The sequence below is a fragment of the Sabethes cyaneus genome, chromosome 3, assembly GCF_943734655.1.
Source record: "Sabethes cyaneus chromosome 3, idSabCyanKW18_F2, whole genome shotgun sequence".
NCBI classification, from domain to species: domain Eukaryota; kingdom Metazoa; phylum Arthropoda; class Insecta; order Diptera; family Culicidae; genus Sabethes; species Sabethes cyaneus.
Window position 1 is genome coordinate 26,612,082 of NC_071355.1, and position 144,179 is coordinate 26,756,260.

General features: G+C 39.3%; 1 protein-coding gene across 1 annotated transcript; it reads right to left on the reverse strand.

The window, feature by feature from the left end:
- Positions 1-110,871: 110,871 nt before the first annotated feature.
- LOC128739406 (gustatory and pheromone receptor 32a-like) lies at positions 110,872-112,877 on the reverse strand. Its single transcript, XM_053834890.1, has 7 exons — positions 112,659-112,877; positions 112,413-112,593; positions 112,096-112,202; positions 111,724-111,809; positions 111,218-111,656; positions 111,055-111,144; positions 110,872-110,991 (listed from the first exon to the last, which is right to left on the reverse strand). Exons 1-7 carry the CDS (start codon positions 112,875-112,877, stop codon positions 110,872-110,874), a joined length of 1,242 nt encoding a protein of 413 aa, XP_053690865.1.
- Positions 112,878-144,179: the final 31,302 nt, after the last annotated feature.

A 144,179-nucleotide genomic window follows, 5' to 3' on the forward strand; every position in this document is an offset into this window, starting at 1 on the left:
AGAGCTTCGCAACAACTTGGATTCATCATAAAATTTTCCCGAGACTTCACCGATCCCCATTGCTTGAAAGTATTGTACTGCACGTTGGTACGGCCAATACTTGAAAATGCCTGAGTCATCTGGAATCCTCATAACCTGTGTTGGAAAGCCAGAATAGCCAGAATCTTCCCCGCTACGTAGACCGATACCAACTTTTGGATTTGGCGACATTAGAGAGTCGTCGAAGGATTCAACAAGCAGCTTTTGTGGCCAAGCTGCTTAACAATGAAATAGATGTCCCGGCTCAGCTGTTCCGTATTAATTTTTGTGCTTCACTTAGACAGCTTCGCTCATCGAATTTACCGACAACCAGATTCCATCGGACTAAGTACGGGTTTTATGAACCGCTGACGTCATGCATGCATTTCGATCAACGGTCATATTAAGTAATAGTCATTCATATGTAAATTTACAGTCGAATCGGAAAAAGGGTTCCGGATTCATATGGGAAATTGCGCACGAAATAGCCGCCCAGAGCCAATTTAAATAGATGATAATATCGTTTCGAATGACTACATTTACTACATCTCAGTACCCAGTTTCTAAAATTGGTACCTATTCTGATTTTTCCTTCAATTTTTCTTCACGCCTTACTTTATTCAGTTTCAGCTAAACATGACTAATAGCGGAATCAATTTGACGGAAATGCTTTGCCAACGTTGCTTCAGGCGTGCCTCCTTTTATCTTAATCTCAATGATGTTCAAATATTACTTCAATTTGATCTTAATTTGGTTTAAATTTATAATTGAAAAAAGGTAGATGTCGAAATGATTCCTTTTAGACTAGATTTGAGCGTTTTTTGTTGACTTTTGCTGAAAGCTAAGAAAGCAATGTTTAACTAAGTTCTGTTTTACTGATAATAAGAAAAGAAAGCTTCACAGAGTTATATAATATTAGATAAAGCCACATCAATCATATTTGGAGAGAATATTAATACAAGTTTTTTAATAGATTCATTCATTTTACAGTTCTAAGAGTATGCGAAATATTAGAGCTTTATTTAGTTCATCTGCTTCATAGCCTTTTTATTTAAACCGACTTTTTCAAAAGCGTTACGTTTTCTGTTATTCATTTTTCATTATTTTGCACACAGTATTAAGTTATTCAATATTTAGCGAAACTATGTTTTACAGAAACGTTTCGTGTTTTTTTTTTTTGCGGCAGTCTGGTATGTTATTATATCGATTTAGTGCGCTGTTTAAGTCGTCAATTTTCCGTATCTAATTAACTTTACTAACTTCTAAATGCCTCAATTGGCAACCTTAGAATCTCAATTAGCACTAATAACCACCCAAGTTCAACCCTGCCTCGCCGACAGCTGGTAATCTTCCTACCGCGAAGTGACTCCCGGGATTTACCGAACGTGTTGATGCTGAAGCTGTCCCATTTCGGTGTCAGTCATGAAATCAGCACCCGAGTCGTCATCCTTTTCTTTCCGTCCGTTCGGTTGGAAATCCGCCATAAGCAGGATTATTCTCCCGCGCCCGCCGCCGAAAGCTAATAATTCATTGCACGCGGACCGGAACAGCATTTCGCTTCTCTGGCGGGACCGGCAGCCCGGTCCAGCCCCAGTCCAGCCAGAAGGAAACTGTCCGTAATCCGGTTTAAGGTTCTCCCGCGAATGGCACGGCCAAAAGCGTGCGTGCCTGTCGTTACACGGGCGAGCATGGCATCCGGTTGCACGGTCCTACACTAGTGGCGGCAACATAAACAATAATGAAGTAAAGTGTGTTGATTAAGATAAATAATTATGTCTCCGTCGGTCGGACATTGCAAAGCTGTTAGCGCTTAAGCTTTACAGTGTGAAGGCGAAATTTCCGACAAGGATTTGCGGGATAATAAAGCGGGAAATCAGACGACTATTATTAGCAGGTATATACTGCTAAGTTTGCTACTTGCTGCCCGTCTACAGTAGTTTCACTGTAATTTATTCTGCTTCTTCCATAGGTAAAGCCCTTCATTCAGTGAGTCAACGAATTTGGCAAATTGTCATTCATCAAAATCCTGATTGGTAGTGGGTGGCTTGATGTTCTTAGTGTTAAGCACCCAATCTAGCACTTACCCCAATCGACATAAGCACCATAAACTTCATCATCGTCATTATTCCAAACAGCAACATTAACTTTACCAAAACCGTTAAGTGCTTTTCATTCCAGTCTGGTCTCGAGTACCGATGCAACAAACCAGCCAACAAGTCCAGAGAAGGCAGATCTGCTTTAGCAGATACTTTCGTAGATGTAGATGTAGGATATTCGGCTAACTGTTGTTGCTTTCTGTCGCAATTTTTCCACCAACCCCACCGCCCGGACCCAATAAAAGATAACACAATTTCGACAACCATCTCCGAGAATTTCCCACACAAAACAGGATGATGAAACAAAAGTGCACTTTAACCCGTCGTAACTTTCGCAATGCTGCGTCCTTGTACTAATCCTTGTTGCACCACCCGAACGCAAAGTCGAACGAGTGAGCTCGACGAAAAAGAAAAGGACAGCTGGAATGCGAAAATGGTGCTGCACCCGCTTGAAGCACCCATCTTGTTCCAGGTTCGATGCTGATACGACACGACGGAGTCGTTTACGGTGACGTGAATGTTTCTTCTGAAATTCTTGTTTTTTGTTCGTTCGTTTTATTGCATGTGTCGTTTGAAGCATGTTAGAAAATATTTACACACACCGGAGTGTGAGCGTTCTAATCTAATGACAATTACCGTCTGAAATGATTGTATGCATTTTCAATTAATTTCAATCAGCGTTGCAATCAAGAGACGTTTTTCGGGACGCAGACAGCACAAACAGTACACAACTTGCCAATGCAAACTTGCTGCGAGGAAATTTAAATATGATTATTTTCATTTTCAGTGGAAAAGACGAATGTCAAAAGTTGAACTTCGTTGTTGGTATTGATAATTTTATCTGGTAAGATGCCATAGTTACGGCCCTTAATTTGCTGAGAGTGTAAATTAAAACGGATTTGCAAGAATTTGATTTTCACTTCAAATAAAACTAAATATAGAAAGTTATAAAACTGAAATCAAATTTGAATTTTGAAATTTTTGTCCAGCAAATCAGGTTACCTTCTACAAGCCGAAAAATTACTAATTTTATATAAAAGATGTTCCTTTGATGTTCGCTGCAGTAAGATTGTGTTCTATCAGTGTTGTTAAGAACCATTCATCTCATTATGGTGACTTACACTCGCACTATTCTTGGATCAGTAAATTTAGAAGTTCGTTTAGGCTGACGTTCTTTGAATTTACCTGAACACCGAAATTGCAAGAAAACATGCAGGAGTTTTTCATTCATGAATGAGCAAGGCTGTTGCAAAGGCGTTTCTATTTCAAGATTCCAATAAATTCGATTGTTTTTAGGCGATTCCTTATTGGTTTCTTAGACACGTAATGAAGTTAGGGTATGTTGCTGCTTCGTCGTAATTGCCTATTCCCGTTCTATCCAACACAAATTATTAAAAATATCAGCATTTTTATATAACACAATGCAAAACTAGTTATTCCCTAATATTTTAGTTTGTTACCTATCATACGTAATCAATTAAAGTGAGTTGAGATATTTAAGTGCTTTTTATCATTAAAGAAGTCCCACCAGCCAAATTTCCTACGTTTTTTCGTGCGACGAAGAAGAAAATGTCGACTAATCGTTTTAATTTCCGTCATTCATAAATGAAAATAACTTCCGCAAGGCATTGTCGTTATTCTACAGGGTCCAAGAGTCCAAGAGTCCAAGAGTCCAAGAGTCCAAGAGGCCAAGAGGCCAAGAGTCCAAGAGTCCAAGAGTCCAAGAGTCCAAGAGTCCAAGAGTCCAAGAGTCCAAAAGTCCAAGAGTCCAAAAGTCCAAGAGTCCCAGAGTCCAAGAGTCCAAGAGTCCAAGATTCCAAGAGTCCAAGAGCCCAAGAGTCTAAAAGTCCAAGAGTCCAACAGTCCAATAGTGCAAGAGCCCAAAAGTTTAAGAGTGCTAGATACAAAGAGTCCAGAATTCAAAGAATCCAATATACAAAGAATCCAAGAATCAAAGAGTTCAAGAGTCCAAAAATCAAAGAGTATAAGAGTCCAAGAGTCACAAAGTCAAAAAATCCAAGAATCCAAGATTCCAAGAGTCTAAGAATTCAAGATTTCAGCACCTGTCTCATTGTCCCATAATCCCAGTACCTGCTCTACAGTTCCAAAATCCCAGGGCCAACTTTATTGTCCTAAAATCCCAGTACACGCTTTACTATTCCAGAATCCCAGTACCTGGTTAACTGTTCTAGAATTCCGAGAATATCCAAGAGTGCCCAAGAGTGTCCAGAATGTCCATGAGTCCAAGAGTTTGGCAGTTTAAGAGTTCAAGGGTTTAAGTGTTCGAGAGTCCCAAAGTCGCAGAGTACAAGAGTTCAAGAGTTTAAGAGTCCAAGAGTTGAAGAATCCAAGAGTTCAAGAATCCAAGAGTCCAAAAGTCCTAGCTTGTAAGCGCTCAGGCATCGAAGAGCCTAAGAGTCCGAAATCCGAAATCCGAACCGAAAACCCAACAAGTGTCCTAGAGTTTAGAAGTTTAGGAGTATTAGAGTACCAGAGTCGCTGAGCTCCACATTCCAAGATTTTTAAAATCGGTGGTTCGGTGGTTGCAAAATTCTCTAGAATCCCAATGTCCCTGAGTTCATGAAGCGTCTTAGTGTCAGCGTCTCAATGACTTAGTGTCCCAGAGTCCCTCAACAGTTTTTGGATGATAAAGAACACACAACATGAAATGTTAGACATTTGTTTTTGAACAAAAAATAAACAATTTTGATTACAGTTAAAGATCCCTTGCCCTTGCCTTGAACAGTTTCGTAGCTAATTTATCAGTCCTGGCTACAGAGAACTTCTGCATGGAAAGCTGCCCAAAATGCGTCTTTACATATATTCCGTCGTCCATACTTTGGTACTTCGTCAAAACCTTATTATACTATTTCTAAGTGCGACTTTTGTCCATGTTTTGTTTTATGTTGTGTTTGAGTGCTCGTTGGCCTGAAATGAACGGTAACCTTTACGCAGAAGAATGCTTCAAACTGTACTCTTGTTCCCAGTCCCAGTCCCAGTCCCAATGTCTCAATGTCCCCGTCAGTGTTCCAATCCCGGTGACCTTATCCCAGTGCCCCAGTCCCAGTGTTCCAATCCCAGCGCCTAGTCACAGTTCCCTAGCCCCCCAGTCGTAGTTCCAAATGCAGTCCTAATCTCGCTCCCAATCCCAGTTCCAGTCCCAGTCCTAGTCCCAGTCCCAGTCCCAGTCCCAGTCCCAGTCCCAGTCCCAGTCCCAGTCCCAGTCCCAGTCCCAGTCCCAGTCCCAGTCCCAGTCCCAGTCCCAGTCCCAGTCCCAGTCCCAGTCCCAGTCCCAGTCCCAGTCCCAGTCCCAGTCCCAGTCCCAGTCCCAGTCCCAGTCCCAGTCCCAGTCCCAGTCCCAGTCCCAGTCCCAGTCCCAGTCCCAGTCCCAGTCCCAGTCCCAGTCCCAGTCCCAGTCCCAGTCCCAGTCCCAGTCCCAGTCCCAGTCCCAGTCCCAGTCCCAGTCCCAGTCCCAGTCCCAGTCCCAGTCCCAGTCCCAGTCCCAGTCCCAGTCCCAGTCCCAGTCCCAGTCCCAGTCCCAGTCCCAGTCCCAGTCCCAGGGCACAAAGGGCTTTGTTACTCTCTCTGGCTTACTTCCCAAGCAAGGTCATCAAAATGGTCTAGGTTGAACCGCGGTGTTAAGAAATCTTGTTGAAATGAGGAAACTGTCACTTGTTTTGGCTTAATTCCCAAGCACAGATATCAAATTGGTATAGGTTTAAATCATCATAAAGAATCTTCCAACCAATCACGAAGCGAGAATTCTGGTAAAACATAGGGTCGTTATTTTTAATTTTTCAATAGTTCAACATCAAGAATCCATACTTTTCTTCATTTGGGTCAATTCTTAGAAGATTTTCCGATCGATTGGTGTAAGAATATTGAAAATCGTTCGGAAAACCGCTGAGCTATTAGCGCTCAAAACCATTCATTTTTCGTGACGCTCGCATTTTTCGATTTTTTGGAATGACACCCTATCTCAAGACTTACCGTAAGACGTAATCCTACGTCAAAAAAAGCCTTTAGACATTACCCTTCTTTATGGACAGACTTCGCAGTCGGCTGTTTGAGTACAAGACTAGCCCCGTAGTGCAACAATTCTACTGACTCTATCTAGCAGCACCGCCTAGCCGAGATTCGAACATACGACGACTGGTTAGTTAGTTAGTTAGACCAGCATCGTACCTCGAAGCTAACTGGGCGAGTAAAATAAACTCACTGCGTAAAAATAGATTCAGTCTCAAATCAAACAATTTCAAGTCCAACTTCAACTAACATTTCATGTTTAATTTCAATTCCAATTTCAAGTTCAATTTGCAGCTAAATTTTACGTCCAATTTTAAGCTAAAATTCAAATTTAATTTCAATTTCAAGTTCAACACGCATTTGAAGTAAAGCGTCTAGTCTAAATGGGTCTAAACTTAAGTCCAATTTTACGCCAATTTCAAGTATAATTTCAAGCAAAATTTTAAGTTTACTAAGTCAAATTTACTAATTCCAATTTCAACCGTATTTCAAGACTAATTTTACGCCTTACTTCAAATTCGGTTTCATGTCTAAGTTCCATTTAAAGTCCAAGTTCAAGTCCTATGTCGAGTTCTGTTTCTAGTTTAATTTAAAGTCCAAGTTCCAGCACAATTGGAAAAAAACCTTCAAGACTCAATTGGTCCCAAATGAAGTCCAAGTCAAATTTTATGCAAACTAAAAGTCGAACTTGACGTCCAATTACAAGTATAATTTTAATGGCAATTTCAAGCTCAATTTTAAATCCTATTTTAATATTTTTTATCCTATTTTTATCCTATTTTTTTTCTATCCCGTTTCAAGTTCCATTTAATGTCTAATTTTAAGTATAATTTCAGGATAGATTCCAAGTCCAATTTCGTTTCCCAAGTCCAATTTGAGTCCAATATCAAGTTTAATTTCAATTTAGTGCTAAATTTCAAGTCCTATTTTTAGTCCAATTTTAGTTCAATTTCAATTCTTATTTTTAGGCACAATTTTCAAGCCAAGTTTCAAGTAATTTTAAATCCAATCCATTTTTATTCGATTGTCAAGTAAAATTTCTTGTCTAATTTAAAGTCCCAATCTCAATTCAAATCCAATGTGGAGTTCAATTTTCTGCTTAATTTATTGTCAGGCCTTAGGTTTAGGTTCAAAATTAAGTCCAGCTTCAAGTCCAATTTCAAGTCAAGTTCAAGTGTAAGTCAAAGTTCAAATTTACATCCAAATTTTAATCTAATGTCAATCCCAATTTTAAGTCTAATTTTAAGTCTAATTTCAAGTCCACTACTTGGGTATTCTCTATGAAATTCTATTTGAAAAATCGTCATAAAGTATCTTCGTAAGTTTGGAGTTTTTAGTCTGATCGGTCTGTAGTTTTTGCAATCAGCAAATTATTTGCGTTCAAATAGATCCACCATCCTACGATTCCTTGACTATTCTTGGACAAAAAATACTTCCGAAATGTCGGAGTCCTGCTTTCTGTTTATTGCTGGGCACTTCAAGTGTCCCAGCTTAAGTGTCTCCGCTCAAATGTCCCGATTCAAGTGACTTAGACGTAGTTTTCTAGAGCCAGTTTCCCAGTTCCAGTGTTGGTTCAAGTGTCCTAGGTTAAGCGTCCCAGCTCAAGTGTCCCTGTTTAAGTGATCCAGTTTCTCCCTCCAAGTTCCCCAATCCAGCTGTCACAGCCAAACTATCTCAGTCAAAGTGCCCCAGTTCAAATATCTCAATTCACGTGTCTCAGTGCCAGTGTTCTAATGCCAGTGTCTCAGTTCAAGTACTCGGTTCAAGTGTCTCTGTTCAAGTGCCCTAGCTCATGGGTCCCAGTTTAAGTTGTCCTGTCCAAGTGTCTCAGCCAAAGTGTCCCAGTGAGCCGAGCGAGTCATAAAAAATTGGTAAAATAAAACATTTAACCTTTTCGAGCTCATATTTTTTTGTTTACTCCAACCATTGGTTAAAGCTTATTTATGTATTTGATATTTGAAGTGCTCTTCAATACAAAAGACTATTTACATATACATCTATTGTGATAATGTTAACAAAAAAGTCTATAAAAAAGGCTTGGCTATGCGTGGCGAAATACGTATTTGCAGTGAATAAAATTAATAGTGGAATTTAATCGTGAAAAATTTTCTTTTAGTTAGTTTTCGTATTCCACTAAGACGCTCTTAAAAACCTGTAGTTTAATATTACTGTTTTAGTATTTTATTATTGCAAAAGTTACACAGAACATTTCAATAAATAATCCTTCAGCAATATTTTTCTTCGGCTTATTTGGTCACCACATGAACAATGCTCGTATCCAATCTCTATGGGGAACCGAACAAATTTCAAATCGAGCTTGTTTTGAAAGGCTTTTCACATTGTAATGACAATCGAACAAGGAATCAAAACTAAAGTTTCAACTTTTCACCCACACCCACACCCGGGTCGAGCCCGTAGGCCAATGATTGTAACCTATCAAGTTCACCCAATTGCTGTCCATGTCCAGATGTGTGCACACTGAAGGCACAGGAGTGTTTAAGCAAAAACTGACCCTTTTCATGTTTTGTTTTCCTTATCAACGGAACCAGTAGAGGGAAAACTTTCACCGCTGCCCTGTGGTATGGAGTTTTCCGACCAGCGGAAATGTTTGGTTCTCATCGTTTCACATGTACCGAAACGAACGATCAACCAACCAACATGACAACTGAGAAGTAGACAAACAAAGAAGGAAAAAAAACATCAGTCCCCAAGGGAGATAAAATTCAAATGTACAAGTTTATCGCAAAGCGGTGTCAACTGCCAGAGTACAATTGTTCCCTCTAGCACATCTGACAGCTGCCAGTTTTAAAAAGTGGTTCCCGCTGCTCGGGTTCGGAACTGCATCCTCTGCAGATATTGGGCTAAGTTTGACCGAGTTTTGCAGTGATCTTGCAGTTGCAATGAAATGATGTTAAAAACAATTCCGATGTGATTCCAAATTTAAACTCGACCTGTCTTTAAGTTAAATTGTTTTTCCATCCTTCTCCAAATTTAATAAAATATCGCTTCAACCTCCTGTCGAATTCTCTGTTTCTGTACAGGCTTGTCCCGCTTTGTTTCATCATCCTGGATATTAGCCACCGTTTTTAATCTCCTGAGGACAAATTCTCACGGGCAAACAGGGAAAAATGAGATTGTTCGTTGTTAATTGCGCGGCGACAGCCATTTATGAGCTTGTTTACTCGCCCGCTTTGCTTGCTGGTGTTGTTGTTGTCCGCAGCCCGCCGTTGTTGTGGGGTGGACTATTATACACAAGCACAGGACGCAAACTGCTGCTCGTGGGATGGGTTAAATTAATTTGCTTAGCATTATTTAGCAAATTAAATGTGCTAAATAGCCAAGTTGATTCCGGTTGAGCTTCCTCCGGTGATTTTCCGTTCCTAAGGGGGAACGCAAAACAAACCCTGCCGAGGGATTCGACCTTGTCCTGAGAGCGGTTGTGAGCCGTGCACCACTTGAAACGACGGACGGACTGACGAGGACGAAGCCAGTGGCTTCGCGGCTGTGTAGAGGCGTGAGGTTATCAAGCTGATGATGTTGTACTAGTGATGATGGTAATGTTTATGAAAGACCATTTTAGGCACTCTCCGAATGTTCCGGTGCCGGTAGACGAATGCCATTCACCACCGCTGGAGTAAGCCCATCCGGAGTCCGACAGGAGCTTCAGCAAGTGAAACACACATCGTGCAGCCGCCCTGTTCCCGTGGGCGGACTGTAAAAGCAGCTAGACACCAGTCGGATGGTTTAACCCGCAGCATACCAGCAATATTTCACAATGAAAGTGCCCGTTAAGTATCATATTATTTTAATGTTACTAAATTTGCTGAAAGCATTAAAGAAAATTTGTTTAGGCCGTCGCTTTTTGTCTTTCATGTGGGCTGTTAGACACGCTAGTTATGTTTTGACTCCCAAGGCAGAGAATTGAAGCTCCTTTGTCTTAAAGTTTTCAAAGCGGTTCAAAATTTCAGATCAACAAAAAATTTACAGGATAGTAAATATTTGTTCCTGTTAGGTTATTTTAAAACAACATAACTTGCGCAGTAAAAATTCTGATTCAATTTCAACCAACGCAAAACCGATAATGGTTTGTGTACCGCATCGAAATTACTCCTCTGTTTTGGCCTTCGCCTTGCGGAAATTTTTATGTTAATAAATATTCGCATAATTTTATTTACGATTCCTATGAATGAGTGTACTACTACTGCTCGTTGTTGCGCGGTCTTATCGAGTGGCGATCGTGTTTACGCTCGGGTGGCTTTTTGCTACCGCGCTTGCAGGTTTAAAACACTGTTCAGTGGGTTGAAAACGGCGGCGGCGGTCAAGGACGACGGTATTTACATATTATTTTTCCTCGCCGTAAACGGTACGGCCAATTTGGTCGGTGAAGTTTAATATCTTGCAAATGAGAGTAGGTGCCTACTCTAATGAGCAATGAATATTCATGCTTCCCGGCAGCTTGATCGATTGGTTTTCGATAAATCAGGGCGAAGTGTGTAAATATTGTGTTACCTCTGGGAGCGATTTGGGTTGTTTCCAGTATCGAATGTACATGTTCCAGCGTTTGCGGTAATTGACTTTTTTTTTGTTGCTGGTCGAAATCGTGAAATATGTGATTTAAAACTTGAGCGAAATATCAATTTTATTTAAATCATTGCATCAGTGTTATGGTATTAAGACGTCTCAAGCTGCGTTTTATTTTAGTTCATATTTCTCATAATTCTCTGCGTCAGACGTAGTGCTATCGCGGAAAGAAATCAACCGTATCCGTCGACCCTTGTTGGCGTAAAAATAAAATACTAAGACCTGGACTCTGGAACTAGGAATTGAAAATGAGACAATGTGTCTGGAAGGTTCCGAAATTCTGACACTGGAACTTGAGATTCTTGCGCTGTTTTACGGTTGATTCCTATGATATCAACGTCAACCGCAAAACCAAGAAGCATATTAAATTTCGTGATGATAGTCCCGTACGTAGTGCACCTTCCAAGGCAATTTTGAATTGCAGGCTAGAGAGTGCATCCCCTTGCTTTAGTTCATCCAACGTTTCGAAAGCGGCTGAGGTCTCAGATGCTATTCTGACGCATGATTTTAACCCATCCAGTGTTGCACGAAACAACGATTTTAGTTTCGTCGGAAAGCCATGTTCGAGCATTATCTGCCACAGCTCGTTTAGTTTGACTAAATCGTACGCCGCCTTAAAGTCCACAAACAGATGACGAGTCTGCAAGTTGTACTTTCGCAAACGTCTGATCCGTTGTGTAGCAACTCTCACGAAAACCAGCTTGGTACTCGTCGATGAAGGCCTCCGCTAACAGTCCCAGTTCACAGAACAGGATGCGACATAGTTGAGCAATGTTATACACTAAAATCTCGTTTAACGTCTTTTTATTTTACGTGATTTCGTTTTACGTCACCTTTTTTACGTCCTAAGTTTGAATTACCGTCCTCTTGTTTTACGGCCAAAATTTGAATTGACGTGACACATTCCAGCGTTACGGGACACCATGCCCACCCCGCAAATCAGTTCCTATTAAACGTAACCCCTGGTATGCAACTGGAAAGTAAAGTGCCCTTTAGTCGCCCATTCTACAAGCTCTTTTTCAAAAATTCGGTGAAACAAGACCCAATTCACTCAGCAAAAATGGATGCTAATTGTTTCCCGTAACAATGGAATGTGTCACGTTCACTTTTTTATGACCAAATTAGAATTACCGTCCTCTCGTTTTACGTCCAAAATTTGAATTAACGTCGTCGTCAAAAATATTAAGTAGTTTTACAAAATTCGAAATAACATCTTTTCTTTTTACGTCCAAAATCTGAATTAACGTCCTCTCATTTCACGTTTCAAGTTGCCCACGGTGACGATTGCAGGACATTCCTTTGCTACCATTATTGTAATTTACCATTATTTTGTAATTTCATTCCGGATATTTTGCATGTAAATGGTTGGAAAATTCGCAAAATGAATATATACGCCGAGCATCGGCAAACGGTTTTATCATGTGAAAAACAGAGATGCGAATGATTCAATTCGCCTCGAACTAATGAGCTACATGGAGTCACGCTTCATAGCATCGCTGAATATATGAATATCGTGTGCAACAAAGAAAGTGCGAAGTATCACCTTCTGCTGCTTCTGAAGTTACTAACACTACTTTAAACTAATCTCTTTTCATGGTGATGCTTTCCGGTGTCCCCGGGAATTCTAAACCCGCTAAATCGACCACACTCAATTTTAAATATACATTTTTTTGAACGGATTCCGATATTCACGATGTTGGTGATGAGATTCAAAGCCGAAGAATGCATTATCGGCGAGTGTATGTTCATGAGGGATATTCATAGATTCAAATAAGCATTTTTTCGCGAATTCTCCATTGCTTGTAATAGACTTTTTTAGAATGCGGGTAGCTGCTAGAAGTCGAAGATCGCTATTAGACTTGTCTTGAATGTTCGATTTAACTACTTGACCGGACTGCTCAACTCAACTGCTCAATCCAACTGTTTGACTGGACAGTTCGACTCAACTGCTCGACTTCATTACTCGACTCGACTGCTTGATGTAACGGTTTGACTCAACTGCTCGACTTCATTACTCGACTCGTCTGCTCGATTGAACTGATCGACTGGACTGCTCGACTCAACTGTTTGTCTTGACTGTTCTTCTTGCCTGCTCGACACGAATGCTCGATTTAACTGTTTGACACGACTGCTTGACTCAACTGCTCGACTCGACTGCTTGATTTGACTACTCGACTCAACTGTTTAACTCGATGCAGACATTTTCCGTTTTTTTACGTGCCATACTGATGGACCGCATAATCTACGTTCGTAATACATATTTGAACTTCATTTTTGCCATTTCCTAAACTGCCCATAAATGAAAATTAATATGCCATTTTTTTCAAAATTAAGATCATAATAGCACATGATAGTATATACCCCAACCAACATCCCCAGGAAGCCTTTTGGCTAATATCCAAAATATTTGAGAAGTAGGCTAATATCCGTAATGATACCAAACCTCATGCGCAACAACCGATGTGTTCTTATTTCGCATTTTTCCATCACACATGTGGTGTGGTGGTTTGTCAACTCTCCTTATGTTTATAAATGAAAAACGGCTACTGCGTTAAAAATGTTTCCCGGAGGGAATTTGGCCACAGGTATTGTTGTTTCAATTCAACGGCATGACTCCGGCATGTATGACAGGTATTATGCACATTAAACAGGTTGCCATTACCGCTTAAAACCTTTTATTTGACCCTTTCTTTGACAGACAAAAGTAATAAAATTGCATTTTTCTCAATTTCAAGTTCGTGGCATATTAGCCAATTCTTCATTTATGGGCAATAAATACGTCGCAAGTTTTCTTTCCGTACGTTCACGGTAAAACTAAGGGAACGCGCTCAAAGAAAACATGCAATGTACTTAGGAAATGTCAAAAATTCTGACCAAATATTACGAACGGCATCCGCCATTATGGCTTGCAAAAGGGTGGATAGACCAGTGAAGACGAGCAATGGATTCGAGCATTCCAGTTGAGCTGATCAGTGGAGCAGTCGAATCGAGCAGTCTAGCCGAGTAATCGAGTCGTGCGTTCGGGTTAAGCAGTTGAGTTCAACAGTCGAGTTAAGAAGTCCAGTCGAGCAGTCGAGTCGAGCAGTCGACTCAAATAGTTGAATTGAGCAGTCAAGTCGAGCCAAACATCGAATTTCGACTTCTAGCAGCTACTTGCAATCTGAAAAAGTTTATATTGCAAGGGTTTTTATGCAAAATGCTAAATTATAGTCTGCAATCTTGGATTTCAAAATGGTGTCAAACACCGATTTTCGACTTCTATGTTCCATCCACATTCTGAAGAAGTCTGTATTGCAAGGGTATCCATGCAAAAAGCTAAATAATAGCTCACCATCTAAGATTTCAAAATGGCATTAAATATTAACGTTGGTCTTCTATCATTCCCCACAAAGCTATCCACAAGGCCACCTGGAGATCACCTGACCAACGAACCTCGAACCAAATCGACCATATTCTCATCGACGGCCGGTTTTTCTCGAACATCACTAACGTACGCTCCCTCCCGAGTGCGTACATTGACTCGGACCACTACCTAGTAGCATTACATGTGCGCTTTAGACAACCCGCGACCTGTCGAAAACTACGCGCGCGTACTGGATGACGCCCTGCCTCTGTGCAGCTAGATGCTTCGAACCTCGAAAACGGATGAAGTAGGATACGCTCGGCCGTCAACGAAGCCGCAACCACGGTACTAGGTGTGGAAACCTCGAGTGCACGAAATGATTGGTTTGACGTGGAATCCCAAAAAGTGATAGAGAGGAAAAAACGAGCTTGGGAAAACTATCTGAGCATATCTACGAGAGACAATTAGAAGGAGGAAAAAGCGCCAGAAGGAGAACAGAGATCGTGAGGAGCTGGAACAACTATTCCGGGCTAATAATACTTGCAAGTTTTACGAGTAGATGAACCAAACAAGGATCTAATCACAAACGAGCGCGAGGTCGTCAACTGGTGAAAGCAGTTCTTCGATGAGCACCTCAACGGCGATATAGCAGCAGGAGGCGCAATGAAAGTTAACCTCGGAGTACCTACAAACGACAACAGCGTACCGGCTCCCGATCTCGAAGAAGTTCCGGCGAGAAATCGGTCTGCGGAAGAATAATAGAGCCGCTGGAAATGACCGACTCCCGGCATAACTCTACAAAAATGGCCAAGAACCGCTAGTAACGGCACTTCACTGGCTGATTTCAAGGATTTGGGAAAAAGAGAAACTACCGGAGGAGTGGATGTAAGGTGTAGTCTGTCCCATCTACAAAAAGGGCGACTGGCTAGATTGCTGTAACTACCACGGCATTACACTGGTCAAAGCGGGCTACAAGGTGCTCTCCCAGATTTTGTTGCGTCGTCTATCCCCAATAGCAAGAGAATTCGCAGGGCAGTATCAGGCGGGCTTTATTGGGGCTCGTGGTACTACGGATCAAATTTTTACTCTCCGACAAATTCTTCAGTAATATCGAGAGTACAACGTGCCCACCCATCATATTTTCGTAGATTTCAGAGCAGCATACGATACCGTTGAACGTGAACAGCTATGGCAGATAATGCACGAGTACGGTTTTCCGGACAAACTGACGCGGTTGATCCAAGTTACTCTGGAACGAGTGATATGCTACGTGCGCGTTTCGGGGTCACTCTCAAGTCCTTTCGAATCGCGCAGAGGGCTACGGCAAGGGGATGATCTGTCCTGTATGTTATTCAATATCGCTATTGAAGGTGTGATCCGGCGAGCGGGCATCGAAACGAGAGAAACGATCTTCAGCAAGAGTAGCCAACTCCTAGCTTTCTCAAACGACCTCGACATCATTACTAGAAACCGTGGGACGGCGGAGGCAATCTACGCCAGACTAAAGACGGAGGCTAGGAGGATAGGGTTACACATTAATCCGTCAAAAACCAACTATATGGTAGGAAGAGGCTCCCGAGAAAGTAACGTTTGCCTCCCACGGACAGTGACTATTGACGGCGATGAACTGGAAGTGGTTGATGAGTTCGTATATTTGGGATCCCTGGTCACCGCCGACAATAATACGAGTAAGGAGATCCATCGATGCATTCAAGCTGGAAATCGAGCGTACTTTTCCCCCCGCAAGACGTTTCGACAGGTTAGCGCAAGACGCTAATAAGACCGGGAGTCCTCTACGGACTTGAGACAGTAACCTTGCTTACGGAAAACATACGTGCACTTGCCGTATTTGAATGAAAGGTGTTGCGGACTATTTTTGGCGGAGTACAAACGGAAAGTGGAGAGTGGCGGAGACGTATGAATCACGAGCTACAGGTACTGCTTGGAGCAATTCCCATTGTACACCTGGCGAAAGTTGGGAGACTACGGTGAGCCGGCCACGTCGCAAGGATGCCGGACGACTGTGTAGTGAAATTCGTTCTCTTCAAGAACCCCCACGGCACCAGGAATAGAGGGGCTCTATATGCTAGATGGCTCGACCATGTTGAAGCTGACTTGCGTGTGTCGAGACGCGCAACGAATTGGCGACAAGTGGTCCAGGACAGAGTACAATGGAGAGTAATTCTTGATACGGCAAGAGCCACCCCGGCTCTCGGCTGAATAAGTAAGTATGGTCTTCTATTAGTCACCTCCATACTAAAAATATACACTAGCACCACGTAGTCAGACAATTTGGAAATTCTATAATCCAATGAAAAACCGTTGACCTACTGACAACTTTGTCAAAGACACCAACCTTCTATACGGTCAAGATCACGAGCTATTCCATGTTGGAACCAATTAAGTCAATTCCTATATGCTACGTAGACTCCAATAACGACGTTCGACCACCTTAATGGAATCACTCGAGGCCGTCCTTATTGAAAACGTTCTTATTCGAAACCACCTTATTCGGGGGACTGCTATATTTTTCTTGGTCATTGACTAAATTATACAGGTTTTGATTATTGACGAATAACTGACCGACTTATCAAGAGAAAGTACGGTCAAAATATTTTTCGTCGCTGCAGAATCACGGAAGTGACTATCTTTCTCCAGAAATAGTCAGTCGGTTTTCTGTCGTTACACAGAAAGCAATTCGATTTTGATACCATGTATAAAATCATGAAATCATAAAGTTTGAATTGCTGTCAAATCATAGCTGAACTGCCATATCAGGCAGCACAAAATCATGAAGAATAGTTCATGATCTTGCGTTGTGCTGCATTGCAACAAGGTCGTGATACCACGATTACTATTCATGGCGTATTTTCATAAAACATTAGCTAGAAAGCTGAAATCATGAGTCATTTTGCTTATTCTGAAGATTACCTTTCTATCCGTGTAATGGAGACGGCAGTAATTTGGTTTTCATCGTTGACTATGCTGTCTCTACGGTGACGTTAGATAGCTCAGGTTATAAAGCAATTTCCCGAATAATTCAATTGGTAGTACTGCGGGTGCGCCCACCGTAATTTCTTAGTTGAGCAATTAACAATAAAGCTGTTTTTTGGCATATTGTTGGAGCATATCATAGGCTTATCGACTGTCAAAAACCAACTAACTATAACTATTGCGAAATTGCGATGGGGAAACCGCACCACCCAAGGGCCTATTCGGTGGATTGCTGTACTTCCACTGCAGACCAAATGGGAGACAGGTGGTTCAAGTGTGGGTGTTTTTTAAGTGTTGCCTACATACCGGCAAAATAATGAATCATTAGAGATCACTAGTTTTTCAGTGACAACAGCTTGCTTCTGGCGCTAGTTTTGTTTGTTTGTTTATTTATTAGAGTCACTTCGTGGCATTAAATCGTCCATGTAAACTAGCGCCAGAAGCAAGTGGTTGGCACTGAAAAACTAACTATCTTTAATGATCCATTAATTTAGTATAGATTTTTACTCAACATGCTAGAAGCATTCTTGACGCCTCTGCCTCGCACATTTGTAGTAGTGTAAATGATGGCCGCAGTTTGTTTAGGATGATATTAACAACATGATGAGCTTTCTGCTAGTGAATGAGAAATGATTTATATTTTTATATTACAGGAGAATTTTTGTTTTCCTCCTTGGTAAAAAGAAGCGTTCTGTGATACTGTATAAAAGGCTCTTTAATTTCTAGAACAAGTAAACGTGTACAAAATTGTGTGTTTTCCAAACCATCATCGAGAACGGATATAGGTAAGCGATTGCTTCTATTTTTCGGCCTGATTGCGTGCTAGTAAAGAAACACTAGTTTTGATGTTTGTTGAATAAAAGTTAGCAAATTACTTATATTTTTATGAAAATAGTTATAACAAATTAAAGACTATGAGAGCTACATTCGTTTCAGTATTGTTGTATAGCGGCAAAGTTTTTATTTGGAAAAGCGCTGCAAAAGAAAAGGAATGTAGGTTGAATTTGATAGCATGCTTAAAATATCCTCCGGTACCCTAAATAATACTTTTCTTATTGTCTCCCAATTGGCCTCGAGGTATGCCACTAGCCTAACAAACCAGATCGTCGTTGGTTCGAGGCTCGACTGGGTGGGACTGTAGGAGTCAATAGGATCGTATGTGAAGTCTGTCTAATAGAAACACTGAAGATGAAGTTCTGAAAACGAAATCTAGCACCAAGGATTTGCTTGCTTTGCACAGCATGAGCTGTGCTAACTCGGTCGCTGAAATCAACAGAAATGAACATCATTTCTGTACACACAGTTTCGTCAGTAACTTTTAATCATTCAGTGAAATGTTAAATTTCACGAGCATTTCGAAAGCAGCAAAAAATGTCGAAAAGAACACAACTCACGCAGTAGGACCGTCGGCGTTGTACGAACGAACAGCGCACGGGCTACAAGCACGTTTTCCATCTAGACACAGTCTCGCATCAAGGATCACCGAGCAAACATTTCATTTTCAACGCAAACACATTTCCCGATACCAATCGTGTTGCTTGTTTTTGTTCGCTTTTTCCTATCGAACGTTTCCGCGCTCGAGCCAATTGAGCTGCTACCAAATATTTTCAAATACCTCACCGACCAGCACCATAATAACGGTGGGCTTAAAACGAGTTTTATTCTGGAAGTAAGATGTTGTTTCAAAAAAAAAAGGAATTTCATGCAATAACCAACGTAAACACATTGACAACAATGGCAACACACAATAATCGAAAATATTTGTATTTTCGTTCAACTTATTACGGTACACTGTGTACACGCTGGGTAGCGGTTTCCGCTTCCAGCATCACCCTCGAAACAGTGTTCCTCCTTATCCCGCTCCGTGTTGAAACAAAAAGTTAATTAATTTAAGCATCACGCTACTCTCACGTTGCCAGCACGGATCAACACTGTATCAAAAGTATCGGTTTCTAGCGGTCGTGGTACGAAGCTAAATGTGTTACGATCGCGAGGTGTGTCTAGCAAACCGGTCCTGATCAATCAACCGAGGGGATGAATGAAACAAGAAAAAAAAAATGAAAGCAAATTTCCCAGCCCGGCTTAGTGTTGCGCTCGCGTACACAACAAAGAACAAACTGAGCGAGCCGCAGTTTCGACGCGTTTTGGTGCGCGCTGACCATCATCGTCGGAATCGGAAAGCGAGAAGGATGCCTCCGAACCGAATGCTGGAATGAATGTTGTACTGTGCCGGAATGTCAGAATAAACACCCAATCGAATAGGGTACGGGTTTTTTCCTGTGCCGTTGTTGTTGTTTGCTTACGGCTCGTACCAGCTGCGTCCTATTTCGATTCTGCTACATCGTTATGGATGCCTACAACAGACTCTGGTATCGCACCGGTGGTGCACCGGTTTTCGAGGCTGCTCGCTGTTCCGTTTCCAAGGATATCTGAATTTGTGACGGCTCGGTGGAAAATTGACAGTGTGCGAAACAGATTAGTTCGATACGCAAACTTTGGAAAGTTGCTCTTTTTGCGCTAGGTTATGCTGGACTGGAGCTACAGGATGAAAAGTACAAAAATTTTCATGTTTCCAGATCATTACGAATGGAAAACCTCTCTTTCGTAACCTAGCAGTATTTTTTTGACACGAATTGAAAATTTCATAAAAGACCTTGACAATTATTACTATACTTTTGTGAATTGGCGCATAATTTTTAATTAAATCCTAGAACACTATCACTAAGATTTTAAAACAATAGCTTTGAATAGATCCAACTTACTAAAATGAATTATGAACACATGTCGCACATTTCTGTGAATCTTGTACATCTTTTTTAACTACGGTCATAAAAGTTAGCGATAAAATATTTCAGTTCACTGTATCATAACAAACTGTTGAAACACCCCAAAAACAGTTCATTTTCTAATCCAGCTAGGTATATGAATTTTCAAAATACGGCTCAAGTTTACAACTTGATTGTACCTCGAAAGTGGGAGTGGAACCCACGGATTGCCTCGGCGGTGGCGTCACGCAGTCCCGGACCCCAGCCAGCGGCACATAGCCAGCGCACTCAAACGATAGTTTGATGGACCGAAAAGATCTATGAATACGTACTTTATGGCCCATCAGGACCATTTGTCGCGTGCGTCGGCGTTCTATCAAAGGCCAAAGGCGTCCCTCCCGGTTGGTTGGTGGGTTGTTTGAATGGTTGGATTGCACAGATTCGGTGGTTTTGATTTGTGCTGCTCAGCAACTGCGACCGACGACGACGACGCTCTCGTGATTCGATGGAAAAGCTAAGATTTCTGATTTCATTATGTTGTTGGCGGGTTTTTCGTTTCGTCGTCCTTTCTCCCACTCTGCAGTCGCTTTGTTGTATTAAAGAGAAAAAAAATTCCACCCCGGGTCTAATGGCTGCGAGTTATTATTTTATAGCGCACTGGCGTGGATTCCGCCGGCGCGGCTATAAATGTTCGCTACAGAAGAAATCGTAAAATCAGAAGCCATTATTTGGCGTGTATACTGTTGCCGCGCTATCGACGCAGAAAATCGTAACGGCAAACCATTGAATCGGAATATTAATGAATAAGGAAAATTATGTCTCATCAGCTTCGTTCGAAATTATACAGGATGAAACGGTCGTAATTGAGTGTTTTTACAACAAGAATTGGTGTCGTGACGGCTGCCGTCCGGAACTCGAGCCAACATTTGTGCCAGGATGGCACATTACTACTGGGTAGCCGTTACCATCTTCTTTAATTCGCAAACTTTGTCGGTGAATTAAAACGAGTCTTGGATTAATTCGTTTTTGTTTTGCAATTTAGAAATTAGATCGTGCGATTTGAACATTAATTTTATTCGGATTGGAGGAGTTTTAAAACTTGGCGAAAGCTTTACTGTTCTATCTTTTATTGTTATAATGAGGATTATGGGTCATTCCGAAGCCATTCGATGTAGTTCACCACGTATATATATATCCTCATTGTAAAAATTTTCATAGTTCAATACTCACACAGCGTACTTTGACTATTCTAAAAGTGTTTCAATCTTCGTACGATTTTATTTCCCCACCAGACTTCTTCAGTAATAAATCTGGAACAGCAACCCTATATATTTGATGACTCGTAACCTTGCTGAGGTCAAACTTGATCCTTTTCAATAATACATGAGTATTTGCAGATAAATCGCTATTAAAAACGAAAGAGTTGAACATTTAAAGATAAAATAAAACATCCGACAACTGAAATCAAATTGGGATGCTAGTTTTTAATACTTTTAAATGGAAGAGAGTAAACGCGTAGCTGTTTTATCAGAACCAAGATTGGAAAACAAAATAATTGGCGAAGCCAATTTTCCATAAAACAATCAATAAACTTTGATAGTCTTCGTTAAAATAGGCATAACGGAATAAGAAAGCTCATATATGCAACTAATAACAATTGTTACAACAAGATTTTTCATTCTATTTGAAGATAAGCTTATTTTTCAAGCTGGTAAATTAATTAAGCAATCTGAAATCGTTGATGAAATTTGGAGTGAGATATTTCGAATCAGTGAAAAAAACTCTAATTTTAAAATTCTGTATCAACCGAATTATACGGCATTTTGATTGGAGCATGGATGAAACTTACATTTAGGTCTAATCGAAATTTTCCAGTTCATCCAATTAATCATTCTTCGCTTCAGACACTTCCACAGTTTCCAAAATGAATGAAGTGGAAAATTTCGATATACAGACCAAAAATAATAAGTTGTGACAGGTGGAACACATTCGACTGGCAATCGAGAGTTATGCATTCATGTCCCAATATATCACGTTCTCTTTCTAAAAGAGAAAAGTGTTCGACTTGACCATAATACTGTCAGATGAATAGAGAAAGAAAATCTATACCTATAAAAATGAATTTCTGTCTGTCTGTCTGTCTGTCGGGATATTCCTTATAGAATCGAAAACTACTGAACCAATCGGCGTGAAAATTTGCATGTAGAGGTTTTTGGGGCTAGGGAAGGTTCTTATGATGGTTAGAGACCCCTCTCCCCACTAAGATGGGGGGCTCCCACACAAATGAAACACAAATTTCTGCATAACTCGAGAACAAATCAAGCAAATGGACTTTTTGATTCGACTATTTTTTATTGGAATGAAGTTTTTCCAATGTGTTGGATATCGCGCAAGAATTCATTTTCCACTAAACTTGATTTTTTACGTCAAGAGTGACTTTTCAAAAGGGCGTATTTAGAAATGAGATTACTTTTCTTCAAAAAATCATATATTGAAAACTATTTATTTGATCAAAATGACGTCAAAGAAAAAGTTGCAGGAAATTAAGTGTATTTACAGAAAAAAATTACACTGAAAGAAACAAATTTCCAGAGCCATGATCAAAATCATAAAATGCCAATTTTCTCATAAGCTTCCTCTCCGATGTGCCTAATTTTTTTTAAAGATAGCTTAAATTATACCCTAAAATCTGCTGAAGAGCTGTCGATGGATGTGTGGATTTGGATGGATGGATGAACAGTGGATACTCTTTTGGATCTTTTTGACGTAGGACTACGTCTTTGTTTACTATACTGGGACTGGGTAGCACTTTCCGAAAACGAAAATAGAAGAGTAACGTTTGAATGAAAGATTTCAAATGCTAATAACTGCTAAACTACTGAACGAAACTGAACAATTTATATGTCGTTGGATAGATAAAATGATCAGCATTTTATCAGATTTTGTGGAGGAGGTAAGAGACCAATTTTATGGAGGGCGTAAGAGGGGGGGGGGGCTATTTGGCCTATACAAATGAAACAAATTTCCTCAAAACTCGAGAAATAATCAAGCAAATAGAACCAAATTTGGCACGCGGAGGTTTCTAGAAGTAAGATTTTTTCTATGGTGTACTGAGACCTCTTTCCCTTCTAATAGGGGGGGACTCCCATACAAATTAAATTCAAATTTTCTCATAAAACTCGAATTAATCAAGCAAATGGAACTAAATTTGATATGTGGGGGTTTTCGAAGGTAAGAATTTTTTCTATGGTGAATTGAGACCCCTTCCCTCCTTAGGAGGGGGAGCTCCCATACAAATAATATACAAATTTCCTCAAAACTCCAGAACTAATCAAGCAAATAGAACCAAATTTGGCACGTGAGGGCTTTATAAAGTAGGATTTTTTTCTAAGCTGTACTGAGACCCTTTCCCCTTCTAAGAGGGGGGCCTCCTATACAAATGAAATACAAATTTCTTCATAACTCTAAAACTAATCAAGCAAATGAAGCCAAATTTGACAAGTGGGGGTTTTAGAAGGCGATAATTTTTTCTATGGTCTCCTGAGACCCATCCGTCTTTTAACAGGACGGGCTCCTATACAAATGAAACACAAATTTCCTTATAACTTGAGAAATAATTAAGCAAATAGAACCAAATTTCGCATGTGGGGTTGAGGCTTGAATTTATGGTTTGAGATTCGTATTCGAGAAATATTTCGTTCGAGTTGTTTTTTCGTATGAAGGTCTTTCGTTCGAACCGCTGTTTTTTCGAACGAAATGGCAGTTTCGATCGAAACATTAACTCGTTCGAAATACAGAATAGGGGTGATAATCTGAGATTATAACCGGATTTGAACCCACAGCACCCGCCGCCGCCAGGGCGTGTGGCTCGCTGATACCCGTGTACTGTCAAACGGGGTAACTTGCAACAGCGGAATAACATGCAACAACACTATATCGATCCAGTTTACTGTACTTTTTGATCTGTTACTTCAATTTTTAATCTACATCAGTCACTGAATTTTGTTGTTAACAGTTCAAAGAAGCCATAGATACTAATATGTTGATTTTCTGCTGTTTTGTTGATTTTTTAAAAATTCCACAAGATGGTGTCAAATTCATCGTTAAATTTTCGTCAGTAAAACGTTTGTGTCGCCCACAGGCACTTCAAATAAAAAAGGCTAACATACATAATACATTTTTTATAGCAAAATGAACAATAAGGAAACAAAATAATCGATTTATGATGACTAGTTTTGTTTATCTTACTTGTTACCACATTATTCGTAAAACAAGTACTTAAACGGGGTAACTTGCAATAACTGGTAGATATAAAAAGCTGTGTTCCGTTAGCTTCAAGAGGCAAGTTATCATTTAATTTTGCATTAAACAATATTAAAGCACACCTGAAGATTGTAAGATACCTTCGGTATGTCGGAAATATGCCAGTTTTTCTCTGGATATACTGAAAATATATCTATATAAATATATGGCCATAGAAGAGGCCAAAAAGAAAATAACCTCACTGAGAGAATCGACCAGCAAAATGACTGTGTCTAATTACGATCACTCGTAACGTAATGAACATTCATGTATTACGTAACCAAGATATCAATGATTTTTAACTCTCCCGCTCCATTTCATGACGTTATTTTGCATAGTGGATATAGGACGTGTAATGCGTTACTACACAACTACCGCTTCCCTAAGTTCGTTACGTAATATGTGAATGGTCCTTAAAGAAGGCAGCTCTAAAGGATCCAGACAAGGAATATCAACTGCATGTATAATATAAAAAGTTATTTCTGTAATTTCCGTTACGGGGCTCATAAATTTTTTTCACCAACGTGACATAGGACATTTATGCGTATATTCATAGCAAAAGCATTAAAAATCGCAAGTCGCATTATCATTTGCATGTTCAAGTAAAAAAAAACTCATACAAATCTTTAAATTCGTTCAATTTCCAAAAAATATTGCTTGTTGCAAGTTACCCCGTTCAAGGGGTTACCAGCAAAAAATTAGTTAAAAAATTCTACAACAGCCAATATTGATCGCATATTTTTTCTCAACATGTGAAATTGTTCTATGCTAGACCTAATAACTTTGTGTGAATTAAATGTCTTCAAATATACTACAGATAAGTTTTCACGTGCACTCATAGTGGAGAACTGTTGCAAGTTACCCCGTTTGACGGTACCTTTGAACCATAGAGGCGCTAGACAAAAGGAGACTGCGCAACCCCCTTATTAATGTAGCGATGTATCTGGTTTGGGTTATTTTTAGACACACAAATTGTGCCAATTGTAGAACTATCGTTTCAAAAAAATATTAATATTAATGCCTGACGCATTTCAAGGTCAACGACTAAAAGCACGAGTTTGGTCAAATAAATACAAGTAAAACAGAAATTTTCGCGTATGTGCCGTACTTTCTGCTATGTAACAAGCGGTAAGCTATGAAAGTAAACTGGTAAAACCTTTTCGGAGCAAAAAACAGTGAATCTACGCCGCTAACTTACGTGCCTTTCATGTCAAAAGAGAAGGACATTCGAATGGCACGTCATATTTGCGATGAACATGCTTTGGCTTTAATGTTATTTGTAACCAATGGCCCTTTTAAAGGCCACAAGCGAGTTAAAGTAAGATTATTGAAACATGTCAAGCTACGCATAATCATATTTAATCATGTACACAAGTGATTTTTAAAAGAAATCTCTATGTCTAATGGTTGCAGGCGTTGTCTCATCCACGTATTTTCAAAGCCACCATTGCATTCAATAAAGAATTGAATCTGAATATTTCACTCTTCTCTTTTAAACATTCACTTAAACAATGGCATTCTCAGATTCTTATAAGCATACATATGCCAGAAATGCAGTTTACATTAGTCTTCAATTTGAATGATTTGATACAGTCCTACGTCATCTTTTCGTACAACCCTTAGGGTTGTATGCCTTGTAGTTTTTTTATAGCGATAGTCTTTCCAATAGATGAGTCTGTGTGTGCCTCATAGACTCGGAAACTACTGAACCGATCGGCGTGAACATTTGTATGCAGGGGCTTTTGGGGCCGGGATGGTTTGATACCCTCCCCCTCTAGAAGAGGAGTTCTTATACAAATGAAACGCAAATTGCTGCATAACTACAGAACTAATCAAACTAATGCGGCCAAATTTGGCAGGTGAGGGTTTTTGGAGGCAAGCATTTTTTATATGGTGTTTTGAGACCCCTTCCCCCTCTAAAAAAGGGGGGGCTCCCATACAAATGAAACTCAAATTTTTGCATAACTCGAGGAGCAATCAAACAAATGGGAAATTGAAACTCAAATTATCTCGTAGCCTACTGGGAATCGATTTTCTGGTGCAAAAGTATTGAAAGTAAAACAGGAAACTGAGCTGAGTTATTAGCGCTTAAGACCTATCATTTTTTCGTGACATTTGCAGTTTTAGATTGTGACACCATACCTTCCTATAAGACATAGTACTACGTCAAAAACACACAGCATGAAATCAATATTGTATTCTTCCTCAGCAACCATAACCATTATCTATTGTTAAATAGACAAAAATATAATCATAAAAGCCACGCCGTGGGTATAACAATCTTTACAACCTCACACTTCTTTATCAGCAGATTTTATAACCGGTCAGTAGAGTACAGGATAATTACGGAACTAGCAACACCGTTGACTCTAGCAGCCGAGATGCGAACATAGGACGGCTAGCTTGTTCACCATTGTACCTCGAGCATAACTAGGCGGCATAATAAACTTATGAGATTGATGAAATTGCTAGATTTTGAGTACTTATAACTCAGTGAATTTAAAAAAAAACTTCTATGCATCGATTCGCGTGTTTTCCAGATCTTATTTCAACAGGTTTATTTCAACAGGTAAATAGCACCACCCGTGAGTTCTTATTTCAACAGGTAAATAGTAAAAATTGAGAAGAGCCATGTGTTCCATATATTTTCTCCACGACTGGTCCAATTCCCGAGCACAGACGACACAAAGATACACCACGACTACACAACTATGGAATGAGTGTAGCACTCATAAAGGTTCAAACACGTGTAATGCATTTTTGGGAATTTGAAAACAGTTAAATGCTCAAAATGAAAGATATTGAGCATGCCATTGTCAATTGTTGCGTGGTTTGCCATGAAGACATCAAATTAGTGCTGTCAGAATCAAATTAAAATAATAATCCAGGGCATTAAAATATTGCAAAGAGGTAGTTATCATTTATATGATTGTGTGTTTTAATATTCCCAAAAATGTACCAGAGTTTTTTATCTCATAAAATAGCTTTCATTTTCCTAATACAGCAATAGTTTTTTATTTCAATTAAGTCAACATTTGATGATCTTAAATTTCTCCTGTACGCTGATCGTTCTTAGTACTTATCTCTCGAAAACTCTGAACACTCGCCAGTCATCCTCGAGTAGTACCCACTTTTGACGGCCGTAGAGAATAACCGATCTAATGAGGATCTTGTACAGTGGACTCTCGGAAAAGTTAATCGATTGGGGATTGGGTCAATTAACTTTTTCGAATTATTAACTTTTCTGAGTAGTCCTAAAAATTATTAAAAAATGTTAAAGACAAACGCGAAAATAGATTCGCGGATATGCGGTACACATTTTAATGTACGGGTAAGTTGCAATGGAAGGGAATAAATAGCAAACCTTTAGTTCCTTTTAGAAGCTTTAACCGTTATGTGTTCGACAGGGTACCCGGGTACCTTTTCAGCTTTCAAAGTACGAAATTCTAAAGTTTTCTTTGATCAAGGATACTGAAACTCTGTGACATCTAAGAACTAGTTGAATTGCAACTTTTCATAAAATAATTTTTCATGTAGCACTTAAGGGGGTGGAATGGGGGGGCTTCGAATTTTTTTACCCCTTAAGTGCTCGACAAGGGTACCCGGGTACCCACAAATTGAAACGCTTGTAACTTTGGCAATTTTTGACCGATTCGGACACTTTTACCACCAAAAGATTCAGGAACTTATCCACTTCCAGTGTGGTTATAAGAAATCCGGAAGTGGTTCATCTGGTTCCCGGAAATCCGGCAGTCCGAGGATGTGTTCCGGAATTAAAGCACTTTTATATTTTTGGATGTAATTATAGTAATATGGGTGTCCTAAGTTCTTCCAATTACTCCGAAAGGTCATTCCTCATTGTTTTAAGACAATACAATAATATATCCTTGGAATGGCCATTCTGCGACAAGTTCCCGTGGGACCTCCTGTGGTCATAAAACTGTTTGGTTTGCAACACTGGCAATATGGGTGTCTAAATTCATGAAATTACTTCAGAAGGTCATTTTTCATTATTTTGATTCTATCTGATGATTTTGCCACGGCATGGCCATTCCGGAACATATTCCCGTGGGGCTTCACAGTTGTCCAAAACCAAAAATATGTGCGCATTAGAGTTTTGAGTGGGAAAACTTGATTTTAGGTTTATGGAACCTTTGGGAGAATTTCTTGAAATTAAAAGTTCTATCGTATGGTGAAATTCAAATTTTGAATGATCCCCCTAAAAGTGAAATAAAAAATTTATTTTTCTGCAGCTTCAATATAACACATTGATGAGTTCTGCAAAGTTTTAGAGCATATTATTACAAGAAATTTTGCTGAAGACCGTAACCTTCTATCTCCTCAGCGAAGATAGAAAAGTCCTATTTCTTATTTGTGAATCTTCAAAATTAGTTTTTCTATTTTAGCTTTTTTTTGTAGTTGTTGTATGATTTTTTCATGTTTTATAAAGTTGTACAAATAGTAAAAATACACAACTTTGCCGAATGTAGTATACCACTATCTTTGCTTGTTTAGGAGCTGTAAAACTTATGTTATAATAAATACCCTAAATCTGACCCCGAATTACTCAACTATGCGCAAACAGATACAAATTACATTACATGAATCTGAAACTAAATAAAAAACTACAAAAAGTCAGGAAGTTTCATTTGTATCCGTCTGCGCATAGTCGCGTAATTGGGGATCAAAATTAGGGTATTTTTTAAATCAAAAGTTTTACAGCTCCTAAACAAGCAAAGATAGAGGTATACTACATTCGGCAAAGTTGTGTATTTTTACTATTTGTACAACTTTATAAAACATAAAAAAATCATACAACAACTACAAAAAAATCTAAAATAGAAAAACTGATTTTGAAGATTCACATATAAGAAATAGGACTTTTCTATCTTCGCTGAGGAGATAGAAGGTTACGGTCTTCAGCAAAATTTCTTGTAATAATATGCTCTAAAACTTTGCAGAACTCATCAATGTGTTATATTGAAGCTGCAGAAAAATAAATTTTTTATTTCACTTTTAGGGGGATTATTCAAAATTTGAATTTCACCATACGATAGAACTTTTAATTTCAAGAAACTCTCCCAAAGGTTCCATAAACCTAAAATCAAGTTTTCCCACTCAAAACTCTAATGCGCACATATTTTTGGTTTTGGACAACTGTGAATCCCTACGGGAATATGTTCCGGAATGGCCATGCCGTGGCAAAATCATCAGATAGAATCAAAATAATGAAGAATGACCTTCTGAAGTAATTTCATGAATTTAGACACCCATATTGCCAGTGTTGCAAATCAAACAGTTTTATGGCCACAGGAGGTCCCACGGGAACTTGTCGCAGAATGGCCATTCCAAGGATATATTATTGTATTGTCTTAAAACAATGAAGAATGACCTTTCGGAGTAATTGGAAGAACTTTGGACACCCATATTACTATATTTACATCCAAAAATATAAAAGTGCTTTAATTCCGGAACACATCCTCGGACTGCCGGATTTCCGGGAACCAGATGAACCACTTCTGGCTTTGTTATAACCATACTGGAAGTGGATAAGTTCCTGAATCTTTTGGTGGTAAAAGTGTCCGAATCAGTCAAAAATTGCCAAAGTTACAAGCGTTTCAATTTGTGGGTACCCGGGTACCCTTGTCGAGCACTTAAAGGTGTTTTTTTTGTCGAACACATAACGGTTAAATAATATATTATACTAGTTTGCTTTCTATTCTTTCATAGTCTACGTTTTGATAATGTTCGCATGTATTTTCGGTCCCTTCCTTTACATTTAAATTCAATCAAAGTTTGTGCTTTTTTAGCATATTCAAAAATCCTGAAGTAACTATGTACTCGTATCGAAATATAGTTGCAACTGTCCGGTACAAGACTTTAATTTAGTTCCTGCTATGATGCAACTCTGTACGAAACGAAGGAAATGTAACAATAAATCGAAAAATTAAAAATAAAGATAAAAGGAAAACACACGTGTGTGAACGAACGCTTGTACAACCAATAAATTCAAACTCTCCGAAAAGTTAAGGAAAAAATTAACTTTTTAGAGTGTTGCATGAGAGCTAATATTTATTATTTATTTATTATTTGTCCAATGCTGGAAGGTGCATGGGTCGAACCAAGCTATAATCAGAGATTATAACCGGATTTACAAAGGGGTTAAGTGAACAGTAGGCATGAGAGACCATCACCTTGACGTAGCCCTTTGTGTGAATCGAATGAACTCGACAATCCACCTGAAATCTGATACAGTATTCTGTACTGTCCATGGATAATATAATCAGTTTGATCAGCTTCCTGAGGAAGCCGTTCTCGATCATGATTTTCCGTAGCTTTTTTCGAGCGATAGTATCAGGTGCAGCTTTGAAGTCAACGATCAAATGGTGCGCGGCAATTCTGTATTCACAGGCTTTTTGGAGGATTTGCCGCAGTGCAAAATAATATGATCTGTCGTTGACCGAACTTAAATGAAACTGGCTTGATAAATTCCCACAAATCTGTTCACCACTGGTGATAGTCGACGAAGAGTAATTTGAGACAATACTTTGTATGCGGCATTGAAAACGGTGATCGCACGGCAGTTCTCCCTTTCTAGCTTGTCGGCATGGATCCTTATCTTTAAACTCATCCGGTAGTTGTTCCGTGTCTCGAATTCTAACAATTAGCCTTTGCAGACAAATGGCCAGCTTTTCTGGCCCCACTTGAAAAAGCTCCGCTTTAAAGCCATCTTTCCTAGCCGATTTCATGTTCTTCCCTTATAGTAGAGGCTGGCACCTCTTACCTGTTTGTCGCACCGTCGAAATTGCTTTCCCCGCTACCATGGTTCTTTGTCTGACCTTCATTCAAGTGTTCATCGAAGTGCTTCCAACTATTGGGGGAAAAGTCGATAGGCCTTAGGCCCATTTCGTTGGTCAGCGGATGTACACTAAAATTGCCAATCACCGGTTTGTATTCCTGTTCCTGGCCGGCCTGAGCAGTGAAATCGCAATGAAAGGTGAACCGCTGCTCTTCCTGATTTGCATATCTTCAAATCACACGTTAATCGTAAAACATCTCCAAATCTGCGGTTTTGAAGCTAAGTATAATAGTCATCGAATGAATGAAATGTATTCTGCAGTAGAATTCAACAGCAGTTACTTTTCCCAATGAAGTGGCTTATTCTGAATTAATTAAACTTATCAAATAATGAATTTTTCATGAACTCGAAATGACTCCATTCGAGTACAGCAACTACAAACAAGGAAAATGCTGCCCTATTTATTCCGTGTTGACTTGCACCATATTGTCTTAATTAGAAGCGGTTAAATTTACATCAAGATTAAATTAAAACTAACGACAACTAAAGCAATGGTATTGATATTACCATCACCATAAACCGTCAGCGCTTTACGGGAACCCTTTCACCTCACATACTGGCACATAGGTACTGAGGACTGGTCTAGTAAATATTCCTGGTTATGGGATTTTTTCACGCCGCATGCAGGAGAAAGCTTGGACGCCCCGGTTCGCTTAGTGTGTATGTGTATGTGTGTATGTGTGATAGAAACAAACAAGGAGCCGTCGTGATACGGTGCAGTCGTTAGCTATTCCATGAGAAAAAGTGATAACCGAAAGCAAGCGGGTACTAAATGAGTCCCGCAGTTATGAGTTTTCCTCCTCCTACTCCTTCGATTCCAGTTTTCCATACAAATGCCACCTCACTCGGTTTGTTTTTTTCAACTGGCCTTATTTGCTTCGATCCCGTCGTGTCGCAGTCTGTTCCATTACAGCTAACTTCTGTACATATGTTCGTAGTAGGTAGGTACGTATTTATACATGTATGATGGAGCGCTCCTTTGGGAAGGTAAAAACGAAACCAACGAAGGGCATTAGGAAATTGGTATTCTGGCAATGTTCGGCGCAGTTAATTTGGCTCGCTGTGGTACCTTGAAACTAATCCCAGGCAAGCAATTTCTGGATTATAAATGGTCCTGGTTGTGGTTCATACTATTCGTGTTTGCCTAATATTTTTCCTCTAATTCATTAGATATTTTCCAATTAAGTAATCTTTGGGAACCACCCCGTCGTCGCTCACATCGTAGCGCCGCCATTCGCTATTCGCCGACTCATCGAAGCAGACGGCAGTCAAAAGTTGTGATATTGAATTTCTATTATTTATCACCTCGATCCCAGCTGACGCAGCAAAAATTGCTGTCATGCGGCAAGAAAGGCCAAAGTCGACTAAAGTTCCTGTTCCTGTTTTTCATACCCAAACAACTGCTACCGGCAAGCTGTGCTTGTTTTGCTAAGGTTTCTAACATGAGTATGTGGGAAAAGGTTTGTAGTTTTTCTTCTATTTTCCGCTGGCATCGGCATGCGAAGTATAGCGGGTTTCTTTATTCAAAACGATGACTTCGATTCTATCGGCCATGACGGAGCGTCATATTTTTATGAGGAGCCACGGACTTCCAGTGCCAAATGATACAAAAATTGACTCAACCTGACCGGGTAGATTTCCAGTATAAGAACTGTTTTGTCATTGGCATAATCTTAACTTATAGCCGTATATGTTGGAATTTATTGAGGAGAAAAAACAAAATCTAATAATTTATTCATGTGCATAATTATTCACAGTAAAGGAAAACATAAAGGTCATAGCTCAAACCATTTCCCAGAATGCGACAGAAAAATCTCCATATAGAAAAAAAAATGTTACTCATGGCGAAAACGTTTTATGTACTAAAATATTATCATAATATATACACTCATTTATGCCCCACTAGAATATTCCAAATACGATGTAAATCATTACTCCATTATAGCGCCGTCACATTTATGCAACCGAACAACGCCGAAAGTAAACATCACACCGGGAAGCATGATACGATCGGTTTACCTTTAAGGCGCTTTATCCACCTCCGGGGCTCGGGACCTACCTAAGTCTACACACCACATAGCCGCTGCCGCGCCACCGCCACCGCCGTAATCGAATCCCGGCAGGCAGCCAGAGGCGCTCTATCAGTGCTGCGGTACGCAGAAACACACTAGGCCACAGAGCCACAAATGGTACGGTCGGTATAGTGATACGACACGACGGCATTCAATTTGCCTGCGGGAGTCCTTCAGCCAACGGCGCCGGCGGCGGCCCGGGCCGTACGGAAACCGACTGCTTTAACTTGCAAAAGCTATAAGCCTGGGGTTGGGTTTCAGTTCTCGTTTGGGAAACGAGAATTATTATTAGGTGGTAGACTGTAATCCCAATATAACGCTGTCTGCTGCCGTGTTACCGCTCACCTCCGTCGCGTTGTTGTCGTGCCAATGGCAATGTATTTTTGCACATTTTTTTCCGATTTCCCCCTAAACAGGTACCTACTATTTTCATCAACAATAGGAAGTAAGTGGGGTGGCTCTAACCAAGCTGACAAAAAATAGATTATAGATTATAGACGATAGATTAGCGGGTTGATTGGCGTTGAAAGTTTCAGCAACTCTATTTTCCCGGAAGCGTTTGACCTTCAATCCTAAATGCGACGATGTGGCTCCCACGCCGCACCGCTATGATTTCTGTTTACACCATTCGAGGAAGCTTTTCCTTCCGAGGCAATCTTGTTTATTGATATTGAAGACGCGAAGGACCCCGGCAACGGGATTTTTCGATTCTATTTTCGCAGCTCTCGAACACCGCCGGAACGAGTTGTTCGCTTACATAAGCGACGTCAGCGGCGACGATGACAAATCTAACTTGGTCCGCGTTGCTGGCGGTGTTATTAGAGTTCAGTTTGTGTACCACTTAAAGGGAATCTTCCTAACGTCGATAGCTTATTTAGGATATATTCGACGTGATGGGATTTGTGGTTTTACGCAACAGGTTTCCCATTCTATCATAAGTTGATAGAAAAACAGTTCGTTCATATCAATTGGTATATAGGTTCTATTGAGAAAAAGAAAAATGAATTTGGTATCCATAATTTTGACTATATTTTACAACGAAATCGTACTACGGTGTAACAGAATCAACAAAGCACTAAAATGGTGGTTAATAGACTCCCAAAAAATAGGCTTGATTCGTTTCGTGAACTTCATAAAACTTGCAAATAAGAGCTGTGGACCAGATAACATAACAGCAAGAACAGTTAAAAATAATCCTCAGGCCTTTGCTTCAATTTTAAGCCAAGCTTTCAATAAAATTATTGACACTGGAGAATATCCTAACTGTTTAAAAACTGCAAGGGTAGTGCCAATCTTTAAAACGGGTAATCCCTTGGATGCGTGCAACTATCGTCCAATCTCTACATTATCTGTCTTCAACAAGATCTTAGAAAAATTGCTCGTTTCTCGGTTATTAGACTTTTTCAATGCAAATAATGCTCTTTACAAATTTCAATACGGCTTCAGAAAGCAATGCAGTACTATGACCGCCATAACAGAGCTAGTAGACGGCATAATCAATGAAATTGAGTCAAAAAAACTTGTTGGAGGATTATTTCTCGATCTCAAAAAAGCATTTGATACGCTTAATCATAATATCTTACTACAGAAGCTAGAATTATATGGTATAAGAGGAGTCGCAAATAACATTATCCGCAGTTATTTAACCAATAGGACACAATTTGTGACAATTGGTGATGCACGCAGCGCACTCCAGAAAATTGATGTTGGTGTGCCGCAAGGTAGCAATATTGGTCCGTTATTATTTCTAAGCTACATCAACGACATTGGAAATTTAAATTTGAGAGGGATACCAAGGTTATTCGCGGATGACACGGCATTGTTTTACCCTTGCACTGACATTGGCAGTGTGATATCAGCAATGGAACAGGATTTAAAAATTCTGTCACAATATTTTGACGCGAATTTGCTTTCGCTTAACCTGGCAAAAACCAAATATATGGTATTCCATCCACCTAGGAAAAAACCAACCGGCCATTTAAACCTGTGTGTTAATGAAACACTGATAGAAAAAGTGGATAATTTTAAATACCTGGGTATTTACCTTGACTCTACGTTGTCTTGGGATCAGCAAATTAGGCATTTGCAGCAGAAGATCTCATCTTTGTCTGGTGCCATGAGGAAAGTGAGTTGCTTCGTTCCTAGAAAGGCACTGTTACAGTTTTACTATGGTTGCATCCATTCCCAAATCCAATACTTAGCAATAGCATGGGGTCATGCCTGTAAATCAAAACTCAAAAAGATTCAAGTCTTGCAAAACAGATGCTTGAAAACCATATTTAAACTGCCAATACTCTATCCAACTGTCCAACTGTACTTCAATAATAGCCACACTATATTACCCGTCCTCGCCTTACGTGAAATGCAGACTGTTATTCATATTCACAAAGTCTTGCACCAACCAGATTACCACCATAATATGACTTTAATTGTTGGCAATAGATTGCAAAATACTCGTCAAGCAAATTTCATACAGCGTAGCAGAGCCACCACAAATCTAGGCCAGACGCGAATTTCATTTTTCGGTCCCTCAACTTATAACACCTTACCTGATGAATTCAAACAGATCACCAGCATCAATGTCTTTAAATGTAATGTGAAAAAATACCTCAAAACTAATATAAGTAATTATATAATCTAGCCGTATCAACCTACCGTATGTAAATTAAAATAATATTAACTTTTTTTTTTTTTGTTGATTAAAACCAGTAGCCTAGTTTATTTTTGTTTTTAGTTTAATGTTAAGCTTATTTTTTATTGTTGAGCCCCTTAAAAGGAATAATTCCACTGGGTGCTCATTGTGTAATAAATTAGTAATTATACCTCTTTTGTAAATACCTCAGCTATAAATTTGTGTTTAGTTTGTTCGCTGTCCAGTTTTTTCCTACTAGCTGAGGTCTGTAAGTGTCCGATACCAGGGGGCTCTCTGTGTGAGCTTTTTGGTAACGGGGGTGTGTGGAGGGTTAATTAAAAAAAAAAAAAAATTTATATAAAAAAAAAAAAACTTCAACTGTAAGCGCTTTCAAAAAAATCCATTTGATTCATCTATTTGTAAAAACCTAAATAACTTCAGTTTTATCATTCAAAAAAATTGCTTCATTCATGAATACTTAAGGCATATAAAATGGGAGGTTAATTCTTTAAAAACGACAATGTTGTAATGGTCACATCCGATGCACTATGATGCTTTGAGCTTTCTCTATACAACTATGCCTTCTTTTACACATATCAGTAGACATTGAATTTGTTCAGCAAGCCAACACATATTTCTGGTTCGTCTTCGTTAAAAATATCCATTTCATTGCTGATTTTATGACGTACAAAAACAGAACATCATGCGTCTTTATTGTATTCTCGCAAATTAATTTTTTTAAATGTTTAATACGAGTAATTCTCATTGAAACGGGTCCACTACTACACGGGGCCACGAGGTTTTCAAATATTGGAACTTTTACACTTAATTGGTTGAAAATAGTTAAAAAATACCTAGGAATAGTGGACCCCTCGTTCGTCAAGGGGTCTAACAGTTTCAAAAAAAGTTGAATTCTCAGCAAACCTTGAAAATTGAAAAAAATTACGGTGGTCTTCAAGTTGTATTCAGTTGAGGGGATCATGTCGAAAATGGCGATTTGAATTTATTTGGTTCGGACGACTTGGTTGCCATAATTGACTGAAGTTCGTGGAGCGTCTTAGTAGAATACGAAACCTGAAATTAAATTAAAATTAATTGGAAAGTTTTCTTTTAAATTTAATTTCAGGTTTCGTATTCTACTAAGACGCTCCAGAAACTTCAGTGCCTAGAAGATGGTAGCTTCGCGGACAGATGGAAGATCCAGAAGCTAGTGCCGTTGTCGAAGCCAGAAAGGCCTGCGGGGGATCCAGCGACATACAAACCGATATGTATGCTGAGTAGAAGCGAACAACTCCTGCAGAGGATAACCATGAACACGACTCACGAGGCATCAGAAGGTGAACACGGTCTGTCAAACATGCAGTTCGGGTCCCGGAAAGCGAAGTTTACCGTGGATGGATGATATTCAGACAGTGGTCAGACGAGATGTGAAGTCGTCCAAACAGAAGCGAAGAGGAGATCGTTTTTGCGCCGTTGCAACAATCGAAGCGCTGTCCTACCTCATTAGGCATACGGACAATAACCATACGGACGCTAGGCATAATGGACGTTAGCCCTAAATTTGTTAGGCCTAATGGACAACAGACATAATAGACGATAGACATAATGGACGATCGGGACGACAGAGAATGGACATGCGGAAGGTATTATATATAGTAGGCTTAACGGATTACCTACGAATGGCCGAAACACAAATGGTCGAATCACGAATGGCTGCCCCCCGCAGTAACCAACGCTTCCGCTGGCGGGTCACCGGCGTACACTCGCGTCCTGCGGTCGTCTCACCCAGAATCATCTAGGAAGCATTTTGTACTGATACGGTAAATAGGTCTCGCATCTTACAATGAACGTAAATCATTTGCACTTATGGCGAAGAAAGAACTTTTAATATTGTAAATAATTGTGTTGTTTATTTTGTTTTTTGTTTGATTAAAGATATTTGGTAACTGCTTGCCATGTCATGTTTTATTTTGAATAGTTATTGAAGCATTCCGAAAAAATTCGGCCTTCTGTAACGGTCATTGAAATTCGGCTATTTGAATTTCGGCCATTCGTGATTCGGTCCTTTGTGTTTCGGCCATTCGGTACCAGTCCAGCATACACGGCGTTAGAAAATCTGCCATTACCCAGCCAGCACCAACTCGTATGTCAATGTACGAAAATTATCGTAAATATCTTTTAACAAATTCGGATTCGTAAATAAAGCCTAATAAATCGCGCACAAGTTGATATTCTATCGTTAATAATGCTAGTAGCTGACAAACATACGATTTTCAGCACAAAGTTGTATAGCTGCATGTAACTGGTCGTGCTTAATTGGATCTTATCGTATTGAAATACCTCTAGTGCATCGCTCAAAATTATTCCTCAGTGCGTATATCGTCTCCAAAATGGTATGGATAAGCGGCTTTTGCGCGTCGAATACGATTTTGTTGGATACTTATCAGCACGTAACTCTTGTTTGCAATCTATTTATACATATTAAAATGCTGACTGGGTAGCTTGCGAGCGGTCTAGGGCTTGTTCGCGACAAAATTTGGACACCCCTAAACACACACAGCTTTGGAAATACATTAACAATGAGTGAAATATTTTGCAGAGTGGTAGACGTATGTCTGTTATTGTTCTTGTATAACACTTGTTTATATTACAAGCGCTCAGCGTAAAATGGCGTCGAAATAAGAGCAGGTGCGAAGCAATTGTGTGCGGTTGCAATGGAAATTCGGATCTCTCGTTAAGAAAATTTGCCATAAAGCTTGGATTTCCTCCAATTACTGTTCACAGTGTTTTAAAATCGTTCGATACTCGCTTGACAGCAGCTAGGAAGAAGGGAAGTGGAACAAAAATGGATCTGAGGAACCACCACAAGGATGCGAAGGTAAAACAAATATTACGGAGGAGACCAGATCTTTCTGTACGTACCATTACTCGTAAAATAAAAATGTCGCCAACATTCGTGCACACTTCTAAGCAACGACAAGGCATGACTGTGCCAAACCGTAATAATAAGCAAAATACGTCGGCCAAAACACGCGCTCGTAAGCTTTATCGCGAATATTTAACGAAGTTTCCATGCGTTATAATGGATGATGAAACGTATGTCCTAGAAGACTTTAACAAGCTTCCCGGTATGTCTTTTTACACTGCCATGAAACGGAATGGCGTTGCAGAGCATTTTAGGACAAATAAGAAAGCCAAGTTCCCCAAAAAATCTTTAGTATGGCAGGCCATATGCAGCTGTGGTCGAGCAAGCAAAAGTTACATCACTACGGAAACGGTTAATAAGGAAATATACCGTGAAGAATGCCTGTAGAAACGATTGTTACCGTTCCTACACCGCCATGATGTACCCTCGCTGTTTTGGCCTGATTTGGCATCCTGTCACTACGCCAAAGATGTTTTGGAATGGTATGATGCTAATGGAGTTCATATTGTACCGAAGGAGGCGAATCCACCTAATAGTCCAAAGTTATGCCCCATCGAGCGATATTGGGCTTTGGTGAAGAGAGAGCTGTCCCAGCACAAACAACAAGCAACAACTATAGATAAATTTCGAAAATCTTGGACAAACGCAGCTAAATTGGTTGCCAACAAGTCTGCACTGACCCTCATGGCAAGGGTAAACTCCAAAGTTCGCCAATTTTTCATGCACACCAATTAAGTAATGTTAATTTGTTTGATAATTATTGTCAGTTCAGAGAAAAATTCTCATCGAGCGATTTTGAACGAAAAAGAAGAAGCAACCTCGCAGTTGTCAAACTTCTCAAACACTGATACAAAAACGCCGTTATGAATAACACGTGATACACTCATAATTGGAAATGCACAAAAATAAAATTTTCGCGCAAATCGTCACAAAAAAATTTTATTCCGAAGAACTAACGTCTGTTTTTTTTTTCATTTAAATATAGAAAAACGTTTATCTAGTCACATATTGCCATATTTTACTTACTCACATATTGAAAAAACGTCACGTCGAAATTTATTTGTTTATAACATTCAAACAACCGAACCGATTTTAATGATATTGATTCCAAATGAAAAGTTTTCCTTTGAAGTTTTTAGGGAAAGTATTAAGCTGAAGCAATAAAACGAAATACACTTCTAATTAAAAATACGCGTGAATAATAATCTTTTAATTATGTTGGATTTGGTGTAGGCCAAAAATAAATTACCCATAATCCATACCTATTCAGTTTTTTACGAGCCATACTGGTAGACGTGGTCGTAATATTTGAACAACATTTTTGACATTTCCCTAATACATCGCACGTTTTCTTTCCTAGGTCTATAGAACAAGACAAATTTTGATATTTAACTTTTGTCATACAAATAAGATTCTAAGTTGAATTTATATTTTATTAAAATTATGTACTTCTTTAGATTTGGATTTAAGAAAGAATTATCTGATAAACAGTGTAGAAGCCAGGCAGGATATAATTTATTAGGTAGAAATATCTACGCCTTCTGGAAAAGAATATGAAGGAATGGGAAAACCCGGTTTTAGTGTAGGAAATCAGGATTCATCGGAAGTCCAGGCGTAGAAATGGTATGTCTCAAAGCGCACGTGACGTGGCATTGAAATTGATTTGAGCGAGGATGTTTGGAGAGTCCAATTCGCCCACTAAAACTTTCCTGATTAACAGAACTCTTTCAGTTTTTCTCCTATTGTCGAGAGTTTCAATGTTGAGTAGGTTGCAGTGGTCTTGATACGGCGGAAGCACTAAAGGGTTTCACCAGGGTAGAAATCTCAAAGCATACCGTAAGAATTGTTTGTACTGCTTCCAACCTGGAGGACCAAATTCCAGTGAGGGGCTCCAAACTTCAGCAGCATACTCTAGGATAGAACACACAATAGAGAAGTACAGGGAACGTAAGCAAGATGGATATCTAAATTCTTTGGATACCCTAAATATGAAGCCCAAATTTTGATTGCCTTTAGATATTACATATGAGTAGAGTTTCCGAAAACAGAGGCTCGTATCAAGAAGACTTAGGAGTTCTTTGATTGCGTTTACCCTTTCCAGTATTTCGTTGCTGATGCGGTAGTTTCATATAATAGGTTCTTTCATGCGACTAAAAGAGATGATCGAACACTTGCGCACGCTAGTGGAAAGCTCATTCTTTTGACACCAGTCTGCAAAAATGTCGATTAGTTTTTGTAGTTCACAGCAGTCTTCAATTGATTTGACCGGCACAATCATTTTAAGATCATCAGCGTACAGCAATCTGGATCCTCGTGGAAGTACAGCACAAACGTCGTTAAAGAATAAGGAAAACAATAGCGGTATGAGGTTACTTCTTTGTGGAACGATATTGAAAAACATACAGGACAGTCCATCCGCTTGCCGCAACCATCTGCGTGATTCAAAATGACACGAGGGTGTCCCCGAAACGCGCACATAGCACATCACTTACTCCAGAGTAGCGTTGATCAGCCGCGTCAGTTAATCCAGAAAACCGTATTCAATGTATAAAACGCTTACTAAATAATAGTCTGCCATCTTGGATTTCAAAATGGTTCAAATCTATTTTCGACTACTGGCAGTTAGCACCGATCTAAAAAAGTCTGTATTGCAAGGTTTTTCATGAAAAATGCTAAATAATAGTCCGTCATCTTTGATTTCAAAATAATGTCAAACATCTATTTTCGACTACTGGCAATTAGACCCGTTTAAAAAAATCTAATCGCAAGGGTTTCCATCTAAAATGCTAAACAACAGTCCGTCATCTGGGATTTCAAAATGACGAGACTTACAAAGAACGCCTGAGACTATTTTGCAAGATGACATTTAGTATCAGTGATGAAACTGACCGTCACCAGCCCCGATAGGGGTAGCAAGTACATGTAGTTTACTACGAGTTGAGTAGGTTTTTAAACTACTGCACGATTTAGTTAGATACTCTGTCTAGCTCACAGCAGCTCTATGTTTGATTCTAATGGGATACTTTTTATAACCTTTTCCATGTCAATAATTCGTATTTACATTGCTAACTCTAAAAAAAATATGTTTCTGCGTCGTTGAAATGTATATTTTAAATGTGCTTTTTAAATTTTTGTGCGATTCAATGTATATTTTTGCAGGTTATGACTAAAAATAATTCAGCGTGTACGCATAATGTTTACGTGTTTCTTTAGATGAGTTTGTATCAGTGTTTTATCAGAACTGTCAGTTTCGGTTGTCAGTTGCGGTTGTCAGAATGAGCGCAAAACGCTAATTTTTCTCTGAACGGACAATATTAACGATACACACATAAATGATATAAAATTGTTTCATGGATTAAACTTCTAGTGAATTTGTTTTATTGCAAAATTGAGGTGTCCAGATTTTGTCACGAACAAGCCTTAATCGACTCAATTCAAAAATGCATTGCATATACAGCGAGTCAGATTACCTGTGAATGACCGTAACACAGATGCCCGAAGCTCAACTGGACGAAATGACAAATGGCCGTATCACAAATGGCCAAAACATATATGGCTACTGCTACCGCTCGTTCGGACTCAATTAAGGGATAACCCCTACTAGTCAGTATAATGAGCGTAACTCATTTGCGCTTAAGAGAAAGAAAGAAACATCAATTATCTATACTCTACTGCTTGTATTACAAATAATGGGCTAGTACCGAATGGCCGAAACACAAATGGTCGAATAACAAACAGCCGAAATCCAAATGACTGAATTTCAACAACTGCCACAGAAGGCCGTAATTATGTTCGGCCGAATCTCAATTTCGCCGGTAAGCTGCTATTAGAAGCACCGGCCACTGTAGAGAAGAGGAACACCCCCACTCCTCCCGCGGCCCCGGCACTTCGTGACCTCTACAGGAAAGATCATTACGTCTTTCAGCAGGACGGCACACCGACGAATATCGTCTAAGCGTGGTGTCGGGAGAATTTGACAGATTTTCTCGATAAGACTTTGTGGAGTAGACTTAGAAAAGAATATCATGTATTTTCGTTTTTTAAACACATTTTTAAAGTGTATTTGAACTTATTGAACACTCTGTAAGCATTTTTATTTAAATTTTAATTGTGAAAATCATTTCTAATCTTGATTTTCGTATACACGTTCCCACATTATCTTATTAAGTTACTGTAACCCATTTATCACCAATTTTAGTCATAAACAGGTTGCAGTAACAAAATATGACAAAAATGTGCTACTTGAAAAAAAAAATTCGAAAAGAAAGACATTCGAATGAAATTTTTTTTTGTCGATTTTCTGAAATTCCGTTGTTTGAAAATTACATTTCTTCTACGTGTTAGAAACGTTAAATCTCATTTTTCGAGTTTTTTAGGCTATAGAGCCCACAGATAATTGATTTTATAACAATATTTTTGAAATATATTTGACAAATTATTTATTTGTCCCTCGATTTTTCATACCAATTTCAAAGGGGGGGGGGGGGGAGAGGACAAAAACTTTAAAAATAATTTGCAATGACCTTATTACATTTTTTGAACTTTCACTTCTGTTTCGTGTTGGAAACATAAACACTAATTTTTCGAGTTCGTTGGACTATAGAGCCCACAATCAATTGATATTATACAAAAATGCATGACTCATGTCCATTTTTTTGCCACCGATTTTGAAAGTCAGTTAAACAGAGAGTAAAATAATATGCAATGACCAAGTTAACATAATATCATTTTAATATAGATTTAATTTTAGTGCACTAAAACATATTCCCAAGCTGTGCTATAAAAAATAGACGGCCCTGCATGAAGGCGAATATTCTTTTATCTGTCAGCCCATGGACGACACTACTGAGCTGCTGACAGCATTTGTCTTTCTCAGTTTTCTACCTTTCAAAACAATTCTCAGTTTTCTACCTTTCAAAAAAAAAAACAACCAAAACCTGGCTGAAGAAAATAACTTCGGAGAAATTTTTGCGTATATTCTAATTTCGTTTGCCGTTGTCGGTAGTTCAAAATGAATGAGAGAACGCAAGTGATTCGCTGTCATTGTTGTTTTCATCTGTGCATTTCAGCTGTACTGAAAACAGCAAAGAATGAGCAGTATATTGCATAAATTGAATATGAAACTTCTAAGCACTGATCTCGACCGCAACCGTTTTTCACATTAAATGAAACCCATTAACAGTATTATATCAAAACATCGCGAATAGTACAAAAATATGCTCCAACCTATCCTAAACACTCATGCCCGCCGAGTCGTCACGCGAGCGTTACCATTAATTCATACTGGTTTGTTGCCAATTATGCGTAACCAACACGAAAGACGAACAAACGTCAACGTGGATAGTGTTACAACAGAAATAGTTCTGTTATGGAAGTGAAAGTAAGCTGCAGAACGTGGATTTTGGAAATAATCATGATAAAAATAAGAATATGACTTTAATGATGTATCTTAATCGGTTGTTGATAAGATTTTCTCTTTTTCAGGGACGTCTGTTGTTTCTCTTTTTTCATTTTAGGTCGAGCGATGGATTACTTGATCGGAAAAAACTGGATGATGAAGACCAAACTTGTGTTTTTAGTCTTTGACCTTGAAATGCGGTCAGGCATCAATATTAATATTTTTTAAAACGGTGGTTCTACAATTGCTGAAGGGACGGTAGGGGAAAGTAATGGAATTTTTTTTTTTGGAGTGAAGGGGAAAGAGCGGGAAGGTGAGGGGAAGGGGGAGGGGTTATTGGTAGCTACGCTTCACAAGTTGTCGTTATGACTCCTACCTTTTGTCCAATGCTGGAAAGCGCATGGGTCGAACCAAGCTATAATATAAGATTCAAGCCGGATTTAGGTAGTGAACCCACGACACCCGCCAGGGCATGTGGCTCGCTGGTACCCGTGTACCTTTGAACCGCAGAGGCGCTGGACAAAAGGAGACTGCAAAACCCCTCTTATTATGGTAGCGACGTATCTGGTTGGGTTATTTCTAGGCATAAATTGTGCCTTTTCTTTCGTCTACTGTACAAACCACCGACCGAGAAGTTTTAATCTAACTTATTTTTACTGTCAGGACGACGAGACTAGGCAGGCCCATACTACTTGCAAGGTACTGCTCGTGACGCTGTTCGTCTGTCAGCGTGTTAGCCGCGATTCTCAGCGCGGGTTTTCGGAGAAAGGCTGCGTTCCTATGAAATAGACCAAACGCGTGTTTTTAGTCTTTGACCTTAAAATGCGGTCAGACATTAATATTAATATTTTTTAAAACGGTGGTACTACAATTGTTGGAGGAACTATATTTCAGAAAGAGTAAAAATATTCAAGGCTTTCTAAATGCTAAAATGAAAAGTAGCTAAATGAAAGAAAATCAACAACTTAATGGGAATTAATGTATGCAAAATGGGTAACTAATAAACTATCCACCAACACCAGGTGTAAGACTAGTCTAGATTGAGGCAGCTAGGCGCAATTAATACTAACTATATACATATTTACAGCGGGTTGGATTTTGAAAATCTCCTTCCTTTTCCTTTTTTTGTGTTTGATTGGCTGGGAGGCTTATTTTTTGTGTTTTAGTTTCCGCTTTCCCTGGCCTTTTCATTTACCCTTCGTGGTGTTTCATGTTGCATTTATGGAAGAGAATTACCGAAATAAAAAATAAACTGTAGATTGTGTGTGCCACGTTGTTCTGAGACTAAGGTGACAGTATTCTACGAAATGCTTATTTATTTATTAACTTTTTTTTAATGGGGCTTTCAACCAGTGGTTGGTTCGCCTTAATACGAAATACTTTTTTTTCCTTCATAATATGATATTTTCTAAGACATATCTAAGACACATAAGAAAATATCTTTTAATAATTTGGTAAGAGCTTGGTGTTATTTGGCCATTCGGTGCCAATACATATAATTTCTATGGGCATCCCTCCTGGCCTACTCCCGTCTCACCCTGATTCGTCTATAAAAAGTCATGAAACATTTTCCACGGTATTATACCGGTATAAAAGGTGGTTAAACCGAATGTTGTTCTACCAAACTGTCCCTTATGTTTAAGCCAATTTTTTACGGCAAACGACGTTACGCCAACCAGATTTGTGCCAAATAAATTAAATGGGCAGCTTCGGTTCTCATTGTAACGTGACGCAGCGACTCAAGTGCGTATTCATGGAAAGCGAAACTTTGTAAATTAGGCCTAACGTCCGTTATTCCTGTCGTTCATTATGCCTACCGTCCATTAAGTCTGTTATCCATTATGCCTAATGCCCATTATAACTAACGACCATTATGCCTAATCGTCCGTATGCCTAACGCACCCGGTGTAAAACGATAAACATTACGTAGGGAGTTCCTCACGGCTCCATCCTTTGCCCAACGCTTTAGAACCGGAAGTACAGTGGTTATCTTTCTATTTTTGAAGCTGCCTAGAAGCGCGGTATCAGGCGACCCAGTGGAGGACGTAGAAATGCGATTGGAACTATCGAGCACTGGATGCAAGGGACAAAGCTGCAGATTGTCCACCATTAAGTGAAGCACAGAGCACAGATTATGTCACAGCTGCAACGAACGTGGGGAAATAACGAGCGAACCACCAACTCCGCATAAGGGTCGTCTCGATAAACGCATCGAAGGCGGCGTGATAAGCGCGACGGAACAGACAGGAATCCTGCGAGGGTGGCCCAGAGACAATGGATTTATGATGGTCGCCATCTCTGGATTGCTTGACATCTCCAAAGGTGAAGTGGAAGTAGTGTAGCTTACTCGACAGAGCAGTGTAAGCTCGATAAAAAACTATGCGAGGATGTCCTGACGAGAAGTACACTGGAGATGTGCACGTCCCGACTGTTGCAGGGAAAGTGGACGGTCAAGTAACATGTAGTAACATAAAGTATGGGAGAATCGTGCGAAGGTGGCTGTGAAGGAATGGACGTTCTGACGGTCGCCATCTCCGGATCGGTTCAGAGACGTGAACGGAGCAGTGTACAGTCACAGCCTCCCCCGAAGTAATACTTAACGGTGGTTCCGGGTGGTTAAGGTCAGATGTTCGCGATATTTTAGTGGGTTAGAGTCTCACACTGTACCACGTGATCCAATGATTTTACTTCATTAGGGTGCCTGACATAGAGCGTTTCCACACGGAAAAAACACTCACACACTAACAGCAATATGACTCAATCCGTCAAACTCTACCGATTGGTATATGACACATGGACCTCCGTACCTTGGTTGTATTTTGCGTTTTTCAACCAATTTCTAAACCTTTGTTATGTTATTGTTATAACTGAAATTTTGAAATAAGTTCAATTGGTTCAATTTTTTAACTTAAATATACGATGTAACCTTCTTTTTTGCTTGTTTATCTGCCATCTCATCTTAAGTTTTTAGGAATTTTTCGGCTATCGTTGGGGTTATAGTGTCTTATTTTTCTGTTTAGTATTCCTATGGTTTGTTTTAGTATACGTATTTTGTGAACAGTTTCTTTTATTTCTATGTTTAGTATTGCTTTCTTCTCTGTCATGCGAGCAATTTTGTTCGTACCTGGACCGTTTTCAGGAAAAATACCTTTTCTTCTGCAACTTGTAAGGAAGGATATAAATATACGATTATAAAAGTTACGGTTGGAATATACCGTCCAATAATTATTTTATTTCAAAGGATCATACAGAATTTTCCGTTAATCGACGAAAACCCTCAGTTGTTTATTTGTTGAAATATGTACAGAGGTATCAGCGTCAATCCTTTTGTAACTCTTTTTTCTATCGACATCCGGCTCGCATACAATTAGACCGATCTCAGTTAGCAATCAATTCGTACGTCTTCGACCCCTTACCACTACCAACTAAACCTACAACTCACCTACTGTTTGGTGGTCCTGGTCCTATCAGGATCGCCGCAGTTTCCCACAATTTATCACCGCTTCCTATGGATGCGCGCTTACTCGGCCTAAATTTCCGTCCTACCAGTTAATCAATTCAAACAAATTGATACCCAAACAAACAACCGAAAATGAAAATGGGTCACGCCAGAAGAGAAAAACTTCGTCACCAAACTGCTTTCACAAAAGCTAAGCAAGTCGGAATATTTTCCGAAACCGTTAACAAAAACACACAACACACCTTTTTCTATCACCCGACCGCACTTGAAACACCTTCACCTTCCCCTTCGCCGTTGGTTGCTTCTCACCGTGGATGCTTCGTCCATGCGCCCACTTTCCACTATGTTCGTAAAACGGAGATAAACACTCGATTTTCGCTGTCGACTTCCTTCGACGACGATGCCGAAGCTGGCCGGTTCAAACAAAGAATTTCCCGCCGTAGTCGATCGGTTGGCAAATATTTATTCAAGTAAGCAGCTTTTTATCCCAGTTTTTTTTTACCACTTCACACTATCGGCTTTTAATGGCGTTGAGCTTTTTTTCTCATCTTCTTTCGCTGCGCTTTAGATTCAACCCGTTAGCATGCGATGCGCTGTACGTGTACCACCCAACAGTTCACCGATCGGAGTCGTTTTTCTTCTGCACAACTCCTGCCTGCTGCCAGGTGAGGTGCGTGTGTATGGACTTTGTACGTACATTGGAGCTTTGCTCCAGCAGCTCCAATGGAAAATGGAAAATTTATCGTCTCTCTAATTTATGTTTCCTTCGTTAGTTTTTTTTTTTCGTCGACCGATACCGGGCAAGCTGCAGCGTATTTGGCTACCTGAAACGATTTGAGAGGAGAGAGAAAAAAAAGAATAACTATGTAGTCTAGCACCACGTACTGTTGTGGGGTGGTGGATGTTTGTATTCTGGTATGAAAGGGGAAAAAGGTGAAAGCAGTGAAGCGGTTCAAAGTTCAGGGATAGTATTTCACTTTCAAGAGCGGAATTGGAACTTTTCGTTTTGCAAATTTCTTTGTCCCTCCGCTGAGATCTGATACAGGAATTATGTTCAGCTTACGCGGTTTGCTAGTAGCTGGATTTTATCAAAAATTCATACCATGCACATTGGTATGTTTTCTGGAACAAAGAAATATATTGCATTTTGTATAATCTGTTACTCACAATATTGTATTATAATATTTTTCTTGAAAATTTAAATATCCGACGTCAAATTCCATTTCGTTCTTTCCTCTCATTTTTCGTATTAATTTTTATTTAAAGTTTTCCTTGCACATTTCCTCTCATAGTAAGTTTAGTACGTTACTCATTTCATTCTTCCTTTTTTGTTTATCGTTACTTTATCGTCTCTGCTTAATGTTAATTACTCTTTGTGTTCGCCACTCCTTATTCTTTAGTTATTCCTAGCAGCTTCGGTTTTATTTGACTTCTTTAATGTATATTTTATTTCCATTCTCACATCTATCTCTTCAAGATTTGAATTTTACTTCACCATTTCAGATTCTAATTTTAATGCACTTTAAGGTGAAATTAGTCGTCATCCATTCTGCCAATTTCAAAAGCAGTTTTTTTGTTTGAAACAAAAATTCTGTTCATGAAAATATATTCGCTGCGTTTAGATTGGCAAGAAGAATGCAGTATTTACATTTTTATGTACAGAATCCCGCTTTTGAACCCAAAAACTGCTTCCGAAATTGCGCTTTTTGACGAAAAGTTAATGACAGCTAGTTTCCCGTTAATAGATTAATTTGACTGAGAGAGAGAACGACATTGATAGCTAGAAAGTGATAGATGGGGAGAGAGAGAGAGAACCAGCCGTATTCATATTATATGCATTATACATATTTTATATATCTATACCTATAAAATTGGATTTCTGTCTGTCTGCCCGTATGTTCCCTATAGAATCGAAATCCACTGATCGGTGTGAAAATTTGCATGTAGGGAGCTCTGAGGCCGGGGAAGGTTCTTATGATGGCTAGAGACGTCTCCCCCCACTAAGAGGGGGGCTGCCATACAAATGAAATACACATTTCTGTCTGTCTGTCCCTATGTTCCTTATAGAAACAAAAACTACTGAACCGATCGGCGTGAACATTTGCAAGCAGGAGTTTTTGGAGCCGGGGAAGGTTCTTATGATGGTTAGAGACCTCTCCCCCCACTAAGAGAGAGGGGGGGGGGAGATACCATACAAATGAAATTCAAATTTCTGCATAACTCTAGAACTAATCAGCAAATGGAACCAAATTTGGCAAGTGAGGGGTTTTAGAGGCAGGAATTTTTTATGATGGTTTTAGACCCCTCACACCTGTGGTAGGGGGTAGTAACACTAGATGATGCAGGGCAAGACGGCTGCAGGCCGCAACACCCGCCGTCCGAAGCGCCGGCCAGTTTTCATTGTTTTTATTCCATTATCTCTGTTCTATTTGTTACCAATATTTCACTACATTTTATTTTTCAACTTACACTCCAAAATCACTTCTTGCATTCTTGTTTTCCATTTTGATTTCCTTTTTCATTTCCATTTTTACTGCTTTCCTTTGATTCACTTTTTTCACTCCATTTTACACTTTCAATTTCGATTTTTATTATTCTATCTGATTTCACTTTTTTATTTTCAGTTTTTAAATTCTATCTCTTATTTCATATTTGATTTCTACTTCACTTTTCTGTACTATTATGTGTACTTCTTTCGATTTCAACTAATTCTTATGCTTTACTTTCCGATTTCCTTGTATGTTTTCATTTTTGTTTTATATCCTATTTGCTGTACATATTCCTATTATTTCTGTAATCCTCTTTTGCAGTTTTCGTGCTATTTTTTATTACTCTATTACATCTTTTGCCATTTCATATATCACATTCTTTTTGTCCATCTCCAACACTCGGATGTCTTCAAACTTTTTCATTCCCATTTCTATTCATTATCTCATATTTCTTATTTCTCTTTATTACAGCTATTTTTGATTCATTCTTTCTTTTCATTTTGATCATTTTCTGCAATATTGCTTTCCGTATTCCGTTTTTGAATAAATCTTTCCGTTTAGTGTTGTCCTTTCCAACCTATAAACTCCTGTTTGTCTTTGCATTACTGCATTACTAATTAGTTTCCTGTTGTCTTTGAAATTGGCTTGAAAAATCGAGGGGCAGAAAAATAATTTGTAGGATATGAGTCAAAAATTTTTCTATAAAATCAAGTGCCTGTGGGCTCTACAGTCTGAAAAGCTCGAAAAATAAGTGTACAAGTTGAGTTAACGCTTCTAGCACGAAACAAAAATGGAAATTCGAACAATGGAATTTCCGAAAATCGTCCAAAAAAAATTTCCTTCTTTTTTGTCGTTTTTCGTAGATTTTTGCATAGAAAATAATAACGTATATATTATAAGCAAAAATAGATTCGGTTTTCACGTTTAAACTTTAAATAAAAATGCTTAAGGCCAAGTTTTTTTTTCTCGATTAAAAAAATTATTTGGTTTTTTTCGCCCCTCCCCTTCAGTGGCCGAACACCGGAAGGACAAAAACTTTATAAAATATTTGTAATGGCCTAAATTGCACTTTCAATTTTTTTCTATTTCCTGCTCTTATACCTGTCCTGTTCTTATTGTATAGTTATTCACTTTTATTCCTGTTTCGTTTTTAATTGTCCTATTTTTCATATTATATTTCCGTTACTTCTTTTGATATTTTATTATATTTTTCCCCATATCCTATTCATAATCCCTTTTCCAATTTTCCAATTCCTGTTTTCCATTCCTTTTCGCTTACCTTTCGTGATACCTTTATTATTATCGTTTCCGACATTTCTCTGTTACTTATTCTTCCAATTCCTTTTCTTCGTAATTTTTTTTCCTTTTCGCATCTATCTATCTATCATGCACTTTACAATTTCTTTTTGCAATTTATTCTACGTTATTTGTTTATATTTTCTTCCATGTTGTATTTCTCCTTTCCCCTTCCGAATCCAATTTTCTGTTCATTTTTTTCAATTGTTTTTTCATGTATTGATCTTTTCAACTTTTCCGTTCTCTTTTCCCTCTTCAGTTGCTCTTCAATATGGCTCGCTTCGATTTCAAAATACAGTTTTCTTGTCCGTTTCTTCGTTATGCACTCTCTTATTTTTTCTCCTATTGTAAGAGGCGAACTATTCTCATATTTTCTAGTTTTCTCATTTCGCTTACATATTCTCGAAGTTATTTACCCTCTTTGGTTTATCCTCTCTCATTACAGAATTCTCTTCAACATTCTCTTTATTTATTATACTGAAGAGGGAAAAGGTAATAGAAAAATTGTAGAGGATCAAGATATGTGAAAAAATTGAGCAAAATGAGCAGAATGTTCGTTTCGAGAGTGAAAGCGGCGTGACCTGTCTTTTCTACTGCAACAATACTCAGGAACATCTATAATTTAGTTGAGTCCGTTTTCCTTTTCCAAACCCTTGTGGTTTACAATAGGATGACGACCGGGTCCATTATAGGAATTCTAGTGTATTTTGCATGAAAAGGGTTCACTAATGGCGACATATGTCGCATTGTAAACCGTATAATGGACCCTCACTTGTTCGATTTAAAGGCATTAATCATTAAATTCAGTTAAAATTTTATAAACTGACTGTTTTATAAACAGAACTTAATCGTCATATATCCTCGGAAATAAGTAGCACAAGCTAATATATGCCGAAACTTTACCCTAGGTCCATTAAAGATAAAGTATCCACTGAAGGTTAACTTACCCTAGGTATTTTTTTTTAGATATAAACATTACTCGCCAGTTTTTTTTGTTTGTCGTCTGTCTATTCAGTTTACTTATCTTCACTTATCTTGTATTTCAATGCAAATTGCAAAATTGTACACCCATACCTGCACACATACATAGACACATACATGCATACATACGTACATATGCACATACATCACACATACGTTGAATACAACCGACCATTGATTGATATATTTTGGTTTTACACGTTTTGAATGGTTTAACCTATGATGCTTAAATGTTTAAGTTTGAATATCTTTTGAATGAATCGTCCGATTTTCAATAACTTGGTTTTGTTAGAAAGATGTAAACGGTAATTTTCAAATAATAATGAATTCTAGGATATTTGTCATTTATTTAATGCAAATATGTTACAAAAATATGTTTTAAATGCAGTAGAAAGGCCAGGTCACACCGCTAGGTGGATTAATTCGGGTTTTTTTTTGTATTTATTTAAGTAACTTTCAAATCACCAGCCCAATCACCTTGAAAATTGAAGGTTATAGCTTGTAAAAGGTCTCCTTTCATTTACAATCAATTTTGTTCAAATCGGTTGAGGGACCGCTAAGAAAATGAAGTCTCTTATTTTTCGTTTTTCCATACATAACTTTTGAACTAAAAGTCCGATCAATATGAAATCTAATAGCGACCTATGAGGCAACTATACCTTTTATTTGATACTAAGATTCAAAATCGGCTCAGCCATCTTCGAGAAAAGTGAATGAGATTGAAAAGTGTGACACACACACACACACACACACATACACACACACACATACACACACACACACACACACACACACACACACACACATACACACACACATACACACACATACACACACACACACACACACACACACACACACACACACACACACACACACACACACACACACACACACACACACACACACACACACACACACACACACACACACACAGAAAATGAGTAGAATGGTACCTGACATTCGGCCCGAAGGACCTTCTTTCCATTTTCGGGTTTTCAAGTAATTCCAATACCTTATAGAGTAGGGAGGGGCATAAATGCGATGTTTGAAGTTGTGATCAATTTTCGTGAGATATAAAGAAGGACAACAACATAATATATTTTATAGTGATGCAGTAACTCAATGTCTTCACATTCAACTATTAATCATCTACAGTAATAGTGTTTTGCAAAATTAATTCTTCTTTCTTCTGATCAAGTACAGACTCGCACCTTTACCCCACTAGCGGAGCAAAAGTGCGAATACCGCGGGGCCAAAGTTCAAAGCTAGAATCCATAAAATTATCCCAGCAGTACCTAACAAAACCATATGATCTTCAAACTGCGTTATGTTTCGGTTAGGAATATTCTCAATTTGCACTTTTTCTATTTTGCGCTGGTGTATTGCAGCCTCCGTTAGATCGAAACTTTTCCAAACGTTTGTTTTTTTGTTTCATCAGCGGAAACACATTGTTTCTCTTCGGCCAACAGCTGTAGAGCACACAGTTGTCTGCAGATCTTTTATTTCTAGTATCTGTAACATAGTGCCTAAAGCTTTATATAATTAGCTATACATTTTTGCTTCGTCCATGAATCGCACTTTTGCCCCGTCCGTGAATCGCACTTTTACCCCGCTAGGCGCTTGATGGGGTTTAATTAAATTACGGAAAAGCGAAATATATTTTGTAAATTCTTTTCGCCGTATTTTCAAAACAGGTATGTGAGTGATGTAAAACGCTGCTACAAATTTTCAACAAGTACTATCCTCCTGTTGATATCGTATTTGCCGTATAACAAAAAATTACATCAAAACCGACCTAAAATAACATTTGCACATAACTCAGCAACTATGCTTCGTAAGCAACCGGAGTTTACGTTAGATTCAAGCTGTCAAAGTAGTCACCCATCCATGCCAATGTAGAAAATTTACTCGGAATCTGCACCGATAAATCATTGAATCGCACTTTTACCCCTCCTTAGTCTACTATATATTTATATAGTAGAAAGGCAAAAAGAAATTTAGAAGCAAGATTAGACAAGAAAATGGAACGAAAAAATATGAGAAGGAACGATGTGAAAGGCTAGTCAGTTGCTTTGTTTAGTTCGCTGGGATATAATCTTGTAATGTACTTTTCTATTGTACTGCTTTTTCTTTTTAATTTAATTTATTTTTTCGTCTTGTTTATCATATTTTTATTTGATTTTTAATACATTCTGTTGTTTCGATTTAATATCTCACTAAATTCCATATTCCATTCTCGTTATGCTAATATTTTTCGTTATTCCTTTCATTTTTTCGATTCTTTTCACAGTTTTTTCTTTCCTGGTTCACTTTTAAATGGCTGTTGCCCATCAATTGTATTTGTGTCTAATTTTGCGTGATGTTGTTTCTATTCTATTCTATTGTGGTTGTGGTGGTTGTTGTTGTTGTTGTTGTTGTTGTGGTTGTGGTTGTGGTTGTGGTTGTGGTTGTTCTTGTTGTTCTTGTAGTAGTTGTTGTTGTTGTTATTATTGTTGAAATGCTACCAAAATGCCTTGTAAACCGTCTGAAATAACATCGTTATTTAACAGCGGTTTACAAACAGTCTGACTTCACTGACTATCAGTTCTTTGATTAAACAAGAACATCTACAAAATTTTCCATGTTGCTAGCTTGTAAAAAAAACTTTAAAACACTTTGTTTTTATACTCCGTGCTGCGTTTTTTTACGCTCATCCACATTCTTTTCGCCGTGCGATGATTGCAACTGCGACGTTCCAACGGCCCGGAGCTCTATCAAATTCAATTTCATTTTCGGTACACAGCCGTTTGTCTTCGTTCGTCCCGGATGTCTACACTGTCGCCAGTCATCAGACACCATAAGTGAGTTATGTGAGTTCTTATTCTTTTTACGGGAAGCGAGTTTTGTTGTTTCCCGATGCACTGAAAACGTTATATAAATCATTGTGACTGTCAGCTATTTGAACATGTTCGTTAGATAAAAATGGGAGAAACTCAAACATCGAATGGGTTGGAATTAATTTCTAACTTCTTCGTTCTACGTTGACGACAAAAACACACCTTTGTTTTCGGCTGACGGCTGTTATTTGTTTTAAAAAACAGGAAAACTCTAATTCAAGCCACTACGATATAACAGGCAGTACATTATTTTAACAGATGAGTTTATCATAATGAACTGGATTTTTGCAGGCTCTTCAAAGTTTCCTGTTTGAAACGGTACACCTATTGTCTTTTGTTCAATGCAACCACGTGTTCACATCTAATACATTTGCTCGGTAGAGGATTACTGGTTAGAGAATAAACAGCATTCCATTCATTTCGAAGGATCAAAAGAGGGTGTAAAGTAGAGCACACATGCATCCCACACGTTTCCCACACATAAATATCTCGAAACCTGCCATTGCATTGTGAGTATACGAAACCGAAAACTCCTAGATGACAGGAAGTTTAGAGTGTTTCGTATTTATAATATTGCCAAGGTCTGGGTGACCTACATTTGAAAAGAAAAACCAACAACGTTCCATCTGCAGTGCGGCGCGGGCCAATTACTTTACCAGGCGGGCAGGCTTGGAGGCAGTGCCATTGCATTGTAGCAACCTGAGCAAAGTGCAGAATGTCAGCCGCTGAAGAAAGCAGCAAAAAAACTGCCATTTTTTAATCATCTACATTTGTAGTCCGGACATAAAAGCCGACATTTAGTATACCACTCTAAAAGTACTCAAAACAGAACTCTCTCCCTCTCTTTCGCTCGCATGCGGACACATACACACCACTTGGTTGACGGAAATGCATTCACGTATCTCTGCACCATCTCCTACCGTTTGGCACAAGAAGCCGACAAGTGGAAATATGCAAAGGCTGCGGGCTGCATTCGCGCGCGCTTGTGCTTCGTTACACGTGTACCCATTGTGCATGTTACAGAAACTAGGCCTTTTTCTCTCTAACTCTGTTTTTTCTTCGTCTTGCTCAGCCTCTGCTACCCCAAACGGGTGTGCCCAGTGCAGTCACATTTGTTAAGCCTCCCCTGGGCTGGGCGTGCATCATTTTGAACAGCATCTCACCGGTTCGTGTTGTCGTCGTCGTCGTCGTCGGCGTTGGCGCTGCGAAGTGCTTCGGAACGGCACTACACAAGTTCTACTTCCGTCCGTCCGTCCGTCCGTTCGTGCGTCGGCCGGTGGCAGGTAGAATAGAAGTTAAAATGTATGCTTTTAGGACGATCCACCGGGTACCTACCGTGGAACCATGAGGACGTCGAAAAGGTAACAGGGATTTACCCACGCTCGTCAAGCAAACGACACGTAAAATCGTCCCAGCAAAGAACTGTGGCTGTACTGCTGCTGCTGGTGCCCAGCTGACGACGTTGGCGCATTATTTCTTTTGTTTCTTTTGCCCGTATGTGTGTGGGCGGTATGAATAATGACTGCATCAATGTGCATATTTTGAGCGGTGAGTAAGAATAATACACTTCCTCCGGTTTTCTGTTGTTGCTTTTGCTGTTGTTGTTTCTGTTATTGTTATTGCTGTAGTTGATATTTTCGTCACCATGAGTGCCGACTGCATCCGGGATTCTATCTATCGGTCCGTAAATAATGAATCAGGAATAAAGCTTCTATGTTTCCTCTGAGGGTTAAGCCGTTGAAAGATTTATCGCCTCGAAAAGCTTTTTTAAAAACTTGGTTGCTGTTGAACCTACTGGAGAATGAAGTTGTCACACCGATGTCAGTTATGGTCCACCCTAAACTTATTTATTATAGGTTGCTCAAGAACGATTACAACCATAAGTAACCACGAGGGGATAATCTTACTGAATCTCAGAACCGTGGCTTGGCAATGGTAATACTGATCCCCACCAAGGGCGCTGGTGCTAGAGGGACACCAAAAGGACACAAAACGCAGCAAGGCAAATTTTAAGGTCTGTGAATAAATTTTTTCAAGATTGATAACTAAAGGCATAAAACTTTATATATTAACACTGTTTCAAATTTGTGTTCAAACGATAAATTGAAAAAAAAAACTACGAGCGGGAACTAAAAGTTTTTCACTTGGTTTTCTTTAGCAACACAAATATATCTATCACCAATGTTACAGTAATACGTAGCGTAAGTTTTCTTTGGCAGCAAAAGGTGAACGGCTCATTAGTAATTTTGCTCTTTTCTTCAGACTGAAATTGAACGTTGCATTTGTTCAACGTTGATGATGGAATGATGGACCATGAAAAATAGGCGGGACCGATTCTTGTCGCTTGCTCTGGTATATAACAAGACGTAAGCCGGCGAACAGTATTATTCAAATGCTAGCTGCGCTACTGCCAACATCTGATTGGCATGTCTGGACGCGGCAAAGGAGAAAACATCAAGGCCAGTGAAAGTTACGCTCGAGTCGTGCACGTCTGCAGTTCCCGATCGGTCGTATTTATCGGCTGCTGAAGAAAGGAAGCTTTTGAAGCTGGATCTGGCTGCCGTGATGGAATAATTAGCTGCGGAAGTGCGTGAGTTGGCAGAAAATGCTGCTCGCGACAACAAAAAGACCAAAATTATCCCACGTCACTTGCAGCTGGCCACCTGGACTGGTATTTCATCGTGACTCATGACCATACACGAACGGATTTGTCGATCGCATAGCTGCTGAGGCTTTCCGGTTGGTCCGTTGCAACAAGCCGGGACTGGTTTCCGGTTATCTCCAATTTACAGAAAAGAGAATTATGTTAAGTGCGTTAGTGCAAGTTTATTGCAAGCTGGAGTTATTATATCTTCTTGCCCAGTTAATACCATAATAACACGGGCAACGAGGGAAAAGTTAAATTTTTCGCTGTTGCGGACGACCAACAAATGGCGGAAATAAGTTTTCTGGTCACGGGCGGCATTCTCTGCCACTTTCAAAACGTCTGCAGGTTGTAAATGCTTCATTATCAGTATTCTTTTGTAAGCCGTAGAAACTTGCCCAAAAATTTCACCTTTTTGAAAACTCACGAGTACAGTCTACCGATTACCAGAGGAAAAGCACTATTCAACGTAGAAACAGATCGTGAAAATTTAAGGGCTGCCAAATAACAATTTAAATTTCATTACGTTCCTCCAATGCCTTTTAAAACCAATTTCATAAAACTATGAGCTCCACTAGAGCATTCAGATGACCACTATAAAACTTTTTTCCGAGCAAGAGTCCCACTCTCCGGAAAGTTTTTAAAACCTCTTGAAGAGTCAACGCATAAACTCAAGTAGATTTATTACGCTCTGCTGAAAGTAGCAATAAACCCGATTATGATTTTCGCTGCATGACGGCAATCGCCATAATCTAATCAAACTTTTTGCTTTGTTCGATAAAGCTATAAAGCTTGCTGCGTAAAAAGCTAAATTACCCAGACAGCTTAATCTTGAAAATATAAAGCCGTGTGTAGAAAAAGTAAATTTTTACAGACAGAGCATCCTGATTGATTTAATTCATAGCGACCATCTATTTATATAAGAGGCTTATGTCTGTACCGAAAACCAGGTCTCCGACAGGACGTCATAAGAGGTTTATCGGTAACTAAAAACAGATCCCTGACAGGACGTCATGCTTTCGTAGCAATGGGCTGTATTCTCAGTCACCTCACTGGTCGACTGCTGGACTGCTCGATTGCTCAACTGGATTGGACTAGACTGTTCGACTGGATTGGTCGATTAGACTGCACGATTTGGTTGCTCGACTGAACTGCTTAACTGAACTGCTCGACTAAACTACTGGATTCGACTGCTCGACTAAACTGTTGGATTAGACTGCTCGACTCAACTGCTTGATTGGGCAGATTGACTTGACTGCGTGACTGAACAGCTCGATTTAACTGCTCGAGTGGACTACTCGATTCGACTACTTGACTCAACTGCACGATTGAACTGCTCGACTGAACTGTTCGATTCGACTGCACGACTGGACTGCTTGACTGGACAGCATGATTCATCTGTTCGACTAGACTGCTCGACTCAACTGTTCGATTCGACGCTCGACGCAACTGCTCGACTGCATGATCAACTGCTTGATTCCACTGCTCGACTAGACTACTCGACTCAACTGCTCGAATCGACTGCTCGAATGAACTGCTTGACTCAACTACCCGATTCGAATCGGCTGCTCAACTCAACTGCTCAACCCGATTGCTCGATTCAACTGCTCGATTAGACCACTGACGAACTGACATCCAAGCTAGGGTGCTCAACCTGTGTAAAATTTTGTAACGGCCGTTCCTCGTTCACGATCAAATAGCTGCTCGATTTCGGTAGTTCTGGCGATTCGTTAGTCAGCGCATTCTTCATAGCGCAGCGCATAGTTCACTTGCATTCACATTTGTGTTGATGGGTGTAAAAAAGATTACCAAGTCTTCTCGCATTTACAGGAAATCCCATCATGACTTATTAAAATACGAATAAAACACAACCGAAAATATTGCTCTCTCTCTTTTCCTATCAGCAGTAAGTATCAGCAGCAACGTCAACGAGAATACGCGGTTGCCAGTTTATCTGTTTTATTGTGGTGATTCATGAACTAGGTGGCGCTGAAAATTGCTCGAATTCCACACGCAAAATAAAAAAATACACACATAAAATAGACAAATTTACACAGAAAATCGCAATAAATTTGTTCTAGTCTGGATGTCTGTTCTCTGCGACTAGACTACTCGATTTGATTACTCGACTCAACTGATAGCTTTATTCACCAGCTCGACTAGACTACTCGATTTAGCCACTCAACCCGATTGCTCGACTCAACTGTTTAACTTAACTGTTTGATTCGACAGCTCGACTTAACTGCTCGATTCAACTGCTCGACTGGACTACTCGACTAAACTGTTCGTCTCAACCGTTCGACTTAACTGCGCGACTGAACCATTTGACCCGACTGCTTGACTAAATCATTCGATCCGACTGCTTGATTCAAGTGCTCGACTAGACTATTCGACTTAACTGCTCGACTCAACTGCTTGACTTCTGTTTGATTCGACAGCTCGACTTAACTGCTCGACTAAACTGTTCGAATGGACTACTCGACTCAACTGCTTGATCAAACTGCTCGACTCGACTGCTCTAATGAACAGCTCGACTCAACTTTTCGACTTAACCACTTGACCCGACTACTTGACTAAACCATTCGATTCGACTGCTCGAGTCAAGTGCTCGATCAAACTGCTCGACTTGACCGCTTGACTCGACCACTCGATTCAACTGCTCTACTCGACTGCTCGATTCAACTGCTTGACTGAATAGCTTGATTTAACTGCTCGATTAGACTGCTCGATTTGACTGCTCGACTTGACTGTTTGACTCGACTGCTCGACCCAACTGCTTGACTCGATTGCTCGACTCGCTTGCTCAACTCGATTGCTTGTCGCGATATCATATGGTCGGTGTTAAATCAGACCGAACCAAGTCGCAAAATTTCAAAAAATGAGTTCATGATAGTAAACGATCAAGAGTTTTCTGAGCAACATTTTACTCTAATCAGACTACATAAATGTTGCAAACAGCCAGAGTTAGCTGATGATTTCGAATGCAGCAAACTTTGAATGCGTTATTCTCAAAGTCAGAATTTTGCCACTCGGTTGTGTCTGACTTAACACCGACCCTATGAATCCGTTTTGCTGCAGACAATAGACGGTTCAGAACCACTCACACAAAAGAGCCATATTACCCGCCTATAGAATTAGCACAGTGGAGATAATGTTTTTATTCAGTTAATACTACCATAAACAATATTTGTTTCAGTTTCCGTCAATGATTCTTTTATGTACAACATCTTAGAGTTATATTATGCAATATGAGAACTCAAAGAACTAGTACAAAGATTAAAAATCTTCGCAAACACTGGCCAATGGTATGTATCCGCAGTTTTCTGAATTCTGAACAGACATTTATATTTTCCGGATCGTAAGATTCGGGCTCAACTAGTAATAAAATATCCGAAAGAATATAAATTAAATTTTCAGCAGTTTCCGTAAGTGTGCAGCATATGCGCATTGAACTTTATCTATCGTACATATTGGAATTTTAAGGAACACAAAAAAATATTTCGAAAAATCATTCGAATTGCATTCTATCATAACAACCGACTACTATAACTAACGGGTGACAACTAAAATTTTGGAATTTTTCGAGGCCCCTATGACCTACGACAAACGAGCCCAGAGAGAAATGAGAGTGTGTATGTGTTGGTTCTTTCTCTCCTCTTTCTGCCAGTAATTTTTGTTTTGTTTATGCTTGCCAAGTTTTGTTTGAAATGGCGTCAAAACAGGAAGCATTCCGCGACCCAGTTGTATATTTCTACGGTACGAATTGCACAAAGATCTCGGCAAAAGGTATATTAAAAGTATATTGATTCTCCAGGATATTCAATTAATTCTACGAATGAAATCAGTGCAACTGAAATGCTAGAATTAGTTCACTTTTGATCATTGTGTTTATCACCAAAATATCACTGTTTAGTCAGTATTTACGGTCATGAAGTGACAAGAGTTACTCTTGTCGAATGTCTTTACGGCTATCTGCTCTGTTTTTGTCTAATTTTTTTACCATTTTCTCATTATTTCTGTTTCAGTTCTTGTATTATTTTTATGTCTTTTTGAGGTTATTTTTTAGTGTCTTCGTTTATTTTTTTTTGAGTGCCTTTGGGTTTTTTATTAATGTTCAATTTTTAGGAGTTGAAAAAGTCTTTTTAAAGTATTTTTAGCCAAAAGACGTGTGAACTAACGCATAAAATATCATGTACGACAGATAGAAGATGAAGTGCATTCTACAGTGAGCTTAGTGGATGAGACAAGTATTGAGAATGTATGCAATATTGGACCTGTAAAGTTCCCAACAATTTTCACTATTTTGTAATCGAAATACTCAACCAAGTAAAGTTTCTCGTAAACGTCCCTGTTTGTGTTGTGGGGATTAACAATATTAAAGTAGATTTATGAGGAAACATTCTACAATCAAGTAAATATACATGGACAAAATGTCGTTCTTTTTTACAACACATTGAATGGCGACCGTGACTGGGACACAAGCCTTTCCATTCATCGGTATCTAGGCTGTGCTCTCACATGAGCTGAGTACTCGTCACAAAAGCTCACTGAAATGACGGCGTTGCTAATCCTGCAACCCGATTTACAAGACTGAAAACATGATGCTGCTCCACAAACCTACTTGAAACTAACGCACCGTACTTTTTCCCCTTCAAAAACCTACTTCACCGGTCTACCATTCATTAGAAAATTACTTCTCGCAGCGTTATTCACTTGTCCCCGTCCCAGTCCAGGGTAGCTAGCAGTAAATGGGGCCGTATAACTACACAAGCTATTCACATTCACCACCCACCATCGAGCCAGCAGCGGAAGGGTGAGCTACCCACACCGTAGTAGAACCCGTACGCCGTTTAATGTTCTGTGAAAATGAAAAGAATCATAGTTTTAATGGACACCATCATGACACGGGCGCTCTGCTGTCCGGTTGTACGATTGGGCTGAAAATTACAGGTTTTAATAGAATCGTTTAGGAAGCGAGGAATAGTGTCCTATACAAAGGGGGCGGACGCGGTGCGGTGGCTCATTACCCGGCGCATTGCAGATAGTCCATTATTCCGCAAATAGATTCAGCGAAAACAAAAGAGCACTTGTTGATGGCCCGTTTAGCAATAACAGGGTAATTAAAATCTAAATTTTTACCCTAAACTGCTGCTATAAAATTATACCAGGAAACCCTCCGGGTTTCCTTTTGCGCATGTCAGCAATCAAGCTTATCTGCTCATTTTAAACGCAAAGCAACGATCTTCACGAAGCAATTAAACCGGTCTTTCAGCTAAATGCACTTTCTTACTACCATCATCGTTCAGCATTCCGTTCTGCCAGTGGCTGCTGGTCCGTCCCAAGCCAAGATGCAGTTCCTCTTTCAAATCACGTAACAAATAAAAAAAATCATTTCAGTACCAACTATTTGCAAGTAACAAAATAATAATCCGAGATTACAACTTAAGCTGGCACTCTGCAATCCGTTTACCTCGACTTTTCTCAACTTTCGCTTGCATGCAGAATGGCCCCCGGAATGGGCGTTCGTTTTGTGCTGCCTACCATCGCATCGTTCGTTCGTTGACCGGACCGCAACGGGCAGAGAAGGTTCTAGCCGGCCGGAAGGAAACGTTTTCTCGTCTAGGCTATAGTGAAATGCGGAAGTAGCGTTTCAAGAAAAAGAAAAGGAAAAAGAAAAAGACGAACGAAAGAGCTGAAAACATTATCTCGAGCACCGTAGGTAGTGAGCCAGTTCATGCTGCTCCCTTCGCAGTCATATATAGCACTTCAAAGAACACTCGTTCGCTTCTATCACATACTAGTCGGCCATCCACTCACTGCTCATTCACTCACTTATTGTGCTGCTCCATTCGACGGTGGCAGACTTCCCACTCGGGGAAACCCGCGTAGCGAACAAAACTTAAAACATGAAGTGCTCTCGTACAAAAATGGTAAACCGTAGCGCTTCGACGGAGCTGTCAGCAGTGCAAAGATACGACAACGATGTCTACGTGCATATGCACAACACAGCACGGTAGTTGGTGGCAAGTTAAGATAGATGAGAGATGTCTTTCTGGCTGTTCACTCAAACAGTATACCGGATATACCAACACCGCACCGGCTCGTTCAGAATGTATATGCACAAATCCTACCCTGGCACTTCACGGCTGTCGATGGTTTTCCTTTGGCTTGGCACTAATAACAGAGTGAAATGAGGACGATAAAAGCGGTGGAAGATGCTGTAAGAACTCGTGTACTTCTTACGATAACGGCACTGAAGGAAGTAAGGGAGTGAAAGTATTATGCTCAACGTGAAAATTGGTTTGTTTCGATAGCTGAGTTTTTGAACGGAACTGATGGTGGTTGCTCCAGCCGACACTACTCACAGTGCACCGCGGTACAGCCAAAGACTAAAAATTTTATGTTTTCAATATAAGTTCGAAAATTGCATTGCGAATATTGTCACTGTGAGACTTAACTTAGATGTTTGCTGTTACTTAGTTCACGTACGCACGTACGTGAGTGAAAAAAACCTTTTGGAGTTACATAGAATGTTTATAATCGAATCAATAATCAGTAAATTTCTATCCAATGACTCATTTGGGTCTATCAAATAGGCCATCCGATTTAAGATCACATCTGCTGCAGTGCTTTTCTGTCTTTGACCGTTCTAACTAGGGTTATGATTCTTTTTCCAGGATCTAACCTTAAATTGGTTATTTTTTGAAAGCAAGTAAGTCTCTGATGCGATCATTTGGATGAACTGGAATATTTGGACCAAAAATATATTGGGTGTGCAATAGTAGGTGGGAGTCGAACCCACGTTTCTAGATTGCCGGTCAAATGAATTACTTTTACACTACCATCGTACCCTTTTATTAGGTACTTTAATACCAATTTTATTTCATTCTTCCAATTCTACACCACATTCTATTTCACACACGCACCACACACATTATCGGCGACGATATTGATTTTGTGTGACTGCTCTTTGATTGTGCCGCATAGAAGATAGACTATTAACTACTCGGTCAATGCGATAGAAACAGGCAGTGCGTTGCCGTCAGTCGTTTCGGCAAGTCTAGTGATTTATCTCTACCGGGTGTGTTTCTTTGTTCTATTACTTGTATATGACTCTTTACGCCGTCATGATGTAAACAAAAATTTGTTTCCCAGCGGAAACACATATTCGACATATAGCCATCTAAAGCTAAAAGCGATACATATAAGACAAGTTTCATAATAGAGTGCTGTGAAAACGTTATTTTGGAAGCTGTCCCGAGTATAATCTTTAAAGCTGAAAGCCCACATGAATTGTATTGTGTTGTATATTGGTCAAATAATCTGACAATTGACATTATCTACATGAAAAATTAAATCTAAAACTAAGTCTAATGCAGCATCCTGGACCTTGTTATTCTTCTACTGAAAGCGCGTGAGGTAACATTTCCGAAGTCAAATAAGTCTTCGACTAGCGTGAAGATGCGAGTGCATGACGTCAGTGGTTCATAAAATCCGTACATGGTCCGATGGAATCTAGTTGTCAGCAGACTCGATGAACGAACCTGTCTACGTGAAGCTCTAAAATCAATTCGAAACAGTAAAATCGGGGCGTCAAGCTCATTATTGAGAAGCTTGGCTAGAAAAGTCGCTTGTTGATTTTTCCGACGACTCTCTAGCGTATCCAGGGCTAAAAGCTGACAACGGTCTTCGTAGCGGGGAAGATTATTAGGTAGACGCCACGGTAAATGTCTTAGAGCGATACGGGCAAATCTTCGTTGCACACGTTTGATTCTAGCTGTCGAGCACAAGTTATGGGGATTCCAGATGATTCAGGCGTTTTCAGGTATTGGTCGTGCTAATGCGCAGTACAATGTTTTCAAGCAATGCGGATCTTGAAAGTCACGAGCAATTTTTGTGGCGAATCCCAGTTGCTGCGAAGCTCTTGAGATGACAGCAGTATATTGTTGATTGAACGTGAGCTTGTTATCCCACAGAACTCCATGACCATTAATCTGATCGACGCGTTCTAGAACAACTTCGTTTATCTGACAGTCATATGAGATAGACACATTGCAACGATGAAATGATATAGCAACACATTTGGCAATGCTTATTGTTAGCTTGTTTCTGTTACACCAATCAGCGAAGATGTCCAGCAGTGTTTGCAATCGGCGGCAATCGTCAACAGATTTCACAACTAGATAGATCTGGAGATCATCGGCATATACCAGTATGCATCCGGAACCCAGCAGAATAGCAACATCGTTAAAGTACAAGGCGAAAATCAAAGGCCCCAAGGTACTACCTTGTGGGACACCAGAAGTATTACCAAATTCACGTGAAACTGTCGAATTCAGCTTGACACGTAAAGTGCGGTCTGTAAGATATGAACTCAACCACGAAGTCAGTCTATCAGAAATACCCAGTTTAGAGAGCTCTTGCAAGCGTATTTGATAATCTATTGTGTCGAACGCGGCCTTAATATCTGTGTGCACAGCATCGATTTCCGTTCCGGCTTCCATTTGTGAGATGCAGGTACTGGTGAATTCGATCAAGTTAGTCGACACAGAACGACCCGGCATAAAGCCATGCTGGTCAACTGAAATATAGTTTTTGGTGCAGTTCAGATTACACTACGATGATTTCAAAAAGCTTTGATCCAGCAGAAAGACTTGTAATGCCTCTATAATTCCTTACGTCTCACTTTTCACCTTTCTTGAATACGGGAAACATATAGGACTGTTTCCACAGCGTAGGAAACTTCCGCTGCTCAAACGGTTTGTTTAAAATCCGACTGAAGGGCAGGGCAAGAGCAGTAGCGCAGCGACAGAGAATAATAGCTGAAATACCATCGAGCCCAGGTGAGTAGGAGCTCTTCAATTTCTTGCCACCAGCAATAACCATATCTGGAGTGGATGTCAAAAACATCCAGATCAACTGCACCATCAGGGACATACGACGCAGCTGTTTCAGCATCAGATTGTGTAGCACAGCCACTCGCGAACACAGAAGAAAAATGATCGGCAAACAATTGGCAAGATTCGGTAATTGTCGATGATTCCGTTTTGATTCCGTTTCCGATTCCGTTACGAAGTTGTCTCTGTTTTGCGTTGCGATGCCGTTTCAATCTGCGCAGCTAACTGTTACTCCAAGAAGGTTTTAAAGGAGGTTTAACTCTAGGTACATTTCCATTCAACCAAGTGCAGACAGCATTACAAAACCCCAATGTCATTTCATCCACGTCCATCTCGCCCAATAATGCAGCCCAGTCCAGGGAAGAAAGGTATTCATCAAGTGCCTCAAAGTTTATACTACGATAATTTAGAGGTGCCATTCCGACATTGATAGCAGGAGCGTCAACGGGATCTACCACTATATGCAAAAATAAATCCTGTGGAGGATGGTGAGGATCGACGGGAAGCAGCAGAGATATTGTGCAAATCACTGAGATTTCTTGATCAGGAAGGCAGTAAACGAGGTCGAGTGTTCGTCCAAGGTAATTACTCACAAGGAAACATCACTATCGGTCACAGGCTTTGAACTTAACGATATACACCATAGTGTAGCCCTGTCGATCCAGAACTTCACTGCACTGCTCGTATAGGTTTAGCCTATGGAACTTTTTTGAGAAAACTTGACTTGAAATTTGTATGGCAATAAAACTCAATGGAGGCGCATGGTATATTGTGAATTCTGAACACTTGATGAACAGAACGAAAAGAAAATGATATTGTTTGAAAAAGGATGATTTTATTATGCAACATGTTGGTCGCAAATCAAAATTCTGTGGTCAGAAACCTCTTTCTCACGTAGCTCACGAATCGAGAGGATATGCTCGTCTATGAACCTGACTAGCTTGCTTCTATCGGGAGGGATGTAAACTGCTACACCTAAAAACTTCGTGCCTCTGATAACAACAGAAACGCAGCCTTGTTCGAGTCAACTTTCCGGTTTAGATCGACCATCGAACTAGAAAACTGTTGGGTAACGGCGCCAATACGCCACCAAAAGAGCTGTAACAGGTTATAAATTTTTTGTAAGGAATCAAGAAGAAATCGTCTGCTTTTCCTTTCCAAAAACAAGAGTTGGTACATTGAAAAAGATCATGTAGAACTTATAGTACAGAAATAAACGTAGAATGGGATCTATAAAACTAACGTCCTCCGGTTTAAAACTCCGGGCTTCTGGATCACACCATCAAATTCTTTAGAGAAGGCAAAATACGTGCCCAAGGATGGTTTGATCACTTGGACTCAATTTTGATTCATTTGACAGTACCATCTCAGCGGAGCAAAATTTGAGAAAGATATGTACGGGATATTTGTAGAACAAGTTATTATCTACAATTTTGCTGAAAATAGTTTTGCTGTATCTTTTGTAGTTACGATGCTACAATGCTAGTACCTCATTAGTAACTAATTGAACGTTCATTTAGTCACTAATGAAGTACTAGCAAAACTTTATTGTATTTTTTTGTAATTTATTTATTTTATATGTATAGAAGGGGAAAAGCCAAGTTGGAAAGGTATTTTGTTTTACATTTACGATCTTATCTCAGGCATAATAACCCCTTTAAAATAATACTATACAGTATTTCTTAAATATAGTTGTACAATTTTTCATTTTAGTTTTATAAACTTATTATTCCCTTTCTAATGCATCCATCTCTTTTTAATAGACCTCGGACATTGTTATTGTTTTAGATATTAGGCCATTACAAATATTTTTTAAAGGTTTTGTTCTTCCGATGCTAGACAACTGAAGGTGGGGGGGGGGGGGCGAAAGAAAACAAAGAGATTTTTTTAATTACGCAAAAAATTAAGATTTTTTGGAATTTTTAATTGAAGTTTAATCGTGGAACCCAAATTCATTCTTGCTTTTGATATATACGTTATTATTTTCCATGCAAAAACCTTCCAATCGATAAAAAGCCGATTTTCGGAAATTACATTATTTGTACTTCCATTTTTGTTTCGTGCTAGAAGCGTTAACACGTACACTTTTTTTCGAGTTCTTTAGGGTGTAAAATCCGCACATAATTGATTTACACAAGAAAATTTACTCAAGTTTTACAAATTTTTTTTGTCCCTCGATTTTTAGAGCTAATTTTGAAGGGCGGGGGGACAAAAACTTTATAAATAATTTGCAATGGCCTTATATATAATTTATAATATTATTATTCAGCAGTTAATGTGGATAATAACTAGTTTTACAAATTATTGGACATAACTTGGTCAAATTTTGCTCGGCTAAAAGCTGAGACCCCGCATAGAAATGCATAACGAATATTACTGTAAAAACATTACGGTTACTATGAATTTTACTGTTTACAACGCTTTATGCTGTAACTTCACTGTACCGTTCTTGAAAAAATCTTCATATAATCCCGAATAAAAATGTATAGCGAAAAAACATTAAATTTCACTGTTACAAACATTGAAAAACTTCGAAAAACCACATTGAAACAGTGAAAATCTTTGTAAAAGTTACACTGAAGTTACCATGAATACCGCTATTTTCACAGTAAATTTTAATGGAAACCGCCAATTTTACAGCGAATAAGGGGGTGATTAAGTGATGTAACACTAAATTTTTCGGCTTTTTCCCATACAAATAAAAACCAAAAACAGTAAAATTTGTGGTACATTCACTATAAATTTTACACTGTTTTACAACGAAGTTACAATGAAATTTAAGGTGAGCTCTGCAAAAAAAATTGTAGGCTTTCGGATTATTAGGACAAAATAAAACTGGCTGATTAATTACGGTATTTCATGTTTTTGAAAAGATATGACGACTATGAATTTGATAGGCTTCGAACTATTATGATTTTCGAGCCGCATTCATCGCTCATATTAGGAAAGTATTAGAGGTCAGTACACCTACATAAACAAATTCCGCTCTTTCCCATTCACGCCTTATCTCAATCTGTTAGATTCTATCAACTCTTTGTTTCATTACTGTCTTCTATCGTTCCCTTTGTCAATTGTAAAATCTACCGTTATAAAAACTTAATTATATGCCTGACACCTCATTCGATGTCAAGACGTAGAAACAACGAGGTCTAATCCACAGGAGCGGAGCCTTTCCCCGAACACCCGCGTTAAAAATCGCGGCTTATATGTTGACAGACGAACAAGTAAGTCGCAAGCGCCTGCATAGTGTCGTCGTCCCGTCAGTAAAACGAATTAGATTAAACTTCTCGATCGCTGGTTTCTACAGTAGACGGAGGAAGAGACACAATTTGTGTCTACAAATAACTCAACCTGCCAAGGTTGGACCTTAGATAGAGATTATTTCCTGCTTCGAAACAATTTGCATTGTTGCCGACTTATATGAAAATTTTTCCAAGAACGGTACAGTGAAGTTACAACATAATGTGTAGTAAACAGTAAAATTCATTGTAATCGTAAAGTTTTTACATTAATATGAATACATTATATGAAAAAATTTCCAAGAACGGTACAGTGAAGTTACAGCATAAAGTGTTGTAAACATTAAAATTCATAGTAACCGTAATGTTTTTACATTAATATTCGTTATGCATTTCTACGCGGGATGTATTCATATTAATGTAAAAACTTTTCGATTACAATGAATTTTACTGTTTACACACTTTATGCTGTAACTTCACTGTACCGTTCTTGGAAAATTTTTCATATAATTCGGCAACAATGCAAATTGTTTAGAAGCAGGTAATAATCTCTATCTAAGGTCCAATCCTTGGCAGGTTGAGTTATTTGTAGACACAAATTGTGTCTCTTCCTCCGTCTACTGTAGAAACCACCGATCGAGAAGTTTAATCTAATTCGTTTTACTGACGGGACGACGACATTATGCAGGCGCTTGCGACTTACTTGTTCGTCTGTCAACATATTAGCCGCGATTCTTAACGCGGGTGTTCGGGGAAAGGCTCCGTTCCTATGAAATAGACCAACCTCGTTGTTTCTACGTCTTGACATCGAATGAGGTGTCAGGCATATAATTAAGTTTTTATAACGGTAGATTTTACAATTGAAAGGGAACGATAGAAGACAGTCATAAAACAAAGAGTCGATAGGATATAACAGATTGAGATAAGGCGTGAATGGGAAAGAGCGGAATTTGTTTATGTAGGTGTACTGACCTCTAATACTTTCCTAATATGAGCGATGAATGCGGCTCGAAAATCATAATAGTTCGAAGCCTATCAAATTCATTATATCTTCAAAAACATGAAATACCGTAATTAATCAGCCGGTTTTATTTTGTCCTAATAATCCGAAAGCCTACAATTTTTTTTGCAGAACTCACCTTAAATTTCATTGTAACTTCGTTGTAAAACAATGTAAAACTTATAGTGAATGTACCACAAATTTTACTGTTTTTGGTTTTTATTTGTATGGGAAAAAGTCGAAAAATTTAGTGTTACATCACTTAATCACCCCCTTATTCGCTGTAAAATTGGCGGTTTCCATTAAAATTTACTGTGAAAACAGCGGTATTCATGGTAACTTCAGTGTAACTTTTACAAAGATTTTCACTATTTCAATGTGGTTTTTCGAAGTTTTTCAATGTTTGTAACAGTGAAATTTAATGTTTTTTTGCTATACATTTTTATTCGGGACGGTACTGTCAAATGAATCAAAATTGAGTCAAAGTGATCGAACCATCCCTCTACGTGCCCCTGCCTAGATCAAAGCAGTAGACCTGAAATTGAGGTTGAAATAAGACTTTGAATTTGATAATAGGCAACCGATAGAATTTAGAATTGGACTTGAAATCGGACTCCAAAATGGAGTTGCACTTCAAATTGAAATTTAAATTAGACTTGAAATCGAACTTCAAAATGCACCTGGAACTGGCCTTTAAATTGGACTTAAAATGGAACCTGAAATTTCACTTGTAATTGGGCCGAAATGGATACGAAATTAGACATGAAATTGGACTTTAATATAGACCAACGTAAACTTGAATCTCTAATACATATTGAAAGTTGAGTGACAAGTAGAAATGATAAAGGGTGTTCCACATCAAATTGCATCACGGAAGAGACTTGAAAATTAGTATTTTTCTGTCCACGTTGTATCTGGATGGCCCCAAACTGGAAAAATTGAAATCAATCGGCAAAATTGCGTAATTACCGCGGCAGAACCCTAGTTACCGTTGCCTACAACGTGTTCTCCCAGATTTGATTATGTCGTCCATACCCAATAGCAAGTGAATTCGTAGGGCAGTACCATGCAGGCTTTATGGGGTTTATGCTACTGTTGATCAAATTTTTTTCTCCAACAAATTTTCTGGAAATGTCAGGAATACAACGAAAGGAACGAAAGGTGTTACGGATTATTTTTGGTTGAGTACAAACGGCTAGCGCATAGTAACCACGAGCTGTAGGCACTACTTGGGCTTAGAGAACCTTCTGTCGTACACCTGACGAAAGTTAGGAGACTATGGTGAGCCAGCCACGTCGCAGAGATGCCAGACGATTGTGCAGTGAAATCCGTTTTTTTAAGAATCCCGCCGACTCCAGAAATAGGGGGCCCAACGTGCTAGATGGCACGACCGGGGAAAAAGAGGTCAAATGGGACTCAAAAGGAGGAATATATCGGAGAGGAAAGGGAAAAGAGGGAATTAAAAACAGAATAAAGAAATAGAAGAGACAGAAAAATATGGTTTCAAAACGAGGTAAACGGAGTAGACGAAGACAAAAAACAAAAACGATTTATAGTTAAAAAATATGAACAGTAGAAAGATAGGGGAGGGGGGGGGGGGGTTAGAAAGAAAAGAAAATAATGAAAAGGTGAAAGGAAATAGCAAACATCAGTGAAAAACAAGAAAATAACACAAATTAGAGCAGGAAACCAAGTAAAACGGAATAATGAAACAGAAAACAGGAGGAGAAAAGTAAAAAAAACTAGAGATAAAGAGGAAAGAACAGATGGAAAGTGAGAGTAAGAAGCAAGAAAACGATACAGCAAATGAGAAAAAACGAAAAGGACTGGAAAAGAGAAAAAGGAGAACAAAAAAGAGCTAACAGGTGTGAGAGAATAAGACAAAAAATGTCAATTTTAATTTTAAGTAAAATTTCATACTTCCATATTCAGTTTAAATTCAAGCCGAATTAAATGCCACATATTAAGCCTCATTTTAACTTCAATTTCAACTCTAATTGCTAGTCCTGTTCAAAGGCCAATTTCTAGAGCAACTGCAACTTTGATTTCTAATCCAGTTGCATCCGAAAGTCTTGAAAATTTTCAACCTAATCGTCTCTTATTTTTGTGATAAGTAATAATTGATTCGTCATCCCACGCTACTTCATTTTTCCAAGCCAAAATATTCTTCTGGAAAGTCGGGTGCCCAGTTTATATATCTGTCGGGGCACGCTAGTTACTGAACTGAACTGAAACTGAACTGAAACTGAACTGAAACTGAACTGAAACTGAACTGAAACTGAACTGAAACTGAACTGAAACTGAACTGAAACTGAAATGAAACTGAAATGAAACTGAACTGAAACTGAACTGAAACTGAACTGAAACTGAACTGAAACTGAACTGAAACTGAACTGAAACTGAACTGAAACTGAACTGAAACTGAACTGAAACTGAACTGAAACTGAACTGAAACTAAACTGAAACTGAACTGAAACTGAACTGAAACTGATCTGACACTGAACTGAAACTGAACTGAAACTGAGCTGAAACTGAACTGAAACCGAACTGAAACTGAACTGAAACTGAACTGAAACTGAATTGAAACTGAACTGAAACTGAATTGAAACTGAACTGAAACTGAGCTGAAACTGAACTGAAACTGAGCTGAAACTGAACTGAAACTGAACTGAAACTGAACTGAAACTGAACTGAAACTGAACTGAAACTGAACTGAAACTGAACTGAAACTGAACTGAAACTGAACTGAAACTGAACTGAAACTGAACTGAAACTGAACTGAAACTGAACTGAAACTGAACTGAAACTGAACTGAAACTGAACTGAAACTGAACTGAAACTGAACTGAAACTGAACTGAAACTGAACTGAAACTGAACTGAAACTGAACTGAAACTGAACTGAAACTGAACTGAAACTGAACTGAAACTGAACTGAAACTGAACTGAAACTGAACTGAAACTGAATTGAAACTGAATTGAAACTGAACTGAAACTGAGCTGAAACTGAACTGAAACCGAACTGAAACTGAACTGAAACTGAACTGAAACTGAATTGAAACTGAACTGAAACTGAACTGAAACTGCGAGTGCGAGTAAGTTTTGCTGAAATACAATGGCTGTGTTTTGATGGATGATGTAACCTACGTGAAAATATATTTCAAGCAACGTGCGTCAAAAATTTTACATTTCAACTGGGCGTGGTGATGTGCCAAGCAAGTATAAGTTCGTCTTTGCTTATATATTCGTAGAAAAACCATAATCTGGAAAAGAAATATTTAACTGTGGACTGAAGATTGAGCCGTTCCAGATTTTATCAGAACCAGAGAAATACAATGATGTAATACTGTTAAACTTGAAGTTGAGTAAAAACACTACAATCCTGTCATTTATGAGTTTTCTGCGACACTCCGGTACCGAATTATAGCATCCAGATCTACTTTTAGCCTAGCTTTAAATTGAATTATCAGTGGAATTCTCGCTTTCAACACAAAGCACTCGATAAAGGCAATTGGCCCATATCTATCCTAATAAATTGTTTTGATGGATTCGATAAATTTTAATACAAATTCCATTTCCCAAGCACTGCTCTTCTATGCTCCTGAATTAGCCCTATTTAAACCGTTGCTACTAATCAGTGAAACTCATTTCCGAAATTCTCCTTACTGAAAGCCAAATTCCGAAATGGCAATGGCCCGGAAAGCGAACGGAGCTGTTTCTGCTTGAAAATTCCAACCAAAGAGAAAGACGCATACATCTAAATTAAAAACTAAGGAAACATAATTCTTGCTCCTCTGGATGAAACTCCCCCGTGCCGCGAGCCGCTTCATCGTCCTGAATTAACTAAGTCCCTTCATCATGCACGGACGGTTGCGCAAACCCGAATTCCGAATGCGGCCTGGCAGCCAGGATTTTGCCCTTGGGCAAAATCGCCCCGAAATCCAAGACCTAGTTTCGTTTGCTTCTTGGACTAGTACGTACCGTACCGGAACGGCTTCATTCGAAACGGCTAGATTACTTATCCTAAGTTTGGGGATGGCATTAATGGCTGTCACCGACCGTTGTTGGACGGAGCCAAACAACGTTTCGACGGTTCCATTCAATTTCAACTGCTTATCCGCGGACACCGTTCCGCTATCCAGTCCTAGACGGACGATGCGGCCAGGCAATGTAGGCGGACGGATAAATTCGGCAAAGAATGCCGATTACTTCAAAGGGGGCCATACTGCGTGGGAATGGTATTCGGATGAATGAAAATGGCTGGCGAAAACGTGCTTCAAACTTACTGTCTCGAAATGTTAATTTAAGCATCGGGTAATGTTTTTGTTGACTTTCTTATAAAAAGGAAAGTATTACCAATAATTTAAACAGCATATTTTTTGTTTTATTCTAAAATGCATTCCTTTTCTCCAATTGAAAATAAAGCGATCCCACCATAAATTTTAGGGCTGCATGAAACGTAAATCATATATTTTTATCGCGACTAAAACCTTTTCACAACCGAACCTCTCTAGCTATACCTGCTTTCATTTTTTTCCACCAGTGACTACTTTATCGGTTCTTTATAGAACCCAGTAAAGGGTGTTTGCGCGCTTTCTTGCAGCTAAAACCATTAAACAATGGAATTTATCCGTCGCTCTTGGCGGGAGACGCATCATCGGCGCCCCTTGCGAGCAATTGTCAACATGAAATGGGTTCTGATTTTTACGGTTTGCTTGCTTTTATCGAGCAGTTTGCACGGAATCAGAAATTGAGCCAATTTCGAGACCGGATTCGGGATAATGCTTTCCTGGGCCAATGGGTTTTCCTCGGCTGTCACCACCGGGAAAGGGGTTATAGGCGAATTAGCAGCTCATCTTAGAAGCGAGCATCGCATAAACATGGATTAAATTGGGAACGGAAATCCAGCGGACATTTAATTGTTCACGGAACCGGATATCTTGAGAATGACAATTTTGATTTCTTTTCTGGCATAGTGACAGAAAAGGAATCTTTCTGGATATTTTCGCTACGTCATCACACGCGACTTGAACATTTAAAATCAGTGGCACTAAAAGCTGTTAATAGGACTGTTATGAATTATGAAGTCATAATGCAGTGTTCCTCTATACGAACGAACCATTTCGATTTAAAAATATGCAATTAATTTCAAACAAACAGCTGCGAATGTAATAACAGTTCTCAGCGTAAAATTGGACAATCCAATTTACTCAAGCTGCGTTTCAACACAATTTGTACAGCCTCAACACCTGCCGGGTGCTACAATTGTTATGATTTATGTAAAATAGGCAAAAACACGAAAAAACAAATATACACACAAACCCATAATTTCCATTATCCGCTGCCATAAAACAGTCAGCAGCTGAAAATGTGTCCATTTCGGTACAGGACAAGCACAATCATTAACCAAAGGAGAAGCCAGCGCAGCGACGGGAACGTGTGCGTGCTTCCAGCGTGAGCCACCGGAGCCTCCGTGCTGCTGCTTGGTGGTGGTATGGAACAAGAGCACGTGGCAGCAAACATTTTCCACCACATTATTATCCCATTACATTGTAACCGACACTGCCAGAGGAGTTTGGTTGACCGACTCGAACTCGAACTGGCCGGGTTGGCTGGTCTGGTACTGGGACGTACCGACCGGGCAGAGCATCATCCCCGTTACAACGAACGCGTGCACAGTAAGTAACCTGGCCGGCGAGAGGTCTGATTAAAGCAAACATTATCATCCGAGAACGATTCTCACCTGACCTGACCGGCCCGGACGAACCTAACACGAAACCTCCGCTCACTATCTGTTCACTTGAATGACGGCTCGTTCTGCTGTGTACGCTGAACATAGAGCCGGTGGACACCGTCTTTAAAACCATTACACATTCCATGGTCCTGCTGCTGTTGCTGCTGCTGCTGCTGCGATATTCGTGAGTTACAATGACCATTTAATGGGGCTTACCGCTGCGTCGTGTTTGCTGATAGTTTCGTGTAGAATTACTGCGAAGTTTAATGACGATACTGCAGTGTGCCTTTATCTTGCACCGACCGACAACGAGGAAACCGGAAAATCAGCTTGTGCTGTAGCGATCGTAAACTTGAAGCCTGTCACAAAATGCTTTCTCGACATGTGCTGGCTGGTGGGAAAAGAGGACGTACACGGAAGGTTCATTTCAAGTTACTCTTAAAAGGTGAGTGTTCTTTTCAGGTGGACATATCTAGTTGGTATAACGGTGAAACCGTTTCAATTCAGATCTATTCTAAAGTAGTTTATTCAAGTAATTATTTGAATTGTGCATTAAAATTCAAATTTAATGACAAAACTGGAAATTTTTAACTAACTAAAAATTATTTCTTTCGTGAATGTATTCAAATTGATCACGATCGGTGATTCACCGATCGTGATCAATTTGAATACATTCACATAAGTGCACGGTGATTAAAACCAAATCATAATTATTTCTTTCATCAATGTGGGTCACTGTCCGGGATGCTTGGTCAACCGCTTCGAGTAATTCTAATCCGGGACAGCCTAGTCTTGGCAGATTTGATGTTTGCCTCCCAGAGACCGCCAAAATGGAGACTCGTAAGCAAAGCCTTGGACTTAAACGTCTTTGTAAGACTTGACCCTTCTTTATCGACAGAATTCGCAGCCAGCTGTTAGAGTACAGAACAGTCACGGGGCTAGTGCAACAATTCTATTGACTTTACCTAGTAGCACCGCCTAGCCGAGATTCGAACATACGACAACTGGCTTGTTAGACCAGCATCGTACCTCGAAGCTAACTAAGCGGTGTTGGGTGTAACCGTCATGTCGTCAGGACGTCATCAAATGTTTGATTTCGATTTCTGTACACAACCTACTTTTGGTCTTAGTAATTAACTATCAACATCTCAAAGCAGCTTATTTGCTGCTCCCTTAAATACAATGTCATTTTCAGCGTTGGCCATGCATTGGAGCGAAGAGCGAACGGATCCGCGACTAAACAAAATCGTTTTTACTTTATTTTTTTGAGCTTATTGGCTTACCGTTTTCATACACTAACCGAATAGCCAACCAACCTAACAATCAGTGTGGCAGGAACAAAACCAATTGAACAAATAATACTCTAGTTGGGTAAATGTGCGCGGAATGACAAAGTTCGATGAGCGCAGCAAAACAAACTTCAGCCAGTATGTACGAGTATATCACAGCCAAACCGGCATAGCGTACTTTATCGCTGGTTAGAGGATTGGTTAATCTGGTCTGCATATCAAAAAGCTAATCAAAGCAAAACTTAGGTGCTACATTCCGTTTTTACAACTTATTTTTCTTTGTTTACTCGACAGACCTTGCAACCAGCTGTTAAAATGCAGGACGATTTGCCTGATTGGTGTTACGGTTCTGTTGACTCTAGCAGCCTTCCCCAGCCGGGATTCGAATATGCAACAACTGGTTTGTTGAACTAGTATTCGTGAAAATGCATGGTCTCAAATGAAAGTTTACGTCCAATTTCAAGTCTGACTTCAAGTAAACTTTCAAGTCTAGTGCAAAGTTTAACTTGAAGGAATGTTTCTAGTTTAAATTAGTCCAAACTTAAGTTCGATTTCAAGTCTAGATCCAATTAAACTCAATTTTATGTTTAATTTTAAATAAAATTTCCAATTTTACGGAACATTATTGATTTATAGTGTAAATTTAAGTTCAATTTCGTGTGTAATTTCACGTCCAAGGTCATATCCGAATTATATTTAACCAAATTCTAATCTAATGCCATTCCCATTTCTCATTTCTCATTTCTCATTTCTCATTTCTCATTTCTCATTTCTCATTTCTCATTTCTCATTTCTCATTTCTCATTTCTCATTTCTCATTTCTCATTTCTCATTTCTCATTTCTCATTTCTCATTTCTCATTTCTCATTTCTCATTTCTCATTTCTCATTTCTCATTTCTCATTTCTCATTTCTCATTTCTCATTTCTCATTTCTCATTTCTCATTTCTCATTTCTCATTTCTCATTTCTCATTTCTCATTTCTCATTTCTCACTTCTCATTTCTCATTTCTCATTTCTCATTTCTCATTTCTCATTTCTCATTTCTCATTTCTCATTTCTCATTTCTCATTTCTCATTTCTCATTTCTCATTTCTCATTTCTCATTTCTCGTTTCTCATTTCTCATTTCTCATTTCAAATTTCTCATTTCTCATTTCTCATTTCTCATTTCTTATTTCTCACTTTCCACGTCTGATCTCTCACTTCTCATTTCTTATTTCTTACTTCTTTCCTTTTACTTCTCACTTCTTCTCTCCGCACCCCCACTGAAATTGCATCTGTTCAGGTTTATTCGTTTTCCTTCTCTCTTTCTCTTCGACAAATGAGTTCGCCTTCGACGCAAAAGCTGAATTGGCTGCAGTGAATGTTCCCAAAGGACTTGTCGACCTAGACAAGATCGAAATTACTCCGGTGATGATTCTTGAAGCAGCTCGTAGATTAAAGTGATCATTTTCCGCTGGATCTGATGACATTCCTGCGCAGTTATCTGTACCACTTTGTTATATTGTCGACAAGTCCTCTGCAAAAGGCAGATTTCCTACTTAACGGGAGGCAACTAAAATTTTGGAAGCTTTTCAGGCCCTTATGCTCAACAACAAACGAGCTCAGAGAGAAATGAGAGTATGTATGTGGTAGCTTTCTTTCTCCTCTTCTTGCTAATATTTTTTTGTTTTGTTTTTGTTTGCCCAGATTTGGTAAAAATGGCATCGAAACAAGAAGCATTTCGGGAGCGCGTTGTACACTTCTACGAACTGCAACTGAAATCTCGGCAAAAAGTATACGGTACAACATATGTTGCGACTTCGACTGTTTAATATATCCTACGATGCCCAACAACTATTCGCAAGCAAGGTAGTGGAAGACCAGCCACAATTATGAAGGCAAAAGGATATCAATCTCTTTCTCGTTCTTTCAAAAACAAGCCTTGTGGTTTGGCTATCAATTAAGAAGCACCAGAGGAATGTTTGAAGAAAATTTTGATCTCGTTTCTACAATAACATCATGCAGATGGACAATACGTGTTTTGGCCGGATAGAGCATCATCGGATTACGCCAAAAAAAAAAAAACACAATCGATCCCGATCCATCCCGATTCGATCCCATTTTTACCCAAAAACCACGACCCGAAATATCTGTCTCAGTGCGCCCAATCAAAGATTTCTTCGGGATACTGAGTTCTTGGGTGTACAAACATAACTGGAGAGCCACGAATTGCAAACAGTTGATTGGTAGAATCAAGGGATTACCTACGAATGGTCGAAACACAAATGGCCGAATCACGAATGGCCGAATCAGAAAAAGCAGAAGCACGAATGGCCGAATGTCATATTCGGTCTTCAGCCTGCACAAACGTTGGGTACACGCTGTCCTTACTCACTGCCGCTTGCTCGGACCTAACTAAGGGGTAATCCCTACCAGTCAGTAAACCTAGGAAAATGCATGCACCAGAATAGTAGTGGTTTCTGCGGAGGGCTGCCCCCCGGCCGGTGCTTCTGACGGCGGGTCACCGGCGCACACTCGCGGCCTACGGTCGTCTCGCCCTGAATCATCTAGGAAACATTTGATATTGACACGATCAATAGGCCTCGCTGCTTTTAATAAACGTAAATCTTTCGCGCTTAGGGAAAGAAACAACTGTCAATCATCTATACTCTTTCTACCAAAATAAAAAATAAGACGCAGAGTATGTCTTATTGTTCTGAAACTAAGGTACATAATTTTACGAAATGCTTTTTTCCTTCACCTATCAATGACGTGGATCATCACAGAGCTGCGAGTGAAACAAAAGGCAATAGAGGGGAAAATTTTAAAGGTTTTTCAGGGGGATGTTTCAAATTCACGGAGAGGAATAGATGAAAAAATTTATTCAAAATGTGTAAAGTTTTAAAAAAAAGAGCAATAAAAATTTTGTTGGTTTAGGCATTCCGGGAAAATTCAGCCTTTCGTGATTCGGCCATTCGTGATTTGGTTTGTCGTGATTCAGCCATTCGTGATTCGGCCTTCTGCGGCTGTTGTTGGAATTCGGCCATTTGGATTTCGACCATTTGTGATTCGGCCATTTGTGTTTCGGCCATTCGGTACCAGCCCGAATCAAGAGATGCATTCGCAAAGTTGGCATGGCGGCCGTATAACGCTCCTGTTTCGACGTCAAACGAAAGCTTCGCCAAACAGCCGATTACGGGGGCTGGTACCGAGTGGCCGAAACACAAATGGCCGAATCACGAATGGCCGAAATCCAAATGGCCGAATTTCAATAACAGTCACAGAAGCCCGAATCACGAAAGGCCGAATCACGAATGGCCAAAGCACGAAAGGCCGAAATTTTTAAGAATGCCTAAATAACTACTCAATAAAAAACCATGAATTGGCAAGTAGTTAACAAATAACTTTAATCAAACAAAAAACAAACTACTACTATTAAACAATCAGGTATCAGGTATCAGCATCTTTGGCTCGAGCAGCACGTTCCTCACAATCATGTGGAAGATTTGTGCCTTGCCCATCTTGCCCGTGTCATCATTTACCTGATGAGGACGGGAAGGAAAACAGGAGGAATAGGAAGGGGTGGATGAGGAATTTGGACAAACACAAACATATATATACCGAGAGATTTTTGTACCCCCGAAGGGATACTGCAATCCTTGGTAGTTAACTTATCAAAAGTACACCCCCTGGGGGGTATACTCATGATAAATAAGAGCTTATAGCTCAATACCGCTTTCGGTAAGGAACATCAAAATGTCTCGTAATTTTAGTTTCCTAAAATCCGATTCATTTAAGACGTAGGATCCAAAGATCCTATGACGCAATTGTGCTACTGCAGGACAGTTGCAAATTACGTGATATGGTGTACCGTAGTCGGATTCACATAAATTACAATGAAACGATTCAGCTCGCTGAATCGTAGCCATATGATAATTTAGCCTGCAGTGACCAGTCAGTGATCTGACAAGAATACTGCAATTTACCTTTGAGTGTTGCAAAAGAAATTTCGCAACCTTCTCACAAGGCTTAACAATGAAACTTTTCGTTTGACGACAAGTTTCAAGATTTTCCCAATAACGTACATGTTCAGATGAAAACCAAGATCGAATCTTTTGTTTTATCCAACATGCCGCAATTGGTAAAGCAGGTTCCGGTCCGAAAACCGACTTTTCTGCTCCAGATCTTGCTAGTTCATCAGCCCATTCATTTCCGGTTATACCAGAATGGCCAGGAACCCAAACCAGATGAACGGCATTTAGAATGCTTAGTTCTTCTAATTGGGTGTGGCAGGCGATGACTGTTTTAGATTTAGAATTAGCCGCACAAAGGGCTTTTATAGCGGCTTGACTGTCAGAACAGAAGTAGATAATCTTGCCTATCAGTTCTTTCTGAAGTGCAAACTGAGCTCCGCACATAATTGCAAAGATTTCAGCTTGAAAAACGGTGCAGTAACTACCCAACGAATAGGATTCCTCCAATTCTAGCTCACGGCAGTAAACACCAGCACCCGCGCGACCTTCGTACAAGGAACCATCGGTATAACAGACTACATGGTCGGAAATTTTCCTTTCCATGTAGCCTGACATCCAATCCTCTCTAGGAGGAAAGTCACTTGAGAAAGTCCTATACGGGAAAGTACGCATGAGCGTTACATCGCTAGGAGCAAGGGCAAACTTGTCCTCAGCAACAATTTGCGACCACAATCGAGTATGACCAGTGGAACCGTCCACAGACTGCCAAAGGCCAATCGCGTGTAGTCGATAAGCACATATTAGTGCCTCTTGCTTCAGGTGGAAGTGTAGAGGTTTAATATTGAAAATAGCTTCTAGGGCGGCAGTAGGAGTTGTAGTAAATGCACCAGACATTGCCATTAAACACATCCTTTGAAGATGGTTTAGCTTTGTCTGGACAGTCACAACTTCCCCTCTCTGCCACCATACAAGACAACCATACGCCAGTATTGGTCTGACAACGACCGTGTATAACCAGTGTATGTATTTGGGTTTAAGCCCCCAAGAGTTGCCAATTGCTCGTCTACATTGCCCAAAGGCCATGCACGCTTTTTTAATTCGGAAATCAATATTTGTGGACCAGTCAAGCTTGGAGTTGAGAATCAACCCCACGTACTTCACTTCGTTCACAACATCAACATCCGAATCGTAAAAGCGCAGAGCGCGAGCTCCATTGGTATTTCTACGTCTTGAAAATAAGACGATAGATGTTTTGCTCGGATTTACCGAAAGTGCAGTTTCTCGGCACCACGTTTCCACGACGCGTAGTGCCTGCTGCATTAAGTCAAATAATGTGCCTATGCACTTTCCAACTACTAGGATGAGATAGTCATCCGCAAAACCATATGACGGATAGCCTAGACTATTGAGTTTCCTCAATAGGCCGTCCGCCACAAGGTTCCATAAAAGAGGCGAGAGAACGCCACCTTGTGGACATCCACAAACACTTTGCTTCCAAATGCTTGCTTGCCGTAAGGACGAAAAAAGCAATCGGTTACTAAGCATTTGTTCTATCCACTTTATGATTATTGAAGGCACATTATGATAACGAGCAGCCTCCAAAATGGAAGCGAAAGATACGTTATCAAACGCGCCTTCAATATCCAAAAAAGTTCCTAAGCAAGATTCCTTTTGTGAAAAAGCAACCTCAATTTTATCCACCACATCATGTAATAAAGTGGTTGTAGATTTGCCACTTTGATAAGCATGTTGTGCTGAATGAAGAGGAACTTCTACTAAGCTTGTTTCGCGGATGTGGTGATCAACAATCCGCTCAAGTGATTTAAGCAAGAATGACGTTAGACTGATTGGTCTAAAACTTTTTGCTTGCTCGTATGTCGCGCGTCCACCTTTAGGAATGAACTTAATGGTTATTTCACGCCATTGAGTTGGGATGTACCCAATAGCAATACTACACACAAACATCCTTCTCAGAATGTGTTTGAAGTACTTGAATCCTTTCTGCAGTAGAATAGGGTATATTCCATCTGTTCCAGGAGATTTGTATGGAGAGAAGCTGTTCACGGCCCACTCAATCGCTTCAGTTGTGACAAGTCTCCGAGCAAAAGCCCATGAGTCTAAGCCACCTAAAACGATTTCTGGATCGTTTCGAACTTCAGGTTCCACACAGCCCGGAAAGTGACTATAAAAGAGACATTCCAGGATTTCATTGTCATTCGAACAGTATTCACCGTTCGAACTTCGAATGTTATTAACCTGATAATCTTTCGATTTTGACAGTATTTTATTAAGTCGACTTGCCTCGCCGAAACTGGAAACGTTGCTACAGAACCTGTGCCAGCTCGTGCGTGCTGAAGACCGTAGAGCCTTTGCATAGGCTTTCCGGGCCTGCTTGAAAGGCTCCACGCCATCCCTCCGACGTCTATTCCAGGCTCTCCTGCATCGTTTCTTTAGTTCCGCGAGATGAGAGTTCCACCACGGTGTTCCTCTAGTCGTTTTAATAGTTTTTAGCGGGCAAGCTACTTCAAAAGATTCCGCAATAAAAGATGTTGTGACATCTACAGCCACATCCAAGTCGATCGATGACTCAATCGTCGGTTCGAATCCTTGAAATTTCGTCGCCAGTTCCTCCTCAAAGAGTTCCCAGTCAGAAAATCTCGGATTGCGAAAGGTTGCAGCGTTCAAGGAGACACCCAAATGATCAAAATATATAAAGCAATGATCAGATATTGGTGTCTCATTTGAAACATGCCATTGTGCCAACTCATGACTGATCCTGTTAGAGCAGAGTGTTATATCTAACACTTCCTCTCTACCAGCTCGTATGAAAGTTGGACAATTGCCAATGTTGAGTATTCCAAGGTTGGTACTACTCAAATATTCCATCAAATCAGAGCCTCTCGGATTGATATCCGAGCTGCCCCAAATGATGTGATGGGCATTGGCATCACTGCCTACAATGAGCGGAAGCCCATTAGATTGGCAGTATCTCACCACATTTCTGAAATCGTCGCTGGGAGACGGTTCATCGTGTGGTAAGTATGCAGAACAGTAGACATAGCGCCTATGGACATCATCCACGACGAGTTCTACTGTGACTGCACAAATATCTCGAGTAGTCAACTCAGAGATAAGGCATGCACTTATTGACCTATGCAACAATATGCATGCCCTGGGCATCAAACGAGGATTTGTCATACCAGTTTTGCTGAAAGCAGCAAAGTTCTGGTTTCCAATATCCGTCGAATGAAAGTACCCCTTGCGAAAATACGGCTCCTGAACCAATGCGATGGTGACAGAGCCATTAAAAAGTTTTTCGCATAAATACAAATTTGCTGCCCGTTTGTGTTGAAGATTTATTTGTGCGACCCTAACTATTTGACTAGCGGAGTATATGCACAAACAATCTCCAACACAGATCAGACAGCAAATTGTAAGCGAAGCCAATTATATTGGCCAGAACGCACTTGGCGTAAAACCCATAAGGGAAATTGGGCAGGACTACTATGCTGTTCCCACGAAACGCAAGGGACAACAAAGATCGACCGTACCAGAGCCCCGCATGGCACAGTAGGGGCCAGATGCCCAAAGCACTCCGCTCGCGACTGGCATGTTTTCAACCCTCCAGCCATTCAGTCATCGGCACGGAGGTAGACCTTGACTTAGGGGCTCCTGATTTGCCGACTCCCGGCAGGATCAGGTCCCGTGGCTCAATTCTTGCCCAAACGTACAATTCGGCACCAACCGCCAAAGGGCCTAACTGCAGATTGTGTAAAACAGACCGATTTAGAGTCTCTCTCTCTCTGTGCTAAGCCAGCTGAGAAAATAACTCTCTCCCGGTGTGCCCACACCCCGCAGCCGCGCCCTCCGAAAAACCTGCGCCGAACTGCATGATTAGGTAGCCGGAAACCACACGGCGAGTGTTCCACCTTCTCTGTCTGCATACGACAACCAAGGTTGCGTACCACCAGGTGCGCAACTTTGGCTACCGTACCCCAGCCGGCACCTCGTGGAGGTAGAGATAGGAGTTAGAAAACAGAGGTGATATATTTGCATATGTTCACTCATTTGCCAGCCAAATCAAACAAAAAACAAACTACTACTATTAAACAAACAAAATATGTGTTACGAACGCCTTTGTTTAGCGCTTAATAAAAGCGCAACTGCGTCAACAAATTTTTTGCTGCTCATTTTGTGAGCATTAACACATTTCGAGTAGATTTTTTCGTCTATTTCTCGGCGCGAATTCGGAACATCCCCCTGAAGAATTCTAAGGGTGTTCCCTCTATCGCCTTTTGCTCCACCCGCAGCTCTGTGATGATCCTGGTCATTGAAAGGTGATGGGAACCAACAATGGTTGTCCATCGTTGGTGCCATGCTTCCAAGCTGTTTGTGGTCCGCGGTAGCTTGTCAATGACAGGCTTAAAATTTGACCACAGAGTGGGCAGAAAAGACTGTAACCTCGTGCTAGCCAGCGGAAATCCCTGGTAGGGAGATAGGTCAAAGATATTTACAGGGGTGTCTGATGTAATCCCTCTGCATCAAACACCTATACTTACTTTAGTAGGGAGGTCCCCGTGTCACTCGCTGACAACTATCAAGGTGAAGCAACACGAAGTGGAATCTCAAGACAATGAATCTCACAGACGCTTCTGAATATTCCCGATTTGTGAACCTAGACAGATAGAGGATTGTTGACTCCTTTAATGAGTCCGACTAGCGAAAAGCAAACGAGGTGTAAAATCTATCAATTTCAAGGCTGCACTCAGATATGACTAACTATCTTGTAACTTTAACATTTCGACCCTACATTCATTTTCCCAAAGTTTTGTATGGATTGATCAAACCCCCTAGCAGTGACACTTCTCTATTTTTCTCAAATTTTCGGGAAAAAAACTCATTTTTGCATGTCACTGCAAGGGGGATCGATCAATTTGTACAAAACTTTGGGACATGTAATGTGGGCTCGGAACGAGCAATTAACCCAAATTTGGTTGAAATCAGAGGTGGTCGATTACAACGGATATGATCACTTGAGAGGGAATGACCCCTTAATAACCTTGAAAATTGAATATCGTAAAAACCCAAGATAGAATATTTTAAGACCTTCTTTAAATTAATTGTTTTGACCAATACTAACATCTTGTGAAAAAAAAATCTGGGGTGCATGTGAGTTAAATAATAAGTACCTTCGGACATAGCGTGCGACATAGTAATGTTACTAGAAGCCTGATGCGCACTTATCTATGCTGATGATCTTAAATTTTTTCTAACCGTACGTTCCATCGACGATTGCTGTCGATTCCAACGATTGTTAGATGTAGATTGTTGGATGTTAGAAGAAGTCTTGGACTTAAACGTCCTTTCTAAGACTTGACCCTTGTTTAACGACAGACTTCACAGTCGTTCCAATATTTAAACAGGCGGCTAAGCGCGACATAGCAAATTACAGAAGTATTACTAAACTGACTGTTATTACTGAGACACTGTTCAGTAAAGTAAACTTTAACAGCTCGACATTGCAACGTGTCGTTTTCTCAAACTCCCAATTAATACAAACCTATTGCAGTTCTGTTCATTATGTCTTCGCTAGATAGACTGTCTGCTCTGTGATCCCATCGTGCTGCAAACTTGCTTACGTAAGTGGCTTGCCGTCCTGAGACAAAGCCTGTTGAACAAGGTTTATACTTTTTTTGAAACGATGGTTTTACAATTGATGGAGGGACGGTAGGGGAAAGTAATGAAAATTTTTTGGGAATGGAGCCAGGGCGTGTGTTGTGGGTTTGAATCCGGTTATAATCTCTGATTATAGTTTGGTTCGACCCATGTCGAACACCCACATGTCAAATTTTGCTCCATTTGCTTGATTAGTTCTCGAGTTATGCAGAAATTTGTGTTTCATTTGTATGGGAACCCCCCCCCCCTCTTAGTGGGGAGAGGGGTCTCTCACCATCATAAGAACCTTCCCTGGCCCCAAAAATCCCTATATGCAAATTTTCACTTCGATCGGTTCAGTAGTTTTCGCTTCTATAAGGAACATAGAGCAGACAGAAATCCATTTTTATACGTATAGATTTGTATGGGAGCCCTTAATGGGGGGAGGGGTCTTTTGCCATCGAGAGAACCTTCCCTAGCCCCAAAAACCCCTACATGCAAATTTTCACGCCGATCGGTTCAGTAGTTTTCGATTCTATAAGGAACATACGGACAGACAGACAGACAGAAATCCATTTTTATAGGTATAGATTAATATTAATGCCTGACCGCATTTCAAGGTCAAAGACTAAAAACACGAGTTTGGTCAAAGTTTCTACAGTTCACTCGGTTGTGAGTTACTGCTCTCCAATTTCTCATTCTAAACATCTTGCTCACTGCGCTTCTGGTTGTCTTATTTCTACCGGATTTGAGGCAAACACCATCTTTTCAGGGTAATTGTAACATGCCCTACCCATCGTATCCGTCCAGCATTAGCCACCTTTTGGATACCGGGTTCGCCAGAGAGCTGTGCGAGTTCATGGTTCATCCTGCGCCTCCATACTCCGTTCTCCTGTACACCGTCGAAGATCGTTATTAACATTCGTCTTTCAAAAACACTGAGCACTCGCCGGTTCTCCTCGAGCATTGTCGAATGAACTTGACAATCCACCCGAGATCCGAACACAGCACCATCTGTCGTAGATTAAATCAGTGCTGCAACGAGCTTCTTGGGGCCGCAGTTCTCGTCCATGATTTTGCATAGCTCTTTCTGGTCGATGGTATCATATGCGGCTTTGAAATCAACGAACGAATGATGCGTGGGAACTCTGTAATCACGGCCCTTTTGGAGAATCCTCTCTGTACAACCTGCCGACGACTGCTACTGCAAGGCGGCTTTGATGTATTTACAAAATGATCTCACTTAGACAGACTTCACCCGAAGCCAAACACCTATGTTATACAAATGTGAAATCGACTAGTTATGTCTTGGACGTGTCAAAGTTGTTAAAGACCAACATCCATCTCAAACAATATTTCATAAGAATTTCGAATGGTAAACTAGATTTTATCATGGTTTCAATGACCCACATTGTATGCGAACTCTTTACTATTCACTAATACGCTCTATTCCTCAGACTGCTTCCATAATGACTGAATAACCGTTATGTGTGCAACAGGGTACCCGGGTACCTTTTCAGTTTTAAAATAGTTATAACTCATTCAGTTTAAAACATACGTCATTGAAATTTTGCGACATCGTAAAACTCGTTGATCTTAAGTAATTGAGGTATTTTTGGTGCATATCCATAAAGGGGATTAGCCATGAGAGGCACTTGAATTTTTTTATTACGTAGGAGGGCGACAAGGGTACCCGGGTACCCATGATTTGCTATGTACATAACTTTGGCTATCTTGAACCGATTTGGATGAAACCAGTGGCATTTGATTCGTACATTTGTCTAGTTTTGATTAAATAAAGCATTTGGCTATCAAATGACATATACTTCCCGGGAATCGGTAATCCCGGAGCAACGTCCGGTAAAACGAGGGAAGCCGCTTGTTTTGAAAGAATATCAGCCTTCAGTAAAGCTATTAGTTTTGAACTTGACATTGTGGACTCTTTTTTCATCTTATTATATAAATTGGTGACTTTAGATTGCATTGGCCATTCCAGAATCGGGTTTCTGTAGGGTTGCAGATGGCCAGTTGGGTGCCTAATCCAATATTAGAATTGGTTTAGCGGATCTATTAGACGTTTTGAACCGATATGGCCAGTTTAGTACTGATTAATAATTTTGGAACTGGTTCCAAATGTATAACGGATGGTTCTACGTTTTAAACTGTTCTGAAAATGCATTATCTTGAATTCTGCGGTATCATCTGCGACCCCGTAGAAACCATTTTCGAAATAATCAATCAAAATATATCGAAATGTAAAAAATATCACCTACCGAACTAATTCCAAGAACTTTGATACCCATATTGCCTGGTTTTACCTCCAATCCTAGACTGGCCACCCATGACCCCATAGGAACCTACTCCGGAATGGCCAACCTGATTCATCTCATTATATGAAATAGTTCATTGTATGAATTTTTAGAGTTTTTATATCCGCATGACTGATTTTCCTGCAATACAATCAGTTCTCTACCTCACAGCGAACACTCTGCCGGAATTCCGGATTTTCGGGCCCCGTATGTCTTTTAATGACCAAATGGCCAAGTAATTCAAAACTAGATTAATTAACGAATCAAATGACACCTATTTCATAAAAATCGGTTTAAAATTGTTGATGTTATAACAATATCAATTTTGGGTACCCGGGTACCCTTGTCGCCCTGCTAAAGGTGTTTTTTTTGTCGCACACATAACGGATAATGAGATTCAGTCACCCCAGCTTTTTGGCCAGGAGTACACCGTTTTTCGCAAAGATCGTGACCCAATTCGTTCTGGTAAATTGAGAGGAGGCGGAGTTTTGATTGCGGTCCGTAATCGGCTTATCTTTTCTTGCTGCACGGTTCGCGTTGATGAAGATATCGAGCAGTTGTGGATAAGTGTAGATGGAAACGGAAGAAAAATACAAGTTGGTGTAGCATATGTCCCACCGGATCTCGCAGTTGAAGTGGATGTAGTAAGAAAGCTGATCGAGTCAGTGGACGCTGTTGTAAGCTCTTCGGGAATGTCTGATATGCATTTGTTGTTTGGCGATTTCAATCAGACCGGTCTAACATGGTCTGACTCGGGTGCTGCAAACTTTGTGTTCCTAGATCCACTTAAATCAACGTTTTCAACTTCCAGCGTAGCCCTTCTAGATGGACTGTCCATTCTGAACTTCAAGCAACTTAATGCTATTAGGAATGTGAATGGTAGAACATTGGACTTAATTTTCGTCGATGATGATGTAACAACGTGTTGCGAATTATCAGAATCTGTTGAGCCTTTAGCTCGAGTCGACCCGCAGCATCCTCCTTTTAGTGCTACTCTCTCGTGTGACGCTTCTGCTCATTTCGAAGACTTAGATGACGACGGAGAATTCGACTTTAAACGGGCTGACTTTGATTCACTTAACCAAGCTCTCGCGACTATTGATTGGTCCCCACTGTATGAAGCGGTAAATGTCTGTGGAATTTCTGATAGCAACTACTACCGAACTGTTCCGAGCTCACGTTCCGTCTCCCCGACCGCGGCGGAAACCTCCCTGGTCTAACAGTACTCTTAGGAAACTAATACGCGAAAGAGCCGCCGCGCTCCGGAAATACTCGAGAAATCGAAAGATCTTTGCACAAAGAGTGTTTGCGACAGCTAGCACTAGATACAAAAGTTATAACCGTACACTTTATGCTTGGTATGTTCGACGTACACCATCTAACCTCAAGAGCAACCCAAAACGTTTCTGGATGTTAACGAAAAACGCAATGAGAGTGGTCTTCCAACGAGTATGTTTCTTTGCGAAGAGTGTGCAGATTCTGTTGACGGCATATGCAATCTATTTGCAAAACATTTTTCGAGTGTGTTTGATGAGGAAGCTATTAGCAATCAGCAAGTGAGGAGAGCGTTGCGAAATGTGCCTACTGATATGCTGGACTTCCGTGTGGGCCAATTCGCTACTATAGATATTGAAACTACGATCAAAGAAATTAAATCGTCGGCTGCTTCAGGGCCTGATGGAATTCCTACGCTTGTTTTGAGGAGGTGTGCGAGTGCAACAGTTCGTTGGGCCAATCTACATTTCCGGACCGCTGGAAGAACTCGATCATGTTTCCAGTATTCAAAAAGGGAGAAAAAAGAAACATCTCTAATTATCGTGGCATAACATCGCTAAGTGCTGGATCAAAACTGCTGGAAACGCTAGTTTGTAGGCAACTGATGCAAGCAAACAAATCCTACATCTCAACCGATCAGCACGGTTTCTTTCCTGGAAGATCTATTTCCACAAATTTACTACAGTTTACGTCATACTTCTTAGTAAACATGAGCGAAGGTGTCCAAGTTGATACCATCTACAGCGTTTGACAGATTCAATCATAAGATTTTAGTTGCAAAAATTGATCGTCTAGGTGCACCAACTAGCTTTGTCAAATGGATAGCATCATATCTCACGAACCGTCGATTGTGTGTAAAACTTGGGTCCCACGAATCGAATGCTTTTGGAAACTTTTCTGGTGTGCCACAAGGGAGTAACCTCGGACCGTACACAACTGTCGTTCAGGGAGCACTACTCTTACATCATAGCGAAGGCCAATCGCAATCTTGGGTTCATCTTCCGGATTTCCAAGGAATTCAACGATCCGTACTGCCTGAGGGCACTGTACTTCTCACTTGTGCGGTCAACACTTGAAACGGCAGCCGCAGTATGGAGTCCATATCATGATGTGAGGATTAAAAGAATTGAAGCGGTTCAGAGAAAATTTATTCGCTACGCTTTGAGGTTTCTGCCTTGGAATAACCCAAACGATTTACCACCTTACGTGAGTCGATGTGTGTTGCTTGGCATGAACACTCTGTCGAAAAGACGTGACATTACCAAGGCTGTTTTCGTTGGGAAATTACTGTTAGGTGAAATAGACGCTCCTCAAATTTTGAATCAGATCAATATTAGCATTGCTCCAAGAAATCTTCGACTCCGGCCGTTCCTTAGATTACCATTTTTTAGTTAGAGCAATGTGATTAGTTTTTAATCAAGTGTTTGACGAATTCAACTTTAATGTCAGTATCAATGTGTTTAAAAATCGTCTGAATTTAAGTAATTTGTGACAACTTATGTAGTATTACATCATTCATGTAAACCCTAGCGTTCGATGAATTCTGAATAAATAATAAAAATAATAATAATAATATGGAATCTGTTCAAAAATATTTGGTCAAAAGGACTCGAAGTCGTGCAAACAAAAATTTATCAGACACACCTTAAGACATCCCCTGTGATCGGATCAATGAAATCTACCACCCTATTGAGGACAATTGCAAATTACTGAAGGTCAAAACTTTAAGCAAAAGAAGAAATGTATCGAGAGCCGTCGTCGGTGCTCAACTCTTGAAATGTGAGGTCAATGCTTCAGAACTTCAAGGATGACGGACGTGAATGTTACGATTCTGGCAGAAGTATTCGTTTTTTGTTAACGCAAAATAGCTCGAATACTAAAAATACGGTAAAATCCCAATAATATTAGTCAACATGTACTAAATGACACGAAAACACAAACTATGAATTATTTCTCTAATAATATTAACGCACAAAGTCGAGAGTAGTGTAAGGACACAAAAATCAGACAACCAGAAAAAAACCAACATTGCATATACTTAACATAATTTGAAATCCTCAATCAGAAGATGCACGAGCTGCAATCATATCTCTCAGCAATATGACCCGTCTGAGGCGTCCGAGCAACAACACACAATGGCCTTCCAGGCTGAGCAAAAAAAAAACTAAAAAACTCAACCAGATGCCGAAAAATGGCACAACTTTTCCATTCTTTTCTCGAGCAGCTCGTCTCGACTGAAAACAGTTATCCTTTTGGCCCCCGTTTTTTTTTTTCGTTTTTCTTTTTTCAAATTGATGGCGAATACTATGGACCACCATCATCTGTTCTTATTTTTTTTTGCTCTTCTTCGTTTGGACTAGTGGACTAGCGATGCCCTTGTAAATGAAGTAATTCGAGGCGACCTTGTGCTCATCCCAAACTCGCCTTCCGAAGGAGCGGTCGAGGAACAGGGTGGTGAGTGTATATTTAAATAAATAAGTGGAAAAAACTTGCTCTGCAAAATTCGTTTAGCTAAGGTTTCCCAATAAATATGGACAATATTTTGACATGATAATGGAAAGGGTTGTCCCTCAGTAAAGTGGAGATCTATCGGTTTTTGTTGTGTCCGGTTTTTTTTCGGTCAGAAGAAGGGAGGATTTATGAATCTAGTTTTGAAATTGGTTGCAGCGAAGGTTTGTGTGGTACCGCAAAATGGGCCGGAGTCGTTCTGCGGAAAAACGAACTCTGCTTATTTTCAACCGCAATTATAACTTTCCCGGCATCTACGGTGCTTTTGTCGTAGCTTTTAACCGCACGGTAAAGGCTTTGTGTTGCTGCCAGCTAGAGCAACTAGAGCATCGAGGGCGGTTCTGTGCCTGCCTGCTGCTGTCCAAGTTGTTGGTCAAGAAAATGTAACAATCTAATAAATATGTCACCCCGACGAACCGACAATCGAAACAAACAACAGTCGCATAAAAAAGGACCGTCAACAGTGGACGGCAAATAAAAGTGTAGCTTTTATGTGCTTGTTTGTTTGCGCATCGACATTGTGTACACACTGACGAAACGAAAGTATGTTTTGAGTTTGATGGAAACAAACTTGGTCCGCTTTACATACCTAGTTCGGTGATTTCTGTTGTTTTCGCGAATCGGTAGTAAATCCTTATTTTGCTGTTGGCGCCGAGTCTGAAATGCTGCTGTAAGCCGATTTCGTGTTAATTATTCATTCCGAATACCTCCTAGTTTTATTTTTCCGATGAAAGAGTGCTTATTTCAGTTCGAGGTATTGGCAAATTCAAACAAGCTCAGAATAATGGAACAAAAGACCAGTGGATGAAATCAACTAGGTTGGAGATTGCTGAAATTTTAGTTAATATGTTGTTTGTAAATTGAATAAAATTTGAAAAGCTATTCAAACTCAAAAACAACCATTTATCTTCATTCTTGAAAATTCCTCCTGAAATCGAAAACAGAAAATATTTAGAGAGTATCGCCAGTCCAAAGCACTAATTTTATTATCGTTTATCACGATAATTTATTCAGCAATACTATAAAATTTCTCTCCAACCCCAGGGGTGCTTCTAACCGAATCGTTTCGAATGACCATTAGACAGAACATCCACCAATTTTCATCGGTTTCACTCTACCTGCCCGAAAGTGTAGAGCTTCAGTTTCAGCAGAGCAAAATTGAAACACCTTTCCGCATCCGCAGTACTAATTCCCGAGTACGGGAACCCTCATTACGTTTATCTTCTACCCCCCCATCACCACCACCCCAATCCCTAGCAGCTTGGAACGCTCGAACATCGCCACTCTCATCGACGAAGTGCACGGATTGTTGTTCTTTCCGGTAACGAAACATTCATTGCAGCTCGTTAGCTTTATTCGTCTCCGGAGAAAAACGAGATTAATCGAGCGAACTACCGGTTGGTTTTTCGGTTTCGGGAACTGATAGTTTTCCGGAGGCCGTGTCTGTGGCTCGGCAACAGCGCCACCGGTCGGGCTGATTCCAGCAACGCTTTATAACTCAACAATGGAGGATAATCAAATTGCGGTTCGTGAAGAGAGTGAGCCCACACGCTATTGGGGTATGACTGTTGTTGCCGGCTGTTTAATTGGATGCGAGTCCTGTCGCTACAGTCCTGCAGCAGCAGCAGCTACCGGGAGACCGGGTATAGCGTGAAGTGCACAGTTTCCTGAACGGAGAAAAATTACGGATCTCCGAAAGTCGCTATATGCTGCAAGTCGAAGCAGGAGCATCGAAGTAGAGCTCTCACGGCTCAGCCGTGCTTTCCCACATCCCTTTGGCAGTTGACATCGTTTCAATAATCACAGTACCCTTATGACGACGGTAGAATAACTTGCTGACCTGCGGGCATAGAACTTCGTTTTGTTATTCCCGAAGGCTGACGGGCCTGTTGGGATTCGCGGCCACATACACACATACACACATGCATACGTGATTCGTGCTCATGATGCGGTATTCCGCTGCACGTATGAGGTTGTAATTAGTGCGAGTTGCTGCAGGCAGGACAGAGTGCTTTCCGCAGAATTACGGTCGCCAGGCGGTGGTGATTGCGCTTGTGACTGCTCAGCTCTTTGGAGTAAAGATTGCCCGAGTCGAGTGGGCGAAACGAGCCGAAGTTTATTGCGTTGCTCTGACGGGCGGGCGAAAGCAAATATTAGCACCGCACCGGCAGTTCGAGATTATGAATAGAAACGGCCGGATACTGGAATACGATGACAGTTTACTAAATTAAGCTTGGAGGAAAAGTATATAGAAGCAGTCAGTGTTCTGGCTTACCACTTGGCTGTCAATCTGTCAAGCATGTCCATAATTTACCTGCAAATAGAAAAGGAAAGAACGAATAAATTATTACCTCTTTAATACATACAGTCTGGTTATTTCGAACCAAACTTGATTAATTGGGGATCATCTCTCAACATGGACAGCATACAGCATGTAAATGTATGGAGTTATGAGCTTAATGAACTGAAACCGTAGAGATTTGTATGCAGTTTTAATGGGAGATGATTAATTTGCTCTGGTCTCCCTCCCTAAAGTGGACACTACAAAGTATTTTCAACTTTGACATAGTTTTCTTTTATTAACCATCAATTTAAACATTTGTCGTTCTTTTAAATTATTTTTTAATCACAATCAGTACAACTGATTAATTATTAAACACACGCGCGTGGTTTTGTTAGCAATCTTCGATTTATTATTATAAACTGTCAGCGACTAGAGCTGATTGGAAAACCAGTAAAGGATCCATTCACCCTTGCGGAAGTGCAGTATTGATTGCAATTGAATAACATCCGCACCGATTATATACAAAACCTTTCCGTTAAACTCATTAGTTGTACGATATTCAAACGCGATACGGTGTTAATAAATCATGACCCGTGCGTATTAAATCATATCATCGATCGAGTATATATCAGCGACCTTTCCATTAGCATTTGTGTAATCGAATATATTTGCACGTAACATCTAATTATTACACAACCATAGCTTGCAGTTAATGTGCCGATGATGTTGATTATCGATTCAGTACAAGTATCATGGTGTAGAGCACAGTAAAGCATATCAATCTGGAAAGCTTTAGCGCGAAGTTGCCAGTAACCAAGCGTTGCAGGTGAATACAAACTTAAAGCCACAAGTTCAATCTAAATAAGGGAATCACTTCGTGATTATTGTCACACCTTGATAGAAGGTGCACGCAATGCGCAGTAATACAATTGACAATTCTAAAGCCGCTTGGTTTGATTTGAATTTAATAAACGTTTTATTACGGTATGAATCATTACATTTGGTTTTATCATGATGCTGAGCAATACTAAGATACAATTCAAAAACTACTTATAGCTAGCTTTAAAACCTTAATAAAACTGTTAAAAAGCAAATTTATTGTGTTAATATTTTTTGAAACGGCGATTTTACAATTGATGAAGGGACTGTAGGGAAAGAAATGAAAATTTTTTGGTGAAGAACGGGAAAGAGCGGAAAGCTGAGAAGGGGGGATGGGTATTGGAGCTACGCCTAACAAGTAGTCGTTTTATTTATTTATTTAGGCCATTACAAATATTTTATAAAATTTTTGTCCTTCCGGTGTTCTGACGCCGCAGAATAAGAAAACGATCTTTGCAATTCGACCCTTTTTAGCGTCGATCAAAACTAAAAGATATATTTTGACCGTTAGTGTTATTTTGGTCTTAACGTTATTTTTACTTCCTACTTACATTATTGTTTTCTATCTGCCTTGATTTATGCGAACTTCTTTTGCTATCTATCGTGCCGTAAATTGAACCACCCTAATAAATATTTTCCCGGCTTTAGTTTTTCCGTATGAACACTCGTATCTCTACTCGTACTCAAACTATTTTTCTTCTCGCAAAACACTTTCTTCACACTACAACAGCTATTTCTTCGTGCTATCTTTCAACTCACTTTCGAGAACTCTTTCCAACTATCGGCCTTTTATACTCTATAAACTTCAACTATCTTCAACTATAAATTCTATACACTCCGACTATCTAAGATGACTTTCTCTTTTCAATCAATCTTCTATCCGCTGTTTATTTTCTTCTAGTCTCACTGACACAACTTTGTTTATTTTTGATGTCAACGGAGATGCGTTCGTCGAGTTCAAATGAAGACCAGTGCCTGTTCTGCGGGAAAACGGAGGCTCAATCCACGGACATCGACTGGGTGCAATGCTCTGCGTGTATGTTTTGGGCTCATTTTTCTTGTGCTGGTGTTGACCAGGAAATAGCCAAAACGGATTGGCATTGCCCGCAGTGTGTGCGGCCTGATGTACAGCAGTTGAGAGTTTCGGAAACTTCTACAAAAAGGCGGGCTAAGAAATCCGGCGCAAAAAGTGATGCGGGGTCTGATCAAGGAGCTGGGTCCGCCAAGGATCCGTCTGAGCAGCAGTCGGAAGAGGAACAGCTGATGAGAGGGACCTTTGCAAAGCAAATGGAGGCACGGAAGGCACAGCTCGCCAGGAAGAAGGCGCTGTTGGAACTGCAAATGCAGCAAGAGTGGGAGATGCGTGAGCAGGAGCTCCAGTTCCAGCGTGAAATGGAAGAGTTGCAACTGGAACAGGAACGGAAAGTGCTGGACAAACAGCTTGCCGCAGAAAAGGAGTTCCTGCGTAAGAGAAATGCTATTCGAAGGGAGATAGACGATAGCATTCAGAGGGTGCACGCGCTGAAGGATGACGCGGCTGCTGTTGCGGGCACAGTCGGTGGTGTATCGGACGAGAAATCGAAGCAGAAGGTGACAACATGGCTGAAGGAGAAAGTAAATACCGAGTCAGTGGTAGGTAAAAGTCGGGGTGCAATTCCGAAATCAGGACTGCGGCGTAACCTAACGGAGGTTCCCCGGTCAGAAAAGCAAGGTACAGAAGGCAGCGAGGTAGATAGTGACGAGAGTACATGCGGTGCTGCATCGGAAAAGAATGCTAGAGGTAGTATTCATGGTAGCAGCTGTACTACGAGCCATGGGCCGGGGCGTAGCGTATGTCGGATCTCAAGGGATCAGTTGGCCGCTCGGAAGGCGGTGTCCCATAGTCTGCCTAAGTTCAGGGGGGAACCCGAAGTTTGGCCCCTGTTCATTAGCAGTTTTGAGTATACGACAGAAGCTTGCGGATTTTCGAATCTCGAGAATCTGAAGCGATTACAGGACTGCTTGATGGGTGATGCGCTTGAAGCAGTTAGGAGTCGGTTGGTGATGCCGGATTCCGTTCCGGATGTGATTCAAGACCTTCGAAATCTGTTCGGTAAGCCGGAGAAGTTGCTTAAGACTTTGCTGGTGAAGGTTAGGAATGCACCATCACCAAGACCGGATCGTTTAGAAACTTTCTTCCAGTTTGGGATAACGGTCAAGCAGCTGTGCGATCATCTCGAGGCCGCCCGTCTACAAGATCATCTGACTAACCCGATGTTGGTGCAGGAGTTAGTGGACAAGCTGCCACCATCTTACAAACTCGATTGGGTGCGGTATAAGCGCAACAAGGTAGAGAGTCCGCTGCGAATGTTTACGAATTTCATGAACGAAATTCCCACTATTAAACACAATCTTTGGATATAACGATGAAGATTTTTATAATTCTTCATATTTGAGTAGTTGCGCCATTTTTCCTTAAGGGGGAGGTGCGACATCTCTGGGGTTGGACAATCATTTAAATCTTATCTTGTAGATAACATCTATAAAATTTCTAATTACACAAAAGATCCAATTCCATCGTAAATCCTTATTCTGCCACTGAAGGGGGGGGGGCGAAAAAAAACAAAGTGAATTTTTTAATCGAGCAAAAAAAAAAAGGATTTTAAGAATTTTTATTTAAGGTTTAAACGTGAAAACCGAATCTCTTCTTACTTATAATATATACGTTATTATTTTCTATGCAAAAATATACGAAAAAAGACAAAAACGAATTTTTTAGGACGATTTTCGGAAATTCCATTGCTCGAATTTTCATTTCTGTTTCGTGCTAGAAGCGTTAATTCAACTCGGAGACTCATTTTTCGAGTTTTTCAGACTGTAGAGCCCACAGACAATTGATTTTATAAAAAGAAATTTGACTCATATCCTACAAATTATTTTTTTGCCCCCCGATTTTTCAAGCCAATTTCCAGGGGGGGTGGGTGACAAAAACTTTAAATATGATTTGCAATGGCCTTATTTATTTCGTCAAACTATGTAGACTACATTCTTACCCTAAAGTTTAATTAGTACCTTACTTTAATTGTTTTATTTTAGTTCATTTAATACATAGTTGGCAATAGGGCTGTCTAACCGGTAGTACCGGTAGTACCGAAACCGGTAATACCGACCAATTTTTGAATACCGAAATACCGGTTTTGGAAAGGCAAAAAACCGGTATTTCCGGTATTTTCTGATATCCTATTTTTTAAACTCCTTTAAAATTTCGCTTCGAAAATATGTCTGCTCCGATATCGAAGAAGAACTAGGTTTGATAGAAGATTGTAAAAGTTATAGAAAAACCTGATTTAATCCACCTAGTGGTGAAAGGAACCTTTGTTATACCGTCTTACTTGCAATTAGAGATAGAAATCGACACGTTTGGTTTACATGAAATTTTTGGAAATTGAATAAGTTTACAAAATTTGAAGCAAATAGAAGCACTTATAAATTTTGATAGTTTCTTTTCTCATGAAATTGCTGAGTAAGTTGTTACTGATGAGGGTAAGTGCAAGTAAAAGTAAGTTGTAAGCTGAAATATTATTCTTTAACGTATACATTGCGTAGTAAAGGTCTAGTTTATAGGTTTTTGAACTATGCATAATTTCCTGTAACGCCATTCTATTTGATTCACAACAATAAAGTTTTTTTATTTCACTTTTAGGGGGATTAATCAATATTCAAATTCTACCAGACGATAGAGCATTCAATTTCAAGAAACTCTTCCAAAGGTTCGATAAACTTAAAACCAAGTTTTCCTAGTCAACACTCTAGTGCGCACGTTTTCTTTGGTTTTGGGCTATTGTGCGCGCGAGTAACCGTGTTACAAAAGTTGGCGCGTATGTTCAAGGGTTAATATCTTTTGACCGGCAAAACCAATTCTTATGAAATTTTGCATATATATTCGTAGTGTGAAAACCTCTCGTTTGATATTAAAATAATTGAAATTAGGTTATTTTTCTTGGTTAAAATCATTATAAATTATTGTTAATTTTGGTGTGGTGTATTGAATTACTCATAACTTTCAAATTAAACATCCAATCAAAAAACCATTCAATAGTGATCTATCCGGCTATACTACCTGCCAAATGAAACTAATAGCACGTAAATCGGTTTGGCCATCTCTGAGAAACAGGCGATCATTTGAACCTTGTCAAAACTGGTTTTTTAAGCATAACTTTCAAACCACTTGTTTGTTTTCAATAAAAATTGGCGTGAAGTTTAGCAATAGTAAGAGCTTGGTACTAAGATCGATGAAATCGGTTATGTGGTTCCGGAGAAAATCGTGTCACGTAAATTTCACAGTTTTGCTTATAACTTTTAAACTAAAAGTCAGACCACGAAACCATTTAATCGTGATATACTAGGTAAAAATACCTTTCAAATAAAAGTTATAGCAGACGAATCGGTTCAGCCAGCTCCGAGAAATAGGCGATTGAAAATTGAAGCGCACACACATACACACATACACACACACACACACACACAGACATTGCGCATTCGTCGAACCTGATCGATTGGTATATGTGACACGGCCCTCCGGGCCTCAGATCGACTTCATGTTTTTCGACCAATTCCTAAACCTTTGTTATATTGTATAACAAAGGTAAAACAACTTAGTATTAATGCTGAAGAGATTCTTCAACCACTAATCGTATGAATAAAACAGCTTGCTTTGCTTTTCCCGTTTAAATCGTATCTAACTCTTTTATTCATATGGCCTCATGAAGAGGATTCATCCTGTGGGTCAAATAATCAAAGCTCTTGAACTCGTTTGAGTCACAGTAGAGGATCTTTGCTGTAAAAATGTTTCATTGTATGAGCCAAACGTCATTTTTCAATTTATTTTCGAACAACTTGATATGCAAAGCCACCAAATTATTCAACGTTCTCAAATAACAAATCTTGGAAACAAGATCAGGGATCTTTGCGCATTTTGAACATTCTTGCCATTGAAGGATCTGGCTTTCATTATACTGGAAGCTAAAATACCAGAATTTTTGAAAATAGTTAAAAGCAAACTTCAAACTATATAAATTTAAAGAAAAGAAAAAAAAGTTTCGGATGCGCTTTGAACCGTTCATCAGATTTCAATGGAAGCGGAAGTTTTTGCAATTGTTGAAAGCGTTGGCAAAAAATCCGTTCTAGCGAAGGAGATAAATCGCTAAGCGTATTATACCTGCTCACTGGCGTGCTCAGGCTGGGACTGGGACTTTCGCTAAAAATTTAATATAGAGTAAAATAATTCCTCAAAGTGTAAACCAAAAGTATGGAGATAGGTGGCGAGGTGGCTTTTCCCAGTCCAATCTAATTTCATTAAGACGTAAAGTCGGATGAATTGAATTAAATAAATAATAATGATAATCATGATATCATTTCAATTGTCGGTATTTTTGCAATAAGTAAATTAATTGCGTGAAAGTAGATCCTGTAAGCCTCAAGTCCAATTCCAAGTGCAATATGAAGGCCATTGTCATGTAAGTGCATTTTCATGTGAGATATCCAATCCAAATTCAAGTCCGATTTCATGTCCAACCACAATTTCAATTTCATGTTCAATTTTAAGTCCAATTCCCATTTCAATTTGAACTAAAACTAAGTAAAGTAAACTGACTATAAATATAAGTTCAACTTCATACCAACTTCAAGTAAAATTTCAAGTCCTTCTTCAGCTCAAATTTCAAGTCCAGTTTTAAGTCTAGTAAAATGTAAAAGCAAAGCAAAGCCTAGGTGCTTCATTCCGTTATCGAAACTAGACCTTCTGTTTTTATACGACAGACTTCGCAGCCAGCTATTAGAGTACAGGACAATTGCAGGGCCAGTTGCTACGATCCTAAGTCTAGTTTAAAGTGCAATTTTAGGTTCAATTTAATTCCAATTTTAAGTCTAATTTTAATGCCATTTTATAACAAATTTAAGTCCCATTTCAAATCCTATTTCACTTCCAATTGCATTTTATATTTCCAGTTCAGTTTTAAGCCCAACTTCACATGAAATGTTAAGTCCAGGTTGAAGTCCGAATTCAAATTAACGTCCTAATCTACTGTCAAGTCCAATTTTAAGTTTGTTTGCAAATTCAATTTCAAACCTTATAGTGGGCCGACGCTGGCGTACATTTTCCGCCTTCCCTGCACAATTTAATGTAGAAAAATTTCGTAACCGGACTCGGAAGGCCAAAATTTTTAGCCTATTTGTCCGGCCAAAGCATGCTTTTGAAAGATCAATGCCTCATCTTCTGTTTAGATCTTGGCACGCGAATGTACCTGCTTAAATTCAACTTTGATTAGCAATAATACTGAATCTAAAGTTTGGAAAATAAAGAAATTTATCGGAAAACATTAACATTTTCATTGATTCCGAATAATCTGCCAATACCGGTATTATACCGGTATTACCGGTATTTTGTTCACCAATACCGGAATACCGGTTTTCACCAAAAGCTCCCAATACCGACAGCCCTAGTTGGCAATCTGTTGCTGGCCTTTAAATCATGCAATTCTAGTGCACATCTTTTTAAGCATGATTCGTGACATAATTACGTCAATGGTTTCGTAGTATTTATTGTAAATGCTCATTATTCTATTAACAGGACCGTTTCTAGCATAATCTGTTCTATAGTGGTTTAACATAAAGATATTAGGGGAGAGTAGTCAACAGTGAGACAACAGGAACAGTGAGACATCGGGAATAGCTTCGATATAAAACATACAAGATCCATGATATTTTCCTGCAAAGTAAAGTTTGTGAATCTATATCACATAATACAGTTTGAGAAAAATTTATTAATTTTTTAGTATATTTTTCAACAAAAGTCGTTTTTGGGGGGGTCAAAGTAAATTTTATTGCGATCATTTTCAGGTGATTTTTAACGGCAAATCGCATAACTAATCCAAATTAATTTTACTACATGGCATCTCATAGGAATGAGAGTTAAAAATAAAAAACCCGAATTAATCCACCTAGCGGCGTGACCTAGCCTTTCTACTGTCACAATAATCATCATTTAATTTCTCAGGAACATCTATGTATAATTAACTTGACTATATTTTTAAATATCCGTTCCGTATTCCTCAAAATCCTTATTTGCCAGTAAAATTCACAACGTATTGCGTAGAATAATTAAATTTTCTTTCCTTGTGTGCGTAGATACTTGTAACACCTTATTTAGTTTTATAATCGGTCGGCCTAAACTTTCGGGCTTCAGAGCCACATAGGAAACTTGTTTTGAATTGACAATATGAAATATGTGTTCAGAACAGATTTGTTGCTAATTAATTAATACCATGTGTTCAAAAGTTAGCATCTTTGAAAAACAAGAGTTCAGAAAAATTATTATTATACTTCGCCTTTGAAGACAAAGAATATCGACAACAAAATGATTAATCTCAAAATTTTACTATTAGTTTGCTTGGCTTCAATTTTGCAATATATCTGAATTAGAAAAAATAACTGAATAGAGCATTAGATATGAAAAAGAGAAATTGAACTTTTTCTTAGCTGGCGCTCCTTCAGATAATTATTTTTGCATGAAAATCAAAACTTATCCTTTTTTTGAATGTACTTTCATGAAAAAATAGTCATTAGCTTGATCGCATCGTTTTTACAATGTTGGAGGGTTAGGAAAACAAGAGGGTTGCAAAAGCTGCGCCTTAAACATGCTTGAGAATGGGAAATATGATCGATATGATTTTCAGTGTTTGTCATTTTTGATTTATTTGTTGAAACATGATACATGACATAAGACATCTGTCCTTTAAAATGTCATTAACGAAAACAAATCTTACAAAATTACTACCGTGCAACGTTTACTTCCTATTTTTCATATAACATTTCTAAGCTCTATCTATTGATTGAAAAGAGCATCTATTGATGCGCAAAATTTGTTTGAAATTTGTATAAATTTATTTGGAAAAATCAACTCATTTTTAATCCTATACACCACTATACCTTCATGCTTAAATTAACTGCTTTTCTTCGCTGTTTGCTTTTCGTGTACAATTGTGAGTAACAGCAAGTGAACAAAATGACAATTGAAATCTGAAATCAAAGAAAAGAAAAAGCTTTTCGATTGAATCCCATTATTTAATATTTATTTGCAACAGATACGTAGTTCGCCTACGACGTGCAGGCTTCAACAGCGTCTTATTTCAAAGCGTATACGTATCTGTTGCGAATAAATATTAAATAGTGGGATTTAGTCGGTAAAAGTTTTTTCTTTTCTTTAATTTCAAATTTCGTATTCCACTAAGAGGCTTCAAAAATTTCAGACAATTGATTCAGAAAAGTTAGAAACATATTTTCTTGAATTTCAATGCAAATTTAAAAATTGTAAATTGTCATCCCAAGTAACAATTTGAGTTTTATTACACTCTTATGATGACATTCAAGACCAAAATTGGTCATGAAAACCACCAGAAGAGTACAATCAAACTCACATTGTTGCTTGGGATCACATACACACACATACATACATACATACATACATACATACATACATATATACATACATACATACATACATACATACATACATACATACATACATACATACATACATACATACATACATACATACATACATACATACATACATACATACATACATACATACACACATACATCACACACATTGAATACAATCAACATTTGTTTTGAATTCACACGTTTTAACGGTTTAATATACGGTGCTTAAGTGTTAAAGTTTAAATAACTTTTGAATGAACTGTCCGATTTTAAATAACTCGGTTTCGTTTGATAGATCTTAGTAGTAATTTTCAAATAATAATAAAATGTGTGATGTTTTTCATTGAATTAATGCTTATATGTTACAAAAATATGTTTTAAATACTATTTTTTCACATTTCTTTATGTAACTTTCAAACTACAAGCCCAATCGTCATGAAATTTGGAAGTTAAGGGTTTGCAAGGCTCCTCTTTCATATGCAATCAATTTTGTTCAAATCGGTTAAGGGACCTATGAGATAATGAAGTCCCATATTTTTCATATTTTTATACATAACTTTTGAACTAAAAGTCCGATCAGTATGAAATTCAATAGCGACCAATGGGACACCTAGACCTTTCATTTGACACTAAGAACATTAAAATCGGTCCAGCCATCTCCGAGAAAAGTGAGTGAGATTAAAAGCGTCACATACACACACACACACACATACACACACACACACACACACACACACATACATACACACACACAGAAAATGCTCAGTTTTCGAAACTGAGTCGAATGGTATATGACATTCGGCCCGCAGGACCTTCTTTCCATTTCCAGTTTTCCAAGTGATTTCTATACCTTTATACTATATATTTATATAGTAGAAAGGCAAAACGTAAGACCATCGAATTGTTTGCTAACATCACTATTTTACTATTTCTTATAAAACATTCCTATTGGGAACAGTGAGACAAACAGATGTGGGTAATTTTCAAAAAAAAATTTGTGTTGAATTGTAAATCAATCCATATAAATTGATTGTAAATGAGTTCTGAAGTGTAAGTTGAAGGTCAGATAACCAGGATTGGACCTTTATATGAATATAAATGTAGATGTGAGAAAAATCGGAATTTTTAATAATGCACAACAATAATATATCCTTTATGCACAAAATAAACAGTACGACCTCTAAACTATTCTTTGTAACCAAAAAATATGGTTTAAGTTTAATTCTAATATGTGTCTCAGTATTCAATACTCGTTGTCTCACTTTTCCCACCTACTGGGGAACAGTGAGCCAAAAAGACACCTTCACATTTGCGTTTGTAACTATTTTATCTTTTAACCAAAAGGGCTGAAACTTTTTTTCAGACAACTAGAAGGATATACCTCTCAAATGGATTGAAGACCTCGTTGGTAACTATCACCAAAAAATTTTTAAAATTTTTGGAAGAAAAGTGTCTCACTGTAGACGTCTCTCCCCTACGTTCCGTTCTTAACGAACGCACCGGTGCATAGAAGTTAAGGTTTACTAGTAGGTATATTTTCGGAATTTATACGTTGTGAAACTATATCAGTTACAAATAGAAGCATAGCAATCTCTCTTCTTTTTTTAGCTATTTCGAAGTTGATGAGCATGCAACGAGATTCATACGATGGAAGAGGAAATGAACTCCAACCCAGCTTTCTGAGTGCATATAATAAAAATTGTTTTTGTATAGATTCGATACGACTGGAATGCACTTCTTGGTAAGGAGACCAAACTACACTACAATATTCTAAAATGGATCTTACATATGTAACGTATAAAGTTTTTATAGTATAAGGGTCCTTGAAGTGGTGTGCTAAATCTTTTAATAAAACTAAGCATGTCATTAGCCTTGTTAACAATCGTGTTAAAATGGTCTACGAATGTCAATTTTGTTTCAAGAATCACTCCTAAATCTCTTTCTTTACTACATCTTCCTACACGTTGTTCTCCAAGAGTACAGTTGAAGTCATTTAGTGTATGTTTTCTTGTATATGAAATGATGCTGCATTTTTTAATATTCAGATCAAGAAGACTCTTGATGCATCAGTTGTAAAAAATGTCGATCTCTTGTTGGAATACTTGAAGGTCTAATTAAGTAGCAATTTCCATGTATAATTTCATATCATCGGCATAAATCAATACTTTAAGATGATTCAACACAAGGCACAGTGGTTCAAACAGCGAAACACGTGATCGTGTGATATTGCGCCGAAACGTGAAGTTTTTCGCATGTAGTGTCTTTAGGAACATTTCTTGGTATAATAAGCCCCTTCTTGTGAGAGAAATCTTTGGGTGATTAATTCCCTTAGAAGTGAGATACGAAATTTATTTTCACGTTTAGTCAAGATACAGGTACGGTACTTTCGGCAAAGTTGTTGTAAATATTAATACAAACAACTTTGTCAAAGGCACCATACTTGTATCTCTTCATGGAAATTATCTATTAAGCGTTATTCGTGGACAAACCCTTTAAAACAGTTTTTAAACCCTTATTTATTCTGGTCAATTTTTACGTGTTCATAATGTTCAAGAGAGTTGTTTATCTTACTAAAATAAACGTTTCTGTAGAACATTATTATATGTTATTTTCTAAAGTTTCGGAGATTTTGAACTTTTTTGGTGAAAAATAGTACTTTTTGAGCTTAAATATTTCCCAAGGTGGCAAATGGTAACAAGTTAAGTTACCAGCTATTTTTTCGCCTGTTTTTGAGTCGAAAATGAATGTAGACTTAAAATTATTTAACGCAATTGATAAGAGAAAAGCTTCCAAATAACTTACCTATGCCTATTTTGTTCAATTCCTTCGATTGATGTCTTTTCAAAAGAACACACTCTGGCTGGTACCGAATGGCCGAAACACAAATGGTCGAATCACTTCAAACCCTAAACGATTAAGCTTAAATAATAGCATATGGATATCAACTCTATCAAAAGCTTTACTAAAATCAGTGTAGAGAGTTTCAACGACATTACCTCTGTCCGTAGAAGCAAGCGAGAAGTTAACGAATTCTATTAAATTAGTGGTAGTAGATCTTCCTTTGTAGAATCCGTGTTGATTGCAAGTTATACGATTTTTCACATGATCAAATATTTTCTGGTTTATAATAGCTTCAAAAAGGTTAGGGATACATGAGATCATTGCAATCCCACGGTAAAAAAATTTTCCACGTGGACGGGAACCGCCCTGACTGAAGAGATAAATTAAAAATTCAGAACAATGGATTGACGATCGCAGTAGCTACGTTTTTCATTAATGAAGGTGGAATTCCATTTGGTCCTGGTCCTTTAGATGCATCTAATTCTTTGAGCGTTGTCAAAATTTCTTGAGCTGATGTGTTTGTCACCGAGATATCATTTAATTGTTCCGGTAAATATGAAAAATAGTCAAAATCTCGGTTTATATCGCTAGTCTTATAAACAGTTTGAAAAAAGGCAGCAAACTTATTACAAATTTGTTTGGAATCAGTACTGACGAAGTCCTCATATTGCATTCGAGATGGAAAATTGTTGGACTTCATTTTATCATTAGCAAATTTAAAAAATTGTTTTGGATCTGACTTAATATTGTTTTCTATCCGTATATTATAATTCTCGTATGTTAAAGATATTTCAGCATCCAGCTCTCGAGATATGTTTATATATTGCTCCAGATTATAATTAGTTTTATATTTTTTATAAGTTTTATGAGCTTTTTGTGTACTGTTTTTCAATTTTTTTATTTGCCGGGTAAACCAAACTGGATGCTTCATAGATTGCGTTCTCTTTCTCGATTTAGGAACTATCTCATCAATGATACAATATAGACAAGCTAGAAAAGTATCTACCGCTTTGTCAATATCTGTTTCTTCTTTTAAGAGAGATTGCCAGTCTATGTCAGTCAACCTTCGATTGATAAGCTCATAATTCGCTTTTTTGTAGTTGTAAGCCTGTTCATATTCAAACTCAGTAGGACGCGATCTCTTAGTGTCAACTAGAAGCGAATATTCAATAGCTGTGTGGAATTTCTCATTCCTCCACAAAGGAAATGAGGCTTTGTCGACACAGAAATCCTCAGTACAGTTTGTTAATAAAAAATCTAAAAATTGATTAAGTTTGTTTCTAATGGGATTTACTTGAAATAGCCCTAACTGACTAAATTTACCGAATATCATCTGCAGAGTTTCATTGTCTCCTACTATAGGAAGCAAAAGTGATTTATTATCATCATTTACAATGAATTCCGCACTATTTTGGTTAAAATCTCCATAAATATGGATTTTTGTGTCTGGTTCCATGTTATACGCTAATTCCGCTGTATTTAAAATTTTTTCATACGATTGCCTTTTTGCGCGAGGGGGGGGGGGGGGGGAAATAGACAGATGCAAATATATGTCTTTCGCCATTCAACAAAACTTTAACCCAGACATCTTCAAACTCTGCATACTTTTGAGTTGAGATTAGCTCGGCATCATACAGAACACTAATAGCTACAAGAACACCACCGCCTCATTTTTTGTCAGATGATAATAAATCACGATCGTTTCTAAACACATTGAAATTATTATTAAATACTTCTGCACTTTTTATGCTGTCGTTCCAATTCGTCTCTGTTGCTAAAATAATTGAATATGAACATCCACTAACTGCATTTTGAATTTTATGAATTTTTTCCGCACTACGCATTCTACTAAAGTTTTGTGCGTAAATTAAAATTTCCTTAGGAATGATCATTCCTAGTACATCTAATAATTTAAAAAAATGTTTCAATAAAATTGATGGCAGTATCTAAAACAGGTTTAAGGCCTTCTACGTACTTTAAATCTCAGAGCAGAATCGGTTCGTCATCTGCTTTTTATGAAAAAAATCTTTTTGTGGCAGGAGCGGATCCAATCCTTGGAAATATACGAAATATCAAAGTCACGGTTATCCGCCATTTCTCTTGCATAATTTTCGGTTTCTTGAAACCCATTATCAGAATGATAAGCTTTCATCAACAAAAAAGTTCGGTTCAGAATTCATGTTGGTTCAGAAGCTTCGTCCTTATAGCTTGCTGCTTCATCGAAAGATGATTTCTGATTTTGAAGTAATTCGAAAATTTCTTTTCTAAATAATTTAATAGCGTCAATACGACTTTTTTCCATCACGTTTATCTAGTATTTCAATCGTTAAGTTACGTTGCAAATAGGTTTTCATCAGAATAATCCAAGTACAAACGGAAAACGGAGAATGGTGTAGCCGTATGACCGATGAACTGCAGGCACTACTTGGAGAGATTCCCATAGTACATCTGGCAAAAGTCGGGAGAGTACGCTGGGCCGGTCGCGTCGCAATAATGCCGGACGATTGTGCAGTGAAACCTATTCTCTTCAAGACCCCCTTCGGAATTAGGAATAAAGGGCCCTAACGACCGGGTTGAAGCCGATTTGGTTGTGTCAACGAATTGGCGGCAAGTTGCCCAGGACTAAATACAGCACGAGCCCTCCCGGCTGTATATTAGTAAAGGAGAAGGAGGAAAGTTTTATATTAACAATGCTGCAGTTTTTTTGAATGTAGCCGAAATGGCGCCCCCTCAAAGTGGTGCTCCAAGCAACTGCTTGTTTTGCTTAAGCGAAGCGCGGGTCCTGCTCAAAGTTAACTTCCGGTTCAACTAATCCCCCGTTCTCTTCTTCCGATGCTTTGAACTGAACCAAAACGATGAGATAAGTTGCAATTGATGATGCTATCTGTAAATAAATAAAATTTCAGCTTTCAAACATGTTGGTGTCTACCAATATTAAATTTCCTACTCCGGTAAGAACAGACAAATCGATGGGAAAAAGTCCGAATGCATGAAATTCTGGAATATTACATCCCATAAACGCTATCAGGTCGTCCATCTTGTGAAAGAAATTTAAAATTATTAAATTATTATTTAAGTATCAATGCAAAGAAAGCAAGATTCCACCAAACCTTAGCTCGAAAGTTTTCTTCATCCGACTTGGCTTTGGCCACGAACAGACAGTTCATCAACCGTCGCCAGTGTACCCGTGCCAAATCGCCATTGGTTACGAGTGCATAGAACTCGATCCCGTGCAGCAGCAGCAAACTGATGGAGGCTAGACAGTAAAACGCCGCTCCGGGCGTGGCGAATCCGAACCGGATTAGATTCAGCAGATAATACAGCTGCACCGTAATGCAGATGAAGGCCGAAAGGAGCGAAAATATGGCCTGTTTGCCGAAACAATCGTTAATATTGTTCGCCAACTGCTGCAAGTGTTCGACCATCTGGTGAATGCCCTCGAGGGTGTCTGAGGTCTGAGGCTTCACCATGCGGTAGTCGGCAGTAGATTCTGATGGACTTCCACTAGACCCTTTGAGTTCTCGATGATTGATTTCTGTGAGACAATTACTGAAAGCGCGAAACCGTTGTAAAAGGAACACCATTGTGTTAGTGTAAAGGATTTTCAGTTACATACTTGATTCCTTTTAGTAGTAATACAGTACGGTCCGATAGCAGCATTATGGAACCTGCGAACTGGAAGGTGTACAGTAGCAAACCGAACTGGAAACAAATCGAAAATTTTGTTGGAAAAATAAATGTTTAGGACTGTAGCGGTTTTACGGCTGGCACCATGTAGGATCAGTTATTGGTTTTTTGACTGGCTTTTTGATTCAGTTTTAACTGATTTTTGATTGGCTTTTTGGTTGACTTTTCAGTGACTTCTTGACTGATTTTTTTTTTGACAACTTGACCAGTCCTAGGATATTGAATGCGATTTTTTGGCTAGTCTAATTCTCATGATCAGCTTCCCAGCACCATTGAATTTTATTCGTAACGTTTCACTTACCTTCGGAATGCAAAACGCCAACCAGTAGAACAGCGTCGAGATGTGGGTCCACCTAACGGCAATCGTAAAGTTAAAACCGCACGCTGCCCCACCACTGATGAGTGTTACTGAAAGTGCAGGTGGTTAATAAGTTGAGGTTAGTAGTGCACACATCCATAGGAAGTGCCAACAATTTACGGTGTGTTTTCAGTTCAAATTGGAGAAAGCAGAAAAACTCTTATGTACTTTATAAATTATTTTTAAAAGTACTTCAACATATCTGCACATAAAAACCGATGAAATGATAATTATAACCTGAAGGGAATCTTTCAGCTTACCAAGGCATGCCATTAGTGACGTTTTTCTCAACTTGTTTTTCAAATCAACGGTACTTAACCGGAATTGCGAAAGTAGTCGCTCATCGCACAGCTCGAACATCCTCAAAATATCGCAGATGATTGCGCGCTTTCGGTAGGCAAAAACCATTGCAAAAATGTATGCGAAGGAATTTGGGACGAACTGCAGTGACCAAATAGAATGATTTTGGACCTAATTAAAGAGCCATGCATTCAACGCCAACTCACCTGAATCCAGTTAGCCGTTCTGGAGATGCTTGAACTTACTTCGCTGTTCCACAGGATGCTCACTAGGTTGGAAGCGTACAGCAGCATTACCAAACCTGTTAAGAGCAGATCCGCGGCTGCGGAGAAACGCACTTCTTTCTTTGCCGCAATTCCATCCAAAGGAAACGGAGCCAGTCCAAACAATTTTGAGAAATAATAAAATTGTTTGATTGGCAGCATGGTGACCACTAAAGTATTACAAAATAGTAGAAAAACACGGACGAAACCGTTTGATCACATTAAGTGGTTCAATTGATTTGGAAATGTTTAACTCAGAATCACACCCGGAATTTGTACCAGAACGGCCACCTTTTGTTGTTAACGCTTTTATTGTTCAGAATCCATCAAATAAAACGATTTTTGATTGCGCTCTTTCTATTGCAATCAGCTAGTGTCTTAATGGTGTCAATGACCGAATCATGATCCATTGGCCTATACAATATGAAAAATTATGATTGCCTTAAAAGTCTTTTTGTTACCGGTAAAAGGTTCCTGATGGATTTTTATATTGCTCGCTATTAGAGGATTACATCATTACTTTAAATGAATGATTGTCATTTTATGTGCTTTAAAGCATTCGAATACAGTTTAGTTTTTTTTCACACAGTGATCAAATGGTCCATAAGGGTAGGTTGGACTCCTACCAATAAAATCCAATCCCAGTCCAGATGGTATTCTACCCATTTTCTGACAGAAAATAGACGACGTTAAAATGTCAGAATTCATCATTTTTTTCGAGCCAATTTCATTTTCGTTTTTCACTTTAGGAACGAACTTGGAAGTTCATATTTGGTTCAAATTTACTTCCGCAGAACTTGCTTGTTGAACAGCAAGACACTACATTTGTAAACCGAACTTTATTCCTAATAAAATATCTTTAATACTTGTAGATACTTGAAAGTGCGACATGTAACTTGAAAGTTCAACACGCTACTTCAATGTAATTAAGAGTTCGGATAATAGTGTCTGAGAAAGGTTAATATGCTTTATGTCTATAGGTCTATAGCTTGCTAAGCAGCAGGGTTTTTAAAAGACTCATCGCATAGAAATCAACGTGCATATTTATCAACACGATAAATCTACAGAAACCAAACTGCATTATGTGGTGACGTCAATTGAGAAATCGATCGAATATCAAGAGACGGCACTTTGTGCTTTGCTTGATATTGAAGGAGCTTCCGATTATCCGATTCGATACGTCTTTCCTTTATCACAGAATCAACCACACTCAATGAGCTAGATTCAGGAAATGCTTTCGAGCAGAGCAATCAGTACATCATTGCCAGACACGCCGCCCAGCAAACATTTTCGTACGTATATCAGAGTAACAAATATGATATATGTACCGATATATATCTAGAAAAATCGCATTCGATGCACGAAACCAGTATATGCGTACTGTTTTGGAGGTGATATACGTACTGCAAATTATATGAAAACAATTCACATTCATAAGTATTTGTATACGATGAAATCCGACTCAACATGATTAGTTCCATAATGCTATACAATGCTGTGACGAAAATCGTATGTGAATCAGTAACTATCATTTTGTTCGAATAAATGTAAACTAGGGTGCGCTTTATTATGCTTTGTGTACGATTTCGAGTTTGTTTAGCGATATTTAAGATGATTTTCACACATTATTATACGATTTGTGGTTTGCTGGGCGGTCACGATTTCGGTGATCCAAGAATATTCCCTCTTTGCTTTGGATACTGCTGGCTATCGCAGCTTGGTTATGAGACTAGTGGTTAGACTGCGATATAAGACGTATCCTCAGAGGAAGATTTGACGCAGTACTGTAAAGTCGTATGTTATTTAGCTGAGCTTCAGTAATGAAGCCGGTTTCAACTAAGGTCGGTCTACAACGGATCAAATATTTACGCTGCGGCAGATTCTCCAAAAGGGCCGTGATTACAGAGTTCCCACGCACCATTTGTTCGTTAACTTCGAAACCACATATGATATCATCAACCTGTAACAACCCAAGTAACAATTTCAGGCTGATCAAACGCTTTTATAGCTGATTTTATACAACCTATGGCTGAACTAGGGTTTAGGTTTAGAAATAAAAACCTTTTTTCAACTCTTAAACATCTAAATCTGGTGATTTTATGAAGCTTCAGGCTTGTTAATAACTGCTTTCGAAGCTGCGATGAAGCATAATAGAGGTTTTTGCGCGCTTTTAATTAGCCAATTTGCGCAATGCTGTCAATTCTATTTTTAGAACGAGAAATAGTTTTGCGATATGTTCTTCCAGTCGCTTAATCAACGTCTCATCAACCTTTATGCAGCCAAAAAAAAATCTATTTTAAAATTTAAAAAAAATGGAACGCGTTATTTTTATTTTGCCGTGAACATTAGCATAAGCATAAGCATAGGATACCGCCCGTGTGCTGCTACTCCGTTATTGACCAGGACCGATGAAAATTGCAAAATGATGGCTGGAAAGAGCATACTTGGGACAGCACGCTATTCCTCATTGTGCAACCTTATCAGGTCCCTGCATGCTGATCAATACCGACGCCGGCCACGTCCGAATGCGGGTCCTGGTGGGATGGGAAGGAATGTTAGTCCAATACTTGTTGCTACTAAAGACCAGGGAATCCTCTGCATCTTCACAAGTATTTCGGGAAAGGAATTGTTGTTAGTAGATGGGGGGAGTTATATGAGACTAACCTGATTATTCAAAAATTTTCTGGTAAAGCCAGTAATTACGCAAATTAAGATACCTTTAAAAAATACCTTTTAATAAATTTAATATAATGCCATTGGTGCTCATATACAACCATAATTTGATAATTTATATCTAAAAATATTATGCACATGCGAGATTTTAAGTGACTCGAAAACCTCGTGACAAATTTGAATTTATTATACCTGAAAACAAAAATCAGGCATAATGAAACAAGCCAATATAGTTCCTAAGTTGATAAGCATTTCCTCCTATCAACGCTAATATGCAGAGATATAGCGCCCTACACGCTTTATGAAAACTTGTATCCGATTATCTTGAAAAAGTAGAGAATAGGTTTGGCAGAATGTCATTGACTACCTGACCGACACGAAAAAATAAAATAAAAAACGCACAAGTGAATGAACAAAGAGTTAATTATCTGTTTGTAGAATATTCAAACAATTACCGAACTTTTTTGATATTCATACATGCATACATGGTTTAAAAAAAGTCTTCGGTTTAAACGTCTTTCTAAAACTTGAACCTTCTTTATCGATAGACTTCGCGGCCGGCTGTTAGGCTACAGGACAATTACGGAACTAGTGCAAAAAACCTACTGACTTTATCTAGCAGCATCGGCTAGCCGAGATTGAAACATGCGACGACCTACTTGTTAGACCAGCATCGTACCTCGAAGCTAACTGGGCGTTTACATGGTTTAAACACGTGTCATTGACTTCTGGGATTTCAAAAGTACATAGTTTTCCTCTTCAAAATAATAATTATGTTCATGAAACTCTTCTTCACTTCATTCTTTGCATTTTTCATAATATACTCACAATTTTTTCATAATAATCACAATATACTCACATTTTGTATAAATGATGAATCTGTCTCTCGTACGCGTAGCGCACGTTAGAAATTTCCCAAAAAGGATATGGACTAGGGCGGTCTAACCGGTAGTACCGAAACCGGTAATACTGGCCAAATGCTGAGTACCAATACTGGTTGTAAAAGGGCAAAAAATGTGTATTTTTCTTCTTTCGGGCATTTCATTAAAACTCCGTTTCAAAAATATGTCGGAAAATAACTTATCGGATAAAATATCGGAAAATAACTTAGATTGAAAACTCGTGGAAAAGAGCTTGTAATTAGTGCTGAAGAGATTTTTAAAATTGAATGGATTATTTAAAGAAATTTAATTAAATTGGAGTGTAATGCGAAATTACAACGAGCAATGAAAAGTTAGCAGCAGTCCAACAAATAATTGTAGCACTTGAATTTGTTTTGGCTGCCTTGAAGCATCTTGATATTCAATTATCGTTTTCGAATTATTTAAAGCGGTCAAAGAACGAATTGAGGGAAAACAATCGAAATACGACGACCTTTTCGTTTTCTGGTTCAATTGTGCCTTCAAAGGATGAGACTTTAAAATATTTTTAACTCTGCGAGAGGTACCTACTTTAAGAACGTTTAAGTTGACGAAATCTTAATGCAAATAAATGCGCCTTACATTTGTGGGATTGGTAACTGAAAAGTGCTTGTACCTGCGAATGATTAATGACGAATAAGATGACGGTATGATTGATCCGGCCTGCCGATGATCGCAGAACTCGAGAAGACTGGGTGAACGCAAAGTACTCATTCTACTAGCATTGAATTTAATAGAAAACACCAGGATCTTTGAAAACAAACAACAGTGAACTTTCCTTTTTAAGAAGGGGTAGAAGAAAAATGCTTGACCATAATATTTAACGCGCTTGGAATCATTCGTTTAATTTCGATGGAAGCGGAAAGAGCTTTATCAATTGCTGGAAATTTTTCCATTAAAACCTATTCTGGAATGAGAGATGAATCGCTGAGCATAATGTGACTCTTAAAATTCAGCTTTGCTGAGCCGCAATCTGAAAGTAATAATTTGAAAAATAAAGTCTTGCAAGAGAACACCAACATTTTTTTAACTCGAAAAATTAAAAAATAACGCTCTATTAATCTGCAAGTTCAATTCCTTCTATGCCGTCCATGACCAGGAATCTAGTACCGTTTTACTGAGTTTACGTGGCTTAGCGGGCGTTGCGAACGAGCAGTTGCGAGCATATTATTGAATCTTGAGTGCATAAAAATTATGTAGAACTTAGTGAGGTTAATTATTATAAAACGATCCAATCGAAAAACATGACTGCGGATGTTCCACTAGTAGGTACAAGCTTTGTTTGAGGATGTTACAGTTCTGAAGCAGTACTTTAGATCAAATGATGTTAATAATGCACAGCAGATTGTGGAGAAGAAGTAGCGTAGTAATTTGCAAAAAAAACTCTGGGCTTAAATGTCTTTTTAAGACTCTTCTTCATCGAGAGATTTCGCTAGTGCAAAAATCCTACTGACTCTATCTAGCAGCACTGCCTAGCCGAGATTCGAACTTACGATGATTGGGTTGTTAAACCTGCGTCATATCTCGAAGTTAACTAGGCGCAAATTTGTTAAAAAGAAGAGGTGATGAAATTTAAAAAGGACTAACTGACTATTTTCAGTTGTTTTCAACATTATATACTTCGTGAATAATTTAATCTAAGTTATTTTTTCCTAAACTTTAGGTCACTTTTTGGTCACTATTTTTCAAATTTTGGTCACTAAAGTCACTATTTTTAGTTGGTCAGGTCCCTTCCAGCACTGTATTAATTTACTATTGAAATAAGCATAAATATCAGGCACTGTCACTGTACGATATGCCACCGAAATGTACGGGATGGTCACGTTAAAAGTGACCAAAGGCAGGCTCAGAGGTCGGTTCCTCTCTACAGCTACCAAGATAAAAAGGTGGCTGGATTGCTGAGATTAAAAGGGCTTCCAGCGTCGTTAAAATGTTAAACTCAGGAAAGAATATCCAGTGTCGCTCCGTTGATGCTTAACAAGGGTGATTTGAACGACGGAGGAGCGTTCGGATGCTCAACAACCAGTGGATGGATACGTTTAGATCTCGGGAAGAGAGTTACCTTAACAAATACCTGTGTTCGTCTGGGATACTAACAAGTACACTCCCTCCACAATTATGGATCACCCACAATTATGGATCACTTTTGTATTTCAAGTTAAATAACTCAGTTAAACAAACTGTTTGAAGGAATGAAGCATTTTTGCAACAAAATATACCCTATTAACTAGCTTTTAACACATAAAACATCCTTTAAATCCGGACATTGATGCTTTTTCAATGCGCGTAAAAAAGTTGTTATCGAGAATCTATCAAAATGTCTGTCGTTTTTTAAATCAGCATAAGCAGTACGTTCCTCATTCATAAGGTTGCTATGTGGCATAATCACCAATTTTCGAGCAAAAAATGACTCGTACATAAAGATCAAGCTAAGTTCTTTACGATTCAGCGAAATATTGGTGGTTGCCAATGATTTTCCTGTAAAAATAAGTAATTTTCAAAGTGATCCATAATAGTGACCAAAACAAGGTAATTTTTCACAATTATGGATCACTTTGATTCCAATGGAATTTTCACAAATTCAAACAGTTTAGCACCGATTACAAACATTTTTAAAGCAGAATCGAAAGTTGCACAGAGCTGAGTTTTTGGAAAATGCTGTTTCTGAATTACGCAGGACAGGAAGCTACGTATGGCAGTAAAACGCTATGATGGTACATATGCAACGGTTCATCGCAAAAGTTAAGCGAATGTTAGCTCTCATGCAACAATCTAAAACGTTAATTTTTTCCTTAACTTTTTTAAGAGTTTGAATTTACTGGTTCTTCGAGCTTTCGGTCAAAAATTTCCTTCTATGTTTATATTTCATTTTTTCGGTTTATTGACGCCTTTCCACTGTTTCATACATCGCATCATAGCAGCGATGAAATTAAACTCTTGCATCGATTAACTTTTCCGAGACCCACTGTACCTACACACTTAAAAAAAAAGTGCCGAAGTCAGCAAAATTTTGCCGAGATTTGGACAGCCGAGCGTTCGGTAAAATTTTTTTTGATGCCAAACGTTAGTAAAGATCCGTAAACGTCGATTTACAAAACTGAAGAGCGAAATAAGGCGCTATATCCTTGGCCAATTGCAGCCTGGCTTCTGGTCTAAATACCATTAGTTCATCCCTGAGGGTCCGGAGTATCACTTAACCTTTATTAGCGTAACGAACCCAACGATTGTAAATAAATCATTATCTATGTGTACGGGAAGCGTTTGGTACGGGAGGTCCACGCTTTCTTCCTTCCCCTTGATTTCAAGGAGTTAAATGGAATTAGATATTTTTTCTGGTTCCACTTGATTCCTTGGAATTCTCTCTGCGGGTCATGCTGCGCAGTTGGCCTGGCCGTTGACAAGAAAAATGATTGATTCAAGTAATCGTCATTTTCCAGGATGCCTTCAAGAATTGGCTGCGTTAGTGTGAGATTAGATTAGATTAGATTAGTAAACGTCGATTTACAAAACTGAAATTTTTACCGAACGCTCGGCTGTCCAAATCTCGGCAAATTTTGCTGAGTTTTTTAAGTGTGTACATCGTTAATAACAATTCGGAAAAAAGAAAACTTCATCCTGTACTAGTCTTTTCGGAGCCAACGCAGCTGGTGAGCCTAAGACTTTTTTCCAGGACAAAAAATCAGTCGTGAAATCGCGAAAAGCATTCCCAACGGCTGATCGGTAGGTGTCTTCGAAGAAGGACGGCAGGCATCTAAAGACAGACCAAAAGCCACACAAGGTCTTTCATACGATTTGAAACATGTTATTTTTATGTTGTTACATGATTTGAATAAAGTTCATTGACATTTATAAACTGTTTTTAAATAATAGTATGCGCTACAATTGATTGTTTTAAAATCTTACTTCTGCTTAAATGGTCCATAATTGTGGGGGAACTGTACTAACTTTTATTGAATATATGAATATATGGTACTACCACCTGCCTTAGCAGAACATCCGTTCATAGCAATGAGCCTATCATGTCAAAAAGAGTTGAACATATTCAACGATTGGTCATGCTTCCCAACTCTTGTATGAAGGGCCAAAAGGGAATTGGTCGATAAGCAACATCACTTACACGTACCAGGGATTTATAGAATCTCCTTCCAAGGGCTAAGTCACCTGAGTCAATCGTTGAATAAACCATCTTAATGCAGAATGACTCCAGCAGGTGGGGAGAAGAGCCCGCTCATTATCCACGATGTGTTGTTAATCGGGCCAAGATTAACCCTAGAAAGTTGACTGTTTCACTCTTCCTAGGCCCACCGCTTCAAACAAGTGCTCTGATGGTCCCTCCCTCTTCCCGATTCTAGTTTATTTATGAAATGTGGTATATATGGGTAAAAATAGAACAATCTCACCAGCAGTCCTTCGAATGGAATAGAGTTGCGTCCTTTTAGTTTCCATAAATGCTTCTAATAATTAATTTAATTTTTCTTCTGGTATCCAATATCCATGTGCTGTATTAACACTCGTATTGGCCAAAGTTTTCACTATAAAGCAGTAAATGCTTCATAAGCTAAAACGACAAAAATAATTAAAATAACTTATATTATGCTTACCAGATCGTGTGGCTCCACCGTCTGCCCAAAACCTCGATTATGAGATCAGGCAGCCGGGAACCACACAGTATCGCACCTCCTAGCTTGGCTACTCAATAGAGCATTACCGGGTATGGCCACGTGGAGGCGCTAGGTAGGGGCTTGGGATAGCTAGAGCTATATTGGACGCTCCTCATTTGCCTTCCCCATTTCATACCCTTTTTTTATTTTGCCGTGAACATTGTCGAGAAAGCGATATTTTTAATTTCGAATAACTTTAATTGGTATAAGTAAGCTAATTAAAAATGCATGTGTTTTTTCGGGAATTGAACCCGCCATCTTCTGGTCTATAAGCACTCAAAATATGATCCGCCCCATCTGCACCTGCAGAACAGACAGTGGGAATATCTTTACACCTGAAAGCAGTCGATAATGTTGATAATTGACTAACTTTTGCTGTCAGCCGAATTTCGAAATTCTATTATCTGATAGTATGTATGCTGTGAGCCGAATGAAAACTTGATAGTAGTTTGTAAAGCCACTTTAACACCTTTAAGCAGCCTTAAAGTAGTTTGAAAGCTGTGAGCCTAGTGAAAGCCTCTGCTCTAGACTTTAACACCTTTAAGCAGCCGTAAAACGGTTTGATGTTTATGACTGCTTAGAAGCGGATTGTTTAGCAGAATAATCCGCTATTAACTCTGTTTATCAGTCTTTAAGAGAGAGCTGGTTTGAAGAACTTAAAGTAGTTTAAACATCGCTTGTTCAACCACCATTTAAGTGCTTACTTTATGCAGCTTTGATCGCCTTAAAGCAGCCCGTAAACAGCAATTGCTCTTGCAATTCAGCTACCTTTGTTACTAGGGAAGACGCACATTACCCGTATTGGACCGGTTGTTCTCTACGGGCACGAAACATGGACAATGCTCGAGGAGGACCTGCGAGTGCGAGTTTAACCGTTATGTGTTCGACAAAAAAACACCTTTAAGTGCTCGACAAGGGTACCCGGGTACCCACAAATTGAAACGCTTGTAACTTTGGCAATTTTTGACCGATTCGGACACTTTTACCACCAAAAGATTCAGGAACTTATCCACTTCCAGTGTGGTTATAACAGAGCCGGAAGTGGGTCATCTGGTTCCCGGAAATCCGGCAGTACGAGGATGTGTTCCAGAATTAAAGCACTTTTTATATTTTTGGATGTAATTATAGTAATATGGGTGTCCAAAGTTCTTCCAATTACTCCGACAGGTCATTCTTCATTATTTTAAGACAATACAATGATATATCCTCGGAATGGCCATTCTGCGACAAGTTCCCGTGGGACCTCCTGTGGCCATAAAACTGTTTGGTTTGCAACACTGGCAATATGGGTGTCTAAATTCATGAAATTACTCCAGAAGGTCATTTTTCATTATTTTGATTCTATCTGATGATTTTGCCACGGCATGGCCATTCCGGAACATATTCCCGTGGGGCTTCACAGTTGTCCAAAACCAAAAATATGTGCGCATTAGAGTTTTGAGTGGGAAAACTTGATTTTAGGTTTATGGAACCTTTGGGAGAGTTTCTTGAAATTAAAAGTTCTATCGTGTGGTGAAATTCAAATTTTGAATAATCCCCCTAAAAGTGAAATAAAAAATTTATTTTCCTGCAGCTTCAATATAACACATTGATGAGTTCTGCAAAGTTTTAAAGCATATTATTACAAGAAATTTTGCTGAAGATTGTAACCTTCTATCTCTTCAGCGAAGATAGAAAAGTCCTATTTCTTATATGTGAATCTTCAAAATCAGTTTTTCTATTTTAGCTTTTTTTGTAGTTGTTGTATGTTTTTTTCATGTTCTATAAAGTTGTACAAATAGTAAAAATAAACAACTTTGCTAAATGTAGTATACCTCTATCTTTGCTTATTTAGGAGCTGTAAAACTTTTGTTAAAATAAATACCCTAAATCTGACCCCGAATTACTCAACTATGCGCAAACAGATACAAATTACATTACATGAATCTGAAACTAAATAAAAAACTACAAAAAGGCAGGAAGTTTCATTTGTAGCCGTCTGCGCATAGTCGCGTAATTGGGGATCAAAATTAGGGTATTTTTTATATCAAAAGTTTTACAGTTCCTAAACAAGCAAAGATAGAGGTATACTACATTTGGCAAAGTTGTGTATCTTTGCTATTGGTACAACTTTATAGAACTTGAAAAAATCATACAACAACTACAAAAAAAGCTAAAATAGAAAAACTGATTTTGAAGATTCGCATATAAGAAATAGGACTTTTCTATATTCGCTGAAGAGATAGAAGGTTACAGTCTTCAGCAAAATTTCTTGTAATAATATGCTCTAAAACTTTGCAGAACTCATCAATGTGTTATATTGAAGCTGCAGGAAAATAAATTTTTTATTTCACTTTTAGGGGGATTATTCAAAATTTGAATTTCACTATACGATAGAACTTTTAATTTCAAGAAACTCTCCCAAAGGTTCCATAAACCTAAAATCAAGTTTTCCCACTCAAAACTCTGATGAGCACATATTTTTGGTTTTGAACAACTGTGAAGCCCCACGGGAATATGTTCCGGAATGGCCATGCCGTGGCAAAATCTTCAGATAGAATCAAAATAATGAAAAATGACCTTCTGGAGTAATTTCATGAATTTAGACACCCATATTGCCAGTGTTGCAAACCAAACAGTTTTATGGCCACAGGAGGTCCCACGGGAACTTGTCGCAGAATGGCCATTCCGAGGATATATCATTGTATTGTCTTAAAATAATGAAGAATGACCTGTCGGAGTAATTGGAAGAACTTTGGACACCCATATTACTATAATTACATCCAAAAATATAAAAAGTGCTTTAATTCCGGAACACATCCTCGGACTGCCAGATTTCCGGGAACCAGATGAACCACTTCCGGCTCTGTTATAACCACACCGGAAGTGGATAAGTTCCTGAATCTTTTGGTGGCAAAAGTGTCCGAATCGGTCAAAAATTGCCAAAGTTACAAGCGTTTCAATTTGTGGGTACCCGGGTACCCTTGTCGAGCACTTAAGGGGTAAAAAAAATCGAAGCCCCCCATTCCACCCCCTTAAGTGCTACATGAAAACTTATTTTATGAAAAGTTGCAATTCAACTAGTTCTTAGATGTCACAGAGTTTCAGTATCCTTGATCAAAGAAAACTTTAGAATTTCGTACTTTGAAAGCTGAAAAGGTACCCGGGTACCCTGTCGAACACATAACGGTTAAGAACGATCTTCGGCGACGGTCAGGAGAATGGAGTATGGAGGCGGAGGATGAACCATGAACAGCTCTATGGCGAACCCAGTATCCAAAAGGTGGCTAAAGCTGGACGGATACGATATTGCAAGAATACCGGACTACTACCCTGGAAAAATTGTGTTCGCCTCAAATCCGGTAGGAACAAGATGACCAGGCGCGCAGCGAGCAAGATGGTTAGAGCAGGTGGAGCGAGATCTGATGGAGAGTACTCGGTGTCCGAGGAATTGGAAAGCGGTAGCCTTCAACTGAGTTACATGGAGAAACTTTGTTCAACAGGCTTTGTCTTAGGATAACAAGCCACCTAAGTAAGTAAGTTCAGTAATAAGGCTTGGAATGATTCTGGATAAAAAGCTGAATTGGACTGCCCGCCAGGATTACCATTGGAATCAAAGACAGGGCTACACACTAACCAGTTATACAGTTTATCTATCCAAATCCTACAATAGCTAAAAACTACTCAACTTAACTAAGCACAATCATGGGACTCTTAACTGGACACTGTCCCGCTCTTTATCATTTAAAGAATATCGGATAATACCGACACCCGCCACTTTAGTAACTCTGAACTTGAAAGTTCAATGCATCAGCTCTTTAATCGCAGGGCTCTTGCTTTATCTAGGCCTAACTTCTTCGGGAGTTTCTTTCCTACTCCATACTAAGTATAGAGCCCAAATCTCAAAAAGTGCTTGATTTTATTCACCATGTAGTACCGAATTGGGACACATGATTAGAACTGTCTAGCTGAACTCCATCAGTGGGTATGAGCAGTCCGTGAACTGTGTAGAGAAATCGAAGCTTATCCCGAAAGACGACCGTTAACACAACTTAGTCTGCACAGAGCCTCTCCCGGTGTATCGCCGCCTAAACAGGGTCTTTCCGTTCGAGAATGTTGAGGTCAACTTTTCCGGCCCTATGTAACTCCGCACACCCAACAAAAGATCAGTTCCTGTGAAGACACATGTAGAGCAGTCTACGTTTGACTAACTTTCATGGCTGTACACCTCGATCTTGTTCCGGATCCGCCAGATCACCGTCGCTAGGTGGCATCTGGGAAGCAGCAGTGAAATCCATAAAGTTTCATTTCCGACGAATTGTTGGCAACGCGATGCTGACAAAAACCGAATTCAGAACCACTCTCATCTACGATAAGGCAACGCTAAACTGAAGGCCTATTACTGCAAGGTCTGAGGATTCTTAGGATCAGCAACCGCTAACTCTTGTTTATTTTTTACTCGCAGTCGCGCTGGAAGCTTGTCCAGTGTGTAACGCAACAGTCCCATTGCCCATTAGAAGCGCTGGCAGGAAGATTTCTTGAGCACCTTGAACAGTCGATACCATTGGTTAGACACAACAGCAATATTCTCCCACCATTCGATTGTTCTACTCCGAGATGAAAACCTTCCCCCATTGCTATGAGCTGTCGAATACGTAGTGGTCGTCCATCCATATACCAAAGGACTTATCCGCCTGGTTTCAGTCAAGACTAGCCGAGCAGTTAAGAAACGAGCAGTCAGCAAACTCTGTGTACTACCGGTAGACTTGGACCCAGCCAGCAATTGACAGCCAGTTTTCAAAACTAGATGTCTCTAGCATGACTAATAAATGATCCATTTGCCAATGATTTGGTGAAACAAAAACTAATTCACTGGGTAAAAATGTTTGCTAAATGTGTCCCGAAATGCTGGAATGTGTCTCATACTTGACTTGGATCTGCCCGATTTCCAATTCCAATAAAATATTTCTGCAAATGCATATTTTTTTCATAACAAACCGACACCTTCTGTAAGCCAAGAACAGCTGCCAAAAAGCCAATTTCTAAACGCCAACATTTCTCAAAGCCGGTTGACGAAAACATCTGTCTGTCCGTGAAGCGAAATATCACCTCTTATTCCGCAGGTTTTAGTCGTTCAGATAGCAAAATGATGGTGATAAAATCACTGCTATGATTCTTTGGTAGAAGTTTTGTAGACAAAAAACTCGGTATTTCATACCCACTAGTCAGGCGCCGCCATGTTATCAATAAAACAATTTTATTATTTGTCAAACTTCTCCAAACAGGGTACGTGATCTCTCGACGGAAGCAGCAAATCTCGTTTTTACGTGCATGTTGCAATGTTGGTCATGCTGTGTATCAGTTGACAAACCGGAATCAGCAGAATATGACAGAATATGACAATATTTTCTAATTAAGAAAAGAGATAAATTTTATACCCAAACGGTTTTCGAGTATTTTGAGTTTACACAATACAGATTTCAGGACGACATCCGACAAATACCCAACCAAATTTCGATCGGAATGTGGCACCGTGGCAACCCACACGCCCACAGCCCAAACACACAGCAACATAGAGCAACACTAGAGTGCGGAAATGCACTAAAAGCGGTACAAATTTTATGATTGGCATTAATTGGAACCATTTGCGAATGGTTTTCTACTGGGTCACACTGGCGCTGTTGTGTTGGCCCGCAACACAATAAGTGTGCGACCATTACCGGAGCCAGGTTCGTCGACAATTCGAAGCGCGTCGATAATGACTGGCAGGCAGGCCGGGCATTCGGCATTGGTAATGGCCCACTTATGTAGCTGCTGGGCGAATATTTCGATTTTTTTTGTGTCCACGCTACCCACGCGTTCAATGGCAGTTGTTTTGTAGAGAAACGATGGAACCCACCACTGACGGACGACGGCTGTTTTAGATGCTAAATGACGCACAACGCGGTACAGTGCAGTGGCAGTGTCCAGCCTAAATCAGCGATTGTCAAAATAAATCTAATTTTCGTTGCACAAAATTTTGCAAAGCTCAAACTAGTGCAATTTAGCACGTTAGTGCGTTATGTTTGCGGTTTGTGCTGGACAAAAATAATACGAATCTGTAAGTTTGCTTTAAAAAGAGTAAGCTTCATTCATCAATCACCGCTGTTTGTGCAGTTCTACGACCATTAATCCAGATTAATTGCGAAGAAAGAATTAGAAGCATTTTTCGATTAGCCAAATGTACGCTGCACTCGGGAATTGCATTAGAACCATTCTACTTGCAATTAATATACCCGGTAATCCAGACCGTCTGTTTTTCAGAAAACTATTTCTATTTATCTACGGGTAGCTCGACTACTGTTTCGACCATTAGACCACTGTGCGAAAAAAAAGCTAAACTGTCTTTGAATGCTTTAAAGCATATAAAATGGCAATCTTTTATTTGAAGTAACGATGTACTCCTCTAATAGCGAGCAATATAAAAATCCATTAGGAACCTTTTACCGGTAACAAAAAGACTTTTAAGGCAATCAAATTTTTTGGTATTGTATAGGCCAATGGATCATGACCTTCGGTCATCGACACTATTGAAACGCTAACTGATTGTACCTAATAGAAAAAGCGCAATCAAAAATCGTTTTACTTTGATGGATTCTGACCAGAACGAACAATAAAAGCGTTAACAACAAAGTGTGGACGTCCTGGCATAGGATCCGGATGTGATTCTGAGAAAAACATTTCCCAATCAACTGAACCACTGAACTGACTGTGATCAAACGGTTTCGTCCGTATTTTTCTACTGCTTTCTAGTGAACGGAATTGGTCACCATGTTGCCAATAAAACAATTTTATTATTTCTCAAAAATTTTCGGACTGGCTCCGTTTCCTTTGGATGGAATTACTGCAAAGGGGAAAGTGCGTTTCGCCGTATCCGCGGATCTGCTTTTGACAGGTTTGGTAATGCTGCTGTACGCTTCCAACCTGGTGAGCATCCTGTGGAACAGTGGGGCTAGTTCAAGTATCTCCAGAACGGCTAACTGGATTCAGGTGAGTTGGCGTTGAGTGCTTCGCTCTTTAGTTGAGTCAAAAATCATTCTCTATGGTCACTGCAGTTCGCTCCAAACTCCTTCGCATACATCTTTGCAATGGTTTTTGCCTACCGAAAGCGCGCAATCATCTGCGATATTTTGAGGATGTTCGAGCTGTGCGATGAGCGACTACTTTCGCAATTCCGAATAAGTACCATTGATTTGAAAAATAAGCTGAGAAAAACGTCACTGAAGGCATGCTTTGGTAAGCTAAAAGATTTCCAGATTATAAATATCGTTTAATTTAATCGCTGTGTGTTTGCAAATTTGTCCAAATATTTTAATGAACAATTTATGAAGTAAATAAGAGCTTTTTTCTTTCTCCACATCGCCACAAATCCGGACTGAAAACACACTGGAAACTGACGACTGTTCCTACGGATGATGTATTCGATCTCAACCGATGTGCACTTTTAACCTCAACGTGTTAACCACATGCACTTTCAGTAATACTCATCAGTGGTGGGGCAGCGTGCGGTTTTAACTTTACGATTTCCGTTAGGTGGACCCACATTTGGACACTGTTCTACTGGTTGGCGTTTTGCATTCCAAAGGTAGGCGAAACGTAAGGAATTAAGTTTAACGGTGGTAGGAAGCTGATGATTTTTGATTGGAGATGAAAATTAGACGAGTGAGAAAATCGTATTCGAGCCTAATCCAAGGCAGTCAAAGAGCCGGTTAAAAAGTTAGTAAAAATGTTAACCAACAAGTTAGTAAAAAACCAGAATTAATCCACCTAGCGGCGTGACCTAGCCTTTCTACTGCCACAATAATCATTATTTAATTTCTCAGGAACTTAATTGTAGATGTATAGATGTTATATCTATACCTATAAAGAAGGATTTCTGTCTGTCTGTCTGTCTGTCTGTCTGTCTGTCTGTCTGTCTGTCTGTCCTGTGTTCCTTATAGAATCAAAAACTACTGAACCAATCGGCGTGAAAATTTGCATGTTTTTGGGGCCAGGAAAGGTTTTAGTGATGGTTAGAGACCCCTCCCCCCACTAAGAGGGGGGGCTCCCATACAAATGAAACACAAATTTCTGCATAACTCGAGAACTAATCCAGCAAATGGAACCAAATTTGGCATGTGAAAGTTTTCGAGGGCAAGAAAATTTGCTATGTTGAATTAGGACCCCTCCTCACTTTTAGAGGGGGGGCTCCTGTACAAATGAAATACTAATTTCCTCATAACTCGAGAACTAATCAAGCAAATGGAACCAAATTTGGCATGTGTGTGTTTTTGGAGACAAAATTTTTTTCTATGATGAATTGGGACCCCTCCCCACTTTAAGTGGGGGGGGGGGGGCTCCTATACAAACGAAATACAAATTTCCTTATAACTCGAGAGCTAATCCAGCAAATGGAACCAAATTTGGCATGTAGGTGTTTTTGGAGGCAAGAATTTTTTCTATGATGAATAAGAACCTCTCCCCACTTTAGGAGGGGGGGGCTCCTATACAAATGAAATACAAATTTCCTCATAACTCGAGAACTAATCAAGCAAATAGAACCAAATTTGGCATGTGGGTGTTTTCGGTGACAAGAATTTATTCTATGGTAAATTGAGACCCCTCCTTCTTTATAAGGGGAATTGTAACTCCTCTCCCCTTTAAGAGGGGGGGCTTCCATACAAATTTCCTCATAGCTCGAGAACTAATCAAGCAAATGGAACCAAATTTAGCATGTGAAGGTTTTCGAGGGCAGGAAAATTTTCTACGGTGAATTAGGACCCCTCCCCACTCTAAGAGGGGGGGCTCCTGTACAAATGAAATACAAATTTCCTCATAACTCGAGAACTAATCAAGCAAATAGAACAACATTTGACATGTGGGTGTTTTTTTTGGTGACAAGAATTTATTCTATGGTGAATTGAGACCCCTCCCCTCTTTATAAGAGGAATTATAACTCCTCTCCCCTTTAAGAGGGGGGGCTTCCATACAAATTTCCTCATAACTCGAGAACTAATCAAGCAAATGCAACCAAATTTGGCATGTGAAGGTTTTCGAGAGCAAGAAAATTTTCTATGGTGAATTAGGACCCCTCCCCACTTTAAGAGGAGGGGCTCCTGTACAAATGAAATACAAATTTCCTCATAACTCGAGAACTAATCAAGCGAATTGAACCAAATTTGGCATATGTGTGTTTTTGGAGACAATTTTTTTTTCAATGATGAATTGGGACCCCTCCCCACTTTAGGAGGGGGGGTCCTATACAAACGAAATACAAATTTCCTCATAACTCGAGAACTAATCCAGCAAATGGAACCAAATTTGGCGTGTAGGTGTTTTTGGAGGCAAGAATTTTTTCTATGATGAATTAGGACCTCTTCCCACATTAGGAGGGGGGGCTCCAATACAAATGAAATACAAATTTCCCCATAACTCGAGAACTAATCAAGCAAATAGAACCAAATTCGGCATGTGGTGGTTTTTGGAGGCAAAAATATTTTCTACGGTGAATTAGGATCCTTCCACACTTCAAGAGGGGGGGCTTCTACACAAATGAAATACAAATTTCCTCATAATTCGAGAACTAATCAAGCAAATGGAACCATATTTGGCATGTGGGTGTTTTTGGAGGCAACCATTTTTCCCATTATGAATTAGGACTTCTTACCTTTTTAGGAGGGGGGGGCTCCCATTCAAACGAAATACAAATTTGCTCATAACTTTAGAACTAATCAAGCAAATGGAACCAAATTTGGCATGTGAGAGTTTTAGATGGCAGAATTTTTTTTCTGTGGTGTATTACGACCCCTTTCCCTTTTAAGAGGGTAGGCTCCCATACAAATGAAATACAAATTTCCTTATAATTTGAGTACTAATCAAGCAAATGGAACCAAATTTAGCATGTAGGAGATTTTTGAGTCTTGAATTTATTTTATGATAGTTAGAGACCTATCACCCCTGTGGTAGGGGGATATGGACTCTCATACAAATAAAACAGAAATTTTTGCGAAACTCAAAAACTAATCCAACTCGAGAAATTCGAGACTCTTCCATAAAACATTAATCAATAACAAGACCACAAAAACTATCTATAGTAACACTAGATCATTCAGGACGAGCCGGTCGCGAGTGTTGCCGGTGACCCGCCGTCGGAAGCGCCGCCCACTGGGGGGCTTGCAAAACTCGAGATAGTGACAAAGATCATCCGAGATTCATGATTTATGTACAACACAGGTTAATTTGTGGCAATACGAAGTTTGTCGGGTCAGCTAGTTAGACTATATTTTTAAATAACCGTTCCGTATTCCTCAAAATCCTTATTTGCCAGTAAAATTCACAACGCATTGTGTAGAATAATTATATTTTCTTTCCTTGGGTGCGTAAATACATGTAAGCGTCATTTATGTTACTTGATGAACACCTTATTTAGTTTTATAATATTTATAGAAAAATAATGTAAACACAAAAGATAATTTCACAGATTTGAATGAATATGTATAGAAAATTAGAAATTAACCCTCTAACGGGTCTACAGACGGCCTTAACTTTCGGGCTTCAGAGCCACATACGAAACTTGTTTTGAATTGACAATATGAAGTATTTGTTCATAGCAGATTTTTTGATATTTTGATATTAATACCATGCATTCAAAAGTTAGCATCTTTGAAAAACAAGAGTTCAGAAAAATTATTATTATATTTCGCTTTTGAAGAAAAAGGATATGTACAACAAAATGATTGATCTCAAAATTTTACTATTGGTTTGCTTGGCTTCAATTTTGCAATATATCTGAATTAGAAAAAAATTACTGAATTGAGCATTAGATATGAAAACGAGAAATGGAACTATTTCTTAGCTAGCGCTCCTTCAAAATGTCAAAAATTCTGTTTTGAACACATTTTGCATGATGTCAATTCAAAACAAATTTCGTATGCGGCTTTTGAGCTCCAAAAGCGAAGGCCGTCAACAGACCGCCTTACCCGTTAGAGGGTTTAATTAACTGCTTTTCTCCGCTTTTTGCTTTTCTTGTACAATTGTGAGTAACAGCAAGTGAAGAAAATGACAATTGAAATCTGGAATCAAAGAAAAGAAAAAACTTTTCGATCAAATCCCACTATTTAATAATTATTTGCGACAGATACGTAGTTCGCCTACGACGTGCAGGCTTCATCAGTGTCTTATTTCAAAGCGTATACGTATCTGTCGCGAATAAATATTAAATAGTGGAATTTAGTCGGTAAAAGTTTTTTTCTTTTCTTTTATTTCAGAGTTCGTATTCCACTAAGAGGCTTCAAAAACTTCTGACTTTTGACATGTTTCTCACTTTTCTTGAATTTCATTGCAAATTTTAAAATTGCAAATTGTCATCACATACATACATACATACATACATACACACATAAATACATACATACATACATACATACATACATACATACATACATACATACATACATACATACATACATACATACATACATACATACATACATACACACATACATCACACACATCTCATACATTGAATACAATCAACATTTGATTGATATGTTTTGATTTCACACGTTTTAACGGTTTAATATACGGGGCTTAAATGTTAAAGTTTGAATAACTTTGAATGAAGCGTCCGATTTTAAATAACTCGGTTTCGTTTGATAGATCTCAGCAGTAATTTTCAAATAATCATAAAATGTGTGATGTTTTTCATTAAATTAATGCTTATATGTTACATAAATATGTTTTAAATACTATTTTTTCACATTTCTTTATGTAACTTTCAAACTACAAGTCCAATCGTCATGAAATTTGGAAGTTAAGGGTTTGCAAGGCTCCTCTTTCATATGCAATCAATTTTGTTCAAATCGGTTAAGAGACCTATGAGATAATGAAGTCCCATATTTTTCGTATTTTTATACATAACTTTTGAACTAAAAGTCCGATCAGTATGAAATTCAATAGCGACCAATGGGACACCTAGACCTTTCATTTGACACTAAGAACATTAAAATCGGTCCAGCCATCTCCGAGAAAAGTGAGTGAGATTAAAAGCGTCACATACACACACACACACACACACACATACACACACACACACACACACACACACACACACACACACACACACACACACACACACACACACACACACACACACACACACACACATACATACACACACAGAGAAAATGCTCAGTTTTCGAAACTGAGTCGAATGGTATATAACATTCGGCCCGCAGGACCTTCTTTCCATTTCCGGTTTTCCAAGTGATTTCTATACCTTTATACTATATATTTATATAGTAGAAAGGCAAAAAACATCAGCCTAAAAGTTGATCTCAAACTCAGTTAAAAAAAATCAAGCAGTTACTCAAAGTGTCAGCCAAAAGTCAGCCAAGAAGTCAGTTAAAACTGACTTAACCTCATGGTTTCTAGCCGTGAAATCCATACAGTCTCAAACCTTTATTTTTCCAACAAACTTTTTCGATTTGTTTTCAGTTCGGTTTGCTACTGTACACCTTCCAGTTCGCAGGTATCATAATGCTGCTATCGGACCGTACTGTATTACTACTAAAAGGAATCAAGTATGTAACTGAAAATCCTTTACACTAACACAATGTTATTCCTTTTACATCGGTTTCGCGCTTTCAGTAATTGTCTCACAGAAATGAATCACCAAGAATTGAAGGGTTCCAGCGGAAGTCCATCAGAATCTACCGCCGACTACCGCAAAGTGAAGCCGTTCTACACTATCTCAGACACCGTCGAGGACATTCACCAGATGGTGGAATATCTGCAGCAGTTGGCGACCAAGATTAACGATTGTTTCGGCAAGCAGGCCGTATTTTCGCTCCTGTCGGCCTTCATCTGCATTACGGTGCAGCTGTACTATCTGCTGAATCTAATCCGGTTCGGATTCGCCACGCCAGGAGCGGCGTTGTACTGTCTAGCCTCCATCAGTTTGCTGTTGCTGCACGGGATCGAGTTCTATGCACTCGTAACCAATGGCGATTTGGCACGGGTCCACTGGCGACAATTGATGAACTGTCTGTACGCGGCCAAAGCCAAGTCGGATGATGAAAACTTTCGAGCTAAAGTATGGTGGAAATTTGGTTTCTCTGTATTAATGTTGAAACAATAATATAATAATTTCAAATTTCTTTTACAAGATGGTCGACCTGGTAGCGTTTATGGGATGTAATATTCCAGAATTTCATGCATTCGGACTTTTTCCCATCGATTTGTCTGTTCTTACCGGAGTAAGGAACTTGATTCTGGTTGACCCCAACAAGTTTGATAGCTTCGTTTTCATTTGTTATAGATAGCATCGTCAATTGCAACTTATCTAATTGTTTTGGTACAGTTTAAAGCATCGGAAGAAGACAACGGGGGATTATTTGAAACGGACAATTTTCGTAATTCAAGAGCTCAATAGGTTAATGCATAAATAATTTGTTGAAAACGTAATATTACAACTGTATACTCTTTTACCGTCGACACATTTTCGATTCTAAAACTGAAATGTTACTTGAGTTATGTTGGAATAAATTTGAACAAATTTTTTTTAAGAACTAGTCTTAAATTATCTTGTATACAACTAGATAAAATTGAATTGTTAGGAATTAAAACAAATTGTATACACAAACACTAAATCAAAATAATAATAATCAATAATGGATATATGCACGTTGTGAATTAAATATTAATATATGAATACACAGTCATTGAAAAAACTAACACTAACTGGTGAAGTTTACAACTAAACTATTAAATAAAAAAAAGTAGCGTGTTTCGATCAGTATACACACTTTCTATTTCTTTCGTCATAAGTATAATAGCCTTTCGTGAAATTAATTCTCTACAAAATACTTCATTTGACTGTCATCTTTAATTCAGGTTTTATGTTATGATAGATCAATTACCAGTTGCTACCTTTTGGGACAGAAACCCAACTACCGATTTGTTGACAAAATTTATCTTCCCACATCGGTAGACTTCATCTCCGCACACTTACACAAGCTTCGGAAAGAGTAGCAAAGTTAAATTCAGCCAGGTTAATTTTTACAATCAGAACCGAAACAACTCAGTTTAAATTCAAATTGCGGAACGTCATGGGATTGACAGATATTTATTTCTGTTGCTTTTTATGATTTTCAGCGTTATCGACAATGGTGGTGAATTGTATTTTAAAACTATCTACGGGGTTTTAGGTCACTCAATCAGCTAGATAAACAGTTAAAGATTTGACAGAATTTTCTTTTAGTTGCTATTGAAACCATTTCAACTGGTTGAATTATTTGTGGACATACATGAATATGCGTTTGACTTTCGGCGAGGTGAATAAATTGAAGCCCCTATTGCGGTACCTATCTACCGTTAAACGTTGATTGATACTTTTTGAATAACTATACCAATGCTGACGATTCAGTTACTAGCCTTACCATTAAAATTCAGGAACTTATTTTACTGTGGGTTCCTCGGACTTATCCCCGTCGCTGGTTAGGAAAATTATCATTTAGCCAGCTAGCCGGGATTACAAGTCTCTGAACAAAAGCATAAGCATAAGCATAGGATACCGCCCGTGTGCTGCTACTCCGTTATTGACCAGGACCGATGAAAATTGCAAAATGATGGCTGAAAAAAGCATAAGGGTAGGCGGGGCAAGACCGCCACCTTAAGCAAAAACACCTGTGTAAAAAAAAGTTGTATCTCAATTTCTAATTTATTTGCTTTAAATGAATAATTGATCTATTTCCTACATGTAAAAAATAAAAACATAAATATCTGTAACGATTTTCTATTTTTCATTGCGGTTTGGAAATGCATCCAAAAAATAGAGTATTTTTTCTATGCGGGGTGAAACACGCCCACTAACGGGGTAAGACCGCCATAGCGTATAACTTTAACAATTTTTAACCGATTTGGATGGAACTGGTGGCATTTGATACGTCAATTTATCTAATTTTAACGAATGATTTTGCCACTAAATGCTATAAGGTTTCCGAAAATCAGTAGTTTCGAAAGAGTGTCCGTCATAACGTAGAGAACCACTCGTATTTGAAGAATATCAGTAATTTAGGTACCAACAGTCTTAAAATTGATACCATGGAGTTTCCTCATATAACAAGATGGATCGGGTTAGTCATCCCAAAGTCAATCTTATAGGATTAGAGAGGGCCAATCAAGCCTCTAAAATAAAATGTAACAATTTGGGTATTAAAGTTCCTGTAATTGATCCGGCGGGTCGTTTTTTGACATTTGAAATTGTTCTGATTAATAATCAAGATACATATCATTCTTGGATTGCTAAGAAAATTTGCTGTATTTTTATAAAAAAAGTTTATTCTATGATGCTTGGTCCAAGAGTGGTGAATTACTGAAAAAATTTATACCTATCCCAGAAAATTAGAAAATTCCCATAGCGTCCGCCAAGGAAAATTGACGATTTAGATTTTTTCAAACAGTCTACAAGCTACAAGCTAACGTTTACATAGTTTTATGTAAATCTGAGATCCTTTGCAATTATTTTAAAAAATCTCCTTATCGCACTAACATTATGCTCGACGATTTTACGCCGTTCGTTGTGGGCGGTTTTACCCCCAAATTACCAATTAGCTTATTTCAATAATTTTTTCAGCAAAACTGTATAAACACTTACCTAACTTGGGTACTGTCGGGTGAAGAGAGGATCAGAGAAGCGATATGGGTTGGATTTAGTAGAATTTTTAACGTTTTGAATCAAATAAACCCTAAGTTCTGCGGGAGCAAAGTTATAAAAAACGGAACGATTAGCACGAAAAATCTGTTTTTATTTATTTCTTCGATAGTTGATGCGTTATTGCTATACAAGGTACTGTGAAATATTGCGTAGGCATTACGTAATATGAATGTCATCAACATTTAACACCAATTTAAAAAAAGCGCTGCAAAACCACGGTGGGCGGTTTTACCCCGGTGGGCGGTTTTACCCCGGTGGGCGTTGTTACCCCGTCTCCCCTTACTTGGGACAGCACGCTATTCCTCATTGTGCAACCTTATCAGGTCCCTGCATGCTGATCAATACATCAATACAGCATGAAGGAAGGACAATGAAGAACCTGAGACTAAACTCATGTTAAAGTCACTTGACATCAAGTGGCCTGACTAATATTCGAACCCATGACCATGACTAGATTACCATGCGGGTACGGAGCCCCACTCTATATAACCACTTCACAACATAGATTCTATTCTGGACGTTCTGCTTCAATCAACTTATTGGAATTTACTTAGTTGCGTATGAGAACTATGGAAATGAGTGACCATTTATATTTATTTGAAAGCAGCATTTGATTGCTTCGACCGTCGAATCTCATCAAACAATGACAAATTGGGAGTTTTATCTAGCATATTTGGCTGGTAAATGGCTCAGTAATGCGTAACATCGGTACCTCGCATGCCTGCAGTTATAGCCGTTATGCAGTGAGGCGGCATGCCTAAAAATCTTTCGCAAGAAGAAATTCAGGAAAGGAACGAAAACGTACTAATCGGGCTATTACGGGCTCGGACCTGGAAACACCCTAATGGAAAGGCCTGCTCCTAGATCGACCACGTTCTGGTTGATGGCCTGCACTTTTCTAACGTCGCGGACGTGCGATCCTTCCAGAGACCAAACGTCGACTCGGACGTCGGACCACTATCTCGTAGTAAGCAAGATCCGCGCCCGGTTGCCCAACGTATTCAAATCGAAACCAACGAGGAAGATACGACTGAACATTCGGCGGATATCAGCGGAAGGAGTTGTTGCACAGTACTCTCGGAAGACTGATGAACGGATTGGGGAACAACTTGGAGAGAACCTGAACGAACAGTGGAGGCACATCCACGACGCGATCAGTACTACAGCGCGAGAAGTGTTGGGTAGAAGTCACATTGGCTGCAACTGTAACACGCTAGAGCAGAAAGGGATATCGAGATGCTAGAGCTACCGAAAAGAGACTTCACCGTCGTACGAAACGCCAGCACTGGGATCGTGTTTTCGCGGAGGTGGAGAATTGCTTCGAGAGGCACGATATGAGAAGCTTCTTCAACACGATCAATGAAATAAGAAATCGGACCGTGTCAAGATCGGAGGCGGCTATGCGTGATAAACAACATCTCGATGCATTGTTGAATGGTGAACAAGATGGAGCGGTTAACGATAACGATAGGATAACGATTGAGGATGATGCACAAGCTGTGGATCCACCAACTTTGGACGAGGTTAAAAAAGCAGCGAGCGGACTGAAAAACGGCAAAGCAAAGTCGGGAGCGAACGGCTGTTGTTAAAGCTTATAAAGTTGGCCAGTCTAATATCACTGAAATGTGATCTACAGAAGAGAGTTAATCTCTGTAACATGCCTATAGTCAATCTGCTCTTATCAGCTAGTAGAGAAAGAGCAAGAGAGTTATTAATACGATCGCACGACGATCGATATCGGCAAAATTATATTCACCACTGACCCATCATAACGCGTTCAATACGAGGGCAGTGGCAGTTGGAATTTGATCGCGATAGATATCGCACGAAACTAAAATTAGCTCTCCAGAACAAAATAGTGTTCCTTAGCAAAATTGCTATCTTTTGTACAACCGCTTGCGGCCAATAAATTGTCGTTTGAACAGCTGTATTGTGCAATCCATCAGGGTACATCAGGGAGGTGCGGCGGAGTCATATGCCCTATTTACAAAAAGGGCCATCAACTCGAATGCAGCAATTACCGAGGCATCATTCTCCTCAATTCTCCATACAAAATTCTCTCCAGCATCCAGTTTCTCAGTCAGAGGCCGTTGCAGGAAAGATTTGTTGGCGAATACCAGTGCGGTTTTCAAAGGGACGCTCCACGACGGACCAAACGTTCGTCTTGCGAAAAATCCTCAATAAATGCCAGGAATTCATCTTACAGACTCACAATTTGTTCATAGACTTCAAGGCGGCGTACGATTGAATTAAACGAAATGAGCTGTGGAGGATTATGCTTGAACATGGTTTTCCAACAAAACTGATTAGGCTGATACGTGCTACCCTTGGTTGCAGTGGAAGGTGCTTTTCGAAAGCCAGGCGTGCAGAGAAGCGTTTACCATCATCATGAATTCTCATATGTTCCTAGGGTTTGTGGACAACATCGTTATCATCGTAGAACTGTATACACATCTTATGGAGGAAGCTGCGAGGATAGGGCTTACCATAAATTCTACCACAACGATGTGAGCCGTGAATTAAAAAGGCGGATAACGCTTATTCTCCCGCTATTATGGCCACGAAGCGTGGACGTTGAAAGAGAACGACCGACGAGCTCTTGGCGTTTTTGAGCGTAAGATCCTGCGTTCAATCCCTGCGGCATATTAGACGAAAGAATGTGGCGCAGGCGCATGAATCATAAAAAATACCCAGTGTACAAAGATGCGGATATTCCCGAGCAGGAGCGAAGTGCAAAATAATATAAAAGCAATATCAAACTGTGTTATAATGCTATATTGAGTTATTGAATAGATATGGAGTTACATTGATAACACATTTTGCTATTGAGTAGATATTTTAAACAGTGGTTGTCCTTAAAATGACATTCGGTATATTTCATCAAATTTTTTTTTATTGGTTAAGGTGAAATTAGTCGTCATTGATTCTGCCAATTTGACAAGCAATTTATTTGTTTGAAAAAAAAATTCTGCTCATGAAAATATATTCGCTGTGTTCAGATTGGCAAGAAGAATGCAGTATTTACATTTTTACAAACACAACCCCACTTTTAGGCCCGAAAACTGCTTCCGAAATTGGGCTTTTTGACTAAAAGTAATGACTGCTAATTTCCCCTTAAAGAGATTTTAAATTATAAATATTTTCTAAAATGATTTTTTAATATCTCACATGCTACTGCATTTGTTATTCAATACCTTAATAATACTAAAATATGTTATTCTAAACTCTGAATACAGTCATGTTATTGCTTTGTTATTCAAATAACACAAGTAGTTATTCTTTTGGCCTTAAAGGAACAAAATTTTGATATCATTTTTTGTTATTTTACCAACTATGTCAGCCAAAACAAGACCAAATTTTGATACGAGTTATTCGATTTCCATAGCCCATTTTGATATCATTTTGCTCTTCGCTCCTGCTCGGGTTGTGAAGCAACTAAAACACGGCAGGCTACAATGGGCTGGGCACGTAGCGAGGATGCCGGATGAGAGATCAGCGAAAACAACATTTAGCAGAGAATCCGACAGAGGCCAACGACTTCGAGGCTGCCCTGTACCTGTTGGATGACCTTGCGCTGTTAACAAGGATGCTAGAGTAGCGGGTGTTAGGGGCGACTGAAGAGCAACAGTCCAACACCGAGAAACGTGAAGACGTCTCCTGAATTCGGCATGACTTCGATAAGCGGATTGAAGTAAAGTAAAAGTAAGTAGGTTAGGTCCATTCTAGAGACAAACTACTTTGTTGGAAATCCGCACTAAGAATTTCGAATTTTTCGTATAGAGCATAGGTATTTCATCCGTAGAATATACCGAATGTTGCCTTGGAAAAACCCGAATATCCTTCCAGCCTATAAAGATTCGCTAGTTGGTATAGCAGCTCTTGAGCAGCAACGTAAGGATGTCATGGCTAAAACTACAAATAAAATTCCATCGGGATCGTATGATTGGCTCGTTTCTGATTTGTCGCTGTCCTCTTTGGTCCCAGAGGAATCAACCGCCACAACTGCGGGTCATTTCGCGCCACACCAATTACGGCCCACACGAACCTATTCACCAGATGGGCCTGAAATATACGTACTTACTTACTAAATCAGCTCTTGCGGTGTGAGCGATGGGTGGTTCCCTAAGCAGCTGATGCAAATCATGGTTCATGCGCCTCCTCCACGTTCCGTCTTCCATCTGTACTCCGCCGTAGATGGTGCGCAACACCTTCCGTTCGAAAACACTAAGGCTCCCTTAGTCCTCCACGAGCATAGTCCATGTCTCATGGCCGTAAAGGACTACCGGTCTAATCAGCGTCTTGTAGATTGTTAACTTCGTGCGGTGGCGAATTTTGTTCGATCGCAGCGTCCTACGGAGTCCAAAGTAGGCACGATTTCCTGCCATAATGCGTCTTTGTATTTCTCTGCTGGTGTCGTTGTCTGTGGTAACCAGTGAGCCCAGATACACGAACTCTTCTACCACCTCGATTTCATCACCGTCTAAATGAATCCGGGGAGGGAGGTCAGCATTCACTTCTCTAGAACCTCTTCCTTTCATGAATGACAAGTCCAATCCGTTTGGCTTCAGCTTTCAGTCCGATGTACGTTTCCGTCATCCTCTCAAAGGTACGTGTAATGATGTCAACGTCGTCAGCGAAACCAAGAAGCTGAACGGACTTCGTGAATATCGTGCCACTCGTGTCTATACCCGCTCTTCTTATCACATCCTCCAAAGCGATGTTGAACAACAAACATGAAAGCCCATCACCTTGCCGTAACCCTCTTCGAACAACACACATTACTCGATCCATCGTCGCCTTGACCAATCGCGTTAGTTTATCCGGAAATCCGTAGTAGTGCATAATCTGCCATAGCTGATCTCGATCGATCGTGTCGTACGCCGATTTGAAGTCGATGAATAAATGATGCGTGGGCACGTTGTATTCGCGACATTTCTGCAACACTTGCCGAAGCGCGAAAATCTGGTCCGTGGTGGCACGGGCACCCATGAATCCCGCTTGATATTGCCCCACGAACTCGTTTGGAAATGGTGATAGTCGACGACATAAAAGTTGGGAGAGTACCTTGTAGGCGGCGTTCAACAGTGTGATTGCGCGGTAATTGCAACAATCCAACTTGTCGCCCTTTTTGTAGATCGGACACACGATGCCTTCCGTCCACTCCTCCGGTAGTAGCGCATCCTCCCAAATCTGAACAATGACCCAGTGCAGCGCTCTAGCCAGTGCGTCACCACCGTATTTCAGCAGTTCGCCGGGTAGCTGCTCAGCCCCAGCCACTTTATTGTTCTTCAGCCGACCGATCTCTTCTGCTACCTCCTAGAGGTCAGGGGCTGGTATTCTGTCGTCTTCTGCACGTGCTCCAAGATCTATTACCATATCGTCACCTCCATGTTCAGCTACATCGGTCTCGTCGCTAATACTGTTTCCACCTCTCGATCACCTCACGTTCGTTCGTGAGAAGATTACCGTCTGAGTCTAAGCCTGCGGCACATAGTCTTTGCACGAACGGTTTAACTTCTCGTAGAACTTCCGTTTATCGTTAGCACGGTACAGTTCTTCCATCGCCTCGCGATCTCGATCTTCCTGTTGACGCTTTTTCCTCCGGTAGACCGAGTTTTGCCTGTTCCGTGCTTGTTTATATCGCTCCACATTCGCCCTCGCACGGTGTTGCAGCATTCTCGCACGTGCTGCATTCTTCTCCTGCACTAATTGCTCGCATTCGCCGTCGAACCAATCGTTTTTTGGTTCGAATTCATTGTACCTAGTGCCGCTAGAGCAGTACTACCGATGGCGGTCTTAATGCCTTTCCAACCACCTTCAAGAGTTGCCGCGCCAAGTTGCTCTTCCGTTGGTAGCGCTGCTTCCAGTTACCGCGCGTATTCCTGGGCAACTCCGGTGTCTCGTAGCTGCTCGATGTTGGGTCACGGCGTACGGCTTCGACCGTCGGTCGTAGTGTGTACCGTCGAGAGTTTTGAGCGCATGCAGACTGCAACTAGGAAATGATCCGAATCTGTATTCGCACTGCGGTAGGTGCGAGCGTTTATAACATGAAATATACTCGGCGTAGAAATAATCTACCATTTCAGCGAATTAAATGTTTGAGGTCATGAAAAATAGCGCTGCATGCAGCAACGTTTCAGAATTTATTTATTATCAACGACCGTAACTCACATTGGTACATGTACACCGAACGAGACACAATACGAAAATGAAACTACGTGAAGTAAGACTTAAGTCATGATGACACACACTCATGGTATTAGTTTGATTGTATTAATTGTATATGCCGTTGCAAGCATAAAATGATTTTTGTTCGAGTACATATGTGTCACACTGTATTGTTAGTGTGCTATTTATTCTCTAAAATGCTTTTGACAAAAGATGGATTTTATACTGCTTTGAGTAAAAATGTGACGCTAATTACACGGTGTTACACGGAAAAAATACTTCTCAAATGACCTAGTGTACGTTGTTAGTCACACCTAGTACATCATAAAAACACATATGACATCATCCTAACACCCCCAAAATTTCAAGTTATTCCGAAAAAACGTTTTTTGGCTAGGTGTACACGTACTGTCATGAATAACTCAAAATTTTTCCAAGCAATTCTAAGTTTTTTATACATTTTTGGAAAGCTTAGAGGATAAGCTTTCAGGATATATATATACATTCACTATGGTTCTACAAAATTTAGACGAGATTTTTTCAATTAAATATGAAATTCAACTAAAAAATTAAAAATTTTCTCACTTTAGGGGTCCTTAAAGTGACCTTCAAAATGACCCACATTCCTAAGCTCATCATCACTTATTTTATATTCAATCCTAAGACTTTGGTCAAAATTTCAGCCAAATCGGTCAACATTTGCAAATTTGAGACCATTTTTAAGAGTTGTAGAATTGGTTGCTTCCCATATATCACCCGCCTAATCTTACATCGTGTACAAGATGCTCAGTTGTAAGTTTAGGTTCCAACGATATGCTTCAAATTGTGATGCTAGAATGGTGGGTATCAAACTTTGTATTTTGTAGTCATTTTTGACATTTTACAGCGATTCGGCGATTTTTGGCATTTCTCGCCGTTATTTTTCCGTCTGTCTATCATATTTTTACCATATTTTCTGCATCTATTTATAGTTTTTTTTATTATTTGCTTGCGTTTTTTGTGAATTTGGTTTGTCGCAGATTGTGCGTCTCTTCATTTTATTTTCATGTTGTTTTCCTTATACGTTTGTGGTTTTGTTGGATTCTTACTTACTAGAGAAACAACCTTATTCGCTTGATTCAGTAAAGGGTTTTGAAATTCTATTTCACTATAGAAAATATATTGGGAACTGGCAAAATATGTAAAAAATGGAAACGAAAATATTACGCCTTTTACCATTCTTCTACTATATCAACTATTAATGTGAATGTTTAACGGTCAGAGAGCGAATAGCTGAAAGTAAAGAATATTATACCCATGGTGAATAGACTCACCTTGATCACACCATCAA

Excerpts from the sequence above, each read along its gene's own strand:
- LOC128739406 (XM_053834890.1), bottom strand. The coding sequence starts at position 112,877 with ATGCTGCCAATCAAACAATTTTATTATTTCTCAAAATTGTTTGGACTG. Across the intron at positions 112,203-112,412 it reads GTCACTAATGGCATGCCTTG|TAACACTCATCAGTGGTGGG; the intron begins GTAAGCTGAAAG and ends CTGCACTTTCAG. Across the intron at positions 111,810-112,095 it reads TGGCGTTTTGCATTCCGAAG|TTCGGTTTGCTACTGTACAC; the intron begins GTAAGTGAAACG and ends ATTTGTTTCCAG.